We start from the raw sequence: 144179 nt of genomic DNA on the forward strand, positions 1-144179 counted from the left end.
ATTTTAAATATCAATGCTATTTCATGTGTATCACTTGAGATGCTGCATCGTATTTGATACATGCCAATTGTTAAGTGTTAGTCAACATTTTAAATGAAAACTTCAAGGAGAGGGAAACATTAGCCGACTTGATTTGATCACCATCCACCGAATGTATCATTAAAGTAATTTTCTATTTTAAAGTACCAATTCCTGGATGATTTGACTGCTCTGAGACCTGGGCACTTGGGAGGATTCCCCAGATGTTTTGTAAATGTGCAGAGGAGGCTGCGGACCATTGCTTTACATAAAGGAGACACTGTTTCAGAGGTTTTAATTGGGAGACAGAAAGGTATAGGTATGGGGGAATTGACTTGCATGTCCCAAGGACAACGTTCTTGGAAGACCACAACGGGAAAGGGTTCTGACCAGAGCAGATCACACAGTCTCTAAAACTTCTCGCTCAATAGCTTTCCCAATGTTGCTCTGGAATATTGGCCCCTGATGGGAGGAGGTAGTCCCTGAGTTATAGCATCTTCTTTCCTCCTTTCCAAAGTTAAAGCAGAAGGAGATCTCTTGAGAATGGCGCCAGGGAGGAAGGGGAGCCAAGAGGGACAAGGACAACCCCAGCTTCTTAATGAGGCTCAGCGGTTGCCACAGAGGGACAGAGACAACCCCAGCTTCTTAACGAGGCTCCAAGGAGGACTGGCTGATGTTCTTGGTGACAATGCTAATTAATCGCTCAGGGTGGTTTCTAACAGCCTGATTAACTGGAGTCCAGATTTGTAAGTTTGACTTCTGTTTGCTGAATTAAGTCAGGAGCCTCTAAGCACATTAAGTGAATTTCCATATAACCTTGGCCATAGTTGATCCCCACCTAGTCCCTGGTACAGAGAAACTGAGATAGGCTGGATCTCAGACACACATCCCCTGAGAGCCAACCTGTCTATCTTTTGATGGAAATTTTGGCTTCTACATCTACTGAACCATTGGCAAGGAGAGACTGTGAGGGAGATAGATGGGGTCTTTCCTTGGTGTCATCGCCATCATAGGTCAAGGTTTGGCCTCAGACCTCGACCTTTTTCTTTTACCACAATAATCCCGTGCTCATTAACATCTTCAACTGCACTAAGATTATGTAGTAAAATCATGCACTGATTTGTTAGGTGATGGGTTTACAAAAGGTCTGTATGGGCAGAAAACTTAACAAAATTTGGTTCCAACTTCTTTCCATGAGGTTGCAAAGGGCAAAGATGCCAAAAGATTGATGGCAAACTGGGAGCAAAGTAACTCTTTGTCACTTTGACTTTGGCCCTGAATGCCACTTCAGAGGAGTCTGGAAGGATCTGAAGGGCTATAAGTAGATATCTTCAAATCAGACTCTTACTGTGGACGAAACAGCTCTTATTTTCCTTCTTATGATGTTCAAATCCACAGTTCTATGCATTATGGAAAGAGCTGGTCAGGAACAGTGATGAGAGCAACGGTATCGTATGTTTGTTATGAACCATTTACCTGTACACATTCTACACATAGGTCTCTTAATCCTCACAATAGTTCTAACATGTTGAGACTATTTTACAGATTAAAAAATAAGGCACTTTTATCAGTTCATTAAAAACATATGGTGGAGTGTTAGTCTGCTTTCCCTTATTTTAACTAAATGCTTAACAAAATACTTGAGGCAGGAAAACTGCTCCACTTCCCATCCAGCTCCATGCTTGTGGCCTGAGAAAGCAGTAGAGGATGGCCCAAAGCCTTGGAAACCTGCACTCATGTAGGAGACCCAGAAGAAGCTCGTGGCTCCTGGCTTCAGCTCCGGCCATTGTGGCCACTTGGGGAGTGAACCAGTGGATGGAAGATCTTCCTCTCTGTAACTCCTTCTCTCTGTGTATCTGCTTTCCCAACAAAAAATTTAAAATAAGTCTTTTTTTAAAGATTTATTTTATTTTCATTACAAAGTCAGATATATAGAGAGGAGGAGAGACAGAGAGGAAGATCTTCCGTCCGATGATTCACTCCTCAAGTGAGCACAACGGCCGGTGCTGTGCCAATCCAGAGCCAGGAGCCTGGAATTTCCTCCAGGTCTCCTATGCGAGTGCAGGGTGCCAAAGCATTGGGCCATCCTTGACTGTTTTCCCAGGCCACAAGCAGAGATCTGGATGGGAAGTGGAGCTGCCGGGATTAGAACCAGCGCCCTTATGGAATCCCGGTGCATTCAAGGCCAGGACCTTAGCTGCTAGACCACGGTGCCTAACCCTAAAATAAGTCTTAAAAAAAGTGGGAATTTAAAAAATGTTATTGGAATTTGCCCTACACAGTTTTTAAATATATGCTTAAGCTGTGGTTATTATAAAGATGCAAGAATATAGAAGACTTTTTTTCTTGTCATTATCATCCTAAATATTAATGTATCATAGTGACTCAGTGGATTTCTGTTGCATTATTAGAGATGATTTAAACTATTGGGGCTATTGTGTGGGTTATATGATAATACTGCATAATTTTACAAAGGAGACTTGAGCATTCTTGGGTTTTCATCTCTGTTGGGGCTCCTGGAGCCAATCTCCTGTGAATACCAGGGATGACTATTTATGGCATGGGAATAGTTTAGGTGATCTGTCTGTCTAACCAAACTGCTTTACCCTACTGCTAAGTCACATTTGCAAATGTATAACTTTAAAAGTTCACACAAAGATGTTAGTGTGTGACAGGTATCAATCGCATTTTAAAATATTTATTCTTAGGAAGAGAGTGATACTGACAACAGAATTCATATCGTTTGATCTCTCTCCTCAAGTGCTCGCAAAGGCTAGGACTGAGCCATGTCCAAAGAAGGATTCAGAGCCTCAGTTTAGGTCTTCCATGTGGGTGGCAGAGCCCATCTACCTGAACCATCACCTGTTGCCTCTCAGGTGCACATATCAGGAAGCTGGAGTTGGGAATGGAGCCAGGACTCAAATTCATGTTCTCCGGCACAGGAAGCAAGCATTTCAGCTGCTATGCCAACTGCCAATCCCTCAACAGCATTGCTAAAGAACAGGATTAAAAAGGAAGAACTTCCTTGGGGTGTGTGTGTGTGTGTGTGTGTGTGTGTGTGTGACATATTTATGTATCTATTAGCTATGGCCATCAAGTATATGGCTTGACATAAAAGCAGAGAGGACTAAATTAGTGGTACAGAATAAAGACTTCAAAAATGGATTCGAGTATAGATTAGAACTAATTGTGCAATATCAGAGATTTTAAAATTCAGTGGGAAAGGGGGAAAGGGGAAATGGCTGTCTTACTTTATATGTATCCCCAGCATCTGAAAGATGGATATGTGAGTCATTTTTATAAATACATCTTACCATCACCTATTCATGTGAGACACATGACATAGATTATATAGCAAAGAACCTTTAGTCAGATAAGCCTGGATCCAATCCCAACCACACTCTTACTAGTAGTCATAGTCATGGACTGTGGACCAGTTAATTGATCTTTAAAATCAGTTAATTGAGCATAATGCCAGTGCCAAAATCACACGTCTCTTGGGGGAGATTACATTGTACAATCGAAATAAAGTGCTTAGAAAGGTATTTAGCTCCAACTATTGTCACTGGCTATTGAAGCCATCAGAGTGCTTGAGAAGAGCCACAGATCTAGGCACTAAGCAAAGTCAGGTGGGGCCTAGAGCTGGAGCTCTAGAGACTTCCTAAGTTCTTTAGCTCATGAGCCTCTTCCACCAATTTCAAAGCCAACAGCATTACATCGCTCAGATCCTTCTCCCAGATCCTTGCCACGTCTCTCTTTGAATGCAGCTGAAGAAGAGTTTCTGCTTTTAGGGATTCATGAAATTAATTTGGGTTGACCTGGGTAATTCAGTCTCTTCATTTCAACATCTTTAGCCTTTTTGGTCTTCAAGATGCTGTCTTCTGCATGTGGTGACATATTCACGGGGTCTGAGGCTTGAAGTGTGGATATTTTTGCAGTAGAGAGCATTACTCTGTCACTTTAATTGGTTAAGAGAAAGGAATGCTGGTCCTCAATTTCTTGTTGCATACCCGAAATGGAGTTGCTATATCATATGATAATTGTATTTCTAAAATTATACATTGTTTTATAAAAATTAGTTAGCATGTAATACTTATATATTTTTATGTGAAATAGTGAAGTATTCCAACACATATGCACAGCATAATCCGATCAAACCAGATAGCTGCTCCTGCCATTTCTTTATCTTTTTTGTGCACAGAACCTACCATGATAATTCTATTTTGTTTTTGTTTTACTTTGTTTTGAGGAACCTTTGCAGTATTTTGTGAAATGACTGTACTAATCTACATTTCAAAGAAGAGACTACAAAACTTCTTTGTTCTTTGCATCATCATCAACACTAGTTACCACTCATCTTTTTTAATGTAGCCATTCTAACAGGAATGAAATATTATCTTATTGCAGTTGGATTTGCATTTCTTTGATGATTGAAATTATGAGCATTTTTAACATTTTATTGGAGATCTCTGAATTTACACTGATTTCCTTTCATTTACTCCTTAAATATTACTCCCTATTTCCTTTCCAGCTTTCCTAAAATGCACTGGGTTATTTCACATTTCTTTCACTTTTCCAGTATAGCATTTATTATATGTAACTGTGTTATCTTTGTAGTACCAATCTTTTCAGTGGAAATTGTCAGCAACTGAATCTGTTGACTAGAAACTTTCTCCAAGCACTTATTCCAAAGCATTTAACTCTGATTCAGGAATTAAAAGAGTTACAGAGAGGCAGGCAGGGGAAGGAGAGAGAGAGAGAGAAAGAGAGAGAGAAAGGGAGAGAGATATAGAGAGACTGATCTTCCATCCACTGGGTCACTCCCCAAATGACCGCTATGGCCAGAGCTGGAGTGATCTGAAGCCAGGAGCCAGAGGCTTATTCAGGGTCTCCCATACGAGTGCAGGTTTCCAAGGCTTTGGGCCATCCTTTGTTGCTTCCCTAAACAATTAGCAGGAAACTGACTTGCAAGTGGAGCAGCAGGGACTTGGACTGGTGCACACAGGGGATGCTGGTGCCACAGGCAGAGGATTAGTTTGCTATGTTGCCATACTAGCCCCCTCAAATGATTTTTTAAATGAAATATCCTGCAATATTTGAAGTAATTTTGGAAATCAGAATCGCAGAGAAAAGGAGACAAAAGACAGAAAGATTTTCCATCCATTGGTTCACTCTTCAAATGACTGCCAGCGCCAGAGCTGGGCCCATCTAATGCCAGGAGTCCACTTTGTCCAGAATTCCTATACAGGTAGACATGTCCAAGAACTTGGGTCATCCTCTGCTGCCTTCCCAGGTGCAATAGTAAGGAGCTGGATTAAAAGCTGAGCAGCAAGGAGTCAAACCAGTTTCCACACGGAGTACTGTTATCACAGGCAGCAGCTTTACCTGATAGGCTACAGCACTGGCCCACCAAATGATTTTTAAGGAGCTTGTTTTCTTGGTTTGGGGGAGGAATAAGCAATCATCTTTATATCAAAGGTCAGAGTCCTCCTATTCTCTTGTCTCTTTTCTTGCATTGGGGAAGTAGGACTGGCTGGTAGTAACAGACTTATGTTGATATCTCTTTAAGAGCCCCAAGTGGCAGGAGCTGGATTCCAACTGCTGGCATATAATTTGTAACACAGGGATGAGAGACTTCATTCTTGGCTTTGGCCATTATTTGCCATTCTAGTACAACAGGATACTTCTTAAAGGAAATCCTGTTGGTCAGCCTATTACAGTGAATTTTTAAATTAGTTTTGCTTCATAATCCCCAGCCACAGGACATCTCATAATTTCTCTTTTCTTTAAAACTTAGCTAGAAGGGCTCATGTTGTGGCATAGTGGATAAACCATTACGTGCAATGCTAGCATCCCATATGGCTGATGGTTTGAGACCCTGCCGCTCTGCTGCTGATCCAGCTCCCTGGCAATGCGCTTGGGAAAGCAGAAGAATGTGGCCCGTGTGTTTGCGTCACTGTTTTTTAGTTAGGTTATCATATTTAAGGTGTTCAATTTTGACAACTTGAAACTACCTAAGTAATATAAAGGGGCCCATTTTGTTACCTGTTTTAAGAGCCTTGAGACCTTCTGCCCTTAGATGGTCTTTGTGGATAAGTTTCCCATGTACTTAGTGTAGGATCTGCAGGTGCCCATCACATTTTTATTGAGTGGACAAAGAATGAATATTTTGTGGAGTTATGAAGCAAAAGATAAAATGTCAGTGACTTTATCATACCTCCTGAAATAGATGGCCTAATTTAGAGCACAACATCAATGCAAGGGGTTTGGAAAAGATGAAACCCCAGCCTCTGAGATGGAATCACTACCAGTATTAGAAAAGGATGAGTAAGCAAGTGAACTCATTTCAAGTCAGGCCACGTACAACATTATGGAGGAGAGGCTGTGTGCTCAGCCTCATCCCGCATGTTTTGGAAGAAGATAGGTTCAGAACTGGCACAGATATTGCCTTGGTGGGGGTGGACAGGAAGGTAAGACCTGATATGTCTCCTACACTATTAGTGGTGCTGATTGCCAGGCTACATTCAAGGGCTCTGTGCTCACAGAGACTCTTTACCAAGTTGAGGCCTTGGTTTAAATCAGGATTCCCTTGTCTTCCTATTATAACCGATTTTTTGCACCCCAGTATCCACCAGTTAAGTTGTGGATATTATTTCTGGATGAGCTAGAATTACTATAAAGTGTGACATTTTACATTCCATTAGATAATCTGTGAATTAGAGATTTTTATTTTTGACAGTTGGTTTTCCAATCAGGAGGAAAGATATGTTGCAAGAATATGTTCTTGATTTAAAATTTGAGATATCAAGTACCATTTACTTTTCAGTTCTAACCAGCAGAATCATCAAAGGTATTGAATTAGTTCTCTAGGCAGACTGAACTAAGTGGATGGACGTCTAACAGAAGTCCAAGCACAAGGTATTGGCAGCAGTGGTTGCTTTTGAGCCCTGTCTCCACATCGTGCTCCGTCTGTGTGTGTCTTGATCTCTTCTTTAAAGGACACGAGCCATGTTGGATCAGGACACCACCCCAATGACTTCAGTTAATGTACTGACATTTGAGCCACTGAGAGTTAGGACATCAGCACACGCATTTTGAGAGGTGACACAGTTCAGTTCCCATGGATGGGTTAACAAGCCAAAGTATCAGATTCTTAGCTTTTGAGCTAAGAGAGCAGCAAACAGAGGAAAGTAAACTGAAATGAAAGCTCTTTGAAGGATCTTTAAATCTGCAATCTGAGAATGTATTGGATGCACACTCTCTGTTTCCCAAATGGAAACTTGACTTGTGTTCCTTACACATCTTAGAAAGTTCAATGACATTGGATTTGTACATACTGATGACTGGATTTGCTCCAAGTATTTTACTGGAGATCATACAAAGCTTTTAAAGTGATCTTGAATAGGTCATGCAGATTAAATGGTGGTTAGGAGAGAGAAAACAACATCAAACAGATATGACATAAACCATCTTTGATGATCATTGTGTCATCATTGCAGAGTGTATGCAATAATGAAAGAAAATTCAGAAAGCAAGATTTATCAGCATCAGTGGTGGCAAATGGATATAACAAGGGCAGATGTCAACAACAGATTCTAGCACATGACCAAAAGAGACTAGAAAGTTGCAAGCAGCAAACTCTTGTTGACATCAGGGGAAGTTGTGGAAGAATCTAGAGTTTACAAACAGGAGGTAGAGGAAGCAACCAGTGACAGCCCCAAAAAGTGTGGAATAAAGGAATGAGGCTAAATTCTATCAGAACTCACTGAGGACATATCGGGTAAAAAAAAAAAAAAGCAAAACAGAACAGAGTTGCAATTAGGGAAACTGAGGACTTAAAGCCAGAAATAAGATTGAGCAAGAAGGAGCTATAGGAATAGAGTTCCATTTCATGCCCAGTCACCAAGACCTGTGGTGACTGTAAAAATTCATTAGTTTTGTAAGCTGGTGCTCCTGGCTCCTATGTCTTCAGCAGACACACTTCCTCTCCATTCATCCATCTTCACTGAGCATGGAGGTGTAGACACATGATGTGTTGTGACAGTAACGCAGGAGCCTTACCAACTGACCAGAGGTGGCCAGAACGTTGAGACTACTTGGCCATACATGCAATAAATGAAAGAAACCGAATAAGTTTTCTTCGCTTTGATTATGCTTTGCCTTTTGTCACAAACTTCTGTGGCAACATCAAAGGGATGTGACAACTCCTTTTCAAATAATTTTATTAGAATTTTAATTAGTAATTAATGATTTTACATATTTATAGGCAATTGTGTGATGTCTTAATATATGTATGTCTGTAGAGTTATAAAATAATAACACATTCATCAGCTCAAATGATTTCTTGTGATGGAACCATTTGAAACTTGTTTTCTTCACCTATTTAAAAATATACAACTCATTAACTATGCCCACCAAGCTATATAATAGGTTATCAGAACCTTATCTTATACTTTAAGGCATTAAAGTCCTCCATCTAATCATTGTCTAAAGTATTGCAAGAGGTTATGTTGTTTCACTTAAGTGCTTTCATTTATTAAAAATACAAACAATAAACTCTTTCCCCAGCCTTTAAAATATTTAAAAGAAACTTTTATGTACAAAAAGCCAAAATACAACGCAACAATGTGGCTGATGTTTCAACATGGTGGGTTAGACATCTGTCTGTGACACTGGCATAGAGTATTAGAGCTGTGGTTTAAGTCCTGGTAGCTAGGCTTCCAATCCGGGCCCTGTTCATGTTCCCAAGGAGCAGTAAATGATGACCCAAGTGCCTGGGCCCCTGCCACCCACTTGATAGTTCTGAAATCTTAGGCTCCCGGCCTTGTCAAGTTCCAGCCACTGCAGCCATTTGGAAAGTGAGCCAGAGGATAAAGATTTCCTTCTTTCTTTTTCTCTGTAACTCTACCTTTCAAATAAGGATATCTCTGCTTTTGAAGATTTAATTTTGTTTTAAAACATTTTTATTAACATAAACAGATCAGATGTTACGAATTCTATAGATAGACAAACATCAGGGAAGAGAGAACCATTAAATTGCTCTTTTTATAAACAACATTGTGTGGAGTGAGTTGACTTTTTTCCTATCTAAACTGAAAGCATCCTTTTTTTTTTTTTTTTTTTTAATAATGTTGACATAGTTGATCATGATGGGAAGAATCCAGAGTTAGGGAAAAGTGGGTGTGATCATTGTTTCCAACTTTTTAATTTCTTTTTCCAGCTTCTGGGGGAGTAGAGGAGATAAGGGGAGAAGCCATACCCAGCCTCCCAACCATCCCAGTCCCTGGGGATGAGGAACAGCCACCCAATATCAACCTTGGGTCCTGATTTGGCACATGATCTGAGGGTTCTACCCAGGTGGTTTCGATGGTTCTGAAATGTTGATCCAAGGACGAGGAAACCTTCCAATGTCCACTGGCTGACGTAGTTGACCTTACAGTCTCCAATTGTGCCAGATGTTTGCTGTCATTGTTTGGCTGGGGTAGTTGCCGTATTCTGTGCTCCTTCTTCTGCTGTGGTACCAGATGTGCTCTTCCAATGTGCTCTACCAATGGTCTGCCATATCCTCCATGTGCATCAGGGCCTGCTGTCTATTGCTCTGTCTTTCTCACTGAGGAAGCCCAATTCTCACAATCAGGCCCAAGGACCCAGGCCAGGCTATCAGGGTCCTGCCAGAACCTCATCCCCCCCAGCCCTGGGGCCTAAGCACCTCTTTCACATCAGGCACTCTGAGCCAAAACATCCTTACTAGAAATTTACAAGCATTACTTTCTCAAATTTTGTTTTTACCTGACACATGCAACTTGTGCAAGCTTATGGGTACAAAGTGATGCTTGTATGCAGCTTATGATGTAGAATCAAGGTAATTATATCTCCTCAAATATTTAATATTTGTTTATAATGATATTTTAGAGAAATAAACTTTATGTCATCATGATTTGGTCACTGTGCTGTGCAACAAAGCACCCGATTCCTTAGTCTTATCTAACTGTAGCTTAGTACTCAACACTCCAGCTTTCCCCATCTCTCCCTTCTTTTACTCTCTCCAGCTTATTGCTATTACTTTTATATTCTTCACTTCTATGAGAGCAGCTTTTAAAAAATATTCCAGATATTTGTCCCATTGATTTTTTTTTTTTGCTCTTCCTTCAGTGATCATAGGAAACACCTCAGATTCCATGGAATACATCTTTTTTTCTTCAGAGTAAGTTGATGGAAGAGACACTATTAGGAAAGGGGAATAGAAACATAGAACTCTCTTGCTAACAGTCAGGTGATTGGTGCCAGATGTTACAGTGTGCAATTCTAAAATGCAGAACATCCAGGTCTTATGGAATTAAGGAAAGAAACCATTGTTCTATCTTAGAATGATCAGGGAACACTGATCTGCGGTTTGGGGCCCCTCAGCATGATGGGTAATATTCATATACACAACATCTGCAAAAATCCCTGACATATTCAAACAGATTGCTTATGTATGGGTAATATCTTTGCACACACATACATTTTTACTTAGATGTGTAAAATACTTTTGGTAATTCGACTCCTGAAATTTTAGTGAAAATATGGGAGGCTTTAAGTAAACAGGGACTGATTAAGAAACAGGAACTGATAAATAGGGGTGTGATTTTTCTGGAATAGAGGTATATTACAAGATGAGTGTACAATTGGAGCACAGGTAACAAAATAGCCTCACTGTCCAATTGTAGTATGGTTATGAACTACTGGGTGGAAAACTACATGGAATAGCCACCATTGATGAAACAGCATGAGAGACATTCAGACCTGAGTACACACACACACACACACACACACACACACACACACCCCTTGCAATCAGGATCCACAGATCTTGCTGACCTTTATAGAATAAAAGCTACCCATTTGAAACTTGATATTGTTTATCAGTTTCCCTAGACCCTGTTTCATGTCTTTGTTTCTTAAACTGTAGATAAATGGATTCAGTGTGGATGTTAACACGGTATAGATGACTGTGGCTATTCGATCCTTGATAGTATAGCTGGATAAAGGCTTAAAGTAAACATAGCTAATACTCCCATAGAACAGGGTCACTACCGTGAGGTGGGAGCTGCAGGTGGAGAAGGCTTTGCGCTTTCCAGTGGCTGAGGGAATCTTGAGAATAGCCATTAGGATTCTCAGATAAGAGATGATGACACAGATGAATGGAGCCATCACAGAGGCCAGCCCTTCTGTCATGACCAGAACTTCATTGACAAATGTAGATGAACAGGACAGTTTCAGAACGGGGCTGACATCACAAAAAAAGTGGCGAATAACATTTGATGCACAAAAGGTGAGCCGATTCACCAGAAGGACGTGTAGAAGGGAGTGGAGATAGGAGAAAGTGATGGAGAAGAGTAGTAGCAACCCACAGCGCCTGCGGTTCATAACAGTGACATAATGGAAGGGGTTACAGATTGCTACATAGCGGTCAATAGCCATCGCTGCCAGGATATAACTATCTATGTTTCCAAAGATCAGGAAAAAATGCATCTGTATCAGGCATTCAGCATAAGAAATGGTCTTTTTCTCTGATAAGAAATTCACCAGCATCTTGGGGATTATGACCGTGGTGTAGCAAATATCAGCAAAGGACAAGTTGCTTAGGAAGAAATACATGGGGTTTTGGAGTTGAGGATGAGAGCGTATAGCCAAGATGATGAGCAGATTTCCCAGCAAGGTGACCATGTATATGATAAGAAAGAGGACAAAGAGTGGTTTCTGGTCTTCAGGTCTAGAGGAGAGTCCCAAGAGGATGAATTCAGAGAGCGCAGTCAGGTTGGACATTTCCACGGACTCATGTGCACCTAAAGACAAACAATGCTGCCAGTTAACGGAGCCTACACCGTTGGCACATGCATCCTCCCGCCTTGCTCTTACACCAAGAAGCTGTTCACAGAGCATTTACTCCAATGCTTGTTTCACTCACCGAGCATGGAAAAATCAAACATGAAAGTATGTTTCCACTTTTTAAAAAATCTTTGACATAGGCATCTTGGTCATGTTCTAGATACTGTAACAAATCACCATAAAGATTCATATGTCCCATGGTTTTGCAGGCTAGGGAATCTAAGATCAAGGTGTTGACCTATCTGGTGTCTGGTGAGGGCCTGCTTCCTGGTTGTCCAAAAGCTATCTTTTCTCATTGTATCCTTGCATAGCAGAAAGTAGAAACCAAAAGCAAGATCTTCTAAGGGTGAATTGACCGCTGAAGGTATCGCCATATACTGTTACCTTTGTGGTTAGGGTTATAACATACATATGTAAATTTTGAGGGAGACACAAATATTCAACATATAGAAGATTCTAGAAAAAGCAGATACAAGAGAAAAGATGGAAGGGACTTTGGATGGAGGTAACACATGCACACACACACACAGATTCAGGTTGAGAGTTTGAGTCTTTTTTTCCTCCTCCTTACTCTGTGGTTGATAATTGTAGAAACTATACATTCAGATGGCCATGCCATCTTCTGGCCAAGGATTGTTGGTGAATAACCCACAACTAGATTACGTGCTGGCTATTCTAGCTAGTCCTTGATAAATAGTCTTTATTATAAATCAAGATGTTTCTTTATGCATCATTTACAACTAAGGCAAGAAAGTCACCCAGAGAATACTGAATTGAATGCAGATGCAGAGAAAAGAAATAAGGGCAAAGAAAACGAGAAACGAGAGGGAGGGAGTGAAACGAGAAAATTGTCCCTGCAAACCCTATGATCCTGGGTTGATAATTCGTATCCCCAGGTTAGAGATGTGACTCAGAAGTTGATGGGGTAAAGGAAGAAACAACTTTGCAGACATAGAAAATGTACATTTTGGATGAACATAAATCGATTCCCTCATGTAGTATTCAGTGATAACTAATTATGCCTCTGAGATCAGATTTTTTTTTACCTTTTCTTCAAATATTCTCAAAGATGATTTCTCACCTGCAAAGGATGTTGACATCTCAGTTCCTGTATTCATGCCATTTTTCATTTCTGCTCCATGAAATGTTGAGTCAAAAAGAAGAAATTGTATATCAAAAAGGTTGTCTGATTGCAGAACATCTTCTAAAGATTCTTTATCTAAATGCTCCTTTTTCTTATTCTTCTCACTCAAAGGCTGTGAGTTCTCACAGCCTGTTTCTCTCTTGGGAGTATCTTCTGAGACTATACCACTAAGTCTCTGGTGGGGAAGAAAGTCAACATGCAATGAATTATCTCCAGGGATCCAGGGGAGTTACAACTTTCCCTCATCCCCTCCTGGTCCTGCAGCCCTCTTTTTAAACTTGGTGTAAGTTCCCAGGATAGATGGTTTCATGGTTTTGGATCTGAGGGGTTGCCTGGGAGCTGTCCCAAGTTATCACTGAGGACAGAATATGAAGCATTGATATTTTGGCTCAGTTTATCACTTGGACATATACATCATCAGTTTGGCCTTAAGAAGCAGACAAATGAAGTTTCATAGGTTCAAGGGAGGAAATTGTTTGCTTTACGTCCCTTTGTGGTCTCCATTTTTTGTAAGAGAAACGACCCCAGGGAACCCTACCATCACTGGTACCTTCTGTCTTAACCCTCCCGAGTTTTGATGGCTGTGACCTCATGCCTATCCCGTAGCACAATGTGGTGTCTCAACCTTTGGACCCAAACTTAGGCCATCCATCCTGTGCTAGGTTATCTCCAAATGTGCTACTCAGAGATGATTTCCATGCCCTGGTGCCACCACTGGAGGAAGTCACGACTTTTAGATCTTTTCTTGATTTACATAAGAGCAGACTCCATCCATCAGGGTCCCAATGTGTCTTGCCTGATGTATATTGCCCATATCTGATCATTTATTACATTCTGATTATGTCTTACAATTCAGCCACCATAGTACCCCTGTTTTTTTTTTAAATTCTGCTTCACTGAGATGTGAAAAGTAAAATTTGTACATGCTCAATCATCATGATGATTTGAAAAATACACATATTGTGAAATGATCGTCATAATAAAATAACACTTCCATCCCTTCAGTAATTAATGTTGTCTGTCTGGGGGTAGTGAGGACACCCAAGGCCTGCTTCCCTAATGTGAACAATACAGTAATATTAACTTTAGTTATCATGTATACATTATATTGCTAGAACTTATATTTTTAAATGAAAGATTTATTTATTTGGAATTGAGAATTACATAGAGAGAGAGAATGAGAGGGAGGGAAGAAGATACAGATAGAAGAGGAGAGAGATAGGGAGGAAAGGAAAAGGAAAGAGAGACAAAGAAGAAGACAGAGGAGAGAACGAGGGAAGAAGAGAGATGAGAGAAGAGAAGAAAGAGGTTCCTCGCTAGTTCATTTTCCAAATGGAATCTCAGTGGCTGGAGCTGCACCAGGCTAAAGCCAGGAACCTGCAGCTTTTACCGAAGCATCTCCCATATGGAAGCTTGGCCATCTTCTATTGCTTTCCCGGGTGTATTAGTAGGGAGATGGATTGAAAGTGGAGCAGCTGCATCTCAAACCAGCACTTTTATGGGATGCTGGCATCTTAGGTGGTGGCTTTGCTGGCTATGCCACAGTGCCAACCTTCACTTACTCATCTGTAAACGAGATTTAGTGCCTAATGAGCAAACCTTCCCTTCTCCCCAAACATATCCCCTGACAATCACCATTCAACTTTGTGCTTCTATAAATTCAATCTTTTCAGCTCTTACAGTTAAGTGAGTTCATAAGATGTTTGTGTTTCTGTATCTGGATCAGTTCTTCTAGTATAGTATCTTCCAGGTCAATTCATAATGTTATAAATGACAGGATGTATTTTTTATGGCTGAATAATATTCCACTGTGTAAACAATATATCACATTTTGTCCATTCATCTACTGATGGACACATGGAAGCATGAATGGACCCTAAAGGTGCTTGTAGGAATTTTAGATTTTCTATGAGCTGATAACTGAGTGTGTGCTGTATTTGTTAGATTTTGAATGTGTATATTATTTGCAGTTATTGTACCCATGTCCCATTACTGCTGATTGAGATAACTGGAGGTAGATGATTAACCACTTCAGGATGAGCTGCAACATACTAGAGGAACTGAATAAGAAGACATGTGCTTGAAGAATTTCATTTGCATCTTGGTCTAAATACATAGTAAATCCAGCAATGCCATAGTTTATCCTAAACAGAATAATATTTGGAACAAAATTTGACTCTAGATATAGTGGTCGCAGTAACTAGTATAGGCTACAAAAAATAAATAGAAAAAAAATCAAACATCTTGAGATCTTTTTTGTGAGTGTGATTTATTGTTTTGTTTGTTTATTTTTACTGTAAAGTCAGATTTACAGAGAGAAAGAGAGACAGAGAGAAAGCTCTTCCATCCACTGGCTCATTTCCCAAGTGGCCTCAACCACCGGGAGCCAGGAGCTTGTTCTGAGTCTCCCATGTGGGTGCAGGGTCCCAAAGCTTTGGGCTATTCTCTACTGCTTTCCCAGGCCACAAGCAGGGAGCTGGATGGGAAGTGGAGCAGACAGGACATGAACTGGTACCCATAAGGGATCCCAGTGTGTGCAAGGCGAGGCCTTTAGCCACTAGAGTCCTGTGCCAGACGAACATTTGGGAGGAAATCTAAGTCCACAAATAAATGAAGTTAGAAAGTTATTTTTCTTTGTCCCTTCTTTTCTGACTCACATCATTATACTTGTTTTAATATTAGAAGGTTTTTTTTTTTTAGCATTTTAAAAGCAATTGGCTGCAGAGAGGAAAGATTAGATGCTGTAGTGAGATACACAGAAGCCTGGAGAGGTTTTTAAAGTTGATTTTTCGATTTAAAATCATAATTGTACATATTTGTTGGGCATAATCAGTATATGCTTACAATATCAATTGGTTAAATAAGGCTAATTAACCTATTGCCCCATGTATTTATAAATCTTTGTGGTAAAGCATTTAAAACTATTTTAGTAATCAAATATACACAGTATCATGGCTTATTACAGCAACCATTTTGTGAAGTATATTCCAGTCTTACAAAGGTGAAAAAACCCTGTCATTTCTGACCACATAGCTGAGCTTGGAGGAATCACGGTAAGTGAAACAGCCAGGCACAGAAAGGCAAATATCATGTAAGCTCGCTCCTATGCAGGATCTAAAAAGTATATAATCTCCTGTAAGTGGCTAGTAGAATAACAGTTGCTGGAGTATGGGGGCGAAGGTCATTAGGGAAAGGGAGATGACCAAGAAGCAAAGTTTAGACTAGGGCAGTAAGCTTTAGAGATGGAGAAATCTGATGGAATGAGAGAGACAGGGGTATTACTCCGTAAGAAGGACATGATGATAAGAGATAAAGGGGAAATTTGGCAAGTCTTAAGCAGTGATTGAAATTTAAAGTGTTGCCAGGACCTCCAAATTGACAGTATAACTATATTCTTGATGTGGAAAGATGCCAAGTTTCTGAAAACTTGGTCTCCTGGAGAGGGTTGGAATCAGATGAACCATGGGAATGAGTTTTAATGTACCTCCCCCATGTTGTGAGGATGTGGGACCAGATTTATTCCTGTGTAATAACCCCAATTGTGTGTCTGTAACATAGAATTGATAAAACTTTCCTCCTCTGTATCTGTACTTCTTTTTGTTGTTTACACGACACTTGAAATCACATAAAATTTTATCCTCACTAAAGTGGAAGCTCCATTAGAGATTTATCCCATTTTTTTTATCACTATATCCTCAATGCCCTTAAGAGCCCTTTACATATAGTTGATGACCAATTTAAAACTACCTTGACGAGCAGCAAATCAGCTGGCTGAGTCTTGGGGTAAGTAGGCTCTCAAGTAAATGACAGTCCCCTTTTCTCCCTTTCTAAGAACATCTTGAGAATGATTAGGTTGAATAATCTCCTGATCACTTAAAAACTCCCCTTAAGAAGAGTACATTCCTTCAGGAATTACCAAGGAAAATGTTGTGACGTTAGAGAAACATATTTTTCCATCCTCTATTTCAGCCATAGAAAAACATTATGGTGGGTGTTGAAGAACACAGGCATGATTTCAGAAAGATTAGGAACTCAAACATTTTCAAACTGTTAAAACATGAGACAACTGAGGTCCTATTGAAGGATCCCAACAGTATGGCAACTTTTATATGGCATTTATCACATGGTTTTAATCACCTACTAGGCACTTAATAGTAAGCGGGACTGAGAGGCAGGGACTATTATATGCATTGACATGTGAGAAAATGGGGGCACATGTTAAGTTATTTGAACAACACAGTACGTATCAGAGTTGGGGTTACAACTTTGGACCCTAAGAGTCTAAATGCTAAAATAGACTGCACTTCACAGTAGTAACCCAAAAATGTGTTGTGACTGTGAAGTTAACACAGACTGGCGATGATGATGTCTGTCACAGTCCACATTTAATCAATGTCCGCTAATATTTTAGGATATTTATCCTCTCATTCCTAAGAGCCTTTTTGGTCCTGGAAAAAAATCACCCATTTTTTTCATCTGAGTCAATGAACAACATATCATCAACCAACTGTTCTTCAAACCTCTTCCCTTCCAGGGCTCATGTCCAGTGCTCACAGAGGCTGTCCTTCTTTCTAAGTTTCTCTCAGGCTGTTTTGCACACATTTGTGCTGGGACTCAAAGCAAATTACACTCTAATGTCACGGGCACCCTCAGTTTGGAGCAAAGGTTCCTCGTGGTGATTTTGGGATCACTGCATCATGTAATCTGCGACTTGAGGAACCTAGAGATAAAAGGTATTCCCTTACAACCTGCTAACTCCCCATGTATTTAAGCTACAACATTAAAATACTGAGGGCCTAGCTTTGATTGCTTATTAATACATCATCTGTGTCTGTCAAACCTGAAAAATATAAAGATTATTCTGAAGGAAAAATTCCCACAAACCCCTGGGTTTATTTACCTTAAAGTTGGTAGAATATGATGAGGAAATTGTGAGCTTCAATGTATCTACTAAGACAACCATTTAACTCTAAACTATAATAAAGATACAAATGAAATTCAAACAAAGTGGCACAGACATATTTCACATTATGACTAATTAAAGAGATACATGATATATTTAAGTGACATTAAACCAATGGAAGTGATAGCTGGATTTCAAATCAAGCCCAGTTTGAACTTAGTATCTTCTTACTTCCTTACATTACCTACAATATAAATGCTAGATAATATGTGATATTAATTTAAATCTTTGTTCATGAATTTAGAACAACAAACCCACATACTTAGCCCAAACTTTACTGGTAATTATTCACATAAAACACAATTTTTAAAGTTTAGCAAATACCTTTTTCACTCTATTTCATAGAATATAATTTCTATTAAATTGAATGAAGGCCAAGATACTGAAATAAATAAATGGATCAATTAGTAAATGAAGACCAAAAGTAACACTAAATTAAATTTTTTCTTTGTCTTCAAAATCTTATGTTTTTCCACATGTTTTATGCTCCAACAGAGTCCAATTTTAATGTTTGTAGAAGAAGGTAACAAGCTACATTATTACATTATTTACATTTATTTCTGTAGTCATTAATAGGAAAGTAATATATTTCATTTAAGGTAGATGTCAAAAAACACTTTGAATTCATTCATGTATAGAATAAAATACAAGAAATGACAACTTAAAAATCAAATCACCACAAACAAAACTTCTAGCATCCGATCTTCCTCTGAATCACAATATAAAAGTTAGGAAACATCTTTTTATTTACTAACAAGCTAATAAACTCAGAAAAGTAAAGATAGTGAGTTAATCTGTCACATTAGATCATTTTCTTAATGTTGTTCCTATGTCTTGATGTGAAAAACTTATTTTATAAAATGGTTCAATTCTAAGAATTAATATTTAATGTGTCCAACGGACACATTGTGAAAAATATTGACAATTTTTATGTTTAGTTTGGGGTTAACATTTTAGTAGTACTTAAAGTTCTCTAGCAATGTTAAAATTAGGTCATCTCATTTTTGTGTCTTTTTTTTTTTTGCAATTGCCATGGTGAACACAGTGTTTAAGAGCTTGTTGTTGGCATTTAATTAGTTACGTGCCTCACAGAAGCCTCCAGAGCCCAACAGTTTTTGCTGCCAGAGATCAAAGAAATTCTGAGTTTCTACTTCTCCCTGATTTGGTCAACCAAACAATCTACTCAGATTCTTTTATATTCCTAGGATTAAAGTGCTGTTCCATAAGATTGTGGTTGTAAATTTGTTTAAAACACGAACATTCTACTAATCCCTGTTTTGCGGGAATTATGAGTGTTCAACCTAGTACAGAATGGGATAATGGATTGGCTATTTGTGAGAACAAACAGAAGAAAATGCTTTCATCTTATAAATGTTTACTCTTTATTTTCAGTTTTAATTTTTAGTTTTGATGATGTTTGCATAGCTGACCAGGGTGGGAAGAGTCGAGAACTAGAGGAGTATGGTGTGAGATCATTGCTTCCAAATCTTTCCCCTCTTCCTTCTCTTTCTGAGGGAAGGAGGGAAATTAGGGAAGGAGCCACACCCAGTATCCCCACCGCCCCAGTACCCATGGATGGGGAACAGTCACTTGATGTTATCCTAAGGTCCCCAATGTGGAGCATGCTCTGGGGGTTCTGCTCAAGTGATTTTGATAGTTCTGAAATACTGTCAATCTCACTGATCCAAGGATGAGGAAATCCTCCCAAGTTCCATTGGCTGACATAGTCTACCTTAGAGTCTCCGTTCATTCGTATATTTGTTACCAATGCATGCTTGGCTGGGTTAGTTGTCCAATTTATTCTGCCCTCCATCCTCTGCTATGATACAAGATGTCCTCTGCAGGCTCCAATGGCCTGCCATATCCTTCATATGTATCTGGCATTCAATCCACTGTTCCATCTTAGCCACTAAAGTGATCCAGTTCTGACACATGCACTCCATGGTCAGAGCTCAGATCCTACGATTTTCTTTGTGGTTGGAGTTCTGAATCTAGTGGTTTAGTTGGGGGTCCCCAAAGAAACGTCATCTGAGACAACCCCAGACCTGATTCTTGTGTGTGTTTGACAGTATTGGGTTGGGCTCAGTCCATCATCCATGTCAACCTACACACACACTGGTAATTGCAATTGCTGGGTCAGCACTATCTCTAGCCCTGTCTCTTATGTAAACCAACAGATGTTGTGGCCAATCCATCCTACCCACACATTCAGCCCTTACATTCATGAGCAGAATGTGCAGCCTAGTCAGGGCAACCTCCAATAACCCCTACTAGTCCTGCTCTCAGCCTTGGTTCCTTTGTTTGCTGTATGTGCAGCAGACAGGCCCAGTCTGTCCTGCATCCCCATTAGCTCTTGTATACATCAGTGAACACTGAAGCCTAGCTCAACCCAACCAACCCTACTATCCAGCCCACACTCCTGCCAGTGGGTGCCACCATCTGTCTAGCCAGGCCTGCCCAACCCTGGTTCTCATGCTCACCAGTGGGAGTTGTAGCCCATCAAAGAAGTGCCTATAATTTTCCTAACAGGCCCACACCCAGCCCTGGATCTTGTACTTGTCAGGTGGTTCTGCAATCTTGACTGACATGACTTGCCCCTAGTCCCAGCGTTGGCCAGCTAATGCTGTGGCAAAGTTTAACCAGCCTACAATTACTCTGGTTCCTGCCTGCACCAGTGGATACAGTCTGTTAGTACAGCCTGGCTCTCTCCCTAACCCGCCTCACATGCAGGCCAACAGGTGTTATGGCCCTACCCAGCCTGATCTGCTCCTGGTTCCACTACTCAGGCACACCCGCGGCAGCAATGACCCAACAGGGGAGCCACCCGCTCTCCCCCATTCCACAGATCTCATGTGTGTTGTTGGGTGCTGCAGTCCCATCAAGCATGGCCCACTTCACCTCACCTCAGCACCACTGCACCTGTCAGTGGGGTAAGGTTGGCCTGGCCCTGCCTGGTCCACCCATTCAAGAACCAACCCACACACTTGTGAATTGGTGAAGCTGTCTTGCCCAGCCTGATCAACTCCCAGGCCTGAATCACATGCTGACTGACAGGAGCTACAGCCTACTGGAGGAGTTTCCCAATTTATCCCACAAGGCCCAATCCCAGATGCAGATCTCATTTGTGCCAGTGGGTACAAGGACTCTTACCTGTCATAGTCTACCCTCTTTGTCCTGGCCTTTGTATGAACTGGTGGATGTTGTGGCCCAGCCCACACCCTGTTCCTGAATGTGCCTATGGTTGCTACAGCCTGGAGCTGCTTGACATGTGGCCAGAGGGTTCCATGATCATGCCTAGCTCAACCTGTCACCACTCCCAGCTCTTTAGCAAACCTGTGGAAATTGCAGTTCCGTAGGGATGAACCCATATATCCCCACAGAATCTGCCCCAAGACCTGGTTCTTTGGCATGCTGATTAGGGTCATGGCCAAGGATAACATTATTTGTTCATTGTTCCAACTCTCACCAGCTGGTACTGGGATCTAGCCCTACTAGGCAGGCCCCCAGCCCCAGCTTTAGTATGGTGGTCGGCTGTGATCCATGCAAACTAACCCAGCTGAGTTCTTTTACATGGGCGAGTGCATCTGTCTGACTCACAGAAATTCTGTGGCTTTTACCCTCCAAACTGCTTGGTCTCAGCCTCCTCACTTACCTGCAAGTACAGTGGCTATGTCGATGGAGGTCCCTCAGAAGTAATTCCTCACCTGCAATATATTCCCTCAGCAATCTTCCCTCCCACTTAACTCCCTACTCCATTCCCTGATAAATCCAAACCACACATATGGGGGAAATCCCCAGGCTCACTCTGCCTGCCTAAACATGAAGTCATAGGTGTACCCACATCCCTGCTGGTAGCATTCTCCAGGCTCCTCACAAGTCCATACCCTCAGACTCCCAAGAGCATGGGCCTGAGCATGTGCCCTGTAGGCAGCCATCTGCATGGCAGCTAATCCGACAGCATAGCACAGCCTGGGGCTGGGCCTGTCAGCCTTGCAAGTAGCCAGTCAGGTGAACATTTACTCTTGCTAAACATTACATTGACAATTGATGAACGAGACACTTGATTTTGTCAAGGAACTAAAACTAATGAAAATATTTTTCTCTCATTGGCCATCATTTCTTAACACATTTTGTGAATCATGTTTATAGTCACTAGGGAGATGAATTCACAATAGTGTCTCCCCTCTTGAATCAAGGAACCTGATGTGAGAACTGAGCTGTACATACTGCATCCTAGCAACGGATGAAAAACCTGAAAGTGTCTCTTTGGATAACAGTCATAATCACTGTGTCTGTGCAATGATAGCAACAGAACAATGATTACTTGAGTCTTGCTACATTTGGTATAGAACATTGTAGTCCTTGCAATAATAACTTACTCAAAATGAATATTATTTGCACTTTTGCACAAACATACTAGAGCTCGAAGTTGTTAACTTATTGCTAGATTCACAAAGCTTTTGAATGTTGTATCCCAGAATTACATTCTGTTTTACCTGACTCTCAAGTGTTGCTTTGGGTTGTTACATTTCACCTAATTTATTAGATGATAGATAACAGGCGATGACTATGTGACTAGGTCAATGACACACAAATGTTGGCCGCTTGGGTCACCTGGCATTGCTCTTTGCACTGCTATGATCAGTGGCATGAAGCCAATGGAAGGGGCTAGAGGTGCTTTTAAACATCCCTTGGGAGTGTATTCATACTTTCTTGATATATAGGATGGTCCACCTTATTTCTGACCTTCCACAGATGCTCTAGGGGAAAGATCTCTTGGGACCTCCACAACTTCTAAATCTCACCCTGCTTCACCAGTTTTAACCTCCACCTCTATCCAACTATTTGATCTTCAGGACCATGGACAGACACCCAGGCTCTGACAGAGGGCTGCAACCACCAAAGTCTGAAATCAGAGCAAACCTTTCTCGCCAGGTGAATGTGTGAGTGGGAGACAGCCTTTATTCTCTAACCCAAGCAGTTCTTGTTTTTCTAGGAAACCTGTCTTTTATTCTGATTCCATCTCTGTTCAATACCATCTCTATCCCTTCTGTCTCCTTGCTCTTTCTAGAGAGAGAGAAGTGGCAGATGCTTTCGTCTACTAATCCACTCCCCAAATAGTTGCTTCAGCTGAGGCTGAACCATGCTGATGCCAGCAGCCAGGAACCCCACTGGGGTCTGTGACAAGAACACAGAAACTCGGGCCATCATCCACTGCCTCTAAGACACATTATCGGGAAGGCGGTTTGAAGGCATGGCATAGTAACCGGGACCTAACCAGCACTCAGACATCCCAGGCAGTGGTATAACATTTTGCACCACATTGTCCAACCCTCTGTTCCTATGCTTTATCTTTCATTTCTCACACTTGCCTTCTTCATTCTCAACATTCCATGACCTTGTTTTTACTTCTCTTCCACTCTGTCCAACTTTTCACCCTGCTTTATTTTAGACTCTTTTTTTCTGCTCATTATCTCTTCCCTAGTTGTTTTTTTTTTTAAACTCGGTATGCAGTTTTAATTTCCTGTCTTCTTGTTTAGGAAATTCTTCCTCATATTTTAAAAGAAAATATTTAATTTTTAAATGAGGAATCAAATGATTACATATTTACCATCCACAATATGATGTTTGGAATGTATTGATGCGTATATAAGTGTGTGTATGACATACATAAATAACCAAATGGCAAAGCAAACCAATTAATGTTTACATAATTTAACATACATATATTTTGGCCTGCACCAGGAGCTACCATCAGAAACTCACTGTAGAACTCATTTAATGATGCAGATACATAGGAAGGATAGTGGGAAATGCGGGATGTATCTAGGGTTAGAGGAAACTAACTTAGGAAGTCATCATGACTCAAGTGCATAGACCGGGTGCCTAGGATTCACGTGCATGGGGACTTTTAAAAGTTCATAGAAAGATGGATTGTGTTCCATAGGTACATATATTTTAAGGGTCTCCAAAACATCTTTGGAGAATGCACATCACAAAAAAATAGTATACACATTTCAAAGATTTTAAACAATATTTTAATAAGACTTATTTTAATTTCATGTTCTGTGGATGTTCTGAAGTACTTTATTATATGGTGACCTCTTTATTTTTCCATGAGGTTTGGTAAATTGTTTAAGAGGGTAATCTCCGGTTTCCAGATTGTAAGGTAGCTATTATCTAACTCTGGATTCCTCTCCAGGTTCTGTCTGTTGTACCCTGGTGCTGAACTGCATGATTGGATTGGCTGGGGTGGGTGGTGTTGTGAGTTAGAAAGATAACCTTAATCTTAGAAGGAAGAAATAATATGAACTATTAAAGAATACAAGCTCTCAGATCTCATTTTCTATTCTTGACTCTATAGCTTATATTTTAGCAGGAAATGCCTCACAATATAGAAAAATGTATAGAGACCAAGGCAATGAACTACCTTTGCTAAACACTCATCAAAACTCGAAATTTGCCTTTTTGGCTTCAATTTTTACAGTGAAGAAAATGATCATTATATAGATACAATCACAGCTCACACTTCTTGTTTTCCCAAACTTACTCTAAATATTATCCTAAATATTCACTATTCCTATGCATGTTTTTTTAGAATTTCATTGTACAAGTATATGTCTATTATAGAAAAATAACACAAAATCTTTCCATGTTTTAACCTTCATGTCTATTCTTTAATGTTTTTCCCAGTCTACCTCTTGTCTTTACAGTTTAACATTCTGTCTTGAAGACTTAAGCTTCATTGTGTGTGACTGCATTGAAATACTGGACAGAATGAATAAAATACAAGTTAAAATAAGTCTGTTCAATTGTCAACAATTTTTACCTGAAGAACCCATTCTTCATCTGTTGAGAATATACATCATAAACCGTGAATTTGCTTCTGGGACTTGCTTCTGTATTACTTGTCCTTAATATTCAGTTAGAAACTGATGATACAAAGATAGTTTAAGAAAACACATTTGGAAATGAAAAACATATGACACAAATGTTAAATGCGGGTGGTTGGGAGTTGGGGGAGAGACTAAGTGCATAAAAACCGTTAGAGAAGTATACATTTGCAGAATTTCTTGGGATAAAGAAGAATGAATTTTCCTTGGGCTGAGTTTCCTCGGACCATGTACAACCTGTGTAATCTTGCCAAGCTCCCCCTGCAAAAGAGCTTCCTGCTGCAGTGAGACAACGCTAGAAGATAGGTTCCAGGGGATGCAGTCAGTTGTCACGCCTAAGTGAAGGCTCTCAGGGAACAAGCAGGATGCTGTTGGTCTCACCCAGGATGAGTGCAGTAATAAGTTCCCTGTGGGTGGTCACAAACGGACCTACATGAGGACGATTCCATGTCTGCAAATCCTGCCCATCACTGGAGCAGCCCACAGACAGGATGAGGTGGTGCAGTCGTGAAGCCAGCCACATCCCTCTTTCCCTAATGCAGGCTTCTGGATAAGAACACAACTTCTGCTGGGAGGGAGAGAAAGCAAAATTTAAACTGCTTGAGACTCAGAATTTTGATATTCAATTGGGCTGGATTTTTAGTATCTAAAGACAAAAATGTTCAAATCATGTAAACAAAAAATATGTTCATGCTTCGTCCCTGCAAAGTTCAACCTTTCCCAAGAACACTGCCCTCACAGGTGGTGGGCTACTTTGTCTCTACATCATGAAATAGGTTCCATTTAATCACCTTCTGCTAGATGGGAACACATGACTTGTCTGAGATCACATAGCTTCTTACGGAGCTAGATTCTAGGTAAGTCTGACTTTAAAATCTTTACATTGACTGCTCCACTACTGACCTTTAACAGAAAGTCTCTTATTTATTTAACATTGAATGGACACCTACCAAATACCGGGCTGTGAGGTAATTAGTAATTAATAATTAGGGGTCAGTGGTGAATGCGCACATGTGTACATTCATGGGCTGTTATTTGTTATATATATACACACGCATGTACACCCATGTGTACGGGTGTGAGTGTGTGAGCGTGCGGGTGTGACTAACAGTCTACACTGGGAGGTGAATGAGGAACAGCTACAAAGTGCACGGAGGAGTGGAAGTGCTCCAGTGGAACACGGTATAAGGGTCTTGGTGAAGGCTCCAAAAGACATGAAACCTGCCTCAATGTCTCACCGTGAGCATCTTTCCACCCCTTGTGGGATTGAAGTGTGGATCCTGCGGGAACTGGGAGGACATTCCATGGGAAAAAAAGAGCAGATGTAAAAATGTCTTTATTTTTGAATTCTCTAAAGGAATAAGGAATTTGAGTTCGATTATTACTTTCTCTCAACACTTGGAAAGTTTTATTTCCTTTATTTCTGGCATCTCCTGGATCTTATAAATCTCTGATTGTCCTGTCTCTGTAGATAACTGTGTATTTTTTTTCCTCTCCCTGGTTGCTTTATTTTTAAAGATTTGTTATTTATATATTTGAAAGGCAGAATGACAAGGTGAGAGAGACAAACAGACACACACACACACACACACACACACACACACACAGAAAGAGAGAGAGAGAGAGAGAGAGAAAGAGAGAGAGAGAGAGAGAAATGTTCCAAACTTCCGTGGTGGTCTCTATCTGCCTTACTCAGGTTTGAACTCTTACCTTGTTAACTCGAAAGGCTTTGGATTTTGAGAATTGATATTACCACTCCTTCTGCTGACCTAACACCACCAACACCTCCATCCCCACGTCATGAATGGAGTTTGAGATTTTAAATTCAGCCTTTAGTTTTCATACTCCCTTTGATAATAGACCCTTGTATTTCCCCTATATCGCTGAAAGCTTTGTTATAAATTTAAAGGATACTTCTTACATTTTCTGTCAAGTCTGTGTGTTAAATGTGGAAGGGTGTTTGTATTGTTTAATACTTTTATTGAGCTGAAATTTTAAAAATAACGTATGAAGATGTATAGAAATGTGTCAGCTGGTCCATCAGGAATTAAGGGGGTGGGGGAAGGTCTGGTTTAAAACACTGGATAAGGGACCAATATCATGGCATAACATAGATGACACCTCAGCTTTTGATGCTGACATCCCATTTCCTTTTAAAAATTAACATTAAAATTTTTTACTTTATTATTATTATTATCACTTTATGATTCATTTCCATGGGTTCTAGGATTTCCCTTACCCCTTTCTGCATCCCCCAGTTGATTTCCCCTGTATTATTACTACAGTATAGTTCTTCATAAACACTCATACATCCATCATTGCAGGCATGGACAACGGCAAAGAGTCTGGCATCATATTGTCAATAAGATAAAAGGGTTCCTTCATGTTTGGGTGTATGCATAAGGTAGATAATAATAGTGGTGCCATGAGCATTAATAACACCAGAAATACAGTTGAAGCTACAAAGTTTTGTGAGACTCTAAAGCAATTTCACCGCAAGTCAACTGTTTGGAACGTTTCCTCCTGTGTTATCTATCTTAATGCTGTGTTTTAATAGTATGATATGTCTTATACAGGTTCAGAGAGAAAAACAATCACAAAGAAAACAACAGGACAATGTATCAATGGAAGGTGAGAAGCTGACGATAGTGGGGGTGATTCTTTTGTGTCACTTGCCACTGACAGAAATGGATAAAGAATGCTTTTTTTTTTTTAATTGTGTGAGGGTTTGGGCAGGGTTTTTAGATTAGATGGAATGAGCCACCACAAAGTAGGTTAAAAAGAACAAAGGTAAAATGGGTCCAGCGTGTTGGCATAGCAGTTCTGACATCCTCTTTGGGGGGCTTGTTCAAATCTTAGCTGCTCTACTTCCCATTCAACTTCCTGCTAAAGGCCTGGGAAAACAGCGGAAGATGGCTCAAGTTCTTGCAACCCTGAATCCACCATGTCGGAGACATAGAGGAAACCCCTGGCTCCTGGCTTTGAATGGACTCAGTTTCAGATGTTGTGGCGGTTTGGGGAGCAAACCAGTGGAGGGAAGCTCTTTCTTTTTGTCCTTCTCTCTGTATCTCTGCCTTTCAAATAGAAATAGAATAAATATTTAATAAAAGAATAAGTAGAAAATACCATAATATGAAACTCCCATTATATGGAGTGAAGTCAGAGAACCAGAGGAAGAACAGATGGTTATAGCTGAAACTAGAATTTTAAGAATCTTGAAAAGCATGACTAAATCAAGAAGGAACATACAACCCCTAAATTGTGACTTACAACTTGCTTTTTAACTTGACTCATCTTTCAGGAAGGCTCATCGCCAATCATCATGAGTTGTGCCTTTAATGCCTCACACTCTCCAGTCTTCCTGCTCCTCGGGTTCTCAAGGAATAGCATCCCCCATCATCTCCTCTTTGTCCTGTTCCTGGCTATTTACCTGAGCACCATACTGGGGAATGTGACTTTGGTGCTACTCATCTCCCAAGACTCCAGGCTCCACTCCCCCATGTATTATCTCCTCCGTGGCCTCTCTGTGATTGACTTGGGACTATCCACAGTCACCCTGCCCCAGTTACTGGCCCATCTGGGCTCTGAATACCCAGCAATTCCTGCTGCCCGTTGCTTGACTCAATTCTTTTTCTTTTACGTGTTTGGGGTTACAGACACCCTTGTGATTGCTGTCATGGCTCTGGATCGCTATGTGGCCATCTGTGACCCTCTGCACTATGCTTTGGTGATGAATCGTCAGCTCTGTGCCCGTTTACTGGCCTTGAGCTGGGTGGTGTCCGTAGTACACACCATGTTGCATGTGGGACTCCTCCTGCCCCTTTCTTGGGCTGTCGATGCTGGGGGCCATGTTAGCCTTCCCCACTTCTTTTGTGACCACCGGCCACTTCTGCGAGCCTCTTGCTCTGACACTCACTCCAATGAGCTGGCCATATTTTTGGAGGGTGGATTCCTTATGCTGGGTCCCTGCATGCTTATTGTACTCTCCTATGTCCGAATTGGGGCCACCATCCTACGTTTGCCTTCAGCTGCTGGTCGCCGCCGAGCTGTCTCCACCTGTGGATCCCACCTCACCATGGTTGGTTTTCTCTATGGCACCATCATTTGGGTCTACTTCCAACCTCCCTCCCAGAACTCTCGGGACCAGGACATGGTGGCTGCGGTCATGTACACTGCCATTACCCCTTTGGCCAACCCCTTCGTATATAGCCTCCGTAATAAGGATGTTAAAGGTGCACTCTGCAGACTGCTTAAACCAGGGAGAGTCGACTCTTGATTAGCCTGTCAAAGACTATGTCGAGTAGAGAGAAAAATCATGGTGAATTTTGAGTGTGATTGATATGGCCTAGGTGACTTAAGCTGTGAATGTTCATATTCATGCACACAGATCTTCTTGTAACATGCCTCTGGGGCCTCTATATCAGGGTATTTATTTTCACTTAGCAAAATGAATATAAATGAGAAACTAGGCATGGGTAGCTTCAGTTCCAGAGTTCTGAAAGACTCTGAGGGTAGGGTTGTTGACTTGTTAACTATAGCCAGGACAATGGGTTGATGCTAGTCTTGTTTCATCTAGTATGCTTTCTTGTGGAAGTGTGTGGATGTACATCAGAAGGATAAATAGGACTGAAACTTTCCAGTTTATGTCCAGGATGGAATGTGGAGTGACAGCATTCTGCCACTCTGTACGTCATCCTCAATTTATGTGGGTGTTTCAGAGTATGTTCAGATGCATGCAAGTTCTATTTACATTATTCTAATATTCATTTTAAAAATACATAGGTATAAAACTACAGGGTAACTATTTTGCTGGGGTAAAGGATTATTTCAACAATAAAGAAAAAGGTTGGCTCTGTTTAACTGTTTGGCAACTGGAACGTTGGCCTCAACTTCAGTTACTCTAATTAGATGAACATGGTAATTTTGATGGCTCTCAGTGCTGGCCTTTGTGGACTGACCTCAGCCCTTCACTCCATTGAGAGACAGCTTTTCTCAGACTATAATGAAGGATTTTCTGCGTCGAGGATTTGCAGGCTATTCATGGCTTTCCATTTATGAAAACTTCAGAGGAGTACTGTCATGTGGGCACTTTCTACAGCAGTGATCCAGCCAAACCGAGCTTCCTTGTGCCCTCCCCTTCCTGTGTGCCCTGAGCGCCACCTCTGTCCCTCTCTAATTGCCCACCTGAATCCCAAAATGTTGTCTAGATTTCTGAGTTCTGTGTATTTCCCAAATACAATCTATGTATTTTTCTGATTTACTTCTTCTCAACCAACATCTCCTGTTGCCCACAATCTTTTATGTTTTTAAAAATACTGGCAAAAAATTGAGTGGTCTCATTTCAACCTTTAGCTCACCTATCTTTGAGTTTCCTAGATGTTTCTAATATTCAGCTACAGATGAGATCATCAGACCAAAATCTGATGTGCTTTGAAGTTTGTTGATTATTCCTAAGGTCTTGCATTTGGTTGCAAGTAGCAGCTAAGTTATATAGTAATTATCAGGTATGGTTTTAGGTTCCCTCCACTCCTCCCAACAACTTTAAGAGGCACGTGCTATTATTATTCCCATAGGACACAAAGAGAGAGCAATAACTTAGTAGTTAATGTCAAGCCTTGATAGTTAGTCTAAAAAGCTCCCATTTACTTGTATGCCATATTGCCTCTGCAAAGTGAACTCTTCTGTTCTCGTTGGCTTAAACCCAGAGTACGTCTTCATTATCTTCCTTGCAGATTGCTAATGGCCTCCTAACTGCCATTGCATCTGCAGCTCGTGGTGTTAGTCCTACAGAGCATACTGTATAGATGAGCCCACGTGCGTTAAAATTGGAGTCATAAGGCTGTTACTCCACCCTTTAATTGTTACATCCTTACTGTGATATTTTGTTTGAGTTCTTTGCATCTATGAGCCTAAGTTCATCTGCACTACTTTCCCGTCATAGTTGCTTATGAGTCTGACAACATGTATGTGAGTGAGTTTTGTAAACTGTTAAATAGTATGGAAAAATCTGTAATTATTTTGGTCTATTTTTTCAAGTGCGTATGGCATCATTTTTTTAAAAGTTGGATTGTAACGCTGAAAAGGGAAACCTATTTTGTCCATTTAAAAATTATTTTCCATAGCAGCTGGGCACAAATCAGGTGCCGATATTCATCAACAGCTATACATTTTTCTTACTGGACAAGTGGACATTTGTATACTGCCAGGCTGGAGTCCTGCCTCCTGAATCGCCTTTACTTACTCTTCTATTCTTTTCCCTTCCTCATCTTCCTCCATTTATTCTGTTTCTTCTGATAGAATTTTCTATTACAGACTTTAGGTGGAACTTACGTTTGTAATGATTTGCACAGAACGCTGGGGCTGCCAATCAGTGGATCACAAACTGAGGAGTTGAGGGGCAACTTCCTGGGGTGCTTTATTTCATTCAAAAAATATCCTTCTGGAGCATAAGAATTCTATAATTTCTCATTATGATAATTTATACATAATTTCACCAAATTACTAATATTATTTCAAAATAACTTTCCAAGCTGTTACACTATCGCTGTAACGATCATAATTTTCATGGTTTGTTACTACTTGGTGATGGGGACCATTTAAAGCAACCTTACCTCATTCTGCAAAAGAGAACAAATTGGCAGGAAAGCTTCTGGCCTTAACCTTACCCACTGCTTAGACTCAGGAAGAGGAAGGACTTTTCTCATTAATAATCCGTATATTAATTGGACCACTTCCAACATATGAATATATGAGATTACTTGCTTCCAAAGTAGAAAGCAAGCTCCCCTGCTTGCATTCAATCCCACACGTTGAATTTCTATGTCAATGGTTTGCAACCTGCAGTACTTCAGAAATACTTGGTTGCTCTAAAATTATGTTGCTGACTCATCTCATCACAGATCAGTGAATACTGAATCACTGTGGTGGGCCTGAACAGATGTATCTTTATGGCTCTCCAGGTGCAAGGCGGACTTGCTAACCATGGCTCTGCATGAACCTGACTGTCCACAGGCACCTTTACAAGAAGAGGTTAGAGGGAGTTGGCTTACCCTCCTTCTCTGCTCTCAGTGAGGATAGAAGTAGTTGGCTCTCTGCAAACCAGGAAGCAGGACCTCTCCAGGCACCCAATCTACCAGCACCTTTATCAGGGACTTCCCAGATGCCACACGTGTTTCCATCACCCAGCTTATGGTAATTCATCAAAGCAACCCTCACTGACTTAACTGCTTTGTAATGATATATTTTTATTAATGTAGATAGATTTTATGTAGTTTGTAGATACAATTGTAAGAATACCATGATAATTCCCTCTCTTGCTCACCTTCCCTTTCTTTCCTTTTAAATGCTTTTTTTTTTTGCAATAATATATTAATAATTTGCTCTTTAGCCACAGGCTTAATGTTTTATGCACTGAGGACTTAAATGAGTAAAAATTAGAAAGACCACATAATCATAGCGCTAAGATATCATAACATAGCTGTTGATGGTCTTGTTGTATTAATACAAAGAGAACAGAGTTGATGCATTCCGATGCTACAGTTCCAAGAAGCCAAAAGCACTTCTCTTGCTCCCCTGCCTCCCACCCAATACCCTTCCTTCCCTTCCTTCTTTCTCTTCAATATTATTTACAGAGTCATAATTTTAATCCACTCTGCAGCCACAGGTTCAATTTGTGATTAATCAAAATAGTCAAGAAGTAAAAAGTAAGAAGACCACACACAACACCACATTTCTATTGGAGTATAAACAAGGACTAGAAATGGTAGTCCTATCCCAAAATGACTGTTTCACTTCTGCACTGGTTTGTGTGTTCTATATCAACTGTCATATACCAGACAAAACATTTGATATTTGTAGTTTTGAAATGGGCTTATTACTCTAAGCCTAACGGTTTCTAGCTGTATCCCTTTTGTTGCAAAAGATAGAATTTCAGTCTTTGTTATGGCTGAGTAGTATTTTATGATGTACATATACCACGTTTTTTTATCCATTCATTTGTGGATGGACATCTATGCTGGTTGCATGACTTACCTGCTGTGAATTGAGCTGCAGTAACATGGATGTACAAATAACTCCTTTGTAAGCTGATTTGATTTCCTTTGAGTTATCTACGGCCATACCACCCTGAATGCGCCCGATCTCATCTGATTTCCTTTGAGTAATTCCCAGGAGTGGGTTGGATTGATGCTATGGTAGGACTATTCTCAGACCTCTGAGGAATCTCCAAAATGGTTTATTGCTTTACATTTGCATCAACAGTGAATTAAAGTGCCTTTTGCCTCACATGCTTACCAGAATTTATTGGCTATTTTTTTAATTTTCAAATGCTAGTAAAAACTCATCATGGTTTTTATTTTCATTTCCTTGATGGCTAATGAACCTGAACGTTTTTTTATATGTCAGTTATACAGGGGCTTCTCTTACTTCCTTATTTCTTCTTACTTATTTTATCTTATTTCTTCTTTCATCTATCTGCAACTTTATAAATTTTTCTCCAGTCCTAAGACAATCTTTCTTCATTGCTGAAAGGGTTAAGGAGGTGTATAGTATTTGGAAGGAGAATATATTTGTTAATTCTTATTAGGTATCAAAAACTAGAAAAGGGAAATTTGAAATGGTCAACATTCAAAAGAAAATCAATGACGTTATCATTTATCCTTATAAAATTAGAAAATACTAAAATATTTTTACAGCAATAAATCCCAGTGCTGGTGAAGGTAGACGAATTAAGTACTCTCATCAGTAGCTGGTAGCTGTGCATCCTGAAAGTATCCACTCTTTCATTTAGCAGTTGTGTGCCTGGGAATCAAGCTAGAAAGCTTTATCCATAAATACATTTACCCAGAAGGATTTGTATAACAACATAAACCTACAATTGTAAGAAAATGGCATACTAGATAGGGCCATGTCCATCAAGAAAGTGTTTACTAAGTTTATGCAAGGATACAGAACCATGAATGGCATCAAACAAATCATTTAATCAAAGCATTATTGTATCTGGGCAAGATGCTTCCATGGGAAAAGGAAGTCTAAAAAAATAGTTCCACAAAGATTAAGGGTTCTTTTTCCTTCCTTCTTCTTTTAACATGTTCAAATTTGCTTTTTGAGAAATAAATAAAGTATTTATTTATTTGAAAGGTAGAGAAAAAGATAAATGAAAGAAGAAAGAAAGAGAGCATGAAAGAGCTGTAGCTCCCATCTACCGGTCCACTCCCCAGATGCCTGAAATAGACTCACCAAAGCCAAAAGTCGGAAATTCGATCTGGGTTTTCCATGTGAGCGGCAGGAACCACTACCCAAGCTACCACTGATTGTCAGGGTGAAAGGTAGCAGGAAATTAGAATTAAAGAGTCTGGACTTGAATCACAGGGATGTGGGTGTGACCCAACTGAGATCTTAACCCCTAGGCTCGCCCAATGAGTTAAATCTAGCTTTACAATGAAAAGCTCGTGTTCAGAGTAAAATAAGTAGAATTACTAAAGACACTATATAAAGATTATATAATCATGTATCTTGATTTCACTAGTTTCATCCACGTGTCCGTACAGAATTCATTCAAATGTTGTAAACTCAGTTTCTTCTTTTGAAAAATGGGAATGATAATAATAAAGTTGCAGGAAGTATAAATGCTACGTTTCTGACATACAGTAATAGTGCAATAAAAGTAAAAACATAGAGCATTGATAGTAAAATTCACAACTAATCAGTTAAAAACTCAATTTCTGGGCCCGGCACAATAGCACAAGTGGTTAAAGTCCCTTGCCTTGAACGCCCGGGATGCCATATGGCCGCCGGTTCTAATCCCGGCAGCCCTACTTCCCATCCAGCTCCCTGCTTGTGGCCTGGGAAAGCAGTCAAGGATGGCCCAAAGCTTTGGGACCCTGCACCCGCATGGGAGACCCAGAAGAAGCTTCTGGCTTTGGATTGGCTCAGCTCCAGCCATTGTGGCCGCTTGGGGAGTGAACCATCAGACAGAAGATCTTCCTCTCTGTCTCTCCTCCTCTCTTAAAAAGATTCAATTTCCGCTACCTGAGTTCTGGACCATAAGTTCCTTTTCCATATTGCCAAATTCTTTCCCTGTATAAGTACTCCCTGGGAGGCGTCTTTGGTTTTGTTTGTGGTACATGTTTGCATGTATGTTCTAACCTTAAAACACAAGATTATACTTTCATTCTCTTTTGCTCCTGGAGACACCCACCCCACCACTAGAAATGCAAAAGGATCTCGACAAGATGGGCTTGACCAGCCTCCTTTGTCACTTCTGCCTGATGGCCTGAGAAGCCCACTTCACAGTTACCTCCTGACCCTGTGCGCACAAAGCTGCAGAAGCAGCATTTAGTGGGAAGCCTGGCTCTTGGCTCTGTTCCCTGTAAGCGACATGAATTGAGAAATAATCCGTGTTACATGGATACCATATTGTCAACAACGAAAATGCTCAAGAACATCGTGGGACGATTAAGGAGATGTTAGAGCTAAATCCTGGAGATCCTGGGACTTCCGACCCTCCTTGGTGGATACAGTCATTGTGACTTTCCTCCCACGTTGGAGCGGTCACCCCATTTCTCCTGTCTTACATAAGTGTACAGAAAACCGAAGCACCAGTATCACTGCCCCAGCTTTCCTGGCAGCTGGAATGTGGGCAGGTGTCCAAATCTTGAACAATCACGTTGCTTTTCATCTTGAGGCTCTGGTGAGAAGAGTAAGAAGTTGGCCTTCTTTCTCGGGGTGATAATACCCAATTTTTAGGACTCAACGGTTATTTCTATTGACTACTGTTGGTTCTGCTGGTGGGAGTACATAGGCTACCAGTGACAAGGTTTGGTGAACAGGCTAGCCTTGGATTATAATTTTGACTGTGGTTCTGATCATATAACATTTCTTATTCTAGCCCCTATTTTGAGCCTGGCTCCATAGCCTTGGAAACGCCTGAGCTCCACATAAGCTTTCAATAAACTCTTATTTTCCATAAACTGTATAGTTCTTCTGTAAACCATGTAGAATCCGTTTCCATTGCCTGTATCTAAGAATTTTGAAACTTACAGGCTTGTTTAATTGCAAACCCAGAGATCATCATCGGTTTCAGTCAAAGCCATGCTAGTGTTTTACCCGAAGTGGGTGGTGGTTCACTTTCATTTCATATATTTTGGATTTAATAGATATCTTAGGATAATAACCAATGGAGAATCTATGATATCTAAGCTACACAGCTAATTTAGATATTTCTAGGAAGTTATGAAGAAAGCATATCTGTGAGACACTGTACTTCCAAAAATGAAACTCAGAATTGTTTTGGGATCTTATCTAAAGAGAGAAAAGTCTGTAGTCTGCTCATCCATTTCCCGAAGGCCCCTTTGACATCTCCGTTCCTCAGGCTGTAGATAAAGGGGTTCAGCATGGGAGTGACCACCGTGTACATGACCGTTACAATGCGGCCCGTGGTCACGGAATAGCTGGAAAGGGGCCTGAAGTAGACCCAGGTGAGAGTGCCGTAGAAGATGGCCACCACAGTCAGGTGGGAGCCACAGGTAGAAAAGGCTCTCCACTTGCCCTTGGCCGAGGGGATCCGGAGGACTGCTGAGATGATGCAGGCGTAGGAGGCAATGATGAAGGCCAGAGCTCCACTGACGACAGCCACACCCTCTGTGTGGACCATGAGGGTGTTAAGGTAGGCACTGCTACAGGAAATCTGCATCAGAGGGTAAAGGTCACAGAAGAAGTGCGGGATCCTGTTCTCTGTGCAGAAGATCAGTTGGCCCATGAGAAAGGTGTGCAAGAGAGCATGAAGGTGGGAGAGGACGTGGCACCCAGCCACCATCTGCACACACAGCCTCCTGGTCAGGATCAGATGGTAGCGGAAAGGGTGACAGATGGCAATGTACCTGTCATAGGCCATCACCGCCAACAGGAAGTTTTCCATAGCTGCAAAGCAAATGAAGAAGTAAGTCTGGGCTAGACAGCCCATGTAAGAAATGGCCTTGGTAGAGGAGAAAACATTCTGTAGCATCTTGGGGACGGTGGTGGAGGTGAAGCAGATGTCTGCCAAGGCCAAGTTACTGAGGAAGATGTACATGGGGGTGTGGAGGCGCGGACTAGAGACAACCAGTGTGACGATGGCAAGGTTGCCCGCCACGTTGATCATGTACATGAACAGAAAAAGGAGAAAGAGTGGAATCTGCTCTTCTGGGTATGTAGAAATTCCCAAGAGAATGAAATAGGACACACTGGTGCAGTTGGTCTTGTCCATCTATGGCAATAGGAACAACAGGGGTTAGTTGTACAGGCATGGACACACCACTGGGATATTTGTTTATTGTTCACTTTTATGCCTCAGTGTAAGCTAATTGTCTATGGATAATGGGAGCAAGTGGCTACATTTTTTCCTGGTGATTTTTCAGTATCACCAGAATCATCATTACCCCTAACATATGAAGAGTACTTCAAACCAGGGGCTTTGCTGCATCACTGCACTTTCATCTTACAGTAACCTCATGAGATAATTATTAGTTTAGCTTTAGAAATTAGAAAGTTGAGTCATGGGAAGTTTAAATTCATAAAGGGCAAAATCCAAATTTAGGTCATGTCTACTATTCCGCCAAAGGCTGTGCTGCCAACCAATATGTAACAAAAGGCAAACGAAAATGACGATGTCTGTTTCTCAGTAACCACACTCGTTGACAGCGTCAGTTTCTCAGTAACCACACTTGTTGACAGTTACCTGACGGAGGCACCTGCCTGGCAAGAGGGCTGTCAGAGGCGTGTGCCTCATGAGGTGTCCTCTTGCTGGTGTCCAGAAACTTTTTGAAAAGTACACGGATACGGCTTGAGGGCTTTGTTTCTGGGTTCTTAATTTCCATATTTCTCTTTTCTAAATTCATCCTGTCTTCCCCCTCACCCCCCATTTTAAAATTCATACAAAAGAAATAGGTTTTATCTATTTCCTATACACTGTTTTAAGAGCATAATACTTCCAACCCTGGCTACTGTAGCCACATTGAGAATAAACAAGCAAACAGAATCAATCGCTTGCTTTCTCTCCTCTCTCTTGTTTCTCATCATTCTGCTTTTCAAATACACAAATAAATCCCCAGAAAGATTATATGTGGGGTGCTTGCTCCCCGTTTTGCAGTACCTGGTTCAAGGCCTAGTGTAGCAATTGATCCCCTGAAACTTGTGTGGGAGGCTCCATGTGGGTTCTGGACTTCCACTTGTTACAGCTCAGCCTCTCTCTCTCTCCCTCTATTTCTCTCTCCTTTTCAAATAAAGTGCTTATAAATTGCAAATTTTAAAAATTAATTGTAGTTTACCTGAAGGTTTTCAATTCTCCCAGAGGATCTATTGTAGTTCATCATGTAAATCCAAATTTAGGATAATTTTAGTCAGCATAAAACTGTAGTACAATAGCATAAAAGGTATAATGGAAAAGAATGGGATAAATGTTTAAATTTAAAAGGAATGGTATAAAATATAGAGCTGGGGCCCGGCGCGATGGCGCAAGTGGTTAAGGTCCTCGCGTTTCACGCCTGGGATCCCATATGGGTGCCAGTTCTAATCCCGGCGGCCCCGCTTCCCATCCAGCTCCCCACCTGTGGCCCGGGAAAGCAGTCAAGGACAGCCCAAAGCTTTGGGACCCTGCACCCGCATGGGAGACCCGGAAGAGGCTCCTGGCTTCGGATTGGCTCAGCTCCAGCCGTTGCGGCCTCCTGGGGAGTGAATCATCGGATGGAAGATCTTCCTCTCTGTCTCTCCTCTCTGTATATCCACCTTTCCAATAAAAATAAAATAAATCCTTAAAAATAAATAAATAAATAAAATAAAATATAGAGCTGTTGAGGATGACTTTATTCTCAGACTTTAAAGAGGGATAATAGATCACCCTGGCATTTAGATGCATTTTTAAGAAACAGACCATTCAATACATTGTAAGAAATACGTATAATATTAAGTTCATTTTTACACTACATTTGAAAGCACACTATATCATATTATATCCTTGTCAGCCTGTAACCATCTGATGAATAATTTTATATGCCAATAAAAAAAACTGCATATATTTAGCATATGTATCTGCTAGACGGTAGCCTAGCAGCTGAAGTCCTCACTTTGCATGCACTGGGATCCCATATGGGTGTTGGTTCATCTCTCAGTAGCCCTGCTTCCCATTCAGCTCCCTGCTTGTGACCTTGGAAAACAGTAGAGGACAGCCCGTGTACTCTTAACCACTGGGCTATGCTGCCCCTCAAATTCTCCTTACATTTAAAGAGTTTTTACTTCTTTGTTTCTTGCTTTTCCATTGTGCTGTCCTGTGCATTTGGCAACAATAAGTGCTCGGCACATTTTGTTCAAGTTCAATTCCTTATTATAAAGCTAGAGAGCAGAGACATCAGTTCCTATCAGTGAGGTCACAGAGCTTTGAGCTGAAGCTACAGTGAGCGCAAATCTAACTCAGAAGTAATTCTGTTTCTATCTTCATGTTGGCCTCCCTGCTCCGCTCTCTTCCTATGCTTGTTTTCCGTTTGGCTTGTCATTGCAATCGGTTTCTTCAAATAAAAGGTCACGACCCTGGCATCCAGGGTTGGACATCAGGTGGATTTGAGCTTAAAATGTACAAAGACGGGCTCTTTCTCCTCAAGTCTTTTGAAAGATGTAAGAATGATCCGAGCTCTTCTAGACAGTCAGCAGTGGGCTGCTATGTGGGCAATGCTTGGATTCACTCCTGCAACAAGCCTAGCTGTAAGCCAGGGAGTCCCAAAAGCAGACAGAGGGAGGACCAGTTAGCGAAACCCTGGAGGTTTTACCTTCTTCCTCATCAGCAGCAGAGAACATCCTGCCAGACCCATGATGCAGTATAGTGGCTCTCCATGGGCAGAGCAATGTGGTGTGGACAAGGAGGTCGAAAGACAAGGAAGACTTCGCTCTGCCTAGAGGAGACTCTTGCTTTATAAAAAGATGTGGATCACAAAAGAGCCATGTGCAGGGATGAGACTTGATTCAGAGGTGGCAGATCCGAGCCTTGGTGACAGGCGGCCTGTCATGAAATGATTCAGCGACCTTGGGAAGATCACTTCGCTTTTGTGAACCCTCGGCTTTTCATCCAGGAAACAGGAAGAATAGCACCTGATTTTAATAAAGTAGCTTTATAAAAAGCAGCCAGCATGAGTTGATGTCAGGTTCTGAAGCTCTAAATATTCATGAAACAGTATGATTATGGATGTTGTACTGCAGTTTTTTTTTTCTCCAGGCAGCTGTGTTTATTAAAAAAAAAAAAAAACCCTCAATTTCTAGTCCTGTCTCTAGAAAATGCTAATACACATATTAAAATAAAACTTTCCAATTTCAGTTAAAAAGAAGCATGAAGAAGAGACTATATGAACGCAAAGGTTCTCTAAACGTTCTATGAAACAGTGGGAAGATGTCCATTTTTAATTCCTATTGGAAATTGGAGGGCTCCTTATAGAAGTCCCTGTAACTGCTGACACTGCAGTCCATGGCGTGCCATTTGTTAGGGAGACTCTTGGATAACACGACAGCCTGTTCTCTGTTTTCCTGTTTGGTCATTAATTTCAAGAAGTAGGAAGATGAGTCAGAGTTAGTTGTTTAGAGAATGCAAAGCAGCTCAAGGTGGTGGGGGAATAATTTCTGGGTCATCTCACCCCGTTTTTTACTTAAAGCACCTCCTTAGCTGATCGAGTCTCTGGGATTCTAGGAGATATTTTCTCTCACTCCCAGAAACTTCCCTGAAAAGAAAGACTCTGGACTATCTAAGTCCTCCATTCTCTCTCTCTCTCTCTCTCTCTCTCTCTCTCTCTCTCTCTCTCTCTCTCTCTCTGTGTGTGTGTGTGTGTGGTGCAGGGAAAAGACACAGAAAATGGCTTGGTTAAATGTTACAATGCTCACAATATCACGCAAAGGATCAATTTAAATAAGACCATTTTCCTTCCAGAAATCATTAAGAGTCTATCTGGGAATTGCCTAAGGTGTTCAGAAACTGCTGTGCAACCCTTTAAGTGGAGTTCTTCACCTTACCATGGACTTCTGTTAGATGGGAATGAGTCCCCTTAGGGCAGCACAGGTCATCAAGTCTTGTTTGAGCAGCAGCACCGAAGCAGCGACTCAGGGAGGCCAGAGGCAGTGGCCCAGCACAGAAGAAAGAACAGCAACACCGAAGGGCTGTGCACCTGCTGATGCAGGACAGAGCTGAGGAAGGTCTAGGGAGCCGGGGTTTTGTCACACAGTTCTGTAGGAACTGCACAGCTCCCGCCAGCACAGAGTCCCAAATGTGTCATTGTCCAAGCTCTTTGCCTTCTCTGGGGAGGGAGACTCATGGGGCAGTGCTCCCAATGTCAGCATTAGGAGGGATGGCTTGGCAGCTCAGCTGATCCTAGGAGAGTGGTCAGGGCCTGGGAGGCCAACCTGGTCGTGGGGGGTCACTGTGTGTGCGCTTTTGTTGCGTTCTGAGAAGGATGCTAGCAGAGTGTTCGATAGGATTGAGACATGGATGGTTGCCATGAGGCCTCGGGGATGCAGCCTGTCTTTCTGCTCTTCTTTTAAGGGACACACACTCATTTCAAAAGATAGTAGAAAAACTCCTATCAACCCTTAAGGAGCCAAAAGTGAGTCTTTTACCCTCTCTGCTTTTCTCCTGGAATAATTGCTGCTAATGTTTTGACATCGGTCCATTCAAATGCTTTTCTATGTGCACTTGAGCATGTTGTGTTTTAATAAGACTGGGATTCTTCCTTCTTAGGCTTTTTTTGAATCATGGACCTCCTAGGGAAACATCATATCTATCTAACTACTTTTAAAATATTTCACAGAATTTTAAGTTTGCCACAAATTTAAAATAGTCCCCTGCTATTCACTTATTTCTCCGCTCGCCCCCCCCTCCCTGATTATAAGGGGAAGGAAGTTCATGGAAAGTGCATAACATGAAAAAATTAATAAATTTCAAAAAATTTTATACCAATATAAACTTAATTTTAAAAAGATGTATTTATTTTACTTGGGAAGTCAGAGTTACAGAAAGAGAGGGAGAGACAGAGAAATCTTTCATCTGCTGATTCACTCCCCAAATGGCTGCAATGACCAGAGCTGGACCGATCTGAAGCTGGGAGCCAGGAGCTTCTTCCAAATCTCCCACATGGGTGCAGGGACTCAAGGACTTGGGACAACCCCTGCTGCTTCCCCAGGTCATGAGCAGGGAGCTGAGTTTGGAAGTGGAGTAGCCAGGACACAAGTTGGCTTTGTGGGATACCAGCTCTGGCAGATGGAGAATTAGCTTGTAACACCACCCTGCCAGCTTCTAAACTTTTTTTTAAAGATTTATTTATTTTATTTGAAAGTCAGATTTACAGAGAGGAGAGAAGGGGCATTTGTCTGCTGGTCTGCTTTCCAAGTGGGTGCAATGGCCAGAGCTAAGCTGATCTGAAGCCAGAAATGAGACACCTCTTCCGGGTCATCCAAGCAGGTACAGGGTCCCATGGCTTTAGGACACCCTCCTCTGCTTTCCAGCCACATACAAAGAGCTGGATGGGAACTGGAGCAACCAGGACATGAACCAGCACCCATATGGGATCCCAGTGTATAAAAGGCGAGGATTTAGCCACTAGGCTATTGCGTTGGACCCTTATATTTCAACAAGCAACATGATTGTCCTCCAAAAAGTTTGCACTGATTGCATGTAACAGCAATGAGATCTGAGAATGCCCCTTTCCACATGGACTAAGAGCACTGTTTGCAAACTCCTTGCAGGCTCCTGGATTGAGGGGAAAAAATAATCATGATTTAGGATAGCTTAACTTCTTATTTTGCTCATTGACAGGGGGTAACTTCCCTCCTTTTTGCCATTTGATGTTTTAAATTTTGTTTTTAACAATGTTGACATAGTTGATCAGGGTGGAAAGGATCCAGGGTTAGGAAAAAGTGGGCATGATCATCTTTTCCAAGTTTTCTATTTCTTCCTGTTTCTGGAAGAAGGGGGAAGACAAGGAGAGAAGCCACGCCCAGCCTCCAACTGCCCCAGCTCCCAGGGATGGGGAGTGACCACCTGATTTCAACCCAGGGTCCCGGATGTGCACGTTCCAAGGGTTCTGTCCTGGTGTGAAAGATAGTTCTGAAATGCTCTCAATCTTGACGATCCAAGGGTGAGATAATCCTTCCAAGGCCTATGGACTGGTGTAGTCCAACTTTCAGTCTCTATTCGACCAGCTTTTTGCTGTCATTGTTTAGCTCGGGGAGTTGTCCAATTTGTTCTGTTTTCCTTCCTCTGTTATGGCATCAGATGTCCTCTGCAGGCCCCAATGGGCTGCCATATCCTGTATGCATATCGGGGCCAGTTGTCCACTGCTCCGTTTTTTTTCACTGAAGAGAACTAATTCTCACAGGAGGACCCAAGGACCGGGCCAAGCTACCCAAGCCCTGCCAGATCCACCCCCCACAACTGCTGGGGCTCACAGACCTGGCATCCACCGTGCAGGTGGGCTCAAGGACCTGGGTTAGGTGACACGGGAAATATTTCAGATTTTTTCTTAGTATTTCCTACTTTGAATTTTCTGATTGTATCCCTGCCCATATTTTTTGGTCATCACTGAAACTATGAAGCTGCTAAAAAAAGGACTTCAAAACATTGGCAGAGGCGATGATTTTTGGGGGTAGAATTCCAAAAGCTCATGCAACAAAAGCCAACTGAACAAGTAGGATGACATCAAACTGAAAAGATTTGCAGAGCCAAAGGAAATAGCCAACATAGTGAATGGAGAACCATAGACAGGAGGAAATAATTCCAAATGATTCAGTTGTGTTCTGTTATTGTTGGGGTTATTATGTGGTTAAGCACCAACTTCCTTTCTTTTTTCAACTTAGTATATTTTTCATTTTTGAGATACTTAAATTTTTAGTTTATATTATAGCCAATAAAAAATTTTTAAGGAATAAAAATTAAAGAGACTATACAGAGTCCAGCAGAAAAGTAAGCAAGGACCATAAATGAATAGATATTCAATTTCATTCATAAAAACTGTCATAATAATTAAAATTAGTATGTAATTCATACCAATTTGTTCGACAAAGACTTAAATGAAGCTTTGACAAAGCACTATTTGCAGCAAAACTAATACACACGGGTATTTCTTTGTTGTTGTTGTAAGTTTTAGCTTCCACATATAAAGGAAAATATGTGATATTTTTTGTGTTGGGACTATTTCATTTAACATGATGTCCTCTGGATCCAACTATTTTGATCAAATGGTAGAATTTTATTTCTTTTATAGCTGAATAATTTTCTATTATGTGTATTTATAGTTTTATCTATCCATCTGGTGCTTGATTAGCTATTTGGGCAATTGGGAATAGGCTGTTATAAATGTGATGTGTTTGGTCTCTCTTTAATGCAACAAGTGTCTCATATCCAATAGTGAAATTCCTGTTTCACATCAGAAGTCTGTGTTTAGCTTTTCATTGCGGCTGCTCTAACTTACATTCTCAAGAACAGTATATACAACTTCTTTTTTCCAACCCCTCACCTACATTTGAGGCTCTTTATTTTGGATAAAAGCCTTTCTGACAGGGATGAGACAATATCTCATTGTGGTTTTGATTTTCATTTTTCTAGTAGCTAAAGATATTGAATATTCTTGTGCATTTGGGGGGCATTTGTATTTCTTTTTCTTTTCCTTTTTTTGAGAGCAGTTTGTGTTCTTTGCCCATTTCTGAACTGGATTGTTTTTTGTTTCGTTGGTTTTATGTTTTTGAGTTGCTGACATCTTCTGAATTATGTCAGATATTTTGTCATCTAACTAAATTGCAAAGATTTTCTCTCATCCTGTCATATAGCTCTTCTCTGTGGTGACTGTTGCCTTCATTATGCAGAAACTTCTGAGTTAAAGAAAAATCCCATTTGTCTCGTTTTGTTTTTCTTTGCTTGCACTCTAGGAATCTTATCCAACAAGTTAAAGCCTTTACCAGTTTCTAGGTCTTCGATCCACCTTCCAGTTGGTTTGTGCATATGGTAAACAGGTAGTGTCTAACTTCAATCTTCTAAATATGTATGTGCAATTTTGCCAGCACCATTTATTGTAGAGCCTATCCTTTCTGAAATGCATGGCGTGGCACTTTGATAAAGATCAGGTGGCTGTGTGCGTGTAGCTTAATATCTGGCTCTCTTCTATTCCACTATAGTAAGGCATGATTGTTTCAATTACTGTAGCTTTGTAATATGCTTTTTAAATTTTTTGTTAATATAATGTATAGACTTTATGCATTCCATCGATACAATTCCAAGAACACAACCACACTTCCCTCACTTCCATACTCCAGCAGACTTTCCCTCCTCTTTCATTAACAGTTCTTACAAAGACATAATTTTAATATACTCTATATTCACAGGCTTAGCTCTTCACTAATCATTCTGTTTGACAAATAAAAAGTCGAAATACCACAGCTCCATCAGAGTATAAACAAGGGTTAAAAACAATAATTATACACCAGAATGACTACTTATTCCTATGCCTTTACTATCAGGTATCAGATAAAAAATGGTATTTGTCATTTTTTAGACCAGCTTATTTCAACCAATTGCATGTCTTCTGTTGTGAAACAAAGGACTCCTTTATTTTTTTATTATTATATTTTGACAATCATGTGATGACTATATCATGTGACTTAAAGTACACCATTTTTCTTACTCCTTAAGATTCTATGATATAGATTTTATTAAATCTTAAATCATAATCAGGGACATTGGAGAGAAGGTTTTAAAAAAAAATCACATGAAACAAATATTGGTATAAATTGAATTTCACATCTTACCACCAGCTTGGGGCTTTTTTTCTCTAGCATACCATATTAGCACATCACCTTGCTTATTTTTTAAGCTTTTTACAAACATAGTTCATGAGTTATAACTCTTTTTACAAAGATATTTACATACAAATATATTTTCACATAGTTTGTAAAATACAACTACTTTTACAAACATAGTTTCTAAGCATAGTTACTGACATATAGAATAAAAATTGCTGAGTTGTATAAAGTTCCCATAAACCTCACACCCACGTTCCTCATTAACATTTATATTAGTATTTTGCCTCAATCCGTAAACCACACTCCACTTCTATTTTGCAAAGTTTTATTTATTTTATTGGAAAAGTAGATTTACAGAAAGATCTTCCATTTACCACATCATTCCTCAAATGACCATAACGGCCAGAGCTGAGCCAGTTTGGAGCCAGGAACCAAGAGCTTTCCTTTGGTCTCCCACATAAACAGGGAGCTGGATGGGAAGTGGAGCAGGTGGAACACAAACAGCACCTGTGTGGGATCCTGGTGCTTGCAGGCAAAGGATTAGCTAATTGGGCCATTGTGCTGGTTCTTCCGATTATCCTATTTTTAAAATCTAAATTCCCTGCATCTCTCCTGCCCTTTCGGCCTTTAGTAACCACCATCCTGTGTTCATATTGTTTTTTAAGTTCCCACCGGTGAAGGAAAACATGAGGGACGTAGTTACATGATGAATGTTTGTTACCAAATCAGTGCCCTGCAAAGAACAATGACTTTAGTTCTTTGCCGTCATGTAAGTCCCAATGGAAGTCAGGGAAATCAGCATGTCACAGTGGTAAGAGTGTTGAATCCAGACTTGTGGTTCTTAACATTTTTTCTGTTAATACAAAAAGAGCAGATTTCATGTATTTCACAAGCACAATTCTAATCTTCCCTCCTTCTCCCTGTCTCTCACTCAGCCTCCTCCTTTTCATTGTTTTTTTCCCCTTCAGTTATTGCAAAAGCAGGGTTTGAATTCAATATTCTCAACAGGACTTATTCATCTACTAATTATTTATTCTGTAACTTCTATGGACTCAGAGGTTGTGTAGTAAGACATAACAATCTCTGTTTTCATGAATGCCAGAGTGTGGCATAAATGTACGGTTGACTCCAATCTCCACCAGAAAATCACAAGGATCAAATCCAACTTTCCTGAAAAAGTTTCTCTTAGTCCATTCGGAGTGATAAAACAAAGTACTACACACTGGATGGGGCAGTGGTGGGTACACTATAGAAATGTGTTTCTTACAGCTCTGCAGGCTTAGGTTCAAAATCACTGAGCATTGCCCAAATCTTTAAGTTCCTTTTTCATTAAAAAAATTTAATATTTTCTTGTGTTTATTTTGCTATAAGCTTTTTTCCCCCTTTCCAATGAGTTGTTTTAATTCCAGGTGATACAGAATTTCAAGAACAGAGACCACAGAGCAGCCTCAGGCAGGATTCTCAGCTGGGTCTACGTTCTATGTGCAGCTCAGAACGGCTGGATGAAAACAATTTAGGAGACAGTGAGCTACCATACAGTGGTGGTTCCCCCGACCTTCAACTCTAACAAAAGTTTATTTGTAAATGTACAATGTGCTTCAAGGTGACACTTCATTCTAACTATGGGCGGCTAAGACACTCCAGCCGGGACTCCAGATGTTGAGACATGTGCGGGGAGTCGAGGGCACAAGGAGCAGCTTACTTTATGCCAGATTTCTTCTTTCCACCTGTGGCCAGGGGGCCCTTCCCACAGCCTTCGCTTTCAACTCCGCCGGTTTCTTCTGGTCCTCTTTCTGTTTCTGCTTGAAGGCTTTAACCTCCTCTTCCATCTCCTTTTCTTGGTTCTTGGGTTCTTTCAGGGGCTTCTTTTTGTCACCTTCCCAGCCAGACGTGGCACCTGCAGCCCCTTTCCCAGACCCTGCCTATTTTGCTATTAGCTTTTAAGAGTAGCCGAACCACAGTTGCAATGCTTTGCTTCAAAATTTTCTCTGTCGGATAACCCTTTCCTTGCATCTCCAGAACACTCAGGCACAGCCATAATCCAACCATTCTGTTTTCCACATTACCAGAGCAAGAACCTTTCCTCTAGTTTTCCTGTCATGTTCATCATTTTTATCCAAGACTTCTTCGTGATGGTCTTACCACCTTTATTTCTGCCAGAATCCTGTTTACAATTGCTTAGATATTCTCTAAGAAGACTGCGGCTTTGTCTGCAGTTTTCACTTATCCTGAACTATACCCAGAAATTTCTATTCAGGTGGGTCCATTGCCCATTTATAATTATTTGTTTTTCTTACTGTTGAATTGAGGCATGCTTTTCTTTTTGCCTGTTTTTCATATTAATTTCCTCTCTGATATAGGGTTTACACATATTTTCTCCAAATTCATCGATTTTTCTTTTTCGTTCTTTTGATTATTTCTCTTTTTATGTAGGAACTTTTTGTCTGATACAATATCATTAGTCTGACTTTTTTTTTTTTTACTTTTTAAGTTCATATCTTTAAAAAAAATCACTGCTCAAATTATAAAACATTGCCTGTTTTCACTTCTAATAGTTTTATAAGTTTAGGCTTTTACATTTCAGCATTTAATTCATTTTTGGACAATTTCCTTATAAGTGTAAGATAAGAGTCCACTTTCATTCTCCTTATGTGTGTATATCCAAATTTCCTAATATAAGACCATTTGTTTGACTTTGTATTTTACCGATCACTTACCAGTCATAGATTGGTAATAATAAATATATAGGCTGATATCTAGTTTCCCTATTCTGTTCCGTAAGTCTAGAAGGGTTTATGTTTTATGCCAGTCCTGGCAATGGGCAGTGCTGGAATAATCAGGGCTGTGTATGTGGATAACTAATTGGAGCCACACCAGGGAATATGCTCCAATAAGGGGGATACTTCTTAAGAACATTTAACAGCGTTGATTTGGGATTTGAAATGCTCAAATTAATCAATGAGATATTCTGGGAAAAAATGAGTAAGTCTTTCCTAATTGACTTTCTTCTACTTGGAAGCGTAGATCAACCATTCCTCCCATCAGCACTCTATCTAGTTACCATCCATGGCCTGTGTACAGCAAATAGGAAGTCAACGGGTAATTACAGAAGTCATTCTCTTGAAAGGATTGTCTAACCGTATGTTTGGAAACCTCCAAAATGTAAGTATACATCAGAAAATAACCAGGAGGTATTCACCCAGGAGATCTCTAAATATACTTAAGGAGATTAGAAACAGGAGTTTTGGAAGTGTGAGTCATTTGGGAATTCCCTCAACCAAAATAAATAAATAAATAAATAAATAATAAGAAGGGAAGCCTTAAAATTTGTTAGAGTGAAAATATCATTCACACATACACATACAGATAATGGAATTATATTGCATATAATGGAATATATTTATAATGCAATTATATATATACTAGAATATTATTCATATGGAATGGAATTCTGTCATTGGCTTCAATATTGGTCCAATTATATTTGAAAGCAACAATTAAAAAAAAATGAAAACTCCTCAGGCCCAGCGCCATGGCCTAGCGGCTTAAGTCCTCACCTTGAACATGCCAGAATCCCATATGGGCGCCAGTTCTAATCCAGGCAGCTCAGCTTCCCATCCAGCTCCGTGCTTGTGGCCTGGGAAAGCAGTCAAGGACAGCCCAATGCTTTGGGATGCTGCACCCGTGTGGGAGACCTGGAGAAGTTCCTGGCTCTTGGCTCCAGATCGGCACAGCACTGGCCATTGCCGCTCACTTGGGGAGTGAATCATTGGATAGAAGATCTTCCTCTCTGTTTCTCCTCCTCTCTGTATATCTGACTTTGTAATAAAAAAAAATCTTTAAAAAAATTTAAAAATTAAAAATCCTAAACCAGAAAAAAAATTGTTAGAATGAATAATAACTCTGGAGAACTGGATTCAATAAACATTTATTGATCACTTATTGAAATCAAAGTCAGTTCACGCATCATTTATTACTCGGAGTAATCCTATGATTTACTTGTTTTTCTATTAGAAAACTCAAAAAAGATGGAAGTTGCTTCAAGATACACAATGTGAAAGTAGGAAACTCACCACAGCTGTGGGCAATGGCCTGGGTTGCATTGTACCTAGGCAAGTGTTACACTGCTAGGAGAAAAGCAGTTAATAGCTGATGGGCATCCTGGGCCTGGTTAATGTCAAATCTATGTTAATCATACCAATATGCCAACATCGTTGCCTAGAATACTCTATTTATTTGTCTAAATATATATGGGGGTACCAGGTCCCGGGGACATGGCTGGGGGTCCAGCAGAGCCTGGGTTACCTGGCCTTGGCTCTTTGACCCACCTACATGGTAAGTGCTGGGTCCATGAGCTCCAGGGACCGGTAGTCCAGCAGGACCCAAGTAAGCTGGCTTGGGTCCTTAGGCCCACCAGCACGATGGGTTCTAGGTTTGTGAGTCCTGGGGTTGGGGCATCTGGCAGATCCAGGTCAGGTGGCCCAGAGCACCACTGGCACCTCAGGTGAAGCCCACTGGCGATCTGGCAGTATGCTTGTGGGGGCTTGGTGTGTGGGGTTGCAGGGGGTTTGGAGGATGGCACGGGTTGGGCATGTGGGGAGATGAGGGCTCATATCCAGGATTGGTGGTCTGACAATAGAGTACATGTGTTGGAACTGGGCCTCCTCAGAGAAAAAGATGGAACAGTGGATGGCACACTCAAAGGCACACAGAGGATATGGCAGTCCATTGGGGCTTGTAGAGGATATCTGGTACCATAGCAGAGAAAGGAGGACAGATGAAATCAGACAACTACTGCAATCAACAATGACAGCAAATATCTGGGGGAATGGAGACTCTAAGGTAGACTATGTCAGCCAATAGACACTGGAAGGATTTCCTTATCCTTGGATCAGTGAGATAGAACTATCTAAACCACCTAAGCAGAAGCCTTGGGACCATGAGTTGATATTGGGTCATCGTTCCCCATCTCTGGGTATTGTGGCAGTTGGGAGGCTGGGTGTAGCTTCTCTCCTTATCTGCCCCTTCTCCCAGATATACGAAGAAGAAAAAACAAAATTTGGAAACAACGGTCTCACCCACTTTCCCCGAACCCTTAATCCTTCCCACCCTGATCAACTATGTAACCATTATCAAAAATAAAAAGTTGAAAAAAGAAAAAAGGTGAACTCAGGATCTTGATTTCTAACTCCTAAGTCCAGATCTTGGGTTTTTGTTATCCTAAATCTAAATAGCAGAACTGGTGTGTGTGGTTTTAGACTAATACAGTCAAATCACTTTATTTTACAATTGAAAAACCAACACTTGGACTCATTCAGTATTATGTAGCTGTCACACCATTCATTAATGCCAAAGGCAGCACTGGAACCCCAAGGTCCCTTCTTTTTTCTCATGGACAGAATCAGAATACTTCCTTCATACTACTGGGCCTCATGAATCCCATATTTTTAGGCTAGAGCTCTCTTCTAGATTTCCTGAATGGCTTCAGCTAAAAACAAACATTTAGACTTTCACTTTATATATATACAAGTCCTCCATGTGCAGCTTCTGTTAAATATACGGCAAATCCAAACAAGAACCATCTTGAGAGTGGGTGGAAGAAAGCAGAGTATGCGCCCTTCGGAAAGATGACTAGAAGTTAGAAATTATATTATCAATTTCCGCTTTATCCTTGAAAGTCAACCTGCATTTCAAAGTGTGATATCGTAATGGTCATGCATTGGTTATGATTCTGAGAAACCAATGTATTAATATGTTCTTTAAAAACAAAATTTAGAAAACAGAAACATGACATCAAAAAGTCTTGTTTTCAAGGGAGCTACAGTGGTTTGGGCTCTCAGGAGACCAAGTGCCAGCTCTCAGTCCAGAGTCTTGCAGGTCCTGAGAAAAAGCTTTGATATTCTTCTGAGCAGTTTCTCCAGTGCCCCCTTCATGTCCCTGTTTCTCAGGCTGTAGATGAATGGGTTCAGCATGGGGGTCACCACTGTGTACATGACTGAGAAGACTCTGTCCTTCCCACCTGAGTAGGTTGATGGGGGGCATAAGTAGACTCCAATAGCTGTGCTGTAGAACAGAGAGACCACAGAGAGGTGGGACGTGCAGTTGGAGAAGGCCTTTCGCTTACCTACGACAGAGTCAATTCTCAGGATAGCCAGGGCAATGTAGAAGTAAGATGTGAGGATGCAGACAAAGGGTCCGATCAGCAATGATCCTGCCACAAAGGTGAGTACCAGGTAATTAATGTAAGTACTGGAGCAAGCCAGCTTCAGGAGTGGGACCAGATCACAGTAGAAGTGAGGGATGATATTGGGACCACAGAAGGAAAGTCTGGTCACTAAAAGGGTATGCACTAGAGCATGGAAGGCAGTGATCACCCATGACCCAGCCACCAACAGGACACAGCGCTGGGAGTTCATGATTGTGGTGTAGTGGAGAGGATGGCTGATGGCCACATAGCGGTCAAGTGCCATTACAGCCAGGAGAAAGTTGTCTAGATTTGCAAATAGGCCAAAGAAATAGAGTTGTGTCAGACATCCAAGATAAGAAATCAGCTTAATTCCTGAGCTAATATTATCCAGCATATTGGGAACTACTGCAGAGATGAAACCTATGTCAGAAAAGGACAAGTTAGCCAAGAAGAGATACATGGGTGTGTGGAGATGCAGGTCTGAGCTGATGGCCAGGATGATGAGCAGGTTTCCCACCACAGTGACAACATACATGGCCAGGAAGAGCCCAAGCAGGAGGGGGCGCTGCTCTGGGCGCTCAGAGAAGCCCAGGAGAAGAAATTCATACAAGTTGGTGTGGTTTCTTCTGTCCATGTCTGGAATTCTGTGTGAGATAAAGTTTGTTATAAATAAACAGCATGAAAGTAAGATAAGACTGTGTTGAAGGCACCCCCCCCTCGTCGTTATTTTTAAAAATCCTTTGGTTTTGAGAATTTTCATTTGGTAAAGCTTAAATTTACAACTTACAGTTTTTATAATTTGAAATTGCATATTTAAAAACATAGTTAGGATCAGACAATTTTTAAGCTATTGGAATAAGGCAGCATATAGAAATGTGTTCTGGAGTGCATGTATCTTATCAGGCTATGCCAGGATTCAATGACTAATCATATAATTAAGTGAATAGTGCAGTAAGTTAAAAAAAACTCAAAGAGAAGAACAGTGTGAATACATACAGTTCCTTTTTAGTAAGTATAAACATATAAATATTTTTAGGTAAGAATACTGAAAGGTTACACCTGAAAAAATAAAAAAATGTTTTCTTGTTGGACAGCGTGTGTGAATTGAAAAATCAGTTTCTCACCAATGCATGTTATCTTTGTCATCGAAAGACAATTTTTATCATCATATTTGAATCTAATTTGTTTTCTTAAGATGTACTACTAGTGAATAGTAGTACATCATGTCTATATCAGGAAGCTTTACTTCTAAGGACAATGGAGGTGATTGGTTGAATGAATCCTAAGGTTGGAGGTTGAATGAATCCTAAGGTTGAATGAATGAACAGAAGTTGGTGTGGAGATCTGGGGAAGCCAGCATCTGACAGGTTAACCAGGAAGGAATCTCTGAGAAGCAACTTTGACATGTAGGAGGAAGAGCAAAAGGCACATGACTGACTCCCGGTGAGGACAAGACGAAAATGTAGAGCAGGAACACAGACTCTTCAGCGTAGACCCTCTCAAATATTCCTACTTTCTACAAGCAAAGGTACAGGAAACGTCTAAAATACTGCTCCCATTTCCCCCCAACATGGCTGCTCCTCTTCTGGACCCCTGGATTTTAAAAATCCAATCTTTAGAGCATCTATCCCTGCACCTGTTTTGTTTGCTTGTTAGATTTCAACTATCTTTAAAGTAATTTTTACTATATATTTAAGATTTACAACATGGTAAAATACGCATAAGAGGGAACTTCTAAAAGTTCTTGGAAAATAGAACTGAAAGACTCTTCTATGAAGGATTTTCAGAATGTTCATGGAAAATGAGTTTTACGGAAAACCATGAATGGATTTAATGATTCTTGTACCAAAAGAAACTTAGCTTTATAGAATCCTTGCGTTTAGTAAAATAGTTACGATACTGGATCATCTCACATAATGTCCTGTGAGCCTCTTACTCCTACATAGGAAGAGCAAGTACAATCTACTCAGCAAAAGTCCCAAATATAAGACATCACTGCTAACCACAGCCATGGTAATATAGATTAGACTGTTTCACGCTACAGAAGTGACTCTATCTTTTAACCTGCATCTCTCTATTTTATCCTCTTCACTTCAACCCTAGTAACTATTGTTTTACTCTCTATTTCTGTATATTTGAATTTTATTTTTTGCTTTCACAGAGGTGATATCATGTGATATTTTTCTTTCTGTGTTTTGTTTATTTCACTTAGTGTAATGTCCCCCAGGTCATCCATATTGTGACTAATGATATGATCTCTCCATCTTTTACGACCAGATGCTATTTCATTGTGTATGTATGTGTTTCCTAATGCATTTATCCATTTATGGACATGCAGGCTATTCCCATTACTTTGACTATCATGCAATAATGCTGTTAATTAATATGGGAACACTGATGCAGGCTGGTGATTGCATTTCCTTTGACTCTACAGGTCTCCAGGAAAGAGATTGCTGGGTCATGTTTTGGTTTAATTTTAATTTCTTTAAGAACTTCCACACCGTTTTTCATAATGGCTACAGCAATCTATGATATCACTAGTATTACACAGGGTTTTCTTTTCTTTCCATGCACTAACCAAGTTTTAGTGTCTTCCTTTTTTGATAATAGCCATCCTAGTAGTTATGAGGTGATAACTCATGGTTATTTTGGTTTGCATTTTTCTGATGAGTAATTCATTTGGATAGCATTTCATGTACTTGCTGAACATTTTTACATCTTTTTTTTATATTTACATCACTTTTACAAAATGTTTATCCCTTTTTACAAAAATGTCTACCCATTTTTTAAACTGGGTGATATGTTTTCTTGTTATTGAGTTGCATGAGTTCTTTGTAAACTGTGAGTTTTAATATTTTATATATAGTTTGCAGATTTTTTTTCAATATATATACTTTTCATTTTACTGGGTTTTTTTTTTTTTTTGCTTGGCAAAAGCATTTAAGTTTGATGAGGTGCCAATCATTTACTTTTGCTTTTGTATTCTGAGCTTCATAGGAGTCTCAAACACTTAATATCAACCTTAAAATAAGTGCCTCTCAGTGTTAGGAGCCACTTTGGCTCATCTTGTTTCTTCTGGATAAAATGATAAATGTATGGGCAGACGTCATTCTGTCAGATTACTAGAGGAAAACATCAGGGACACTCTCCAAGACACTGACACAGGCAGAGATTTTGTGCATAAGACCCCAGAATTACAGGCGATAAAAGAAAGGAATGGACAAATGGGATTACATCAAGCTAAGAAGGTTCTGCACAGCAAAGGAATCAACAAACAACCTACAGAATGAGAGAAAATATCTTCAAATTATACATCTGCAAAAAGATTACTACCTAAAATTCATGAACAGCTCAAGAAACTCAGCAATAAGAAAGTGAACAATCCAGTTAAGAAATTGGTGTTTTCGAAGGATGAAATACAAATAGGTAATAGACATATGAGAAAATGTTCAGGGTTACTATCCAACAGAGAAATGCAAATAAAAATCGCAATGAGGTTTCACCTCACCCTGGTTAGGATGGCTCTCATTCAAAAATCAAAAAATAGTAAACACTGGTGAAGATGCGTAGAAAAATGTACTCTAATATACTGCTGGTGAGAATATACATCATTACAAACACTATGGAAGACAGTATGGAGATTCCTCAGACATCAAAAAAATGATCTACCATATGACCTAGCCACCCACTCTGGGAAATTTACCCCCAAAAAGTGAAATCGGCATATGGAAGAGTTATTTGTTCTTTCATGATTATATAGCTAAGATACAGAATCAACCCAGATGTTGGATAAAACTGATTAGATAAAAATACATACACACACGTAATTATATATATATATATACATATGATAGACTACTACTCATCCATAAAAAAATTAAATCCTGTATTTTGCAACCAAATGGATGCAAGTAGAGACCATCACGCTTAGTGAATCAAACCAATCCCTAAAAAACAAATAACGTGTGTTTTCTATGATTGTGACAATTAATACAGAATACAGAAAAAAGTCAGTGTATAAGAATGGAACTAAGAGTCCCAAGCTGGTGGCCACCATGAAGAAGGCGGCTGCAGAAGATATCAGTGTTACTTTCGAAGATCAACAAAGGATAAATAAATTTGTGCGGAACACGAATAGAATCACAGAGCTAAAAGCAGAAATAGAAGTAAAAAGAAACAACTCCAGAATTTAGAAGATGCTTGTGATGATACCATGCTTGCAGATAATGACTGCTTAATGATTCCTTGTCAAATTGGTGATGCTTTCATTAGCCACTCACAAGAAGAAACACATGAAATGTTAGAAGAGGCAATGAAAAAATTGCAAGAAGAAATCAACGCCTTGGAATCCATAGTGGAATCAATTCAACAGGTGAATTCAACTTGAATATTGTTTTAAAATTGAAAAAAGAATGGAACGGAAATTCTATGATTAATTAATACTGGTCCTTGTCCCTATGCTTGTGGATCAGTAGCAGTTCTACTTCTTACTTGATGTACACTGCCATAAATACTGCATTAAGCCTATGGCAACAAATTTAATTGAAAGCATATCATTGCAGAAATTCAAGGAAGAAAGAAAAGAAGGAGGTGGGATCGAGGGAGGGATGGCGAGAGGGAAAGAAGTATGGTTATCTTAGAATTTCTCTGTGAAACATAGTAAGTCTGTTCTCTTTGTATTAATAAAGATAAAAATAAATTTTAAAAATTTACTATTTATTTGAAAGGCAGAGCTGCAGAGAGCAGTGGGAAGTAATACAGAAACAGAGAGAGAGAACTTCCAGTCATCAACTTAGTCTCCAAATGCCACAACATCCAGGTCTGCGTCAGCCTGAAACTAGGAGCCAGAACTCCAACCTGAGCCCACTCTCTGGACATCTTCTTGGGACATCTGCTGTCTTTCCAGGAGCCTTAGTAGGAATCCAGATTGGAAGTACAGAAGCCAAGACATGAATCCACACTCCTATATAGAATGTGTGCATTGAAAATTATGGCTTAATAACTGTGCCAAAACAACAGCCTTAGTACAATGATATTTAGGTTATGTCAAAATCATGATATCAGATTTGACTACAAGTGCTGCCTTTGACTTTAAGAGATAGCAAAATGGATGGCCCTTACTGAATGTCACAGGTCATCTAGCATACATTATGGGCCACAGAAAACATTCAGAATAGTATGTGAATATGAAAACAAAAACATTTCTGGATGTTGAATTAGTAAGTCCAATCAATTCCACGTTTACTCAAGTACTGAATGCATGATTTATTTATATATTTGGACTTAACATTTTAAAACATACAGAAAAAACTTATGATTCAGATTCAATCTGAGCATATCTTGTTGTGGTCTGAATGTGCTCCTTTATAAGATTTTTATAAGAGAAATTGTGCAAACATCTTGGGCTCTAGTTCAGGAAAGGCTGATCAATGCATTCCTGTTTATTGCAGGTTTGATCTTCAGGGCAGTCCCTTGTCTGACATTTACCAGCATAAAAGCCACATAACCCCTGCAACCATGAAGCATGAGATACTAAATTAAGCGATTTTTAAAGCAATATCAGCACTAATGGAAAATTACACACAAATAGGTGACATCAAACCAAAGAACGTAGGCTTTTGTAGCACAAATCGTCCTAAAAGCTGATGTCAGAAGTCTCTTAACCCTGATTCTCTCCCCGCAGGATTAAATGCCCACCTGCCAGGAGTACATTTATTATTTTCAATTCTATTACTATAAAACATATTTCATCAGCATAAAACATATTTTATGCATTCTGCAGATACAATTTCAAGAAGACAACCACACTCCCCTGACTCCCCCACTAGCAACCCAATCCCCCTTCCCTCCTATCTCTTCATCAGTTCTTGTGAAGACATAACACGCTCGTTCTGACCTCTGCAGTGCTGAGAAAGATGGCTCAAAATTTCTGGTTTTTCCAAGTTGAAATGTAACCTGCTTGACCTGATGTATTCCCTCTGTATTTCAAGTCTCCTCCAGGGGTATCGTGGAGATTTTAGAAAACTGGGATTTCAGGGACTGTGAAGTTCACAACCTGGTAAAGCAGTCCTCTGGTTGAAACCTATGTAGCCATCCCACACTTCAGAGAGGCATACGACAAAGCTCCCAAATTACTGGTGTACCACATTCAAGATCAGCTCTAGAATTCAATCCAAAGCATTTTGAAACTATTTTCCAACGGCTCGTCATGCTTCTCGTGCCTGGCTGAAAGGGGGAAAGATGGAGTGAATGACTTACTGGCCTTCCTGAGCTGAGTCAAGAGGAGTTTATCATCCCTTCATTGTCAAGGTAGCGATTTGACTGTTGGCTGTTGGTCCTCACTTACCAAGAGGGCAAACATCAAATCTAAAGGCCAGAAAGCATCCTCCCCTATATGGAATGCAAAAACAACTCCTGGAACTTGGAACCCTCACTTGCTTCAAGGAAAGAGAAATCACAGAGGATCCGCCTGATCTTATGTCAGACAAGTTGGTTAGAAACCAGGAAAAACAATTCATTAGCGTGCTAGCTCAAGCACAATCCCCAGACTTCCCTGCACCAGTGCAGAGACATCTGGGACCACTTGTCTCTCAAGGATTCATTGTGGGGAGAGCCCTGCTTCATTGCCCATTCCCAGTCCCCAAAGTATAAATGAATGGCTTTGTGACTTGTGGAAGTTTGCTCTAAGCTCTGGTGCCACCAGGTCACAGATTTAGGAAGCAAAATATTCTCTCGATGAAAATCTATTTAAAGATGAAGTGTTTATTTAAATAAGCTTTATTCATAGAAAGGGAACAGATTTCACATATTTCATAAAGATAACTTTAAGAAGATGATCATACTTCCCTCACTCCCCCACTCTTTTCCACTTTTTTATTTTTCCTTTAATTTTTGCAATAACACAACTCAATTTACATTGAAATCATAGGCCTAAGGTAGCACTAACCATAATATTCAACAAGTATAAAATACAAATCTATAGGTAACACATATACCGTCCTAGGGCATTTGTTTTTCATTTGGTTTCCAGTGACTAGTGATGTTGAGTATCTTCTTACGTATTCATGATTTCCTTCTAGTAAGTTTGACATTTTAATTAGCTTAATTGCCTTTTAATGATAACTTGCAATGATTTTGTTTCATATATTCTGTTTGCTAACAATTCATCAGTTACATATAATGTAAATATTTACCCCAATCTATGATTTAATTCCTCAATTTTCTAACACTGTCCTTGACTTTAAATTTAGTTGAAATCCAAATGCTTGTTTATTTTCTTTTATGGAGATTTCAGGAAACTCTCCTGTGTATTAAACACATTTAAAAAAATTATTTTATTCATATTTTTTATGTTAAAAAAAGGACATTAAATTAATCAGTCAAGAAGGAACATTACTCAACACATTCAAGGCGATATGACAAGCCCACAGCCAGCATCAGTGAGATTGGCCTACATTCAGAACTCTACCAACAACACCTGCTGGTGTGCATGTGGAGAGAAAATTATCCTCTTTCACTGTTGGTGGAAATGGAGGTTAGTACAACCATGTTGGAAGTCTGTATGGAGAGTGCTAAGAGAACTGAAAAATTGACCTGCTGTATGAGCCAGCTATCCGCCCAGGAATATGCCCAAAGGAAATTATATCTACATATGAGAATGGGATATGTAATTGTACATTTACAGCAGCACGATTTACAGTAGCAGACATGGAAACAACACAGATGTTCATCAAGAGGAGTAGATAAAGAAACTGTAGTACATCTACTCCATGAAATAATATTCAGCCACTAAAAAGAATGAAATTCTACGATTTACAACCAAATAGTTCCAACTAGAGACCTTTACGTTCAGTGAAATAAGCCAATTCCAAAAAAAAAAAGAAACAAATATCATATGTTCTTGCTGATATAAGGCAACCTTCATTCAAAATATAATATCAATAGCCCTTTCAATACTGCTTTTTACTGTATCTCAGGTGGGTTGATATTTTTGCTTTTATTTTCATTTCTTCAAAATACCATGCAGTCTTTCATTCATTCATTTTTAGTTGTTTAATTTTAATACATTCAATACAGTTCATAGATTTTTTCTAGCCTAAGAATATGCTATTCCCTTCCTCCATCCCTTACTTCCTTCTATTTTTCCTTGCTTCAAGTTTTTGGTTTTTTTTTTTTAAGATTCATTTATTTTCTATTATAAGAGAGGAGGAGAAACAGAGAGGAAGACCTTTCATCCAATGATTCACTCCCCAAGTGACCACAACAGCTGGTGCTGTGCCGATCCGGAGCCAGGAGCCAGGAACTTCCTCCAGGTCTCCCACATGGGTGCAGGATCCCAAAGCATTGGGCTGTCCTCGACTACCTTCCCAGGTCACAAGCAGGGAGCTGGATGGGAAGTGGAGCTGCCAGGATTAGGACCGGCGCCCACGTGAGATCTTGGCGCATTCAAGGCGAGGACTTAAGCCACTAGGCCACGCCACTGGGCCTTGCTTCTAGTTTTTGAAACAACATAGTTTTATCTTACGCAACAGTTAAAGGCATAAAGCCCCACAAAATGAAGAATTCAGCAAGCAAATAGACCCTAGCTTAGAGAGAATACAAGCAAGCCTACAAACAAGAGTTACAAGGAAAAGTGATGATTTCATCCATAGCTGTTAAATATTAATCACAGATTACTTTCATAGTATAATATTTTTCTCTTCTATTTATATATAGAGACAAAGTTTTAAGCATTTCATGTATTTAATTTTAAACACATAATGAAATTCCAGTTTTTCCTCCTTTAGCTCTCCTTCCTTTATATCTTCCTTTTAATTTTTTGTGACAATATATACATTCAATTTGCTTTTCTATCGCCACATCACTGTCTTCCTTCTGACACATATCCTCTGTTACCGGAGTGTGTGATGGACTCTGTCTTCCGGCCTCCCACACATTTCCATAATGGCCTGAGTAAGCTGTCACATTGACTAACATAACCTTGCTCAGGTTTAATCCTACAGCCAATGGAATCCTATTTCTTGCAAAGAAATATCTGGATAGGGCATCCTAGTCCTTCACAGTACAGCCTTGGTCGGCCTCAGTAGATTTATCCCCAAGACTCCCTTGACAAAAACTCACATACACCTAATAATACTAATTTTTTTACATTTTCCTGAACTTCTGATGAAGTCATGGCATTGGATAGTTTCTTCATATTATACAGGTTATATAATTGCTTTCCCTGACTTGTCTTGTCAACATCATCAATGACAAATATAGGAAAGGCACTGAATGAAAGGTGAGGAAGAGAAAGAATTTTCAATTCTGTAACATTTATTTCCTGAGGAAACTCTGTTGGCCAAAATCCTCAGTGATTGATAAAATTAATAAATTTTCATTTGGTAGACAGAAACCTAACCTCAACTGTCCATGTAGTTTCTTAGTGCAATAAGCAAGAACAATTGTTTCTTGGCCTTTTAACTAAGATTAAGTGTAATAAGCAAGTAACCAACTCGAAATTCACAGTTTACACCTACAACTTGTAGGGGGAAAAGAGAATCATCAAATATTGACTGAGAACATATTCTAATTTGAGCCCAAGACTAGGGGCCTGACATTCGGATGGGAGGATACACATCTCTGTCATAAAGAATAAGTGGAAATATCATTGAGATGAGATCTTTGCCTTGCACAAGAGCTTCTCCAGAGCCCTTTTCATGTCCCTGTTCCTTAAGCAGTAGATGAAAGGATTCAGCAATGGGGTGACCACTGTGTACATCACTGAGGCTATGGTGCCCTTGTCACGGGAGGCACTAGAGGAGGGGAAAAAATAGAGACCAATAATTGTGCCATAATACAGAGACACCACAGAGAGGTGGGAGCCACATGTGGACAAGGCTTTGCAGATCCCTTTGGCAGATGGAACTTTCAAAATGGTGGCCCCAATGCAGCCATAAGAAATCAGGATGCATATTAGCGGCAGGGTAATGACTGCCACACCCACAGTGAAGATGACCAGCTCGTTAAGGGAGGTGTCTGAGCAAGAGAGTTTGAGTAGAGCAGCCAGGTCACAGAAGAAATGGGAGATGGTGTTGTCAGCGCAAAAGGACAGCCGGGCCAGGAGAAGAGTGTGGGACAGAGCACTGGCCCAAGAAAGGATCCAGGACACAGCTACTAGGAAGGCACACAGCCCCGCTCTCAGAATGGTTGTGTACTGGAGGGGGTGACAGATGGCCACATAGCGATCATATGCCATGGCAGTGAGAAGGAAATTGTCCAGATCAGTAAAAAATATGAAAAAATACATCTGTGTTATACATCCTGCGTAGGGGATGGATCGATCCTGAGTCTGCATGTTCATTAACATCTTCGGGACAGTGACAGAAGAGAAGGCGATGTCACTGAAGGCCAAGTGGCTGAGGAAGAAGTACATGGGGGTGTGGAGGCGCGAGTCCAGCCTGATGAGCAGGACGATGAGCAGGTTCCCCAGCACCGTGGTCAGATACATGCCCAGGAACAGAGCAAAGAACACGCCCTGCTGCTCTGGGCGAATGGGGAGTCCCAGGAGATGAAACTCTGACACACTGCTGTGGTTGTCACTCCTCATCCTGTTCTTCCCTCTGCTACACAGGCAAGGGCATTGAAAAAAAAAAAAAGGAGAAACAGATGTTGACCTACAGCAGGCAGATAACAATGAGATCCTTTCTGTTTGTATGTATTCCAATGTCTGTCTGTATTGCTTTAACTCTACAAAGCAAAATTTTTAGAGTACGTAGTATTAGGAAAAGAAAGAACTTGTCAGCTGACGAGAGGTTGATTTAGAGAACAAGTTGTTTGCACTGACATTTTCAACCATATAAGGGAATGGCAACCAACCCAGCTCAAGTCATGATTTATAACTGTCTGGTTGAAAGCAGAAAGCCTCACTATGTCTTAGTAGGGGAATATTAGGTTAAAACCCTCCCAATTTCTCTGCTGTTTCTGTACTTTACAAAAAGCCTAACTGAGCTTTCAAGCTGTGACCTTTTGAATTTCTGAGGTATGACATCAAAATCCAATGCAAAGCCTAGGGAAGAAGTTTCAACACTCTATACGCAAAGGAAATTGGATCAAAGTAAGTAACCAGGTTTTCATCACGTGCAAACTAAACGATAAAAAGAAAACTCCAAACTCCTGATTCAATAGGATCTCATGGTGTCACAAAAATCCACAAACCACGGTAGAATGCTTTTATCAAGACAGGGACAACGAGGACATTCATTGTTATACCCTTTCCTCGCTTTTCAGTTTTCCCATTTTGGATTCTGGCATCTTGAATTACAGTAGCTACTAACCAACCCCAATAAAGGATATATTCAACTCCCTCCAGTCATTAAAAGTAAGTACCCTATGAATTCTGTGTCCTGAGCGGGGAAGGTGGAAGAGGAAATCTCTGAGCCTATAGCACTGTATCATTAAAAATAAAAAAAAAAAAAAATTTAGAGAAATCTGTGTCCTTTCCCAACAGCTACTGTCCTTTCTCTTTTAATTAAAAAATGTTTTTACTTACCTCCCATTGGCTGGCTTACTCCCCAGATACTAACGATATCAGGCCAAAGCTAAGGAATCAGTGCTCAGTTCAAGTCTCGCCGGTGAAAGACAGGGACCAAACTTCTTTGAGGCATCACCTGCTGCTTCCCATGGCGCACATTCATAGGAAGCTGGAGTAGGAAGTGGAGTTTGGGCTCAAGTCCAGGAGATTATGTGGGATACAGGTATCCCTTTAAAGAAGACCTTTGCTGCTGTGACAAATTCTCACCTAATTTCTTCTGTCAATAGCCACTATCTACCCAATAAAATGTTCTAGAGCCTAAAGTACCAAACCCTGTAGAAAAAGCAGAGTTTATACTTTCAGTATCTTAATTTGGAAGTTCCCTTTAGGCCAGGATCAATACCAAATGTTCACCTTCTATACATGCAAATAGTAAATAAGATGTTAGGATATCATTATGGTGGCTGTTTATAACAGAGGAAAATTTCAGAAGAGCCTTAGGCAAGGTAACAGTAGACTCAAAGTTCTTTTCTCTGAGAATGTGGAAGCTATTTCTCAACAGAAATGTAAAAGGAAAAATAAGTTATCAAAAAATGTTTAATATCACTAGTCATCAGGGCAATGAAAATCAAAGCCAACAATGAGATTTCATCTATTATCAAGCAGAAAGTAACAAACGTGGGTTGGCTCAGTGATATAGCTGACTAATACTCTGCCTGTAGTACCAACATCCCATATGAGCACGAATTCGAGCCCCAGCTCTCTCTCTGTGGCCTGGGGAGGTGTTGGAGGTTGACCCAAGTCCTTGGGCCCCTGTACTCACGTGGGAGACTGGGAAGAAGTTCCTGGCTCCCAGGCTCGGACTGGTCAAACTCTGGTTGTAGCGGCCATTGGTGGAGTGCACCTGTGGGTAGAAGATCTGTTTCTCTCTCTTTTTCTGTAATTCTGACTCTCAAATAAAATGAATACACTAAAAAAAAAATAACAAACACTGATGAGGATGTGGAGAAAGGGAAACTCATACACTGCTGATGAGAATGTAAAATTATACAACCACTATGCATAGTGAGTCTTTCAAAAATTAGAACTTGTAGTTCCACATGATTCCAGCAATCACAATAGTGCATTACATCCAAAAGACTTGCAATAATTGGATCAAAGAGATACCTGCTCCACAACAGCCAAGACATCGAACCAATCAAGATGCCTGTGGTCAGAAGGAATATAGAAAATGTGATACAAATATGAAAGGAATACTATTCAGACATTTAAAAGGATGAATCCTGACATGTGCAGCCAAGGCCATTATCCTAAGTAAGATAAGCCAGGTAGTGAAAGACAAATACAGCATGTACTAACTCATATGTGGAAGCTAAAAAACAAAAGGCAAAAAAGAAAAGACAGCAAAACGGAAGTCTAAGCACAGAATAACAGGAATAGTAATTAGCAGAGGCTGGCATGAGGAACAGAGGGAGTTTAGGCAACAGTTGCCCGATTAGAGTTAGAGCCAAGTAGGAACATTTTATTAGGAAATGTTGATAATCTGATTTGATTCGTGCACATGTATTTAAAGTATTGCTCTGTAGTCCATAAACACTTAAAATTGTTGCTAATATTTTTTAACTGTTTCTGAGCTTATTTGTATACTATTTGGTTACACCATCCTCCATTTTAAGCTTACCAAAAATCAGCCAATGTAGCAGTTCAGATTGGATCCATAATGAAGACAGATAAGAATTTCTGGCCCAGGTTCCCAATCTGTCCTTATTTACTCAAGCTTTTGGGCCCCCTTTGAGGCTATGACATTTAGAACAAGTCCTCACGTTTGTAGACTGCATATCTGATGGAGAAAAGCAGTGCAATTAGGAATTAATTCAAATCCCCACATCATCACTTCGTGAATTCTAGACAAGTGAACCAGTTTCACTGAGCCTGCTTTCTCTTGTCTGAAATGAAACTAAGGCTAAAAACCCAAGTCAAGAGAATATTGTGTTAACAAGATGGCATATGTGAAGAACAACTTCAGAGAACCAGCGCCCATTCACACTGGTATTCCCACCCTTTCTACGGTGGGACTGATGCTCTCTCACACTCCAGTAGCAGCCAAGGTCAGGTGCCACAAAGACACCACATCTCAGACAACAACTGTAAAAGCTGGCATCCAGGTAGGATCCAACCACACCTTTCCTGCTAGAGAATGATAACTACAACGTTCTATTACTTTGAACCTCTCCCTCTTGTTCCATGCTCTTTCAGTTTCCTTCAAATAAATCAATAAGCTAATTCTTTCCTAAACTTACAAACTTACCTAACCATGGGATTTATGGTTTTAATAAAATTTTCTGGATCCAATTCAGCCATGTCTCTTTTTATCTGCTAACCTCTACATAAAGAGCATTCCAAGCTTGCATCACACCACATGCAGCCTTCTGATCAATAATACCTCTGCCATTGCTTGCTGAAAACGGATTTATTTTTGCTTGATTTATTCATGCTATAGCAGGCAAAGCATAGGTCAGATAGAAGGGACCCAAATCAGCTTTCTACCATTTGTCAGTTTTGTGTCTCTGAGAAAGATATTGTGCCTCTTGGAGTCTCGACTTTTGCTCTCTAAATCTTGTAGCTTGTATATAGAATTCATCATTCATAGGAAATATCCCGTGTGAGGTAACATTGCTTCCATTAAATATGAAGCACAGAAATCTCTAGAAAACAAATTTTGAAGATTCTCTTTAATAAATCCCAGCAAATGTCATTAAGGCAGCAAATCTTTTCCAGGCAGGGGATGCAAAAGAAAAAAAAAACAACACATATTTTCAAGTGAAAGTAGCAGAGATGTCTGAAGGGGAAGGAATGATCAGAAATTCCATAGGAAGCATGGAGAAGACTAGTTGACACAGCATGTATCAGACACAGCCCACGTACCTAGACCTTGAGATCAGATGGCTCCATTCCTTACCTACCCCAAAGCTGGGGTTTAAAATGTGAGTCAGTGACTGGTAATAATTATCCCTGAGTTCAAGAAGATGGAAGGAGAAAGTACTTCAGCCAAAGGCAAGAGAAGTGATTAACGCCCTATACATACAGTTGCTACGATGAAGCATGTTTGGTCTTGCTTTATGTCCAAGTTGTTAGGCTCTCAGGAGAATGGAGTGCCTTTCAAGCTTCTCTCTATAAGATGCAGAGAGCAGATTTAACACACAACTCCTGCTGTCCCAACCCTGTCTTCGACCTCAGAGAGAAGAGTCGCGAGCCCAGAGCTTCTCCTTCTCAACCCATCAACTTGAGAAATGAGGATGTGAAGACTCTAGGGAAAGAGCCCACTGGGACAGGAGAGCAAGACCTCGACTAAAAGCATGGATTAAACCTGGATTAATTGCTGCATTTTCCTCTTACTCCCTCCAGGACAGATGCCCTCGGGTGGTGGTCCCTACATTTTGATGTTTGCAGAGTTGTCTGGGGAGCCTGTTAGAGATGCCTGTCCCAAATGCACCTCAGCAACATGCTCGTTCCTGACATTTTGGGCCATGTAATTCTGATACAACTAGTTCTAAGCACAAGCTATAGAAAGTTCCATTCTGGGTGCATGCCCTGTGGTGAAGCAGATGCAGCAGGCCACCTTAGCAGGATTTGGTTTTCCACTAGTTAGGTCATAGCCTAGAATGTGGAGAGAGATTTTTTCTGTCAAATGGAAATTCTTTTTTGGTGTGCTGCTTATAAAATAATTCCTCTTCATGACAAGAAGCCAAACGATACAGACATGAAAGTGATTGAAAAGTCAAAGTATCTCACCTTTCCATGATTCGCTTTTTGTGCTTTTAATCTGCTTTTGATTCATAAACATGCATGCTTACATAAGTGGAATTCACTCTATAGCTTTTGTTCTGTAGCAATTTATCGCCAACTTATGTTTCTATATCTATGTACATTAATATATACATATCTATATAAGTTTTTGTGTACCCTAAGACTTGTGGAAATTTAACTAGTGCTTCCATTTTGGAAGACAGTATGGGGATTCCTCAGAAATCTGAAAATAGAGGCCAGACACGGTAGCCTAGCAACTAACATCCTTGCCTTGCACTCACCGGGATCCCATATGGGTGCCAGTTCATGTCTTGGTGGTCCTGCTTCCCATCCAGCTCCCTACTTGTGGCCTGAGAAAGCAGTCAAGGATAGCCCAATGCCTTGGGACCCTGCATCTGAGTGGGAGCCCCAAAAGAAGCTCCTGGCTCGTGGCTTCACATCGGCTTAAATTTGGCCATTGCAGTCTCTGGGGGAGTGAATTAGCAAACGGAAGATCTTTCCCTCTGTTTCTCCTCCTCTCTGTATATCTGACATCCCAATAAGAAATAAATAAATCTTTTAAAAAATGAAATCTGAAAATAAATCTACTATGTGACTCAGCCATCCCATCTGGGAATTTATCAAAGGAAATGAAATCAGCATGTGAGAGAGTTATCTATATCCTCATGTTTATAGCAACGCTATTCACAATAGTGAGATGTGAAATCAACCCAGATGTCCATTCACATATGACTGAATAAAGAAAATGTGGTACATATCATGATGGAATATTACCCAGCCAAAAACATGGATGAAATCTTATATTTTGCTACAAAATTGATGTAACTGGAAAATATTGTTTAGAGAAGTAAGTCGGTCCAAGAAAGACAAATAGCCCATGTTTTCTCTGATATGTGGTTTATAGAACGCCAACAAAAAAGTATAAGAACAAAAAATTTTAAGTTTCAAACAACTGCCTAGTGAATTAACACAAAAACTCATTGTAAAACTTTATTCCATGAAATACTACACAGCCATGAAAAGAATGAAATTCTACCATTTACAACAAAATGATCCCAACTACAGACCATTATGCTCAGTGAAGTAAGCCAATTCCCAAAGGACAAATAAATGCTCTCTCTGAGCATTTTCATTTTGCATCATTCATGCAAAATATAAAACAATGGATAGGTGAACAAGTACACACATAGATTCTCATAGATGAACTGTATATGGAAGATTAGCATACTAGGAAGTGAAGGCACATGACAGTAGACATCTCCCCTGCTGAATAAAAGGACTCCCAGTGAAACAGTTAAGTACACCTAGACAACCTGATACTAGATTTTTATCAGTGTCTATACCTACAATCCCATGATGTACTTAAAAAGCTAAAATACTAAACTTGTAAATGTTACTAAAGGAGTGTAATACGCAGGGAAAACAGAGTGAGAAAGGGGAGGGCAAGAGAAAATCCCCATTCCTACAAAAATGTAGCTTAGAAAAACATAAAAAATGATTTTAAAAAAAAAACTTTATTAAAGACTACAGAGCCTTTGCATCATTTCTGTGGTTTATCAATTATACTCTGAAAGTATCGATTTTAATGGGCTCCTTTCTCTTGGTTCCCCAATATTTGCAAAGAGAGGAATGCAATTGTAAAACTACAGGAACAATAGAAGTTTGGATTGAACCCCAAAAAGGATGGCAATAGTATCAGGTTCTAGCTTAGATCAAGATTATGGAATTAAATTAGATACTAACATAGGAAAGCTGCAATTGCAATATTTCACATAGTCATCAAAGATCAAAGTCTTTCAGAATGATTTGATTTCCATCTCAAATCTCAAACTTTAGTTTGATTAATCAAGGTCAAGTTTCAACTCCACACATATTTGAATGACATTTTTAAATCAAAGTTTCAATAGTGATACAATTTTTGCTAAATTTTTTTTTGTAGGTGTCCCATGTATAGGATAACAGGAAATGATGAGTTAAGACATCAACCTAGCTTTCAGAGCTGCTGGTTAAATGCTTATTAGTCTTAGGTTTATTTTTAAAAATTGAGTCAATATACTGCATTTTGTGGAAGGCAGAGGCATAAATGGGGTGGGGGCTATAAAGGCTGGAGAGACTGGAGTAAAAATTCAAGGTTGTGATAGCAGTAATATGGGCTGGATTTAATACCAATACTGTCCAGTGGCTGTGTCAAGAAACAGTGAAGCTTTGCTTTGCAGTTTCTGCTAGGGAAGTAGATTCTTGGTGGATGCTCAGAGTCTGCACTCTGATTTAGTTGTAAAGCCCCAGAGGCCTGCATGAAGCCTGCTTCATTAACAGCTGAATATGGCTGAGTTCTGTTGCGCTGTATCACCCATCTAGTGAAGGTAAAGGGCAAGACCCTGAGACTGTCTTAATTTGCTACAGACCTCTCCCATTGTGACTTAACATTTTACAGGCAAGAGGAAGGCAACTGTGGCAAGTGTGTAGTTATAAATGTCAACAGACTTACAAAAACACTAACAAAACCCACTTCATCATCCGGGAGAAAATAAAAGAATAATAGTCAGTCATAGGTCACTTCATCTGGGAGACCATGTTCTGGGAAATGTGCTGTTGGGCAATCTTGTCTTTGTATGAACATAAAAAGAGGATGCTTACACAACCCTGGTCAGTCACTCAGTGTGACCTCTGACACAATCAAGAGACACGGTAAATGTGAAGCAATGAGGCTGAGGCTGGCACAGTGGTGAAACATACTTTCATAAGTAGGAGGAGTGTGCCCTAAAAATAACAAAACAAACTATAGCACAGGAAATATACAAACTAATAGCGGAGTTGTTTATCATTGTTACCAAGTATTCAACAGCATGTATAATTGTATCACTGTACTTTTAAGTGACTGGCAACATATTGGATCTGGTTACAGCAGCATTACCACAAATACACTTTCAAAGCGCTGTGAGCATCATGACACCTGCAATGTCACTATGCAATAGGAATTTCTCAGCTCTGATGGGAAGTTACAGAAGCACCATCACACACACACACGGTCTTCCATGGACAGAAACATCACTAAGCTGTGCATGATTATAGGGAACTCTTCAGATTCTAGATCATGTTAAAACTTGGAATAAGTCTCCAAAATTTTTTTTTCAGATAAAAGTTAACCTGACCCCATATATTATTATGTTACTGGTGTCCCTCAATTTGACAAAAAAAAAATTAATTTAGCACTTTACTGATCAAAGGCAATTTAGAAGGACAGCATGGTTAAAAAGAGAATGAAATTCTGGCCAACAAGTCTTCATGCCTGTATACTTCACATGCCATCATTCTTAAGGTTCTGGGGCACAAAAAGCTTTGAGACACATTTGAGTAGAAAATCAAATACGTGCAATCAATCAAAAATGAGGTTCTGATTTCTTAAAAAGTCAATGCCTTGTGAGAAAAAATGTTGCCCTGCTGAAGAGTTTCTTAGGCATTTATTTTACGTCCTTATTACTAAGGCTGTGGCCAAAGAGGCTCAACATGAATGTGGCCATTGTATGCCTGGTAGCCACAATGATGTCTTTTCCATGAAATTGCTTACTGTTGGAAAAGGGGTGAGTTAAATAAGCACAGTACTCTCTAATTCCATTGTGTCTTTTAGACTTTCATGAACTCTTACCTAATGACCATGACCACATTCTCACTAGTCTTTTGGCTTCCAGTTTTGCATCCCACCACTTTTTCTCTGTCCAGCCAATTTGCTCCCCGAACACACCAAATACGTGCCCATTCCTTCTAATACTGTTACTCTTCTAATGAAATCTTTCTGAAATGCATGCATCAGATTTTTTTCAGGACTACAACAAAAATATCTGAAACAGGATGCTTTCTCAAGAAAAGATATTTATTTTTGGCTTATAACTCTAAAAGGACCATACCACATGGTGCACAATTTTGCAAAGCTCAGGTTGTGTTTCCATAGCGTAATACTCTATTTTGGATTTCCTTGAAGCTGGGGCCGTTATTGAATGATAATGGTGAACAATTTCACATGGCCTTGTCTGATTATCTTCAGAGTCTTCTTGTACTTCAACATGCATTTTTCAGTTCCCACGACAAGTCAGAACCCTAAGCTGATTGGCTCCAATGACTTCCTCGTCTTTTCTGCCCTTATTTTCCTCTAACAGGTGCAGGACTACTTAGACTAAGCGTAGCCATCAAAATCACCAAGCAGCAAAACAGGTTCTCACACTTGTTCCCATGGTAAAAGAATAGTTTTCGACTCCTGAGTACCTACAGTTATTGCATACCACAAATGAGACAGAGATCCCTGTGTATACTCGGTTGGTTCTGTAGGGAAAAAAATTCCCTATTCCTGAATCCATGTTTTTGTTAAGAAGAGTTAACTGTAACACTGCTCTTAACTTCAAATTGAGTAAAATGTCCATAAGCTACAGAACCCACTGTTGTCGGAGACATGACAGTTCAGTGGAGTGGGGCTTTAGATTTGTGTTTGAATCCTCATTTAGCCATTTTCTTTTGAACTGCTCTCATCAGCTCAATAAAATGGCAACATATCACCCTCCTCCACAATGACTGTAATGGTTAAGTCAGCTCATGGATGTGGAAAATTTTTGCAAATAAGAGAAGAAATGATGAAAGTTCTTATTTATATTCTCAGAGGAATTGACTATCTTCAGTATTCAGCAAAGGGACATCTCCACTGGGGATGTAAGCGAAGTGGGATAATTAGTCCCTATTGTCTCTCACTAGCAGCTTCTGCACAGTCTCTAGGGTTCTGAAGCTGGCTAGTAAGGAGGGACACCTTGTCCCTGTGTTGGAGCTGGTGGAGAGTGCGTCTCTCCCCGGCTTACTTCCCTGACCAAACTCCAAGACATTGGAGGGAAGATGAATAATTAGCTTCTACCATGAAGATAACAGAACTTATCATTCATTAAGATAGGTAAGAGCGGTGCTTATAGACTCCATTCAGCACTGTGTGTGTGTTTGTGTGTGTGTGTGTGTGTGTGTGTGTGTGTGTGCACGTGCATGCTCACCTATGCATGCACATGCTTGCAAATGTGCTGATGGCTTCAAATCTTGAACATAAGTGCATTTATGCCAAGCACAGTTTGTATAAATTTTATACCACCTCAAGTTACATAGACACAATAGTTGTAATTGGTGGTTATATTTTCTTCTCTAAGGAAATATTATCCTTATTACAGTTTTGCCAAATACGTACACTGCACTCCAGTTATGGACACATCCTTCCAGGTTAAAGACATTTTCTTTGCAAAGAGCTTTTTAAATGCTTGCCTCTAATTCTCTGAGATGTCCTTCCAAAATCTTATCATGAGAGATTTTTCATAGTTTATTTTCTTAGCTACAGAATATGACTTCCAACGGATGTGCACCGTAGCGGCCTTAGTCTTTCCCTTATTGCTGGGAACCAGGTAGTCCGTCAGAAATACAGGTTGGGGTCTTCAAGGCTTTTGCTCTGCAGCCCTGAGAAATTCACTTACAGGCAGCTATCTATGAACTCAGAAGCTGCTATCCTAATTTCTCATTTACCTTCAATCATTTCATTGGATATTTTAAATCAAATATCTATACAAAGTCTTTGGAAGTTTACAGAGTCCATCTTATCTTTAATGAGGTGTGCATACCCAAGTACCTTCCTCAGACCGTTCACTGCTATAGACAATACAGCACAATGGACTTGAAATCAGGCAAACTTGGAACTGAATCAGCTGCTTTCACTCTAATGATATATGACTTTAGGTGATTAACTTATACTCTCTATGTTCTTGTTACCAGTTGGTTAAAGAATGATGATTTTGTGGTCTTCCAAAGACTGATTTGGTACAAATTGTGCTTCATATCAGTTGGTCTGTATTATTCATACAATAGATACATGAATAACAAATGATGCTATTTTAATTTTATTATCAATGTTACTGATATTGTCTCCTAAATAAAAAAATATATAAAAACAAATATTCTCATTCCTCCTTAAATTCTCTGGTTATTTCCTGAAATTAATTGAGAGCTTTTAATAAAGTGGGAAGAATATAGCCTTTAGAGCAAGTTAGACCTGGGATCAAATCCCAGGTTCAGCATGTATAGCACCAGCACATCGACCAAGTTGCGTTCTCGGTTGCCAATATTCTCTCCAAAAGGAGAACCAAATACACCTGTTGAAAAGCTGTGGGAACAGTAACCCTACTATGTGGTGAAAACAAAGGTTTATCTCAGACTTTATTGACAGTGCGACCCTTCCTACTGCCCAATCATAAATTGAGAAGGCGGTGTGTATGTTCCCAGTAGCTGCAGCCTGTTGCTTCATTCCACCTCCAATCCCAACCTTCTGTATTCTCACTTCATTGGAGGCAGCCAGAGCGCTTGTTCTGCCACCCAGACTGGAGCCCCTCAGGGGACGGTGCTCAGTCTTTTCTTCTCAGTGAGAGTATGGTTGTAGGGCTCTCTCTCTCAGGAATGTTTACCTTGAAACCTAACTTAAGGTTGGAAATTTAAAGTCTTTTTCTCTTGATGAAAGAAACTCAGATATCGGCATCTCTTTGAGTATGGTGCTTTAGTTAGGGATATGGAACATTCAGTATTGTTCTGGAAAATACACAAGGTGCAATTTGTCATGACCCCTGGCAGGGAAAATTGATCTAGACCATGTGAAGAATCTCAAGAAATGTAGCGAAAGAGTTTGGTCATTCGTATTCCATAATTTATGAAGATCCTAGGGTTAGACTTGCATCCAATATTTTCGAATCTGTACAGAAAGTCATCATCCTCTGATATTAAATAGCAAACCATCTTTCACTTGTTCTGAGAGATCTAACAGCAAATTCCCACAGATACTCTGCTTCTGCTGTCAGCTGTCCTGTGGGGAGTCACTTGGCTACTTCGTGCAGCCACTGCAAGTTATTTTTCCACAAAATTTGTCATGGGCTAAATTGGTTCATAACCATTCTCTCTGCTCAGCTTGGGTTGTGGGGAAACCAGGCTTGCCACTACCCAGTTGCCTTTGAATCCAGTGGCCAGAGTAATGGTGAGATGTTGGGACATCATTCTCTTGCTCCCACTTATTATCCCCTTACTTGATAGTATATGGCTAGATCTGAACAGTGCAGAAGCCATGTTGTCTCTTCTTCAAATAGGAGAGAATTACTAAAGCATGCATTCCATGCCTTGTTGCAGAACTTTATGTAAACAATCCCTTTAGGTTTGACTAGCTGACCGAGAGGCGGACAGTTGGTCTTCATCATAGGTTTTGGGATTAATAACTTGCCCACTGGCTATATCAATTGGGTGAAGTACCTTCATGGAACTTTAATGATTAAAAAGTATCTTAACTGTTAGTGGGAAAGAAAAGCAATAATGGAAACTTACACTCACAGGAGGATGTAGAGGGAAGCACATTGCTCTCTTTACAGTGATTATTTCAAGAAGTTATTCTTCTACAGATGCAAGTATTTCTTCAGATGTTCGGTGCCCTGATTAAGCTCATGGATCTAGCCATTTGTCCTGATTTTAACATCCTATTTCATAGTGAGCACATCTCATGCTCCATACCTCACTCTTCTCAAAACAACAGCATTTTAGTGCTGAATATCATCTTACAAGTGCTTTTTCTTCTCCATTTAAACAAATTTTTTTAGGATTTTTTCTGTTTCCAAAATAAATAATTAGAAATAGGACCCTATGTGCTCACCACTGAGACTTACCAACTATGAGAGTATTTTCAAAAATCTGACGGAGAAGTTCTATGCTCTCTTATTTTCATTCTTCCCGGAGCTTTTTGAAGTACCCTCAGGTTGTCACATTGACACAGTTATTTCTGACCTAGTAAGTTACCAAGGCAGCCAACTCCAGACCCTGCCTATCCTGTTGTCCCGCCTCCTCCTGAATATTTTAACATACTTTTATGTCTAACACAGATACTCTTATGTGTCCATAGATAATAAAACGGTATTCTTCAGTATCTTTATGAATGTATCATCTCATACGAATAATTTTATATCTGTTTTGTTCAAAATTAATCTTTAAAGATATATTCATGGAAACATGGTATCGAGTTCATTGCCCTTTGCTGATGGATAGTGTTGTGTAACAGATACTCATTTGTGCATTCCTTGGCTACAGTAGTCTTGGAGTTCTTAGCTACTACTGACGTGTTTCTTTGTAAAGAGGAGTGGGTGTTTTCCTAGACAGGTGTGGAGAGACATTTAGTACATCAAGAAAAACAGAAACGTTTACATTTTAAAGATATATTCAGTGGTATTTCACTGTTTCTTTAGTTTATGTTTCATTTGTCATTTAAATCAGATCCTTTTAAAATGTGCTTATCAGCCATTTGGACTTCGTTTTGCACAAATTTCTAGTTCATGTGGCTTGCCATTTTTTAATTGATAGCTTTATCTTTTCCTTAGCAATTAATATGTATTCTGCACACTGATGTTTAGTTGATTTGTGATATTGCAGATTGTTCCCATTTGTAGCCTACCTCTCTTAGCATTATGGCTTTTTTGCGGTGGTAGTTGTAATACAGAAACTTTACCTTAATATAATTCCACTCAGTTTTCATTTACATTATTTTAGTGACAGATAGTTAAGAAACATATTACTAAAGCCAAAATTGTCGCATAGCAGATAAAATAATCTGAAATGTGAATTGAACACTGGTCCAGGTCCTGTCTAACTAATGTGCCTGGAAAAGCAGTGGAAGATGGTCCGTGTGCTGGGGCCCCTGCACCCATGTGGGAGGCCTGGAAGAACCTCCTGGTGCCCGGCCTTGGCCTGGCCCAACTCCAGCTGTTGCAGCCATTTGGAGACTGAATCAGCTGACGGAAGGTTCTCTCTCTCTTATTGCTTTTTAAATAAATAGATAAATCTTTTTTTAAAATGCTCTAAAGTCATAAATATCAACTAATATTTTTATTCTAATGGTGCTAATTTTGCTTCTCATACTAAGGCCATTAGTTGATCTGGCACCTGTATGCTGTAGTACGAGGTAGGTATAAAACGCTTTTCTGCTGGGGGTTGCACCCTTAGCTAACTCCCTTAGCACCACTCATCCTTTGTTTCACTGACTTACAGGACCTCTCTGTCAATGCCAAACACTCAGTATAACCCTGTTCCTAGGCACTTTATTGTCCTCCACTGCTTCATCTACTTAACCTTTGATAGATATATAAGTATTTCTTGTACATCTTGGAGCTTCATAATAAGCATGGATATGTTATAGTCAAGTCCTATCTTCTTAAACATATTTGAAATTTTTCAAAATATCTTCATATTGATTTGAGATAGGAAATAGATCAATTGCAAACTATTGAAATGCCAGTGTAAAGATTAGAATTCCTTTTAAAATTACTTTCTGGCTTTTAGATTGTAGTTCTTTGGTTGTAATATCATGTAACAATTAGTATTATTAGAACTAAGTCCAATTCTTGGTTTAAGCATAGTGTAAGTTTTTTTTATGAAGTTGTCATAAAGCATTTCTTTGGATGTGGCATTTATTATTTGATCAATAAATTTACATTGTATATATACTTTCTATAAGATTCTGAAACTGTAACAAAGGAGCAATTAGAAACAATTATGAAATATGTAGATAGGTAGGGGATACAGAGTTAAACAGCTCGTTCACACAAAATGATGAAAGGCAATAAGATTTGGCCATTAAGCGATGACTTCATAGAGAAAAGAAGATTTCCATGCACAATGAATACCATTCGTTCCTTGTCATTCATGACAATATGGATGAAACTGGAGGTCATTATGGTAAGTAAAACAAGCTAAGCACAAAAACACAAGGAACCTATGATGTTACACATCACAAATCTCATAAAATTGACCGTTGAACGGTGGTTACAAGCAATTGGGGAGAATATCAAGAGGGATAGACAAGGAAAGATTATTTTTCTTTGTCAATCATGTAATTTGGTAATACGTCCAAGGAAATGAGTCTGTTAAAAGTCCTTATGGTACTTTCATTTAGTTTAGAGAGTTGAAGAGAACATAAGTTAACTCATATAGCTTCTATATTCTGTTACCCATTTTAATTTGAATCTGGATGTGACCGGATGCATCAGGTCTTTAGACACATGACAATTTCATGAGTTCACCTCGAAGCTTGATGCTTGTACATAAATTCACAATACGCTTTCAATGTGGCATTGCTAACCACATTCATCTCTCATTTATGGTTTGCCACTTCCTGAACGTTTTCCCTGTGTTCCGTTTCGTTGTTGTTGTTGTTCCTCTTTTTACTTATATAAAGGGAACAAGTTTCATATTTCATACATACAGTTTCCAGAACATGGTAATACTTCTCACTCTACCCTCTGTTGCTCCCTCACGCCCTTTCTCCCACTCTCTCACCTCTGTCTTCCTTCTTTTCCTGTTTTCATTTGAATTTTTATATTCACACTTTGACACACTTTCAATTGACTTTATGATCACAAGCTTAACCCTCCACAGAATAATGAATTCAACATGTAGGTAAGTAGAAAGATCACTGAGGAACTTTATCTAGTGGATACATACAGTTAGATACAAGTAAGAAGTCCTGACAGTCTATTGCACGCATAATGATCAGGTGCTACATATTTTCCTTTTAACAAAAAGCTAGAATTAAAGATTTTGAATGTTTTTACTATGAAGGAGTGCTAAATATCTGCGTATTTAGATATATTTACCCTTATTGGCCATTGCACATGTGAACATGCATTAAAATATCACATGGTACCACAACACGTGGATAATTCTTGTGTTTCAGAAAAATAAGTTATCTCTTTGCTTCTGCAGAACAAACTCTAGAGTCAAACACTTGAATCCTTCCCATTCTTTCCACTGTGAAACTGCTCCGGTGATCACATCTTGAGAGTAGAGTTGGTACAAGTATCTGCTGATCTCAGATATCTAAGACTAATGATCAGCTGCCACAATAAGCTACTAGAATAATGTGCAAGGAAAGCATTTAATAAACATTTACTGTTATTATTGTCATTTACAGAAATTTGCACCGATTGAAAAGTGGATATATATATATATATATATATATATCCTAAATAAATAAATATATATCCTAAATATATATATATATATCTCCTAAATCTGTGATTTTTTTTTCCGGATCACATATGCAGTGAAATATATGGCAAATGTGAGAAAATATGGATGAAGACACTGAGTAAGTCTAAAGAATATCTCTGTTGTCTTACAGCATAATCGTCGTGGCTTATCCTGAAACATTCTGCATCTTCCCTTCAACTCTCCCCACCAGTTCCCTCCATCTGGTTCACAAGCATGAGGCCTGAAAACCAGAGCAAGGTGTTTGAATTCCTCCTGCAGGGGCTCCCCGTTCGCCCAGAGCAGCAGGGCGTGTTCTTTGCTCTGTTCCTGGGCATGTACCTGACCACGGTGCTGGGGAACCTGCTCATCGTCCTGCTCATCAGGCTGGACTCGCGCCTCCACACCCCCATGTACTTCTTCCTCAGCCACTTGGCCTTCAGTGACATCGCCTTCTCTTCTGTCACTGTCCCGAAGATGCTGCTGAACATGCAGACCCACCATCTCTCCATCCCCTATAAGGGGTGCATCTCACAGACATATTTTTTCATATTCTTTGCTGACTTGGATAGTTTCCTTATCACTTCCATGGCCTATGACAGATACGTGGCCATCTGTCATCCTCTGCATTATACAGCCATTATGAGGCAGAGCCTTTGTATCACACTGGTAGCTGGGTCCTGGGTCATTGCTTATGCATGTGCTCTTTTGCATACCCTCCTGCTGGCCCAGCTTTCCTTCTGTGTTGACCATGTCATCCCCCACTTCTTCTGTGACCTTGGAGTGCTGCTCAAGTTGTCTTGCTCAGACACCTCCCTCAACCAACTGGTCATCCTCACTGCAGGACTGACAGCCATTATGCTTCCATTCCTATGCATTCTGCTTTCTTATGTTCGTATTGGGATCACCATCCTCCGGGTGCCCTCTACCAAGGGCATCTGTAAAGCCTTGTCCACCTGTGGATCCCACCTCTCAGTGGTGACTCTCTATTATGGCACAATTATTGGTCTCTATTTTGTTCCCTCATCTGGCAACACCAATGACAACAACATATTGGCTTCAGTGATATACACAGTTGTCACACCCATGTTGAACCCCTTTATTTATAGCCTGAGAAATAAAGACATGAAAGGAGCTTTCAGAAAACTCTGGAGAAATAAGGCCCATCCTTCCAAATGATACTTAGCTTTCTGTTACAATGTCCGCATCATCCTATTTTTTCCTTCAATATCATTACTGTAAATTATTGAAATATCGCTCGTTTGTCTTCTTTCTGCAAGTGTCATGCTGAAATGACTTTCTGACATTATCTTGTACTTGCTCCTGGGTCTAGTAAAGTGGGGTTTTTGTAATATATAATTTATTTGAGAGACAGACAGTTCTTCCTTAAGCTGGTTCGGCCCCTGCCCTCCCAATATCTCAATAGACAGGACAGGGATATATCAAGCCAGAAGCCAGAAACGAAATCTAGGTAGGTGGCAGGAACTCATCACCTGTTGCCACCAAAACTATACACTTGCAGGAAGTTGGAATCAGAAACAGAGACTGGACTCGAATCCAGGCACTTTCATGTGCAATGCAGGTGTCTCAACCAATGTCTTCATCACTAGGTCAAACGCACACAAGGTCATTTTACAGGACTTCATTTGCTCTTTTCTTGGACAATGAGATTAGAAAACACTTTGCTAGCTCCTAGGGGGCTAGCCCTAACCGAAATTTAAATTCATTTGGCCTTTCATGCACTGTTTCTAAAGAACTTTCCATTTTCGTGAAGCTATGGCTTCTCCTTCACTCCCACACTCAGACATCCAGGGACCTAGAACCCTTTTGGAACTTTTAGGGAGAACTGCTAAGCGTTACTCTACTTTGATAATAATTGGCACACTGCTTTTCACCCTTCAGGTGAGCACCCAAGCAAATACAGACATTTAGTGGCAATTTTTTCACATGCTATCTAATTACCATTCTCTAAGTTACCAGATATTTGGATTGTTTCAAAGGCTTTTTTAAAAATGAGAAAGTTTCCAGTTAATAACACTGCATGTACACTTGAAAAAGAACTGCTATGGAAGAACACACTGGCTGTGTGTGATAATGAATAAAGACAACTCTCAGGTGTTTGGACTAATAAAAAGCTTATTTATTGCTTAAATATAAATATATGCAGCTATATATTCCTACAATAAAACCTCCAGAAACTCTCTCGTACATAACCCTTATTGAACACAAAACCCTGTTTTTCAAAACAAATCCCCAGGACTGGAAATTCTAAAATCACAAGATAGATATAATTTAATTTTAGTTGCCATCTCGGGTATTATTAGATCATGTAATGAATCTGTGATTACTGGCAAATAGGGTAGTGACACATATTTTTTAAATAGAAGTATGCTACAGATATCATATAAATGTATAAGAATTCTGACATCTGTAAGTGTCAAATAAATTATGCGAGTGGCATTACAGAGAGGTAGAGAAAGAATAAATTATTGAAATTCATTTGAAATACTTTATTACTAATAAATTGAAAATTTTATGTCTATTTTGCACTATGTTAAAAATTAATAAACTCCATATATTTCAAGAACTTTCAGGACTACAAGCAAAGTGTTTAAATTCAGGCAAAAGGAGGCTGGCACCTCAGCATAGTAGGATAAGCCTTCCCCTCCAGCACCAGCATCCCATGTAAGCGCCAGCCTGAGTTCTGGTTGTTCCACTTCCAACTGGTTCCCTGCTAATGGCCTAGAAAGGCAATGAAGGTAGCAGATCCAGAAGAAGCTCTTGCTCCTAGATTTGGACCAGCCCAGCTTCAATCATTGTGGTCATTTTGGGAGTGAATCAGCGGAGAGGATTCTCTCTGTCGCTCCTTCTCTATAACTCTGCCTTTAGAATAAAAATAAATGAATCTTTTAAACTTAATTAATTAATTAAGATTCTAGCTAAAAATGTGGCATTCTAGAGATCAGCATTATGGTAAAGCTATCTGTGATACCAGCATCCCACATGGGTACTGGGTAGTGTCCTAGATGCTCCACTTCCAACCCAGATCCCTGTTAATGATCCCAGTGTTTGGGCCCCTGCCACCCAATAGAAGACCCACAAGTTTTTAGTTTCTAGTTTTGGGCTGGGCCAACCCCGGCACTGCAACCTCCTAGGCTCTCTCTCTCTCCCTCTCTCTCTCTCACACACACACACACACCATAAAATAAGTAAACAATTCTTTCCCAAAAAAAAAAAAAACCACATAGAACTTAAATAGCAAAATGTTCAACTGGCGATAAGTCCAGCCTTGTGGAGGCGCAAGTCCAGCCTGATGAGCAGGTTCCCCAGCACCGTGGTCAGGTGCATGCCTAGGAACAGGACATAGTGCACGCCTTTGTCCTCTGGCCATATGAGGAGCGCCAGGAGGAGGAATTCAAACATGCTACTCTGATTATCCATCGTCATGCTCTTCTGCCACTGCTGCTTTGTTGGAAATGAAGAAATGTACTTGAAAAGAAGGAAATGGCGAATCATTATAACACAAAGAAAGCATAATTTTGAATTAGTCAATGATTTATTTAAATGTCTCAGGCTTTTTACTCCTCCAGTGGGCCAGTGATGATCCAGCATACAGATGCTTACTGGTCTACCTAGAGACCAACACAGATTTTTAGAGGAACCCTAAGGTATTCTAATAATTTTCAGATCAATTCAGGTTCAAATTTGTGGAAGCCGGTAGTTCATGATGGAAATAGGAGTTTAAGACATTTGAATGCAAGATGAGGTCAACAACTGGTCAGTAGAAAACCTAACACAGAATCTCTAAGTCTGTTATACCCTCTTCGTCTCTGTGCTGCTGAGACATGCTTTGGCTAACGCTCTGTTTCTTTTCAATTGTACCAAGATAGGAGGATTCAGCAGGCTGCTTTGATCTTCTAGGCTATTAGGATCTGGAAACTGGAAACGCACCAATCCTCGCATATCAAGGCAATGGTTTTCAGGTTATGAATCTGTGTCAGTAACTCAGTCTCTAGTGACATTCTTTGTAAGACAGCCATCGGTTTTTCCTTTAGGAAAAATTGTTGCCACTCAAATGTTCAGTCTGCGTCATCCATGGAATATGGGGTCATGGAAGAACATCGTGGGAAATAGAGGAAAATTTTCTTCCAAAGTCTTAATTTGTATATTCCCACACTTGAAAAAAAAAAAGTCATTCTAAGTCCTCAGAACGCCAGGAAATTCTTGGCTTTTCAGAAATCTCTTGAATCTGCCAAAGCATTTCTTTGTCTACCTAGCATAACAAAAAAAAATATTTTCTCCTGATATCCACAGTCCCATACCGAGGATTCTTTGCTGCTATTTTTCCTGTCCAATTTCTAACACATCTACATTTTCTAATCCCATCACTTCTCTCGTTTTCTCCTTCAGGTCTTAAACTTAGCCACATGAACAATCATAAGAAAGAAAAGGGAAAGTGGACATGAGGGGCTACTAAAACAGAATCCATATTCTAAATAAAGACTTATTCAATCTGTAGATCTTTGAGAACTGAAGAGATGTCTGTCTAACTCATCACTCATTTGGGAGCTAACTGAAATTCGCATTAAGGTGTCAATTCTCCCCACTTATATCATCTATAAATTCGTACTACACTCTTTAGCTCCTACATTAAAAATCCTGTTAGTGTGACATTGTCACCTGAGATAAATTTCACATTCTTTTTTGTTACTCATTACCATGTTAATAATAGTTTATCACAATGAAATTACTAATGAGCTGTCTGTGGGATGTGTAAATTATTTCTAATATTTTGCTATTTTCAATAACATTACAAAGAAAGCGTTGCTCATCCATCACTTTGTAAACATGTAAAGCTGTAGGACAAATTCTTAGAAATGCAGTTGGAGTGAATGTATACTCATGAGTTGGATAGACTGTCGAATTATAAGAAACTGAAGTGATGCCTTTAACCTAAGAACGTTTCACATAAAGATGATAAAAATAGGCACTCTAGTTAACTGTTGAGCAAAGATAGCCAAGGGTATTCGAAAAGCAGAAAATTCAAGAGCATGGTCAACCAGGGAGAGATAAGGGGTGTGAGAACTGTCCCGTGTCAGGAATGCATAAGGCCTTTTCTGTTATGATAGAAAGTTTTGATTTTATCCTTGGAGCATGAAGGCACCCAAGACAAAGTTTAAGTGAAGAAATGACTAAAATCTTTAGGTACTGTGTTGACTCCTGGGTAGAGATCAGATTACAGTTAAGCAAGGGTGCCAGTAGGAATAGAGTTTTAGGCTAGTGCGGCAGTTTAGGTACGAAATAATACCAGAATGATGGCCAAAAATGTGAAAATTATTATAAAGATTTGGTTTAAAACCTGAAGAAAAATCCAAGAAGAGTTAATAGGGGTTAAAAACAAACCAAAGGAGATAAAATTACCCAGCAGGCTCTCAAACATTAAATAGAAAGTTGAGTTGGAGATGAATTTTTTTATGGAGAGTTTTGTTTTGGTTATTCTCTCAAAATGTAGATACTCGGTTCGTGATACCCTATTGGGGCTGTATGTCATACTCTGATGTGAGAAGGGATGGAATCTGGGGTGTGTAGTCTATACTCTACATACACATGCACACACACACACACACACACACAATTACATTACTGGGTGTAAATTCTTTTCCTGCTTTGACATGACCCCTTAAGTCATGAACATAGATACCTTCAAGTACAAGGCATGGGAAAAATTATTGCATTTCTCTCCAGAAGACACAGAATACAGCAAAACATGTGGAGTCTCTAAGAGCCTTAAAGTTTCAATGCAAGAGGCCGAAGAGTTATCAGCCAATCAGATACGTGGATGTATTGGTATACCCACATTCTTCACATCTCTTGAGAAATATACGTGATTTCTAATTTGACAAGCCTTTGAAAGAACCAGGGGACAATTTTCCCTTTCCCAAGCTCCAAATTAGAGACAAACAGAAGATAATTGCTTCTTTGTCTTTGAATCCCTTAGAGGAAGAACTACCTGTTGAAAAAACGATTTAATGAAAGGGTTCATTCTTGGAGGAATGTAGCAACCACAAGGCAAACCACTAGGAACTTAGTAGTTCACAATGCTTTGTGTCTTCTTAGTTTGCATTGGGAAAAATGTGGGGTGAAGCCCATAATTTCCATGCTGGAGTCTGAGTGTGTAAATCAAAGTCTTGTTTCTGAACCCCACATTGTCTCAAGATCACCATTCTATCGTTCTATCATCTATCATCATGTTCCGACCAAGAGTGAAGAAAGTTCCATCCCATGATCACCCTGGGACATGGGAACTGTAATATAGTTCTAGATATCATGGGTTCTGGCTCAAAACTTAGTATTAGGATAAGATTACCACAATGCTATACCACAAATTCCTTAAAATTGATACTGAGTTCATTACATACCTCTCTAGTTCTAATTATTCAAAGCTTGATTAAAAATTGAATATCATGTGCTCATTATCTAAGATAATGTGGTAAATATGTTTTGGTTGTGTTAAATATCGATCTGTATCTTGAAATTCTATTTTAATGAAGTCCTGTAAGATGTTTGGACTTTAGGAATTGTTTCTGGTCCAGCACGTCATGGTTGATACCTGCTGTTCTGACTACAATGTCACAATTAACCTGCTCTTTTCCTATTGGACAAAAATTGCTTCTTAAACCAAAGAAAATCACTGGCACATCTCTCTGCCTGTATGGAGATAAAAAATAAAATCCTTGACTCTACAAGAATTCTTTGATTAAGTGCTATGAGAAAAGGCATCACTTTGAATGAACAGGTGATATTAACTTCTCCAGGCAGCAGGCATTTTGTAAATTTTAATCTTTATCATCTTTCTCTTCAGCATAACTTTTCATCTTCTCAATTCCTAACCAAAGCTTGTCTTCTGCAATAGCTCACAAATTTTTAAGGATTTTTTTTTTATTGGAAAGGCAGATATACAGAGAGAAGGAGAGAAAGAGAAGAAAATCTTCTGTCCACTGATTGACTCCCCAAGTGGCCACAGCAGCTGGGGCTGAGCTGATCTGAAGCCAGGATCCAGGAGTTTCTTCCAGGTCTCCCACGCGGGTGCAGGGTCCCAAAGCTTTAGATTGTCCTCGACTGCTTTCCCAGACCACAAGCAGGGAGCTGGATGGGAGGCAGGGCAGCCAGAACATGAACCAGCACCCATATGGAATTCCAGTGGATGCAAGAAGAGGTTTCAACCACTAGGCTATCATGCCAGGCCCCAATAGCTCATAATTTAATAATAAAATATATTTTATTTTAAAAATTATATAATTTGATAATAAAATTATATGTATGGAATATATCACAAACTACAGAAATGGGTGAGATTAACAGAGATTTCAGAAAGCAGATGTTCAAAGAAGTATCTTATCATATAAAAACATGGCCCAGAAAAAAGCAATGTGTCAATAAGTTTCTATTCATATTGAGGTATTGGAAAAAATTATTTTGAGAGTGTTCCTTATTGACACTTGTTGACAAATAGAAATCGGGATTACAATAAATGTATTTATAGGCTTAGAAAAAGAATTACACAGCTGAGAATTTCTAGAAAGACAGCTACAAATGGAGCCAGACTAACAAAAATAATCCTTTGATATGTAGACAATGTTGTACACCAACAAGCTTCAGGAGCTTCAAGAGAACCATGACCTCAGCAAAACAGCGTGTGAGAAACCAGTCACCTAGGAACTGGCATTTGTAGTGCGCTTATGAATATTTGAAATAGTTGTTTTAAACAAGTTCAACAAAATTCAGGAGACAACGGATAAATGCTTCAGTATTCTAACAAAAATTTGTAGGAGAGATGGGTTTAATTATATTTAAGATCTTAGCAGAAATCTATCAACTGAAAATTACACCAAGTGAAATAAAGAACATAATAGCAGACCAGATCAAGCAGATCAACCAGTAAGCTTGACGACAGGCTGTTTGAGAATGCAGTTAGAGGGGGTCAAGAGCAATGAAGAAAGCTCGCAAGATACGAAGGCTAGCAGGAAAAGAACAGATGTTTTAGTTATTGGGATTCACAAGGGAGTCAAGAACAGCAAAGAGGCAGAAATCAGATGCAAAGAGATAATGACAGAAAACCTCCCAAGCTTAGAGAAAGATACAGCTACCCAGCCAGGTCCAGGTAGGTCAACTGCCAGCAAGCTATGCTACCCAGCAAAGTTTACTGCCAGATTAACTGTAGTCAAGCAACTAACTCATGTACAGGCAGAGAAACAGGGAAGAGATCAAGGAGCAAATTTAAAATGAATAAAAATGAAAAGATAATATATTAAAATATATGGGATACAGCAAAAGCAGCACTTACAGGGATGTTCACAGTAACCAATGATAGGATTTTTTCAAAGTGGAAAGACCTCAGGGCAGGCATGTGAAACACCTCCTGAAATCACTGCCTGAAATACCCACATCACATATCACAGTGCCTGGTTCGAATCCAGTTACTTCACTCTCCAGATTCAGGTTCCAGCCAATGTGCCTGGGAAGCAATGAGTAATGATGACTCAGGGTGTGGTTTTTGAAGACCTGACGAGTCCCCGCTCCTGGCACCTGCTCTCTCTCTCTCTCTTTCTCATTTCCTATTACTATGCCTTTCAAATAAATAAACACATATCTTTTTAAGAACATATCAGTGCACCTGAAGGAACTAGAAAAACAAATGGTTAGTCTATTGAGCCAAGGCACTGGCCCCGGGGCATGATCTTATAATCTAGAAAACATCAAGGACTCCACCATAATCTGGTTCCCAAAGCTAATGAGTAAACTCAGCAAAGTGGCAGCATACTTAGTGGTCATTATACATACAAAACTCTATATTATACACCAATAGTAACTCAACTGGAAATGAAATTGAAAAATAGCCGTATTTATAATTACTGCCCAACAGTGAAATACTTGGGAATAGGTTTCACCAAAAAAGTGAAAGATCTCCACAGTGCAAACTGTCAACCTACTCATCAGTGAGGGTCCAAGACGGTTGAAGAGTAAGAAGCCACAGTAATTTCAGCCACCAAAAGATACCAGAGAAACCAAGGAAGGACCACATTCCCAGGGGTAGGACTGACCATGTCAATGGAGCACAGCACGGGAGACTACATGGAATAGCAAGGAGAGACAACAAGTTATACCACCATCAGCCACTCCCGCATCTACACAAGTTCTAGGCTGGGAGGCGTCGTCTTCCCAGGGCGAGATGAGAGGAGGCCACCACCTTCCACTGATGGCTTTGATTGAATGAGAATCCCACCCTCCTCACTGGCTTTGCGTCTGGCCTGTGAAGCCGGGCAGAGGGTCTAGGTGATTTCTTTCCTCCACGAAAGGAGGCCACATTGCATTCTCTTCCCTCCCCCCACCAAAGCACCAGGTTTAATCTGCTGAGCTGGAGCTATAGTTAACTGTGTCCTGAGCCGACAAGTCCACCACCACTGGAGATGGCTGGACTGGGATAGGGCAACTTTCAGAGTTGACAGCAGTCCTCCCAAACTCTGCTGCTGTGGGAATGCTGGACACAGGCCACATTGCTGAGACAGTCATGTTTGTGGCTAAATGCTTTCACACCTGCCCGAGTTTCCTGTGGACACTCAGAGCTCCTGTAGGTTGATCTCACAGGGGTTGGAGGACACACTGTGGACTGGGTCTGTGCTCTGTACAGCGCTGAGTGTGTAGGATGTGCATGAGGTCTCATCCCAGGCTGTGAGTCAGTTGGTCTGCCCTGGCACCCAAAAGGGCTGAGACTGCAAACACACTGCCTGGCTTTAACATACTTCTCCCCACACCTGACTATAACCACACCTCCACCTCACCCAACTTGGGTGTCTCTCTGGACTCTTGCCCACCCACAAATGTTGGCCTAAGCTCCCTGAGACCCTAAGCACACACCCCTGAAATTAGAGTAAGTCTTCCTCAGACATGCCACCATGCCAGAGACACATTTCAGGGGATAATGCCTCAAATTAAAGGGGAAAAAAAATCCTCCAGGGGCTGGTGTTGTGGCATCATGGACCATGCTGCTGGCTGTGACACCAGCATCACATACAGGTACTAATTTGAGTCCAGGCTACCCCAGTTCCAATTCAGCTGCCACTACTGGCCTGGATAAAGCAGTGAAAGTTAACCACAATGCCATCTGTGTGGGAGACTCAGAAGAAGCTCCTGGCTTCAGCCTGGCCCAGCCCTAACTATTGTGATCATCTGGAGAGTGAACCAGCAAGTGGAAAATCTCCCTCCCTTTCTGTAACTCTGACTTTCAAACAGATCAACAAATCTTCTTCAAAAAATTCTTCAAAAGAAATAGTAACAGGAGATTTCCATAGACATACAAAAATCAATATATGAACACATACATACACAAAACAGGAAGAAGAAGGGCACTACATCTCCCCAAAGCAACACATAATCATTATTTAATATTAGATTGAGAAGAAGAGGAAATGATGAAATGCACTGAAAATAATTTAAAGTAATTATTTCAAGTTTACTCAAAAACACAGAGACACCAACAAGGCTGAGTAGGATATAGCCTTGCTGATTTCAGCTCCTTGGGATTACAGAAAGAACAAAGAAAAGATCACTCTTCAGGAATATGACGGAAATTTCCAGTGCAGAAATGACAAAACAATGAAGACTGCATGGGACAGTGAGGAGGAGCACAGAGACAATGCTGGCACCAGCTGCGTGCCACGGCCAGCTGACAGCTGCGAGTCATCACTTCGCCACGTCAGTGTAGGAAAAAACTGCCACACTCTGCTAAGAGAGAATGCTACAGTAACTGACTTTAACTCTGTTCTGGGGCACCGACCTGGGACTGAGTGATGATTTGGCTCTAAGGAAGGAAGGTACATTGCCTCCATCCGCTCTCTCCTCTCACAGAGGGTTATTCAGAGGTCTCTGTAATGCTGCTACCAGAAGCAGCCAGGTCAGAGCCATAACAAACTGCACAGCAGATAACAAATTCTCTGCATCCTAGAGCTGTGGGACTTTCTAGGCAACAAATAAAAACCTGTAAAAAGAGATAAAGAAGAACATTTTGCTTTTGTGTCGCTTCTTTGCAGAATTGTCCAGTCTGTTGTGCACGACTTAGGCTATGGAGTTGTTGTATATAACCTTCACTCTGCTCAGGTATTCCGTCTATATATCTAACAATTTGAGGATTATTTCCTAAACATGAAGGGTTTTTGAATGTTGTTGAATGCCTTTTCTACATTGGTTAAAGTGACCATTGGAGTTGCTATTCATTCTGTTGATGTTATGTGTTGATTTATTGATTTGTGTATGTTTAAAAAAAAAAAGAGCTTCCTGGATGCTAAAATAAACCCCACTCGATGGTGGTGAATGAACTTTTGGATATGCTGCTGGATTATATGTGCTGTTGATTTGATTTGCTAGTGTTTTGTTGAGAATTTTATATTTATCAAGGATATGGCCTGTAGTTTTTCCTCTCTCGCCATGTGTATTCTTGTCTGGCTTTGTTATTAGGCTAGGTCTTGTTGTGGTCTAGATTAAAGCCCAATAATTTTCTAGGTTCTTACCTCCTCAGTAAGGTCTCCTAAGTGGCATGAAAAGGGGAGTGGCTACTCTTCAGTCCCAGGTAAGGTGAGCCACTCACTGGGAAGGCACCATTTGACTGACAGGTGGGCAGAAGGGTTACATGGGCGGGGAAGTGTGGTTTCTGAACTCACGACCCTGAACTAGATTCCTAAGTGGATATCATTCTCATGGAAAGAGATTGGAGCAGCTTCCTCTCTTAAAATGAATTGGTTGTTGGCCTGGCATGGAAGCTTAGCAGTTAAAGTCCTTGCGTTGCATGCACCATGATCCCATACGGGCACTGGTTCGTGTCCCGGCAGCCTCACTTTCCATCCAGCTCTCTGCTTATGGCCTGGGAAAGCAGTCAAGGATGACCCAAAGCCTTGGAACCCTGCACCCACGTGGGAGACCCGGAAGAGGCTCTGGGTTCCTGGCTTTGGATTGGCTCAAGAAAGAGCCATTTTTTAAGAAGATGCAGAACACAAATTTTTATCTGTTCTAGCCAAGAAAAGCAAGAGAGAAAAGCCAAGTAAAATTGGAGATGAAAAAGCAAACATCCTAAGAAGCTAGTAACGTGATCTCTCCATGCTGAAAGGATCCTTCATCATTATGTTTTGATGTTTTTCACATCAAAATTAATATTATCTGGCATAAGAATGGTGACACCAGCTCGTTTTCCCTTTCCATTAGCCTAGAATATCTTTTTCCTTCTTATCACTTTCAGTTTCTGCCTATCTTTGTTGATGAGATGTGTCTCATGTAGGCAGCAGATAGATGGGTTTTATTTACTGATCCAATCTGCTTTTATATATGACATTTGATTGATGAGTTTAAGACATTGACATTCAGGGTTAATAACAATAGGTAGTGATTTGGTCCTGTCATTAAGCCATGGGTTGTTCATTGTTTGATGATGTAGTCTTCTTTTGTTGTTTTATTGGGATGTTTTCCACATTTTCCTTTGGTTTTTGGTAGGTGCTATTTCTTTTTTCTGTCAATAGAACATCTTTAAGTGTCATTTGTAGGGCAGGTCTGAAAACTAAATTCTTTCAGCTTTTCTTTATTATGGAAGAATTTTCTTTTCTGTGGAAAAGCTTTCTTTCATTTTCAAACAAAAAGGAAAGCTTTTCTGGGTAACTCATTCTGGCTGACAATTTTTTCCTTTTGGAATCTGGACTATGTCACTCTATTATCTTCTGGCCTGTAGAGTTTCCTCTTAGAGCTCAACGGTGAGTCTCGTTGGGGTTCCCATGTGGGTTAATCGATATTTTCACGAGCGTATTTAAGGATCTTTCCCCATTATTCAAATGACGAGAGTTTGATTATCAGGTGTCTTGGTGTAGATCGGTTTTTGTCAACCCTATTGGAAGTTCTGTGCCCCTCCTGTGTTTTGTTTCCCAATTCTTTCTCCATATTAGGGAGGTTTTCCTTTATTAGTTCATTAAATACATTTTTACACCCAACTTCTCTTTCTGTGCCTTCTGGAACTCCCATAACTCTTATATTTGGCCTTTTAATAGCATCCCTAATTCTTGAACACCTTTCTTAGCTTGACTCTGTTCCTTTTCCACTACCTTGTTTTTCTCCCATTTTTGAAGAAATTGTCTTTCAGTTCTGAGATCCTTCCTTCGGCCTCACTCATTCTATTATTGAGACTTTCCACTGTATTTTTTATGTGCTCCATTGTGTCCTTCATGCCCAATAATTCTGCTGGATTTTCTTCAGTGTTGCTCTTTCCTGTGTGACATATTCCTTAAATTCCTTGAACTCCTCTATGTGCTTCTCATTGCTGCTAAGAAGCTTTATGGCAAGTTTTTAAAATTCTTTATCCCCCATTTTCTCGATGTCTTCCTCAGTTAACTCTGGGGTTTGCAAATGTTTGTGCTTCTTTGTTGGGGAGGCATCAGTAATACTCATTGTACCTCTGTCTCTTCTTTTGCTCCTGGTCATTTAGCAGATTCCTCTGCTTGGGCCAGTTTCTAAGCTGTGTTGCCCTCTGGCCTACAGGTCAGTTTTATTGATTATATTCGGTAACTGCTTCTTTGTTTGCAGTCACTTGTGCCACTTCCTCCAGTGAGTTTTGATTCTGGGTTCTTTTGTTAGGTTTCCATTATAGTCTCCTTAGCCCCAGCTCCTGCCTCACCCTTCCCACCCCCTGTGATTCTGTTATGTGGCCTCACCATTTCCTGTACAGCCTTTCTCCCACTCCTGGTGTGAGCACAGTATTAGGGAGACACCAATTGCCCTAAATTGCTGGTTTGTCAGGGGTGCTAGTCTTGCTGGAACCTGCTGGCCATTAGGTCTGAAGGCTATCTGGACCTATTTTGTGTGGAACCCGTAGGATGCCAAGCCAGTACTGTTTTCCCTGTGTGGCTGGTGCAATGCTTTGAGTCAGAAGTGAGTCCTCTCCTGGTTAAGCGCCTGTGCAGCTCACTGTTGTTCCTTCAGCCTCACAGCCTTTTCATTAGGACACAAAAGGATGCCCAATGGTACTGATGGAGTTCTGAGCTTGCTGGCCACTAGGTCTGGTTGTCACCTGGGTTGTCCAATAGATCGCAGGAGACCACCAAACTGATCTCCCTCCCCACTTCAGACTAGAGGTGTAAGAACGACGCCCCAGTGATGTGAGCCACTCTCCTTCTCCCCAACTTCTGAAGACCCATCCCCCGCCAATGGAAGGCCAGCTTTGTGCAGGACGAACCGGTAGAATTGGCATGTACAAATACAAGGCTCTAACACGCCTAAATTCCCCTTCTTCATAATCTGGTTTTTCCTTTTCATTCTGTATGTTTAGGAGGCCTAGGTTTCCCCTCTGCCCCAAAGATCTTGATCTTGTTAGAGAGAGATAAGCAATAAGATTAAGCGTTCCATCTTTCCTCAAGAATTCAGGGAAGCAGGTTGCTTGCCGTTTGCCAGGATGGTCCTTGCATGCCATTCCTAGCAAGTGTGCCCAGGGAGATGCCTAGATTTCAGAGGAGAACATGTCCTCCAAGAAAAACCTGCATCTTCTCATCGGAGTGTCATCTTACTCATTAACTGAAAGTCCAGGTGTCATGATTGATCAAACAAAGAACAAGAAGGTGGTTAAGAGAGAAATTATTTTATTAATTTACACTACAGCCAACATCCACACTTTTAGGATGATGCATATTCTTTAAGAATACATGGACTGGGCCCTGTGTGGTGGCCTAGTGGTTAAAGTCCTCGCCTTGCATACACTGGGATCTCATATGGCTGCCAGTTCGTATCCTGGCTGTTCCACTTCCCATCAAGGTCCCTGCTTGTGGCCTGAAGAAGCTGCACAGGATGGCCCAAAGCCTTGCGACCTTGCACCCATGTGGGAGACCCTAAAGAAGCTCCAGGCTCCTGGCTTCAGATCAACTCAGCTCTGGCCATTGCAGCCACTTGGGGAGTGAACCAGAAGATAAAGATCTTTCTCACTGTCTCTCCTTCTCTGTATATCTGCATTTTCAATAAAAATAAATGCATCTTTTAAAAAAGAATACATAGACTTCTTTCTTAAGGGAATAAAAAAAAATTCTTATTAGAACATCAGATTAAAAGAGAGAAGGAGAGACAAGAGAAAGATCCTATAGCGTAGTGGGGTGACCAGAGTTAACAGTAATATATTAACTGTATAAAGAGCTGCAAAAGAGGAGCTTTGTGGTCTCTAAGCATCACAAATGGAAAAGGAAATATAAACAATAGCCACTGAGTTGATGAGTTTATGTTGTATGCAAGCTTTGAAACATTGCAGTATACAATATTACTTGTTAAAATTTTAATGAACATAAATTTGCTGCCTGTAATGTCTTTAAAAAGTTTAAATTTTTGCATCAAAGGACACTGTCATGAGGAAAATAATGAAAACATGTATTAGCAAGAATGTAGAAAAATGAGCACTCATAAATTCCTGAAAGGAAATATTCAGTCTATCTGAATATTTCATAGACAAAAAAATATAGTTTTGTAGTGGAAGCTAAGGTAGGGAGAAATGGAAATGACCATTTAATGATGGCTTTAGAGCTCTGGAATGAAAAAGCAGGGATGGATGCATATTGTGCATTACTAAAGGCCACTGAGTGGTGAATTCAGCACTAGGTATATTGTGCCCCAACAACAACAAAAAATGTTTAAAGATAAAGCAAGAACTAATCTTTACATAAAGTACAGAACAGAATAATAATGTATAATAAGTAGCAGAAGGAAAATGAAATAGTAAAAATTCCTATGCAATTAATCAAACTAAAGAAAGAGAAGGGATAAAATACAAAACAGATGTCTCAAATACAAAATTGTGATATTTAAAAATGCAATCTTAAATATATCACAGCATTTTAAGTATAATTACAGTTTGTGTGCAAATTTGCATCCACAGACTCAGCCAAATACAGATTGAAATAAAAACGATGTTTCTTGTTTGCATGTAACATGTAGCTAGGACTGTAAGAGCTAGTCCTGCAGAGAAACAAGACGGGAGAATGGGGTAAGGGCGTTTTTAAACAGATGGAGAGTCATTGGCCAGACTCAAGCAGAGAGGCCATATGTGTAATGGCTTAGTCTCGTTAATCAGATGTCATAGATGAACAGGCTGGATGTTTGCTTTTTCATCTCTAATTTTACTTGGTTTTCTCTCTTGCTTTTCTTGGCTAGTCTGGATAAAAGTTTGTGTTCTGCATCTTCTTTTAAAAAATGGCTTTTTTGTTGCAATTTGTAGTTTTTTTAGTTTCAGTCCTTTTAGTTTTGCTGTGAATTTTTAATCATTTCTTGATTTCTGTTCATTTCTTTTTAATAAGTCCCTGAGATGCACTAGATCATTTATTTGAGATATTTTGATTTTTAAATAAGCATCTGATGCTATAAATGTCCTTTCAATACTGCTTTTGATATATCTCATGGGTTTTGGTATTTTTGCTTTTGTTTTAATGCCTTTTAAAGTTTTTTTCTTATTATTAATTTCTTCACTGACTCGCAGGTCATATAGTAACATCGTTTTCTTCCACAAGGGTTTTGATTTTCTTTTTCATTTCTTCTGTGACACATTGGTCATACAAAGTAGCATGTTATTTAGCTGCCAGTTGCTGTAAATTTTCTATTTTCTTCCCGTTGTTGATTTTGTGTTTTTGCTTTTCATTTAGGGGCATGTATAGTAACTACATTGTCGAGACTGTGAAGATACGTGTGGTGTGCATCTCTGCTTCCAAATCATAGATGGACTTCCAATGAAACTACGAAATGCATCTTGACAACAGGATGCGGGACTGTCTGCCATTGTCTATGCCTACAACGTCGAGATACGATTAAATAGCAGCATGATGGACTTAGGACTGTTTATGAAGGAGTAAAATATTGTAATGCTATGGGGAAAATTAGTGTTGAGGAGGGAATGTGGGGAGGGGGTAAGGGAAATCCCAGAGCTTATGGAACTGCATCACAAAGTAACTTTTAAAAAGAGTTGAACCTATGTTAAACACATAGATATTATTTTATTTGTTATTATTCCTTTAACAATGTAATATACCAGCTGTTTACATTGAATTTACATGATATGGGCTTTAGAATAGTCTAGGGTTGATTTAAAGTATTCTGGATGATGTATATGTATTAAACACAAACATGGCACTGTTTATATCCCAGCAACTTGAGCACCTGCAGCTTTTGAAGCCTTCAATTCCTCAAACAAACCACCTGCAGAAATCAAAGTGCAAGTACAGATCAAAATTTCAAAAAAAAAAAACTTTCAGTGCTTGTCAATCGAACATTCAACTTTTCACTGTTTGTAGTGTTTTCATCATATAACGTGTACATTGTATAAATACAAACATACATGAAGTAAGCTGATAGGAAAGGAATCTGGCAGGTCGATATTAGTAGAAAGAATAAATGAAGCATTCAAGTCGGGACCATCAAGAGATCAGAAGCCATTTCCTAATCTGAACCCATGAAGTGCCTCTGGATGAATAGCCAACAGCTCTCTGCTGTGGCAGGGACTTGTTTGCAGGATTTGCCAGTTTTCTTGGTGTGATTATTCCCATTGTAGCCATTTGCAAGCTGCTGATATGATGCCATTGGTTGTGGAGTTGAGAAGAATGTGACAATTAGATTGAAACTGATGCAAGCTAGCTTCAGCATTCTGTTATGCAGGCTAGTCAGTCCACCAGGAACAGATCGTAATGCTGAGTCTATGTGTCCTCAACGACATGCTGCTTGAGACATATCAGGTAAAAATGGACATATATGAAAGGAGAAAAAGATGAATCCACAATAATGGTATGTGTTTGCCTACGATTCTGCATATAAGAGGTATAAATTAATAAAGATTGACACCTGAGATATTCATCAATATAAATAGCAAAGTTGGTTTCATAGACCTGTTAAGAGCACTGTACATGCATTATATATATACATATACATACATACATATGTATGTATGTATTATTTTAAATGTGTATGGGGTTATCTACCATGTAAGAGAGGAATATATACATGTATTATTTTAAATCTGTATGGGGTTATCAACCATGTAAATATTTTAGGAATCATATCCCTCAGTACTCATATCTCAAATAAGATTTAGTGATAGCCACTTAAAGAAGCTAGCCCTATTGACAAATATTTCAAAGGCCCGTTTGATATCTCTGTTCCTCAGGCTGTAGATGAAAGGGTTCAGCATGGGAGTGACTACTGTATAAATGACAGAAACACCTATGTCCTTGTCACTGGGGTTCTGTGACAGAGAGAAAAAATAGACACCTGCAAGTGCCCCGTAGTATAAAGACACCACGAAAAGGTGAGAGCCACAGGTAGAAAAGGTTTTCAAGACCCTCTTGGTGGAGGGGACCCTCAGAACAGTGGTCCCAATACAAATATAAGAGCCTAAGATGCTACTAAAAGGCAGGAGAAAAAGCATTCCACCCTCAGTGAAGATGATCAGCTCACTAAGGGAGACAGCTGAGCAGCTCCGCTTCAGGAGGGCAGTGAGCTCACAGAAGAAGTGGGGAATGGGAATGTCATCACAGAAGGACAGCTGGGCCAGGAGGACAGTGTGTAACAGGGCATGAGCTCCAGAGAAAAGCCAGGACACAGCTACCAAGGAGACACACAGCTTCTCCCTCATGAGAGTGACATAGTGCAGTGGGCGACAGATAGCCACATATCTGTCATATGCCATCACCGCAAGGAGGAAATTGTCAGGACAGCCAAAAAGTATGAAAAAATACATCTGTGTTATGCATCCTGCGTAGGGGATGGATCGATCCTGAGTCTGCATGTTCATTAACGTCTTCGGGACAGTGACAGAAGAGAAGGCGATGTCAGAGAAGGCCAAGTGGCTGAGGAAGAAGTACATGGGGGTGTGGAGGCGCGAGTCCAGCCTGATGAGCAGGACGATGAGCAGGTTCCCCAGCACCGTGGTCAGATACATGCCCAGGAACAGAGCAAAGAACACGCCCTGCTGCTCTGGGTCAATTGGGAGCCCCAGCAGAAGGAAGCTGGACACCTTGCTCTGGTTCACCCACCTCATGCTGTTTTTTTTTTTCTCTGCTAGGAATTAAGAACAATGGAAAATGTCAGCAAGCATAACCTTAGCAATGTCAGAATACTGCATGTGAGACCAACTTGTTGCTGCAGCTATTAGTCTGATTCTCAGTCTTGACACACGAATCACAGGTTTGTCCTATTCTAGCTCCAACAATAATCAAACTTCACATTAGTTTCTTACCAAATGAGCAAAAGGAGATTAATTGTTCGTTTAACACATATTTACCTAAGAGCATCCTGTCTCAGTCACTACACTAATGGATGAACAAGTGAATGTGTACAAATGGACAAGAAACTCAAAAGCTCTGTGGGGAAGGAATTTATATCTGTAGATCAAGAAAGATTTGGACTTTGCTAATTCACTTTGATTTACCATGAAACCACCTCCAGGAAAATGTATCATACCTTATTTGTTAAGCTACTAAGTATTATTCATTTGCTTTATCTTGTACCATGTAACTCGGTTTGTCTTAGCCAAGATACAAAAAGAAACTGCTACATAATCGAGTTCATATGAAACAGTGAAAAAAAGACCAACTACACAAAAATAGAGAAGGAAATGTTGGTTGTGAGTCATGCCCTTTAAAAGTCATGCGAAACTCTCTAAGTTGCAACAGAATTACGAAAGGTTCGTCTGTTATACAGTGCAAGTCCCGGGTCCTTCCTGTTTGGAATCACTTGAAATTCCCATTTACCAAAAGTGTGTCCAATCAGGGCATCCAAACCAACAAGTGATGGTCCCAGGCACTCTTATGCCCTCAATTTGTCCTAGGAAATATTGCTCTATCCATTTTAACAATGACAAAGCAAAAAAATATATACAATATTTAAATGTATAGTTAAGAGTGACACGTGGAATTACCTTATATCTACCTACCCAGAATCCTTGTGTGGTTTTGTTTGTTTGTTTTGTTTTGTTTTTTTAATGTTCCAAACAGATATCATGTCTCCTTGGAGAGAATAGCCAAAGAAGCCACAGTACGTTTTCCATCTTTGGTCAAAATGTCCTCAGTCACCTGCTCGGAAAAACGATTGCTATTTATACATCATATAACATACAAAGCACTTTCACTTTCTTAAGATTCTCTCAGCACTCTAAATATATACTTAGAACCTGTTAGATACACAAGGTAAATAGATATTCCATTTCAGAGATGTGAACAAACACACCAGTGAGATACATGACTAAGTCAAGTTCATTCAGTTGTTTGACAGTGATTGCAGATTCAGTATTTCCTTGGCTGGGAAACTGTATTCGAGTTCAGAATTATAAACACGAATTCTTAGAGAAGAAACAAAGATGGGAGATTTGATAAGCAGAGAAGATTTTTTTAACTACTTCATACACTCTTTGAAATTCTCTCACGTGTGTTTGGGAGCGTCTGGCTGGCCTCTAGGGACTCATATATTCCTTATCTGTCTTTCCATAGCAGTGTTACTTCTGCCTTCTGTGCATTTTCACCACTGAGCAGTTCTTACACATCACGCAAGATCTTGGTGTCCGTGGTAGGTCAGCTAATTAGTTCTCTCTCTAGTCTTTGTATATATCTGTAAACTTGGAAAGTGACCTGAGCTCTCTGAGGTTCATATTCCTCAACTGGAATGGAGAAGTAACCATTCCCCCTTTCTATTGGTATTTTGAGCGATAAAGGAGTAAAATGTTCAGAAATCATTCAGACTCATGTAGAAGCAGAGGAGCAAGTGCCTCCCAGGGACCTCGAGTTTCCTCAGGGGCATGGGTTATCTCAGATCATGACTACACGGAAAGCAATGACTGGCCTTCTGCAGAGTCTGGCTGTTGGCTGATGTGAACCAAAGGCAACTAGGAACTTTGCTGCAGCTTGAGCCTTGCATGGATGAGGAAGTAAGGCCATGAGATGTGAAAAAGCAAATCAAGCCAGGGTTTGGAGGGAACGTTTGAGTGAGCATCTGTCTGCTTCCTTTCTTTCTTAGATAATGGTAGAAGGAGCCATAGCACTAACACCGGATTTAAGGCAAGATAACAAAAACCTATTCTTTTTTCTTTACCAAGAACCATATGTCAGCCATGGTGCTGATGAGTTCGTATGCATTGGCTCATGATTTCTCAAACTGCTGTTATAAGGGAGGAGGAATGGTTACCGCTCCTTTACTAATGAGGCCTGGACCTCAGAGAGCTGGGGTCACTTCCCAAGGCCACAGAAGAAGACAAGGACAAGATTGAGGATTAGGAAACTTCCTACCAAGATTTTACACGATAGATTAAGAGCTACCCAGTGGTGGCAATGCGCATGAACTTGCCTGCCTCACACAGAAGCACAGATGAAAGACATTTAAGGAATATCTGAGCTCATAGTGGCCAACCATCCAAAACAAATACAAGAGTACTTCCAAAAACTCATTAAAATGAACTATCAAATTTTTCTACAATATGCGCTTTTTATCAGCTTCTTGAAGACATCTTCTAAGCATGAATTTAAAAAGAAAATTATAACTGGCTGGCATAGTGTTATAATGGTTAAACTGCTTCTTGTGCTGCCAGTTTCTGTAGAGGGTACAATTTGGATCCCAACTGTTGCACTTTCAATCCAGCACCCTGCTAATGGTCTGGGAAAAGCAGAGAAGGATGGCCTAGGTTCTTAGGCCTCAACATTCACCTGGAAACCAGGATGACACTCTCTACCTCAATGAGACCAAGCTCCAGCAGGTGCAGGCTTCTAGGGAAGGACTCAGCGTAAGGAAAACCTCTCACTCCCACCCCCTCTCTTCTTTCTCCCTCTCTCTCTCTCTCTCCCCATTTCTCCTCCCTTTCTGTAGATCTTTTACATAAATAAATGAGTATTTTAAAATGCTAGACATGTTTCATCAAAATAAGCTTATAATTCAATTCCATTTTTCATTAACTTTTTGAAATACGTTACACACACGTACACACACTTAAATTATTTGTGGTTTTGTAACATCTGTGATCTAAGTGATCTTAAAGGACAGTGACTGTGGCTAAATTATCTGTAGAATTATTTAAACACACACACATAATTCACAAGATCTGTTATACCAAACCAAATCACAAGAAAATCTTTCTGTAAAATAATATACACAATCAGCAACACATGAGTCATATTTTAGCAAAACACGGACACTGCAGACTCACACCATCAAAAACACACTAAAAGCAAAAAAGCAAAGTCAAACATGTCACACACCAAAAAAGTTTAAAAGCACCAACTCTACACTCATGATAACACCCACACATGCTCACTGTAGAATGAGTTTTGGTACCCACTGACCCATACCTGACTAGGTGAAGGTAGTCAGTCAATAAGACACTCGAGCCCATGTGACACAAGAACCAGAGCACAACTCACAATGAAACAAGCAGTAGGCGCACCCACTTTGCTTTCTCAAACACATGTAATGACATACCAAAACGAACAGGTAACACATATGATCACACCTATACTGTGGAGCACAGGCTGCAGGACTTTCCCAGATGTTGTCCTGAGTATATTCTGAAAACGTCTGCTCCAGATTCTGAATGCATCTCTTCCTTCAGACTCTGCGAGCTCATTTACTTACATTGAGGATGTCTACCCAGAAACCAAACTGTGGGAGCTACAGGAGAGTGGAGCAAATGTTTGAGATGAAAGGATCTAATTAGAAGATCCCAGAACACAAAAACAAGTGCTTTATATTTGCTTAATGCAAGTCTTTTTAGTTTAATGCTACTACTCTAGAGAGAAAAAAAAATCAGGCAGTGGATCAATCACATTTCAGAGCGAAAGAGAACTCACCAAAAAAAAAAAAAAAAAGCCAACTCATCAAAAAAAAAGATACATATTTCTCCATTGCACAAGCAAAGAAACATTGCACAAAATTCATATATAATGTCTGTGGGGGCTCAGATACACACCTTGTCTACCTAGCATTCCCAGCTTAGTCTGATTCTGCCAGTGTGTGATGAGCTCAGGCACAAACAGCTTTCTCAGTCTTCAGTTTCTACTACGGATACAAGAAACAAAAGAGTAATGAATAAGCCTTGTGAGTCAAGGACCTCCTGATATCTATGTTTGTATCGGAATCCAGAGCAATAGACAAGAGGATACCATTTTACAAACCACAGAAGGACTTAGGAGAAGTCTTTAAGCTTCTGGTTATGGAAAGAATCAAATTTCCTCCAATTTCTACCAGACCTTGCGGAAAAGCCTGTGCAGGAGGTGGAAGGACTTAACGGTGCCCTAGATACCAGGGACACTCTGGGATCACCTATTATTGCCTGTATTTTTAGCTAAGCAAGAGTGGATAAGTAATCCCCAAGCAGTGGTGTAGCCAAAGTAGCGATCAGCCTCTCCCAACGGCGTGTTATGATCCAGGTAGAGAAAGTCTGCATTCTGTAAACCCTCACCACCTGCATTTGCTATTTGCTGTGACGAGAGCAAGGATACAGCTTATCTCAACATTATTTTGATTTCTTCTCTCCACTGAGGGAGACCACATGATATGAGGAAGGGCCTTTTCCAGGCTACGGGCTCAGGATTCACAGAAGTGGTTCTGAGCTATTCTGCTTATTAATTTTTGACCTTGAGCAAGCAATCACTCAATCTCATATGAAAGAAAAATCCAGGATCAGATAGCTTTACGTTCAAATTTTACAAAATATCCGAAATTAACTAACCGCAATACTATTCAAACTATTACAAAAACATTGAGAAGATAGGACCCTGTCAAACTTTTTATGAGGCCAGAATAACTCTGATCCCCAAACCACAGGCACAATAGAAAAAAAAAAAAAGCTACAGACCAATACTCCTGAGAGGCAAAGATGCAAAACAACAAACAGAATGCAAAATTACACCAAAAATATCATCACAACCAAGTGGAGATTATCCCGTGGCTGCAAGGGCGTTTCAACAATTGCAAATCAATAAATGTCATAAGTCACATAACAATAAGGAACAGAAAACTATTCAGAAGAAGTATTTGATACAATTCAACACTCTTTCCTTACAAAAATTCAAAAATTAGGTATAGAAGGATCATACCTCAAGATTATGAAGGATTTGACTATAATGTAATTTTAAAATATGCTATCTCAAAAAGTAAAAATGAAGGAAGGAATAAATAAAAAAGTAAAAAAGGAATGAAAGGAAGAGAGAGACAAAGAAAGAAAGAAGAAGAAGAAATGGGGGAAGGGAGGGAGGAAAGGAAGGAAGAAGGGGAAAATAGTCATTTACGATACTGACATGAGAATTGTTGAGAATTCTGTAGTATAATCATCATACATTAGCTGTGACCTTGAGCATCCAAGGTAGCACTAAATTAATTTTTTAATTTATAAAGGAAATATACATTTATGTACACACATATATATGAATATATATGAATATATATGCATGCATATATATACATATATAATATATACATATATATGAATATATCAAACCAACACCAATATCATACCAAATGAGGAAAAGCTGAGATCATTTCGCTTCAGATCTGCAGCAGGACAAACATGTCTAATGTCACCGCTCTGAATAACATAATGTTTGAAATATTAGGAAGAGCAATTAGGGAGAGAAAGAAAGAAAATCAATCTGAAAAGGAGGAAGTAGAATTGTTAATGTTTCGAAAATGACATGATTTAGCCCATAGAAAGTCCTACAGAATCCACCAAAAAAGCTGTTAGAACTGCTAAAGATGGACCCAGTGCAATAGCCTCATGGCTAAAGCCTTACTTTGCATGTGCCAAGATCTTGTACGGGTGCTGGTTCATGTCCCAGCTGCTCCACTTCTGATGCAGCTCCCTGCCTGTGACATGGGAAAGCAGTAGAGCATGACCCAAGCCTTGGGACCCTGAACCCACGTGGGAGATCTGAAAGAAATTTCTGGCTCCTGGCTTTGCATAGGTTCAGCTCCTGCCATTGTAGCCACTTGGAGAATAAGCTAGTGGACAGACGATCTTTCTGTCTCTCCTTCTCTCTGTAAATCTGCCTTTCCAATAAAAATTATTAAAGCTTTTGAAGAAGAAAGAAGAAGAGGAAGAGAACTGATAAATAAATTCAGTGAAGTCATAAACCACAAAAAACAACATTACAGAAAACATTAGCATTTTTATGTAATTATAATGATATTGCTGAAAGTTAAAATCAAGAAAACAGTATCATTAATAATGGCTTCAAAAAAGCTCAATTATTCAAGAATAAATTTAACCAGAAACATGAAATATCTCTACAATGAAAGTTGATCAAAAATACTAATGGAGGAAGCAATCAGGATGTAAGACCGCTGAAGTGAGAACCCACACCAGCCTCAACTAAAGAAAGATACTACAAAGGAAGGACTACACCTCCAGGAGACTCACGGACAGAACTAGTCAGTGTGGAACTGACTGAACTGGGCAGAGGTTTCACGGAAAACTGAGGAAAGAAGATACCTGTTGGCTGTGGCTGGCCACACGGCCCAGCCAGCTGTTGGCAGGGAACTTCCATCTCCCCAAGTCAAGTAGCCATCTACATCACACACAGAGCCACAGCTCTTGGTGACACTAACCATAGTGGGACAGGCTTATCAGTAGGCCACACAAGTGTAACTGACACCAAACTGAGGGTTGAAAATGCACAATCAAGGAAGCCCTTATCCACCTTTAAGTCATGCTTTCACCCCAATAAAATGCAGTGGCACTCAAAGATCTGTCGTTGATAAAGTCACTCACTACGCTTCCGGGCTTGCTTATAACAAAAACCAAAGCAATAATCCAAGAGACACGCTGCATTCCAGCTAAACCATACACACGTTCCTAATAAATCATACTCTATTAAAACACAAAAAGCAAGGGGCAGGAAGAGCCTGTTACACCTGATTACAGATGTCTATGTAGAAACATGGGGCAGGTAGCAAGGAAACAGCCCCCCCCCCAAAATACAGTAGGGCTCCAGAACTAGATCCTAATCTGAAAGAAATCTGTGAAGGGAAATACAATTCAAAATAGTGAGCACAAAGAACCTCACAGAAATGAAAGAGGACACAGAAAACAGATATAACAAATGAACTGATCAGTATGTGACACGAATGAGAAGTTCAGCAAGACAAGAGAAATCATGAAGAAGAACTAAAAAGAAAATTTGGAGAGAAAAACATAAATTTGCAAAGTAAATAATATAACTGAGAATTTCAACAGTAGAATAGACCAGTGGAGGAATGAATTTCTAATCTGGAGGACAAGACTTTTGAAACAACCCAATCAGAAAAAATGAAGAGAAGACACCTAAAAATAATGAAGTATGTTTCATGAAATACGGGATCTCACTATTAAGTTATCAAATATTCAAATCATATGGATTTCTGAAGGAGAAGAAAAATGAAAAAGCTAAATGAAAACAGTGGTTGAAAATGTACCAGGTTGGGCCTGGTGAGGTGGCCTAGCGGCTAAAGTCTTCATCTTGAACGTGCTGAGATCCCCTATGGGCGCCGGTTCTAATCCTGGCAGTCCCACTTCCCTTTCAACTCCCTTATTGTGGTCTGGGAAAGCAGTCGAGAATAGCCCAAAGCCTTGGGACCCTGCACCCATGTGGGAGACCAGGAGGATGTACCTGGCTGCTGGCTTCGGATTGGCGCAGCACTGGCTGTTGCGGTCACTGGGCAAGTAAATCATTGAATGGCAGATCTTCCTCTCTGTCTCTCCTCCTCTCTGTATATCTGCCTTTCCAATAAAAATAAACAAATATTTAAAAAAAAAAAAAGAAAAAGAAGATGTCCTGGGTCTTGAAAGAGACATAGACATCCAAATACAACAGGTTCCAAGATTCCCCAGACAACTCAACCAAAACAAGATCATCTCCAAAGGTTGAGGTAGTCAAATTGTCAAAAGTGAAGGATAAATAATCCTAAAGATAGCCAGAGAAAGCATCAAGTTATATGCAAAGGAAAACCAGTCGGACTAACAGCAGACAACTCAGCAGATTCCTTGTAGAGAAGACAATAGGATATATTCCATACGTAAGAACAAAGACACTTCCAACCAAGAATATCATGCCCAGTGAAGCAATGGAGAAACAAGGCATTTACTATATGACCATTTACTATATTACACCAGATCAGCCTTACAGGAAATTAAGAGTCCAACATCAGAAACAAACATCCTGAAAAATTCACTAACAAAGCAAATAGAATCGGGAAACATTTTTTAAAAAAATAATAGATATACCCCCTAAGTGCAGGCAACAAAAGCAAAACTAAACAAATGGAGTGAGATCAAGCTCAGACGCTTCTGTACAGTAAAGGAAAGCACCAATAAAAATGTTTTCAAGCCACCTATCTGACAAAGCATTAATATCTCAAATGTAGCAGCGACTTTTAAGACTTAACAACAGTGAAGCAAACCAATCAAGAAATGGACAAATGACTTCAGTCAAAGTTATCAAAAGAAGAAGCACAAATGTACAGCAAGTTAAGACAACAGTGCTCAACATCGCTACCCACCAGGGAAATGCAAATCAAAACCCCACCTCATCGTTGTCAGAATGGCTAAAATCCAAACCAGAGAGTAGCAAATGCTGGCGAGGATGTGAAGAAGGGGGAACACTTACACGGTGTTGGCGGGAATGTAAATTACTGCAGTCACTATAGTTTAAAAAAAACTACAGAGATTTCTTAGCAACAATATTGTGTCTGTTGAAGTTAAGCAATTTTGCAAAGTAAATACTAAGTGTCAAGGCCTGCATTCTAATAAACACCTCAATGCTAACCCTCAAAACACCGCTCTGAGCCTCAACTTTGGAAATGCATGCATTACTCTTTCCAATGTGCCTTTATTAAATGTAACAGTAATCTCTGCCTGGATGTGAGATTTAAACACACATACACTGACACTAACCTCATGGAAATCAATCTACTCCATACCCATCCCAAGACACTGGAGTTTACGTATGCACCGTTAAACTACACTCACTGAATCCCGTTTGAGCACTCACAATGAGGGAGAGCTGAAGTGTGACCTTGAGATGCTGCAGCCAAGCTGAGAAGCTCTGATACCAACCAACATCTAAACAGTGAGCCTCAGGGGTCTCCTCGTCCTTGGAGCCACATCTGGCAACGGGAATTCTCATGCTGTTTCCTCTGCTCAGAGAAATCACAGCACAAAGTCCCCTGAGAGGTTGGCACTCCACCACTTCCTCATCATAGCAGGGGCCCCAGGGGCCAGGAGAGCAGGACCCAAAGCCAAGAGACGCTGCCTGAGCTTCCAGAGCCAAGTGAGGCCTCAGAGATGCATATCCGGGAAAAGCTGCTTCATGCTGCAAACCAGAGGTTAGAAAAGATTTGATACATAGAAATGTGTTTCCTGTCAGAGCAGAAGATAAGCCCCTCCCTTCTTCCTTCTCCTCACCTTGCTAGCAAGTTCAAGGAAGAGGTATAAGGAAACCAGGCCTTGGCTGAGAACAGATTTGGAATTCACAGATGTGTCCAAGATCGGCTTCTGGAAACCTGGAAACAAAGGAAAGCCTTTGGATGTGCAGGTGAGCTGACATGAGTAAGTCACCCACTGGACATCAGACACAGCTGGGCATTTACTCTCTCCCCTCTGATGGGTTCAAATCGTTTTCAAATTAACAAGTCAGTGAGTCCAGCTGAAGCCTCCGTCTGGCTTGAACTTCACCTCTATCCAATTTGACCATCATCCACACAGCATGTTTTCTATAAACACAAAGCTCCACCAGTTTAAAAAAAAAATGTTCAGTCACATTTTTCTCACATTGTACCTTTCTTCCTCATTCACACACCTAAAACCCTCTTCATTTTTTTCTCTTCATCAACAAAGATGAACCTCCCGCTCCACACCCCTAGCCTCATTTATTTAGCCCTAATCTCCACTGAATTTTATTTGCATGCCAAACTCCTAGGCATCCCTTTCATGGAGGACTCACTTTTGAATGTCCATCTGTGTTTGACAACCTGTCTTTCAGACATGACATCTCCCTTGTTTTTGGTAAATCACCACGTATCATTTCTAGAAGATGATGGAAAAAAATCAGCCATAAGTTCTGTCTCCCATGCAGGGCATCTAAAAAAAAATCTTTTTAATAATTTGCTGACAATGGAGCTTTTGTTGCAGCTTTTTGTGTTTTGAAGAAGTAGAATTCACTTGGATGTCCATTGCTAAGTAACTGAATGTGACTGAAAAGAAGTGTCAAAAATTAACTTGTCATATGCATTTTTAGATAAACATACTAATAGGAAAATGAGAGTGAGATACTCAACAATGGATTTTTCCATCTACAGAGTGAAATGGTGAATGGAAGATCTCTCTCTCTCTCTCTCTCTCTCTTTACTCTCTCTTTCTCTCTCCTTTGAAATAACTTTTTACACTCAATGTGCAACTCCCATACAACCTTCAAATTGCCTTAATTGTAAAAATACAAAAAAGTATGATTACACAGAAGCATGAAATACCATGTACCACAATTTTATTTGTAACAGCCAAAAGTTTTTAAAAATCAAGATTCTTCAACAAATGAGTTATTAGGCAAACTGTGAAAATCTGTATTATAAATTGAACCCCTTTTGGAAAAGTTGAACGTTTGGGGCCAGCATTACAGCACAGTGAACTAAACCATCAGCTGTAACAGCAGCAGCACTCCACGTGAGCACCACTTTGAATTCCAGCTGCTCCACTTTCAGTCTAGTTCCTGCTAAGGAAGGCAACAGAAAACTAAGCATTAAACAAACCTTCTCGGTCAGAGGACCAAGGTTAGTGTCCTCAGGCTGGCATTCACGTTGGTGCCATGTGCCCTTAATATAGTGTGATGCGAACAATACTTCATCCCTGTGGTCATCCTTTGAAGAATGTATAATATCAGTAAAATGATGAAAAAAAATTAAGTTACAAATTGTAGGACCTCTAAGAACTACCAAGGTCATCAAAGCCAAAGAAAATCTGAGAAAGTATTACAGAAGAAAAGAGACTAAGGGGCATGACTACTAGTTAGAATATGGCACTGCGGAGAAACTAATGAATTCTGAATGAACTTTGGAGCTTACTCCGCCGCAGTACACTTGTGTTGGTTCATCAGTCGTAACAACAGACCTTGGTAAACATGTAAACAATCAGGGAATCTCAAGGAAGCGTATATGGAATCCCCTATAGTATCTAGGCAACTTTCCATAAAGCTAGAGCTGTTATCAAATTAAAAGTTAATAAAACTCAACAAATTTCCAGAAAGATTGCAAAGTCAAAGTGAATTAAGACTTTCCAGGAGACTCACAATGCGGTGTCAGTGCTCGCTAGAGGGCATCTTCTTTCAGGAGCCAGCTGAACCTGGCATGCGGCCCACAACGATGATGCGATCATTAAGAGGATTATACATTCTACTCAACTGACTGGCATCTTGTTGCCAACAACTCCGGACACAAATGCGTAAGCCCTCTGCAGAAGGAATCATGGTTTTGTTGATCGTAATGCCAGTCAATCTAGGTAAACAAACAAAATCAGTAAGTAGCAGTGGCTTGGACGGCAGGCTCAGGGCAAAGGAGGCCCATCTGTGGGACTGCAGCAGCCAGCGCTCTCTACAGCATGGGACTGGTAAGCCTGGCGGTTACCACTGCCCCCTCTGAACATGGCGTTAAGGAGGACAGAGGTGCTCCCAGTCTCTGATTCAGCTGATAGTGCTGGAACGGGCTAAGGGATCGTTCCCATGGAAGACAGATGGCAGCACTCCAGGTGAAATATGGAACCCGAGTTAGTATAAATCTTTTTTGTGGATGAGATATAATCATGCCCCCAGGCCTAATGAAACCTAGAGTTTACTGACTGATGACTTGTAATCATTATATCAGTTAGGACAAAATGGCATATTTTTTTTTTGCCAACTCTGGCAAGGATGACCACAGGGATGAAGTATTGTTCGCATCACACTATATTAAGGGCACATGGCACCAATGTGAATGTCAGCCTGAGGACACTAACCTTGGTCCTCTGACCGAGAAGGTTTGTTTAATGCTTAGTTTTCTGTTGCCTTCCTTAGCAGGAACTAGACTGAAAGTGGAGCAGCTGGAATTCAAAGTGGTGCTCACATGGAATGCTGCTGCTGTTACAACTGATGGTTTAATTCACTGTGCTGTAATGCTGGCTTGGGACACTTATGAAAGTGGCATGAGTATAATAAGTAATGTGCTAAGCATATTTCATCTTGGGGCTGGCATTACGGCATAGTGGTTACTGGATGAGGAATCCCTTCCAATGTCCATTGGCTGACACAATTGACCTTAGAGTCTTCATTCTCCCAGATATTTGCTGTCATCATTTGGCTGTGGTAGTTGTCCATATGTTCTGTTCTTCAGTGAATTATTTTTAAATGCCTAACAAATACATGGCAAAGAAATGTTGACAAATCTGAGGATAAACTGAAAAAAAAAACATACTAACAGGTGAAGTATCATTTTTTCTTTGACATCAAGTAAACCTCATGATGTGATTCTTTGTTTCATTCTTTGCAATAGTAATTCAAAGGATCTGTGAGAGTACATTGGGGCTAGTACGCACTGGATCCGGCTATGCAGTGACCCAACGTGTTGCACCTGCTGTCTATTGGTTGAATGGTGATTGACAAGAGGTAGTTGCACAGAAAACCGACGGCTGGAAATAAATCATAGAGAGGGCTATATGGTCTTCAAGGTATAAAAGTTAGGAGAGGCATTTAGCCTAATGCCTTAAGATTCAAGTTAAAACCTCCATGCCCCACACTGGAGTACCCGGGCTGCAGCTCCAGGCTCTACCTTTCTGCTAATGCAGACGCTGGGAAGCAGCAGTGATGGCTCAAGTCATTGTCTTCCTGCCACCCACCTGTGAGATCTTGCCTCTCAGACTCAACTCTGCCCTGTCCTGGCTGTTGCAGGCTTTTGGAGAGTGAGTCAATGAATGGGAACTCTCTCCATTCCCTTCCTCCCTCTTTCCTAAGTAAGTAAGTTAAAGTGTATTGAAAGCCGAGGGAGTTGAGTTCATCTCTCCTGATCATTCATATTCGACCATGAGCCATTTGTGGGCTTAGAAGGATGAGCAGGGACAGAACGACCCCATAGGGCTGCTGCAGTGTGATGTTATCCATGTGTTTTCTGTTGCTATAGCAATATACCTGAGAGTGAGTACTTTATAAGGGAAGCAGGTTTATCTTGGCTCATCGTTCTGAAAGCTGTGGGATGTCCAAAGGCATCTGGCAGCTGCCAAGGGCTTTGTGCCACTTCATCTTTTGGCAGGAAGGTAGAAGGGCAAGTGAGAACATGATGCTTTATGACAACCTGCTCTAACAGCAGCTCAACTCAGTTCCTGCAGGGGCAGAAGCTGTCCCCAGAACACGGCAACAATCTCTCAAAAACCCCTTAAATTTCCCCTTGTTTCTCAATAGCATCACTCTGGGGAACAAATTTCAACCTGAGTTATTGAAAAGACAAAGCACATCCACACCAAACCAGACATGTCACCTTGTCGTAACGGGCTTCCTTGCAGTCTACCACACAGGAGTAGAAAATTCCAAAGTGGTCATGAAACAAACCTTGGTCCAAATCATTTTGGATGTTTGAATACAGTATTGGTGGTTCAGGGAAGGATTATTCATGTGTTGTCCAAGTTAACCCAACAAAATCCAGTGCTATCTATATATACAAAAAGGAGTGGGTGGCTCTGTGACTAAACCTCCCATGTTCCTGTTTGATTAACCCAAATGCAGACCAGGCAGCCTTCCAAAATGCAACCACAGCTAGTCACTTTAGCTAAACTATCTTATACTGTAAACAGCCAATGTTTGGGTGGGGATGATGACCACTGGTCAGGGTATCCACTCTCGTTCATTGAGTCTTCAGAATAACCCTGTGAGATAAGCACTGCCCTTATCCCTGCTTTACAGATGGAGAAACTGTGTCACAGATCAAGCAACTTTCTGGACCACTTACTTGATAGGGGAAGGACCACACACCCAGAAAGCAGACCGGAGTCCACTGTCTTATTTTCTCCATAGGATGTTTTCCATAACAGGCAAAGCATTTCTTTTTCTCAGGGAGAAGTCAAGAAGCCTGAGTTTCTCTTACGCCTCTCACAATAAAAGTGGCATGAGAACAATGTTAGTCAGCCTTTCACTTCTGTCCTAAAATGCCTGTGGCAGCCTGATTTTATAAATAAAAGAGGTTTTGTTTGTGTTCATGGTTCTGGAGAGTCACAGCAAGTTAGGTAGGAAGTTAGTTCTGTCTCTGGTGAATGTTTTCTTTTTTCTATTAAAACTCTATATTTGGATGGCAGAGCAGAAGAAAGAGGACACACAGAGCGAGAAAGAAAGAAAGAGAAGTCTTTTATCCATTGGTTCACTCTCCAAGTTGTCACGATAGCTGAGGTTGGGCAAACTAGAGCTATGATCCAGGAATTCCAAACAGGTGTCCCGTGAGAGTTCAGGTCCTTAGGGACTTGTGCCATCATCTGTCATTTTCCCAAGCACATTAGCCAGGAGTTGAATCAGAAGCAGATACCTGGAACGTGACTAGGAGCTTGATATAGAATGCCAGCTTTGCAAGTGGTGGCTTAACCCTTGGGCCACACTACCAGCCCCTTGTGAAAATTTTCTTGCTGATAGAGTCCAAGGTGGCAGAGGACATCACATGGCAAGAGACAAGGAGTGTGTGTGTCTGTCTATATGTCTATGGGCTCTCTTCTCTGAGGCCAGCAGGGACTCCACCCTAACAACCTTATCTCTTATAACTTCCCAAAGGCCCCACCTCTAAATAGCTCTCTTGGTACTGTTAACATGGGACTCATGCAAAAGTATCGGGGCCAACTCATATGGAAGCCATAACAATAAAAAGCCCTTCCTTGTATCTATCTTTAAATTCTCCTGTCTTTAAAATTATGGGTTTGGACTACAAGATCGCTAGGTGTTTTTCCAGCTCCAAGCTTCTAGAAGTCTAAAACTGAAGCAATAAGTCTTAAAATTGAAGCAATAAGAATTGCCTCACCCACAGTGAATTAACTAGTGTTGCTTCTTAGACATCAGCTCAAGATCCACTGCTGCTCTTCCTTTTATCTGTTCAGAATCCTACATGATCATCCAGGCATGCTTTCATTCTGAAACTATTTTAGCAAGACATTTGTGTTCCAGGCACCATGACAGGCTGGATGAGGTAAGAAGGAACCAGCTACAGCCCTGACACTTGGGCAGTTCATAGCTGAGTGGGGAAGACCGTGTATAAAGGCTTTTCCATATTGAGTGAACAAGAGGAGTGCCAGGTCCAAAATGGGTAGAGGAGCATCAGGGCAGGCTTCTGGAAGAATGTGATATGTAATTGAGGCTGATGGTGAAGACTCATTACCAAAGCTAACAGACAAGTGGCATGAGTGTTTCATAGAGGTGGAATAGTAGTCCCCAAGGCAAGAAGAAGCAAGAGAACCTTTGCAATGGATCCAAAGACGAACAGCAAGAGATGAAGCATCAGAACCCTACTGGAACCACAAAACAGGAAGTCTGGGAAGCCACAGGAAGCACAAGGGCTGAATGGTGCCTCCTAAAAATATTCATGGAAGGTCCTAACTCCTAATACTTTATAACATGGTCTTTTTTTTTTTTTAATTTTTGAGAACAAGGTCATTAGGGAGGGCTTACATAACTGATTCCTCATACAAAGACGAAATTTGAACAGACACACACATACATAGAGGAAGACAATGTGGGAAGGTAGAAAAAGACAGTCAAGGAAAGAAGTTCAGAACATCTTCTCCTCAAGCTCCTCAGAAGCAGCCAACATTGCCAATCCATCCATTTCAGACTTGCAGCCCCCAGTTCTGTAAGGCAAGGAAGTTTAGTTGTTTAAGTCACTTGGCTTCTGGTACTTTGTCTGGCAGACTTGAAAAACAAGAACGATGAGTTATTGAGAATTTCGTTTTAGAGAAGTTGACATGCCTACAGGGGACAGAGTGGATTGAAGGGAGGTAGTCTTGTCTGCAAGGAGCAGGCAGCAAGGAGACTGATTTGGAAGGAAGAGATGATGAAAAGTCTCTGAGGTCAGTGACAGCTGAGCCAGAGGACAGTTGACACATTGACAAAATCCCTAGGATGTGATCATAGGTTGAGTATGGGAACTGAGAAAAAAAAAAAACCAAAGGTAGTATCTTACCCCTGTTTGTAACTCAGGTAAATTCATGAATATCAAGCCAGGACTCTGTGAAGACAGGCAGGTTAAGGAGGTAATGCACAGCTCCTCCCTGTATCTTAACCAACACTGCTGGCTTTTGCTTTGACATCCCCAGCTTCAAGGCCATGTTTGGCTTTACTTTTTCAACAAATATTTATTGACCAACTTCTGAGGCTGTGCTAGTCAAGTAAAGAAAACAGGATCTTTGTGTATTATGTCAAAGAGAAGAGAAATATTAATCATATGAATAAAAGAGTAAATAGAGACTATTATAAGAGCCATAAAGGAAAGGAACAAAAATGTGAACATATCATATGAGGATTTAATGCAGAAAAGCAATAACTGAGCTGGTATCCAAAGTACAATAGACAAGTGGAAAAAGTCTGGAATAAGAAACTCATGGGTCAATACAGGAAGGAACCTGATACATTAGAGGAAGCACCTGGGGAAAGTAGGTCTCTAAAATTAGGCTGGAAATAGCAAACTCATGTTTATCCTGAGGACTGAGAAGTTATAACAGTGCTTTGGAACTCATAAAACACAGTAGAGGCTTAGTGAGTATTCATTAAATAGACTTTGTACTGGGTTGAGTAATGTCACACTCCAAATTTATACCCATCAGAAACTTCAACATGCGGCTTTATTTGGAAATAGGATCTTCGTGAGCATAATCAAATTAAAAAGAGGCCACAGTCGATAATAGTGTACCTTAATTCCAATCAACACAGACACAGAGAGGAGAATGCCAAGTAGACTCAGAGAAAACACACAGGGAAGACACAGGGTCTGCAGCAATGCCTTTGCAAGGCCAGGGTCATTAAGGGTGGCCCATATTGCCGGAAGCCAGAGACAGAGTCTCCCGTTGCACCTCCAGAAGGAACGGAATGCTCCCACCTTGATCTTGGCCCTACAGACATTAAATGTGTGTTGCTTTAAACACCCAAATTTACAGATGTTTGTTATCGTATTTCTAGAAAACTAACACACTTCAACCTAGAATGTTAAAGGATTAAATGTTTATCATCAAAAGATCACTGGATGGAAAATGACCTGAGCAAAATGGCAGCACATCAGGCCGACTGAAGAATTTTACATCTAAATACAAAGGTCTCCAGGGGGAACCTTGGAATCCACGTGGGAGGCTATAAAATCTCAGTGTAGCTCCGAGATTGTTTTGGGAACACAGTCCCACAGCTGCAATGCGTGCCTACCAAGTTTGCTCCCAAGGCAAACTCAGAAATCGCTGTTTGGCTGTAGCCAAAGTGTGTGACTACAGTTCCTTTCGATCTTGAGTCACCATCTGTCAAGGGCTCCCGGTGAAATGACTGTACACCGGTGCTGCAGTTACACTCTTTTGCTAACATCAGTCTCAGCAAGAGACCCCAAAATTGAGTAACTGAGTTCCAGACTCCCTCCCTCAGCCATAGTTTCAGCTTAACAAAGCTCACTCCAGCACCCTCAGGGAGATGCACCACACAGGCTCGCTTATCTTGTCTCACAACGGATTCTGAACAGTCCTCGTCGCAGTTCCAGCCCCTCTCTTTCAGAGCCCTGAGTTACCCCGCCTACATACAAAATTCCTGGGAAATCGATCTGAACTCCCAAGAGAGTTTCCAACTTAATCTCATATAAGTTTTGGAAGCAATCTTGAACATCAGCTCCAGTCCCTCTTGCAAAATGCCAGCAATCCTGTCTGCATAAGGAATCCCTCACAGCCCTGCCTCCAGGTTGGGATTACCACCATGAATTTCTGACTTAAAGTCCTTCCCAGCTAAGGTTTGGTAGCATTTCTGCTCTGTGAGGGGTCTGCCGGGAAATACATCTGTCTCAGTTTCTATGTCAGGCTTACTGGATCTCCATCCACTAGCAGAAACTTAAATAGCCCCATATACAAGTCCTAGTCCCTCTTGTCTACAAACTAAGAGCAGAGCTACCCATTCGGAGACCCATTTGCAGTGTCTCTGTAGGCTGATCTTGATCAGCTTGTAGATGTTGAAATTGCCCAAAAAATTCTGGATCTTTTCAACCACAGTCTCAGAGAAGACTTGCTTACCTAGAAACATGTTTGAGGACATCCACCTCCCTGGAGACATACCTAAAGAGTTCAGTCCTAGCCATGAACTTAAAACAACCTGTTTCTCAATTCCAGGCTATCATAGCCACAGATTCAGTGATGTATACACACCCAGGGACCCATCCAGGGATCCAACAACCCAGAGACAAAAAAGAAGTCAAGTCCATTCAAGGAAGAGATCTACCCTCTGACAACCCTAACGCAGACTTCATGCCAGCACAAATCCCACTTAAGACTCCAACCTGGATCAGCCCCTGAGATGAGTGCTCAGAGTTGCAGCAGCTGTAGCAGTCATGCCCTTAGAATCCAAAACAGAGCGGAATTAGTTAAGATATAGGTGGGGCCAGTTTATAGCCAGAGCAACTAGGTCACTCGCTGCCTGAAATGTTGGCATCTTATATGCATGCCATTTTGAGTCCTGCCTGTTCCACTTATGATTCAGCTCCCTGTTTTTGGCTAATGGCCCAGCTCAGCCCCAAATACTAGCAAGAATATATGGGAATTGAACGAACAGACAGAAGATCTCTCTCTTTTACAACCCTCCACTCTCATTTTGCCTTTCGAATAAATAAATAAATGTACCTTTCAACAAAATACATAGAGTGGCCGAACAGATTTTTTTTTAAAGCCAATGATAGATTGTCTATAAGAGACTCACTTTCTCATTTTATTTATTATTTATTATTTTATGATACAGTTCCATAGGTCTGAGATTTCCCTTTGCCTCTTGCCAAGTTCCCTCTCCTGCCCCCACTGATTTCCCTTATAGTATTACAATAGTGTAGTCTTTCATAAGACCATCATTTTGCTATTAGAGTGTGTCCTGACATTGTAGGTATGGACTATGGCAGAGAGTCCAGCATCCTATTGTCAAGATGTATTTCACAGCTTCCTTGGAGGTCCATCTTTGATTTGGAAGTACAGATGCACACTGCGTTGTATCTTCACATCTGGATTTGATGGTCTCTACTACAATTACTGTACATCCTCTTAAATGAAAAGCCAAAAAACAAAATCAACAACAGGAAGAAACATACAAAATATACAACAACATGAGGTTAAATAACGTGCTACTTTGTATGACCAATGTGTTGCTGAAGAAATTAAGCGAAAAAAATTTTTTGAAGAAAGGAAAATGAAAACAAAAATATCAAAACTCATGAGATGTAGCACCAGCTGTATTGAAAGGGATGAAATTGAAACTAAAAAAATACAAATTGCAACAAGAAAGGGCCATTATTAAGAAGATAAACAAAACAAACTTTGAGCCAGACTAGCAAACAAAAGCAAGAGAGAAAAACCAAGTAAAATTAGAGATGAAAAAAGAAAACATCTTAAGAAACTAGTAAGGTGATCTCTTCTCGGTGAATGGATCCTTCGATCATTATGTGATGTCCTTAGCCTCTTTTCAAATTTTTCACATCTTAGTCTGTATTACCTAATATAATAGCTACACCAGTTCATTCTTTGTTTCCATTAGCCTGGAATATCTTTTTCCTCCTTTCACTTTGCTGGTGACAGGTATCTCCTGTGAGTAATAGAAACAAAGCTTTTGTCTTCTGATCCAGGTTGTTAATCTGTGACACATGGTCGATGCATTTAAGACATTTACATTCAGGGTTAATATCCATAGGTAGTAACTTGTTTCTGTCATTGTAGCAATGGGTTGTTCATTGTTTGATTTAATCTTCTCTTGCTGTTTTATTAAGATGTTTTCCACATTTACCTTTGGTTTGAATGGGTGCCATTCCTTCTCTGCCAATAGAACATCTTTAAGTGTCATTTGTAGGGCAGGTCTGGAAGAGGCAAATTCTTTGAGATTTTCTTTACTGTGGAAGAATTTTATTTCATTTTGAAAGACAAAGAAAAGCTTTGCTGGGTAAGCTATTCTTGGCTGGCAATTTTTTTCCTTTTAGAATCTGGAATATGTTGCTCCATTCTCTGCTGGCCTGTAGAGCTTCTTCTGAGAGGTCAGCACTTATTCTGGTTGAGGTTCCTCTATACGTTACTTAATTTTTCGGGCCCGGCGCTGTGGCCTAGCAGTGAAAGTTCTCACCTTGAACGTGCTGGGATCCCATATGGGCACCAGTTCTAGTCCTGGCAACTCTACTTCCCATCAGCTCCCTGCTTGTGACCTGGGAAAAGAGTCGAGAACAACCCAAAGCCTTGGGACCCTGTACCCATGTGGGAGACCTGGAGGAAGTTCCTGACTCCTGACTCCAGATTGGCACAGCACCAGCCATTGCGTTCACTTGGGAAGTGAATCATCAGATGGAAGATCTTCCTGTCTGTCTCTTCTCCTCTCTGTATATCAGACTTTGTGATAAAAATAAACAAATAAGGATCTTTTCCCTGAGTTAAACTGAGGAGCGTTTAATTATCATATGTTGTGGTAAAGATTGCTTTTTTTTTTTTTCAGTCCTATTGAAAGTTCTGTGCCCCTCCTGGATTTTGTTTCCCAATTCTTTCTCCATATTAGGGAAGTTTTCCTTTATTAGTTCATTAAATACATTTTTACACCCAACTTCTCTTTCTGTGCCTTCTGGAACTCCCATAACTCTTATATTTGGCCTTTTATAGCATCCCTAATTCTTGAACACTTTTCTTAGCTTGACTCTGTTCCTTTTCCACTACCTTGTTTTTCTCCCATTTTTGAAGAAATTGTCTTTCAGTTCTGAGATCCTTCCTTCGGCCTCACTCATTCTATTATTGAGACTTTCCACTGTATTGTTTATGTGCTCCATTGTGTCCTTCATGCCCAATAATTCTGCTGGATTTTCTTCAGTGTTGCTCTTTCTTGTGTGACATATTCCTTAAATTCCTTGAACTCCTCTATGTGCTTCTCATTGCTGCTAAGAAGCTTTCTGGCAAGTTTTTAAAATTCTTTATCCCCCATTTTCTCGATGTCTTCCTCAGTTAACTCTGGGGTTTGCAAAGGTTTGTGCTTCTTTGTTGGGGAGGCATCAGTAATACTCATTGTACCTCTGTCTCTTCTTTTGCTCCTGGTCATTTAGCAGATTCCTCTGCTTGGGCCAGTTTCTAAGCTGTGTTGCCCTCTGGCCTACAGGTCAGTTTTATTGATTATATTCGGTAACTGTTTCTTTGTTTGCAGTCACTTGTGTCACTCCCTCCAACTAGTTTCAGTCCTGGGCTCTTGTGCTAGGCTTCCACCATGGTTCCCAGAGCCCCAGCTCCTGCCTCACCACTTTCCAGTCCCTGTGATTCAGTGCTATAGCCAAACCATTACAGTTAAGCCTTTCTCTCATTCCTGGTTTGAACACTGCTCAGGATTAGGGAGACACCAATTGCCCTAAATTGCTGGTTTGTCAGGGGTGCTAGTCTTGCCGGAACCTGCTGGCCATTAAGTCTGAAGACTATCTGGACCTATTTTGTGAGGAACCCGTAGGATGCCGAGTCAGTAGTTTTCCCTGTGTGACCAGTGCAACATGTTGAGCTGGAAATGAGCTCACTCCTGACTTAGCATATGTGCAGCTCACTGTGTCTCTCCAGCCTCCTAGCCTTTTCTTCCTTTTCTTTCAGTACATAAAATGGTGCTTGATGTGGCACTGGTGGAGTTCTGAGCCATGATATCCACCCTGTATCTGTGCCCGCCCGCTTGGGCTCTGCCACTCTGTTTCTGCCCCTGGCAGAATCAAGCAAATCAACATGACATGCAACTCTATGCCTGGGTTCACCTTCTGAGCTCCCATTGAGCTCCCCTTCCCACCTGGCCACTGGTGGAGCTCTGGTCACCAAACACCAACCACCACTGAGGTATCTGGTCCCTATAACATCATTCTGCTGTCTCTGCTACTTCCCCAAGTCAACAGGTCTCCAGGTGCCTCTGTGTTGTTGGCCTGTCCTGTCCTATTTCCTGGTTTTGCAGCCTTTCTGCTTCACTCTGTCTAATGATTCTCCATCTGTTTAAATGCGTCCTTACCCTATTCCATCATTTTGTTTCTCTCAATAGACTAACTCTTAAATAAAGGCATACATGGAATGAGAGCAAAGACATGAAAAAAGTATTCCATGCAAATAGAAACCGAGAGAGACTGTGGATACCTATACCTAAGTCATACAAGCCAGACTTGAGATCCGAAAACTGTACAGACAAAAAAGGTCATTTTGCAAGGGCATTGGTTTGCTGAATGTAGAATTAAAAGATAAGCGTCCTTTATACAAAAGAAATCTTCATAATATGCACTTCCCAGGAAGTTTTTGAAGTTCTCTATGTAACGATGAAGGGGTCAGTTAGTAAATATGTGGATAGAGACAAAAAAAATAAAACAACTATCTGATGTTTGAGGGCGGAAAGAGGAATAGGAAAATGGTGATTAACCACTAACAGTCACAGGGCTTCTATATGATGAAAAAGTTCAAAACTGTGTTTATGGCTGTACATCTTTGTGAACATACTAAGATCCACTGGATTAAACTGGAGAGTTGCATGATACATGAATTCCACCTCCGCAAAGCCACTCTTCAGAAAGAAACATCAATGTAAACACAGGAACAAGAATAGAAGGGAAGAGGTGTCAAGAGGAGATGTGGATACATGGGACACTGCATTGGAATGAGACCGCCATAACCTAGGTTGGAAACAACGGCTTTGACCAGAGTTCTCACAGAGAGCGTTGAAAGTTACACGGAGATCCAAGATGACTGAGTGGGACAGATCCATACATCCTAAAACTCTGGGAGTTTAGGAGCATTAGCCCCAGAGCTATGCTCACACATTGTGCGGAAAAGGAACTCATTTTAGCTTCTGAAGCCTAACACCAGAGCCAGAACTTCCCTGGGAAATCTGGGTGGTGATCCCTCCATAGTCTTGGATTTCACGATACCACTGAGATCTGCCCGGTAACATAGGGAGCAACCTGTCTGCACTCCACTTCTCTAGGCTCATTCCCTTACAGGGAAAAATCTCCAGTGAGACCAAGAAGAAATGAAACTAGAAATCAACAACAAGAATAGAACACTCATAAATACTTGGAAATTAAACAGCATGCTACTGAAGGATCAATAGATCATTGAAGAAATCAGGGGCCAGCACAGAGGCTCAACAAGTGAATCCTCCTCCTGCAGTGCTGGTATCCCATGTGGTGTTGATTCTAACCCTGGCTATTCTACCTCTGACCTCGTTTCTTGCTTATGGCCTGGGAAAGCAGCTGACAACGACCCAAGTCCTGGGGTTCCTACATCCGCATGAGAGACCGAGAGGAAGCTTCTGGCTCCTGGCTTTGAGTTGGCTCACCTCTGGCTCTCGCAGCCTTTTGGAGAGAGAAGAAGTGTATGGAAGATCTCCTCTCTCTCTCTCCTGCCTGTAAATCTTCCTTTCAAATGAAAATTACATCTTTTTAAAAAGAAATTTAAAATGAAATTTTAAAAATCCTGAAATAAGTCAAAGTAGAAACACAATGAGATACAGCAAACACAACATTAACAATTTACAGCATCAAGAGGTAACATTTAAAAGCAGAAGTATGTCAAATAAATGATCTAATGATTCGTCTTGAAGACTTGGAAAATCAAGAACAAACCAAACCACTAGGAAGCAAGAAATAATAAGGATTAGAGCAGAAATAAATTAAATTAAAATTCAAAAAATACGAAAGATCAACAAAAAACCAAAAAGTTGGTTTTTGAGACTGACAAAAACAAGACAAAAATCAAATAAATAAAATGAAAGAAGAAAAGGGAGACATTATAATTGACACCACTGAAACACAAAGGATCATAACAAATTATTACAAAGAACTACATGCTAATTTATCCCTTGAGGAAAGGGATATTAAATTCCTGGATTCATATAACATACCAAGACTAAATCAAGAAGATACAGACACCTAAACAGACCCATAACAACCAATAAAATTAAAGCAGCACTCAAAAGCCTTCCATCAAGGAAAAAATCCAAGACCTGATGTCTTGACTACTGAATTCTACAAAATAGTCAAAGAGGAAGTGACTCTAATACTTTTCAAACTATTCCAAAGTATTGCGTAGGATGGAACTCTGCCAAACTATGAGGCCAGCATTTCTCTGATGCCAAACCAAACAAATATATGACGTGAAAAGAAAACCACAGGCTTATCTCCCTAATAAACATTCTTGCAAAGATTCTCAACAAGACAAGCAAATTGATTCCAAAACCACATCAAAAAAAAAAATCATACATCATGATTAAGTTGGATTTGTCCTAGAAAGGAAAGGGTAGTTCAACATTTCCAAAGCAATACATGTCATTAACCACAGTGACAGAAGGAAGAATAAAAACTATACTGTGATTTCATTAGATGCAAAGAAGACGTTCAGTGAGAGATAACCCCTGCACAATGAAAACCCTACGCCAATTAGGTAATGAAGAAACATTCCTCAAAATCATACGGGCTATAATACCACAACCCAATATCCAACATGCTATTGAATGGGAAAGGCTCAAAGCCATTTTTGTCATATCTGGAACAATACAAGAATGTCCACTTTCACCACTCTTATTCAATACAGCACTGGAAGTTTTACCAAGAGCAATTAAGTAGAAGAAAGAAAAAAAAGAAAAAAACAAGATACCAAACGTGGAAAAGAGGAAGTCAAAATTACCCACGATGTTTTGCTTGGAAAATCCTAAACATCCTGCCAAAATGCTGTTAGAATTGATAAACCAATTCAGGAAAGCTGCAGGTTACAAAATAAACATATAAAAAAGTAGCTTTTTTGTGTGCCAATGATGAGATCCCAGCAAGAGAAATCAGGAAGGGAACCCACAGAAAAATCAAAGAGGTAGGAAAAAATTTAACCAAAGAGGTTGCAGATCTCTATATGAAAATTATTAAACATAGATGAAAGAAACCATGAAGGACACACAAAAAAATGGAAAGATATATCTTGCTTATGTATGAATTCATAAGGACTTCATGTTGAGTGAAATAGGCCAAGCCCAGGAAATCAAACATTGCATGTTTTCCCTTATATGTGGCCGCTAATTTGCTTTTAAAAACAGCTGAACAGTGGGAAAAAAGAAAGAAATGTCTGCGTGTATTGGTATATTGTATTGCAAATATAGTTTTGAGAAACTGCTTTATACTTTTGTCTAACAGGTAGTTAAAAATGTTGTACTACTATAGTTTTTAACAATCTGATTACTATATTATTTACTGTGTAGGAGTGAAATGGTCATTTTCCTATTTAATTGTTTATAGCTGTTGTCCGTATTTCCACTAACCTAAGGTCTTTTTGCTTTTCTTAAGCCTCTTACTCAGTGAAGTATTAAACCTTTTGTTTTGGTGTAAGTCTAAAGTGTGTTATCTCAAAAGTTAAAAAAAAGACGGAGAGGAGAAAGACAATGGCTAGAAAAGGGAAGAGATGGAAAGAAAGAGGGAAATGTCACTGTTTTCTTATAATTGTACCTAATTTGTTAAATAGTAGTTTAAAATTAAAACGATTTCTAAAACAAAGATAATAGAAACATCAAGAGACATTCGGGAGAAGCTGGCGCTTTGGTGCCACCTGCAATGCTGGCATCCCATATGGGCGGGCACCAGTTAGAGCACCAGCTATTTGACTTCTGATCCAGCTCCCTGCGAACACCCTGGGAAAGCCAAACACGATGTCTGAAGTTCTTGGGCCCCTGCACTCACCTGGGAGACCCAAAAGCAAGCTCCTGGCTCCTGGCTCCTGGCTTCAGTGTCTGCTCTGGCTCTAGTCATTACAGCCATCTGGGGACTGAATCAGCAGATGAAAGATTTCATCTGTCTCCTCTCTCCCACTTCCCTCTCTCTAACTCTGCCTTTCAAATAAATTTTTATAAATTTTTTTTAAATCCCATATTGAAAAATTGTGCCTCTGCACATTTGTTTCTGGATGAACTTTGGAAATATTATTGAATATAGAGAGGTTGTTTTAGGTTGATCTAGATCCTGACGGGGCTCCAGGCTGCATGGTCTTGAGAAAAAGCACTTAACAGTCTTGACTTTGGTTTTCTTATCTGTTGAAAGCTGATACTATCAAAAACTAACTCGGTACAGAGGGTTGTTTGAGTACATGATGTGTTTAGCTTAAACGCTGACACAGTAAGGACTCAGTGTATCTTAGGCATGATTCCTCCCATTGACTTTACATGTGTGCACATTTACAAGTCACAGAAAACACAAACAACAAATATTTGTCCTACAAATCCTCACAAATTCTCATGAAGGATGTCCAAGCAATGGAAAAACATGAAGCCTGCAGAAGTTTACAAGAGCTGCTCTCAAGAGCATCCAGAAACAACTGCGAACTAAGTGGGTTTTTGGCAGGAACCCAAACAATAAGGGAAGGAGGGAAAGAAGAGGAGGTAAAGCAGGGAAGCATTTCCTGTCTTTACAATATAAGTGGGGATAGCAAAGGAAAGAGATTGAGGCAACCCACCCAGCTCAACAGGCACGAGCACTTTGGGCCCTTGGCAGCTGGCAGACCAGGCAGCCACCAGACATGTCCAGGTACTCACCTCCCCACGTGTTTTAAGGGAATGCTATAACCCTTGGAAGTCAATAACAGGCTAGAGGCAACTGAAACCCAGGCCTTGCTCATCTATCTTGACTCAGTTTCCCACTCTAAGGACTACAATGAGATTGGGGTGTGTCTTTCAGGCAGCCCAAGTGTTACATATTTTTCTGTAGTTAAATGTGAGAAAGCAAGATGCAATTCCAAATCGAGAGAGAAAATAGTCAAGCTAACAAAACAAAGAGAGGGCCCATGAGGTCTCTTCAGTGTAGCAACCAAAAAGGCCAAAGGACATAACAAAAAGGATGGGCCATGTACTTGAGCACAGTGCATGGCAGTGAAAAGGAAATATGGACACATACACAGATAGATATGCTTGCCAAATGTGTGAGAAACAAAACACAAAATATCTTCAAAGTACAATAGCAGGTATAAACATTCTTCAGCAAGTGCATGTAAAACAAAACACTGTATTACATAACTTAAGCAAACACACACACACAAAACCCTCATTTTCACATGGGGGAAAATGTTCTCATTAAGCTTATCATCAAACAGAACATGGAGGAGGAAACAATCTGATTAGTGGACCTGTCAATAGAAATTACACAAAGGAAATACAAACAGAATTGGAGTTAGGGGAAATAGAGCACCTAGGATATGTGAGGCAATAGAAAATGGCCTCACCTAAATGTGAAGTTCAAGAAAGAGTGGGGGGGAAATGTGGCAAAAGAAATATTTGAAGACTTAATGGTTAATAACCTTTTTAGAGGCAATGTGGATAAAGTTGCTGGCTCCTAGCTCCAGCCTGGCCCATGACTGGCCATGGCAGCCATCTGGGAAGCAAATCCAAATAGAAGGTCTCTGTGTCTCACCCTCTCTCTCTGTAACCCTGTCTTTCAAATAAATAAACAAATCTTTTAAAAGAAAGTGAATATTCTAGTTTCTAGAATAACCATAAACATAAAGATAACCTAGAAAGAGAATGACAAAAGTACTTGAAAAATAAACAGGGCCAATGCTTGATGCAGTGGGTTAACCTCCCAGGCAGCACCAGTGTCCCACAGGAGTCTGGGTCATGTCCTGGCTGCTCTACTTTCTAAAACGATTTACTTTATTTTATTATTGGAAAGGCATAAATACAAAGAGAAGGAGACACAGATCTCCAGTCCACTGACTTACTCCCCAAGTGGCTACAACAGCCAGAGCTCAGCCGATCCAAAGTCAGGAGCTTCTTCTGGGTCCCCTATGCAAGTGTAGGGTCCCAAGGCTTTGGGCCATCCTCTACTGTCTACTGCTTTCACAAGCCACAAGCAAGGAGCTGAAAGGGAAGTAGAACCGCCAGGAAACAAACCCAGCACCCATATGTGATCTTGGTACATGCAAGGCAAGGATTAACCACTAAGCTGCTGCACCAGGCCCCTGGCTGCTCCACTTATAATCCAGCTCCCTATTTGCAGCCTGGGAAAGCAGTGGTGGATGGCTGAAATCCATGGGCACCTACACCCACATGAGAGACTCAGAAGATACTCATGATTCATGACTTTGGATTGGCTCAGCTCTGGCCATTGTGGCCATTTGGGAAGTGAATCAGTAGACGGAAGACCTCTCCATCTCTTCTCTCTCTGTACAATTGGCCTTTTCAATATAAATAAATAAATAAACAAATATCCACCAGGAAGGAAGCAAGAAAGGAAAAACTAGTGGGGGAAAAAATGTGGCACACAAATTAATAAACAGTAAAATAGAAGAGTAAGTTAAAATCCTAAATTATTAATAATTATGCTATAACTAATTCTCCACCTGTAAGCACCAGTATTCCCTAAGGACACCAGTTTGTTCCCAGCTGCTCCACCTCCCATACAGCTCCCTGCTTGTAGCCTGGGAAAGCAGTGGAACCTGGGGTCATTCAACCCATGCCAGAGACCTGGAAGAAGCTCCTGGACCCTGGCTTTAGAGCTGCTCAGCTCCAGCAGCTGCAGCCATTTAGGGGATAAACCAGCAGATAGAAGATCTCTCTGTAAATCCGCCTTTCTAATTAAAGCAAGCAAATCTTTTAAGAAAAATTATTACGTTTAACCACTATGTATGTTTACTTTGATCCTTGAAGACTTAAAAGACAAGATTAAAAATCTGGTTTTAAAAATATACAACTAAATGATTTTCCTTTTAAGATTCAACTAAGTGAGTTTTTTTACAAGCCACAGACACTGGACATGAAGTTAGAGGAAGGTACTAGGAATGTAGCCAAGGCAAACACACTTTCTATTTCTTCCACTTCACTGTGGATCCAAGAAAACTTCATGAGCCAACATTGATCCACAGGCTAACTCTTGACAAGTGTCGGTGTAAAATCCCTGACATCTGGAGCAAAACTACAAGGTCTGTCCCTAAGGTTAGTTTTTATTTTGCAGTCAGAGCCCATTTGGTGGGTCTCCTCACCTCATCATGGAGCAGATGTCTGATTAATTTTTTCGAAATATATTAGACCTTTTAGCTTTATAGAAAGATAACAATCTTTACTGAGCACTTTAATGGACAGGCAATGGTGCTAAATATTGTAGAACTGTGTTTCATCTCAATGACAACACTATCACTAGGAATATTCCCGTTTCACAGAATGACCCTGAGATTTGGTTTATACTTTATTTATTATTGAACAGTGAGTTGAGCTACAGAGATGGGATCTAAAATCATCTATCTGACCACAAACGCTGCTCCCAAGACAACAGTGTGCTGTTCGATGGGCAGATGTAAATAATTCTTCCTTGCTCAGCTGACAATAGTCACCAGGCCTAACACACCAACCACGGAGTACTGCTTGGAGTTCAGCCCATTCAGTGCTGAGCAAAATGTGAAGCAGAGGAAAGATCTGTGAAGGGTGTGCAGCTTATCCAGGCTTCGCTGTGGGTCTAACACCGTGTGTGTGTGTGTGTGTGTGTGTGTGTGTGTGTGTGTGTGTGTGAGAGAGAGAGAGAGAGAGAGAGAGAGAGAGATTTGTGGAGTTTGCAGGCGAAAATGGATACATTGTGAGGACAGGGGAGGACAGTAATTTTCATGTGTCATTTTTCCAGGCCACATCTGGTTAAAAATTACTCTGTGTGCCTCTGTGAACATGGATTTTGGGGTGAGATTAACATTTGAATCAATGCACTTTGAGAGCTTATTTGGAAGTTCTAGCAGGGGAGCGCAGCTACGCATGGACCCTCGACCAAAGACCAGTTCCCCTCTAGCAGGGAAGGCATTCTCTTTGACCAAGCACACAGCTTTGGGAGGGACGCACACAGATCAGTGAGGGAGGAAGCGGACACACGCCTAGCCAGCCAGATCAGCCAAATCAACCCTGGTGATCCACAGGGTGACACAGGTTGCAGCCAGAATCAGTGCACTTTGAATAAGGCAGATGGCCCTCCACCATGTGGGTGGGTCTAATGGGGTCAGATGGAAGCAAGATGGCTTCCCAGCGCAGTCAGGAATCCCACCAGCAGCTACCTTAGAACTACAAGTGCACCTTTTCTGAGGGTCTCCAACCTGCCCGTCTAACCTGCAGATTTCAGATTTACCAAACCTTTAGTTACTTGAACCAATTCCCCAGACTGTCGCTCTCATTCTCGCTCTTGTTACCCTTCTCCCTCTCTCGCTCTGTCACGCACAGTATACGTATCACTTGATTGACTCAGCATCTTTGGAGAATCCTGACTGATACACAGATATGACATTCTCATGGGTCAGGACAGGAGATTAATATTATTATTATTATTATTATTATTATTATTATTATTTTGAAAGGCAGAGTTACAAAAAGAAGGTGAGACAGAGAGGGCAGGGGATTTTCTATCTATTGTTTCACTGCCCAAATGGCTGCAATGGCCAGAGCTGAGCCAATACGAAGCCTGGAGCCAAGAGCTTCTTTCAGGTCTCCCGCATGGATGCAGGGGCCCAAGCATTTTCAGCATCCTCCACTGCTTTCCCAGGCCACAAGCAGGGAGCTGGTAGGGAAGTAGAACAGCTGAGACTAGAACCTGTGCCGATTTGGGATGCCTGTGCCTGCAGGTGGAGGATTAACATGATGAGTCAAAGTGCCAACTTCAAGACTCAATATTACTAAGAGCTCAATCATCCTCTAGTTAACTGAAAATCAGCATTATTTTTTCCGTAAAGAGCCACCTGGTAAGCATGTTTGGATTGATAGATCCTGTGGCTTCTGTCACAACTACTCAATTCTGCCATTATATAGCACAAAAGCATGAGCCTAAGTACCAATAAATGTTTACAAACACTGAAATTTGAATGTCACATGATTTTAATGTGTCCCACAATATTCTCTGATCAATGCCCGCGAGAAATAATGCTCTGTGATATATTTGTAATGTCTACCAAGGACACAGAGTAGGAGAGATTATAACAGGCAAGCAATATGTCCCCATCCTTGTCTTTTACCCAGTCTTGAACCATGATGAGCTCTTCACATTTCACACCTCCATGTTTTTGTGTGTTTGGGGTGTCTTTGCCCCTCTTTTCCTCCTAGTCAGTGTGTAGTTTGCACCTTAAAGGCCTGACATGGAATGCCAGGAGAAACTCCTGACTCCCAGTTCCTGGCTTTGATCTGGCTGGCTGTTGTGGTCTTTTGGAGCATGAACCAGTGGATGGAAGATCCATCTCTCTCTCTCTCTCTCTCTCTCTCTCTCTCATTATTTCTGTGATTCTGCCATTCAATAAAAATAAATCTTTGAAAAGAAAAATACACAGAAAGGACAAGAGAAGAACAAATGAAATTATAGTATTTTAGAGTTCTTACACGCGCCCAAAACAGCACAATACTAACAGATAATATACTCTAAAAGCAAAGACAATCGTTTAAATGCATAAATCTACTGAAAGGGAAAGCTGAATGATAAAAATATTGCAAAAGATAAAACAGAAAAACAATGGAACAAAAAGATAGGAAAATAGAGATAATTTAGCGAGATGGTAGATTTCTGATACTGGTAGTAGCAAAGCACTCTGTCTTAGTCTGACCCTCTTGTATTAATAATTTTAAATTAGTGAAAGAAAAACTGGGGGAAGCATTTGTCTGAAGACCTCAGGGCATTACTGAAATCAGGCAGGAAATGGAGGAAATTCACCTTACAGGAAGAGAACCATGAGAGTGAGATTTGTACGCAATCAGCTTTTCTGCAGACGGCACCCTCCAGTTCACACAAGGCTGGTGGCTTGTGTAAAAATCAGTATCGAGATATGAAATGGGACCAGGCACAACGGCTCACTGGCTAAACCCTCACCTTGCATGCAACAGGATCCCATACGGCTGCCGATTTGTGTCCCAGCTGCTCCACTTCTCATCCAGCTCCCTGCTTGTGGCCTGGGAAAGCAGTGGAGGACGGCCCAAAGCCTTGGGACCCTGCACCCATGTGGATGATCAGGAAGAGACTCCTGGCTCTGGGCTTTGGATCAGCTCAGCTTTGGGCATTGCAGCCTCTTGGGGAGTGAACCAGCAAATGAAGATCTTTCTGTCTCTCCTTCTCTCTGTAAATCTGCCTTTCCAATAAAAATAATAAATAGATCTTTTGTTTAAAAAAAATATCTAGAACAGGAAGACTCTACCTGCGTTACAGACATTAATGCATAGTAAAGGAAATTACAAACAAGTTTTTGCCAATAAACTAAGGCCCAAGGACAAATCCCTTTAAAGCGCAGTTACAAAAGCAGACACAATAAAAATGAAAAATCTGAATTTTATGTCTCTTCTAAAAATTAAAGTCATGATTTAAAACCTTGCCAAAAGAAAATCTCCCAGTTCAGATAATCTCACCAATAAACTCAAATGGTTTTTTAAAATAACACCAACCTTATGTAAGGCTTTTCAGGAAACTGAAAAGATGTGGCTGCTCCCCAACAATTGTATGAAAACAGTATTTATTGCTTTGGTTCAAAAGCCAGAAATACCACAAGAAAACAAATCTCAAAGCAGAGTTTCTTTGGAATATGGGCACAAAGATACAGAGTGGGAAAGCGTCTTTCTGCCAAAGGCCATTTCAATATTTGTAACATCAGTCACAGGTCATACGAAATTGATAGAACAAATAACCTGTTACCGATTCTTCAAATTCCAAGTCCTACCTGCAGTTGCTCTGATTTCCCAAATGATTTCCCAGATATTACATGGCCTGTGGCTCAGACATTCCCCAACCCTGAAACACCATCAAACTGAACCCAACAATGTATACTAATATCTCATTTCCAAGAACTGTTTGTCACAGATAGGCAAAGCTGGTCTCACATTGAAAACTAGATATAATTTACCATATTAATAAAATTTTTTTTGATCAAGCATTGACCAAAAAAATCAAGTATAAGAACTCTAATCTCAGAACACGAAGGAATTTTCTCAAGCTAATAGAGTCATTCTGAAAACATCTACATTTAACATCACACTAAAAACTAAAACATTAAATGCAGTTTCTCTAAGATGGAGATAAGGGAAGGGGGCAGCACTGAGCCAGGTGCAGCCCATACCCTTTCCTGGCTCTCACCTGTGCCAGAGGGTGCTGGGGCTTGACCCAGTCTTGTCTGTCCCCGGGCCCAGCTCATTCAAATGCTGAGCCTGGACTCCCCGGTGGGAGCTGCAACCAGCGGTAGGAGTCCCCAGAGTTTTCCTATCAGGTCTACTCCCAGCCCCAGATCCTACGCTTGCTTGGGGGAACAGCTGCCCTGCTTCGCAAGGTCTCCCTCCGTCCCAGCCTTTACATGTACCAGCGGGTTCCTGTCAGGTGAATTCTGTGGTTCAACCTGGCTTGCCCTGTCACCAGCCGCAGCTCTCCAGGTAAACCAGCAGATGCTACAGTCCCACAGACATGAACCCACAAGTCCACTACAGAATCTGCCTCCTGATTCGGTTCTCTCAAATAAGGCTGCAGCCCAGCCTGACATGGTCCACTTCCTGTTCCAACACTCACAGGCAGGGACCATTGTCCAGCTCAGCCAGGCACAGCCGCTACCTACCCCCTTCCCCTGCCCCTGTCCCCCGGTCCAGCTTTTGCATGCACCAGCAGGCAGCAAGCAAAGTTATTTAGCCCAGCCCAGGTCTCCCACATGGATGGGTGCTTTGGCGTGATCCAGACATGCCATCTGGCTTCCCATCTCCAAGCCACTCTGTCTCACCTCCCTCACTACCTGTAAGTGCAGTGGGCTGGTCCATGGAAGACCCAGAACTCATTTCTTCCCGGTCAAACATGCCCTCAGCTGCTTCAACTCCAATACATCCCCAGACTCCTTCCTGGTACAATCTGCAACTCCCCCACCTGCCTGGGAGCTGCAGTGGTCTGTTTGACCCAAATTTTCCCACCTCTCCCACTTATCTTTTAAAAATGAATGAATAAATAGATAAATGACTATTTTGTCGCACTGCTTTAGTTAACACAGGTTGGTATTAACCAGACCCAGGATGCCTGCCAGGTACTGGCTGCTTTTTTCCCAGTCGTGTAACACTTGCCTAGGTGTAAGACAACCTAGGCTGTTGCCTACAGCTGGAGAGGCTGGTGGACTCTACTGGCTCTAACCTCCAGTTCAACCCGACTCTGACTGTTGTGTCCATGTGGGGAGTGAACCAGTAGGTGGAAGATCTCTTTGTGTCTTTCCATTCTCTCTAACTTTGCCTTTCAAATAAAAAATAAACTTTTTAAAAAATAATGCAAACAATACATATAAAGGGGGCAAAAAGATTTGAACGGTCAAATCCCAAAAGAAGACATGATAAATGAAAAGAAGATATACAAAATGAAAAGAAGTTCAAAACCATTACTTGCCAGGGAAATAAAAATTTAAATTACAGTGAGATACTACTCAATATCCATCAAAGAAGACTAAAGACTAAATCGGAAAGACAGTTACCAACCATGGCCAAAGATTCAACACAACTTGAATTCTCATAAATTGTGGAGGGGAGTGAAACATACTGAATCCACTTTGGAAAACTGTCTAGTTTTTTTTTTTTTTTTTTTGCTAAATTAAATATACATGTACCAAGTGATCCAACAGTTCTAATCCAAATATTTATCCAAGAGAAATGCAGACAAAAATCCACAAATGACTTGCAATAAATAATCATGATAGTTGTATTCACAGAAACCCAAACTAGAAACCACCTAAATGTCCACCCACAACTAAAAGAAGAGACATACTGCTGGGTGTTTACGCAATGGAATGCCTTCCAGGGCTGAAACAGGGGAAACTATTGATAAACACAGCAGCGTAGATAATCTCCCAAGATATTAAATTGAGCAACAGAAGCAAGAAGCGATAATATGAATGGTGCAAGGCCACTCATATGACATTCAAGAATAAGTTGAACTTCCTGTGAGTTTAGAAGTCAGATTAATGATTACTTCTGTAAATTAAAAAATTATTTCTGGGGTCGGTGTAATGGCTCAACAGGCTAATCCTCCACCTTCAAGCACCAGTATGCTATATGGACACAAGTTCTAGTCCCAGCAGTTTCACTTATAATCGAGCTTCTTTTGGTGGCCTGGGAAAGCAGCAGAAGATATCCCAAATCCTTGGGTCCCTATAGCCTTGCGGGAGACTTGGAGGAGGCTCCTGGCTCATGGCTTCAGATCAGCTCAGTTCTGGCTGTTGCGGCCAGTTGAGGAGTGAACCAGTAGATGGAAAATCCTTTTCTCTGTCCCTCTTTCTTTCTGTAAATCTGCCTTTCAAATTTTTTTTTTAATCTAATTTTTTAAAAATTATTCCAGCTACACATTTAAGATGTGCACATTTTAAGGTACATAAAATATACCTCAATTATGCATTATGAAACTATCTTAAAGCACCATGACAATAAGAGGCCCTGCTCCTTCTTGCGTTTTCCAGCCATCTGTGTTCAGACCAGCTGCTGCAAGCACAGCTGCATTTCAAAAGCAGGATATATGACATCACTCCCATACTGAGTTAGGGAATTCAGGCCAATATTTTTCAAAATCATTGGACACATCTGCTGTGATCTCATCTGTCTGTCTGATCAGCTGCTGTCCAGCCACACCGGGGATCCAGAGAGGTCCACCAAGCCAGGGCATTCAAGAAATCCGTTAGAGATTGTACCTGATGGTCACCGAGCCTTCCAGAGGCTTGTGGAATTATCTGAGATGTGTGGGGAAAAAATGTATTACTCAAAACTCCAAAATAAAAGAACAAAATCAAAGTTACAAATATTTAAGTAATGTAACATTAGTGAACTAAAATTTACTGCAACGTAGGTATGTAAATGACACTTATGTAAGGTACACTCAATGTGGTATGTGGACGTATCTTAACATGTGGGGCATCATGTAGGCTGGGGCACCCTGAAGAGATCTGTTTCATTAGCACCAAGGCCAGGGAAATATCACCTTGATTACATATTCTATTGTAGCTTTTCTTTCTGTGTAATAAACTCCCTCCCTTCGCTTTTGTGGGTACAGAGATTGCAATGGCTTCTTTCATTTCTGAAATCACAGCCCTGCTAAACCTGGAGCCCAGCTCCTGAGCAGAGAATCAGAAACGGCTCATGGACAAAATCCCACCTGCTGAGCGAGCCTTGCCCCTCAAGAGACGGGCTCCACTGGAGCACATGTGCCCTCCCTCTGTCTGTTACTCAACTGGCCTGCGTGCAACCCCAAGATGTATGAAAGCAACGGACAGTCTCTTGGGTCACTTTGTCTGGGATTTTGCCATCAAGTTGCTTCCCTCAACCCAGCATCCCAGATACTGGAAAATTCCTGGAACCTAAGTCATTTGCAAGTATGTTCATGGCGTTTCTGCTACGGTTGGCTTTCACAGGAGGAAGACATATGTTTGCAGAATGGAAAGAAGATGTGCTTAGAAATCACCCCGATCTACGTCACTCATGTTCGTCTCAGGAAAAGTCCTGTATACCACAGACATCACTTGATGTGAGCTAGACGTAATACTGGGCTGTGAGTTCCACGTTCTGCCACTCACAGGCTTCGTGACCTTATGTAAATTTTCTTCTGAGTCTCAGCTCATCTATGAAATGGAAGAGAGTTGCTTTCATGAGAATTTATGAGTATGTGTCTAATAAAACGGGTGCAATGCCTAACAAACACTGAGTGATCAAAGCACTCAGAAAGATCGATCCTTGCCAGGGACTGAGGGAGGGGGAGGAGGAAAGTGGGAGTGGCTGTGTAATGGGTACAGGATTCCTTTTTGGAATGATAAAAATGTTCTCAAACCAAACCCTGGGGATGGTTGCTCAATATTATGAATGTACTAAATGCTCTTCAGTTACATACTTTAAAATGATTAAAATGGGTAAGTCCATGTTTTACCACAACAAAAGGAAAACAGCACGGGGCTTCCTTGTCCATTCCGTGGAATGAAGGAACACGAGAAGGCAATGAGTATCTGTCTCGAATCCCTCCCATGTGAGCCAAAATTAGGAACGAAGACAAAAACCAGGTACTTGAGTCCCACCATCATGGGAGGAAGTCAGAGCTCTAGGCTGGAGCGTCACTGGTTCTAGCCAACGGAGGGCAGGGCGAGTGAGCCAATGACAGTCTTGTGGTGTTTCAGATTTCAAGGAACCAGCTGAGCTCAGGGAACACCAGCGTGGTGTGCAGCAGGAAGTCGCCCATGAGAAAGGAGAAGGCACGCCTGGAAAGAGTGATTCACTGAGAGAGGAAGGAAAATGTGTCTGAAGAGGAGGGATGACCATGAGGTAGCACGGGATGGTCAGCACGCTGGCCTCTGTGTAGGGTCTGTTGATAAAGGCACCAGGAAGTGCATCAACATCTGTTGCCCACCGCGTCCTGCAGCCTCCTCCCCCATCCCAGGTGCAATTCAGCTCCAAGATGACTTGGATGGGGCCTGTTTGGGGAATTCACAGCTACCTCCCTCCACCTCCGTGCTATGAGATTCTAGACAGGTGTCTGATTTCTCCATCTCTCATATTTCCTCCTTTGAAAAATAGGGAAAAAACCACTTATAGAGCTGGTGGGGAATAGTTCCATGAGACAGGTGAGAAGAAGAACAGAGCCCAGAGTAGACTCTTAAGAAAGGTGTGTTCTCCAAGGTGGAGGAATCCACCAGGGGGGGAGGGGTATGGGAGGGGTGAGGGGAATCCCCAGCGCCTATAAAACTGTACTACATAATACAATGTAAGCAACAATTAAAAAAAAAAAAAAAAAAGAAAGGTGTGTTCTCTTTCCCCTTCACTAATGGCGCATGGCTAGTCACAGATCACAAACTCTTTCCACTAGACCATAAAGTGAGAGAAGATGCAGAAGAAGATCTTGAATGGAGAACAGGAATCATTTTCCATAATTCATGTATACAAAAGATGATACTTGAGACAGAGGCCTGGTTATAAGGGCCAAAATGTGCCATAGACTCAAGAAATTGGAAACCATCCAAATGATTATCAACAAGAAGCTAGATAAATCAACTGTAGTATGCATTAAACATCAGCACAACAATCTTTGGCTCTTTCACTTTAAATGCATAGTAGACCCAGACATAAGCCACAGCACAGGCTCATGGTCATTTCTGATAGGGATCGTGGCTCCCTCCTTTCCCTCTAGGCTCCTGCCAAAGCTGTCTTCTCTTGCTGATAATCTCAGGCATCCCTGGTGTACATTGGTCCTCCGCTACTTCCGGGAGCTTCTTTCTCTTGGGCCAGACTCTAGCTTCTGCACATATGCCTGCTGCTTGCATCCAGTGGTCACCTGTCAGGTCCTCCCAACCCAAGAGCTCAGAAGGAGCTCTTCCGAGTCACAAATAGCACAGCAAACTATCGGCCTCCTCCCCTTCCCTGGGGTGTGTGAGCTCTGCTATCTGTGCCTCTGTTCAGAAATGAGGCACACAGCTCCTGTTAGGCACTCACTATTGGAATCCATCTACTGGAAACTTCCTTCAGTGACCACTCAAAGAGCTAGACGTTCAGTGCAGCTCACTAGAAGAAGGCAAGGCTTTATTCCAACGAAGACAAAGCCGGGAGCCACAAACCTCATCTGCAGGAGCAGAGCCTGGGCTTGAACACGGGGTGTCTGGATTTTGGTCTGTGCCTTGTGGTTGGAGAGGGAAGTGGGTCGGGAGCCCAGGTGGTGACAACCAGCTTTGGGCTCGAGCACAGCCAGCCCAGGAAGCACGGCACAATCACAGCCAGAGACCAGCAAAGCCAAGTTCCAGGTAGGGCAAAGTATTTGGTTTTGTTGTTATGAATGTGTCGTTACCTGGGAGGAGCTGAATGTTGAGGTCAGTTTCTTGGCTATAACTTCAGGAAAACCTTCACTTGGCCCTCCTGAACTGAGACCTTTTGCTGATGCTCAGAGGCTAGTTGTGCCTAGTTGTGGGCATTGAGGACAGCACTGTCCATCTCCCAGGTAGAATAAACAAACATCTTTCCCTGTATTAAGTGTGCTTCATGCATCTCTAAAGACTTTCCAAAAAGGGACATTTGTTATGTCCTGGCTTTTTAAAAGTGAAATAGAGATAAATGTCATAATGTAGCCAAAAAATAGGCTGCTTGGCTGATTAGATAAGACCCATCCAATGTTATCATAGGTAATCTTCTTCAGTTAAGGTCAGCCAATAAGAGATGTTAACTATATCTACAAAAAAAGCCACACCACACAGCCACACCTACATTGGTATTTGGTTGGCTACCTGGACATTGTAGGTCCATCCAAATTGGCTCAGAAAACCAGCTATCACTTCCACTAAATCAAAACTCCAGGAAGGACTGTTGTGTGAAGATTAAGATCCACCACTCTGGGGCCTGGCACAGTAGTCTAGCAGCTAAAGCCCTTTCCTTGAATGCACAAGGATCCCATATGGGCACTGGTTCTAATCCTGGTGGCCCTGCTTCCCATCCAGCTCCCTGCTTGTGGCCTGGGAAAGCAGTCGAGGATGGCCCAAAGCCTTGGGACCCTGCACCCATGTGGGATACCCAGAGGAAGTTCCTGGCTCCTGATTTTGGATCAGCTCAACTCCAGCCATTGCGGCTGCTTGGGGAGTGAACCAGTGGGCAGAAGATCTTCCTCTCTGTCTCTTCTCCTCTTTGTATATCTGATTTTGCAATAAAAATAAATAAATCTTTAAAAAAAATCTACCATTTTCTTGTTCCACTCCACTCATTATAGGCCATCCTAGCAGACGACACTACAAACACTATCCCTATTATGGTTCCCATAAGTAAAATTCCCTCAGGGTCATTCTAGTACTTCTGGGTCCCCTGGCCAGCGGTCAGTCAGCAGGCAGACATAAGCCCAGACTGATGTAAGCAAAAGAGGAAAGTTTGTCTAGAAGTCAGGAATCCCAGCTGCCCCAGGTTCACTCAATGGAGCAAAGCCAGACAGGAGAGTGCGGGGCAAGAAGGGAAAGTCACCCTCACCTTGAACATGTCCCATTCTATCATTCTATGGTCTGTGTTAGCCCCCTGGAATGTGGGTTGGACAAGGGCAGAAGCCTTGTGTGTGTTGATTTCTTAAGCAGCTGGCACACAGCACTGATGAAAATAAATATTTGTAACTGAACCTCAGTGCAGACCACACTCCTCCCTTCAGTCTACAACCATGAATGACACAGGCCTGACACTGAGCCAAGCCCGGATGCACCAAGAGCACAGGCACATGGCTCAGCCAGAGCCTGATTCCAATTTGGCTCTCCTCCCCAGGTGCCTGCACTCTCAGTACTCTGTAAAAGAGAAAGTGGCTTTCATTAGGCCAAATGGCACATCTGCAGGTGCTGGGCACTGAGTGTCCTAGGGCTGTGGCCTGGGAAGAGCAACATCAGCATAGGAAAACATCCACACAGTCAAGATTCAGGTCCTAGCAGGAAGTTTCACACCAGCAACTGGAGCATACCTGGTGGTGGCTCAGATCAAAGATGCAGCTGATTTTTCAAGATGGAGCCAAAAATAGGCACAGCACAGGCAACTTTGGAAAGAGTTTTATTAGCTTCATGGGAAACAGCTGCCATGAGTTCAGCCCTGGATGGGAACAGAGCTCTAGTGGCTTCCAACTGTGAGTGCGGGAAAACACTCACCTTTCCTCTCTACCTCCTTGGACCAGTGTCTAAGTGACAAAACCACCCCTCAGTGCAGGCAGATTCAGGCAGTGCACTCTTGTTGGGCAATAAGTTCTTCTGTCCTGTGGCTAGTTTATGGAATAGCAGAATAAGTCAAATCGACCTCTAGATAATCAGGCCAGTTCTGACCCGGCTCAGCCCCCTCTGTTCTGGATCAGCACTCAGGAATGCAACATTCTGAATTGCCAAGAGGAAACATTCTGGAGGGCCACCAGATTCAGGAGGGCAAAAATAACCCAACTTTCTAGAGTTCCGTATTCTAGAACCCCCAATGGCATTCCAAGATGTCAACGAGGATCCAGCATTCTGAGAGGCCAAATGAGAACCACCCCAAACATTCTGATGAGTGAACCAGAAATTCAGCATTCTAGAACAAAATAACAACATTCCAGTAACAAGTGAGCCGCCAAGTCCCAAATGTCAACCCCAACACACACAGTGCCAGATCAAAAAACCAACATGTAAGGGCTGTCGCAAGCCTGGCCTCATCCTTCCAGAGTGACAAGAACAAGCTCTCCCCTTTAGCATGCTGCCACCCCTGCCCTTCAGAGTTCTGTGGATGGTCGCTCCACAGTGGGCTCATCATCCTGGCTGGAGCTAGGCACACGGAAGGAGACGTAGGGACAGGTCTTGGTATTGAGGCAAACCAGCTTTTTCAGTGTGGCTGTCTTGACGAGGTTGAAGCCCACCTCACCACCAAATGTGCTTGGCTTCCAGTACTCTGGAGAACAGATGGGGTTCCCTAAGAGACCCTTGAGGGAAAAGGGTGCCCCAATCTCGATCATGCTCTCCCCAAAGATGGAGTTCGGTTGGCACTTCTCAAGAAGCAACCCTGGGTAGAATTCCAAGGCATCGATGTCCCCATATAACTCTTCCAGCTCCGCAGCCATCTCAGTCTCTCCTGAAAGGGAGACAAACCACAGTCAGAGCTGTGGGAACCTTCGGTACTTACGTCTTTCCAAGATAAGAGGGTCTCTAGAAGGAAAATTTGGCCAACTAGGAAAATGCCTCAAACTTCATCCTTGGTGATGTTGGAAGAATCAAGAAGAAAAGAAAGAAAAAATGGACCACTAGTCTAGACTGAGTCTTGGGAAAGAATGTGCTACTTAACTGGGCCTGGGTCTCCAACCTAGAAGTGTATAACTTTTCTGGGATCTGATTGCTTGGTCATGTCAACAGGGAGAACACCACCCATCTTTATTCTGTCACAGGCGAGTTTCCAAGTTTCCTATCCTGGTCTGAGTCCATGTAATCCACAAGAGATTAAAAGATACAAGGTACATGTCCAAGCACACACCAAAAGGTAGTGATGGTCTTTCTGCACCTGTGGATTGTTTGTCATGAAAGATGAAAGCCCAGCAATGAGTGAGGACCACATTCCCTGACCCCAGGACCCACCCCTCGCCATGACACCTGTACATGCACAGGTTGAGGAGACAGGTTGAGATCTTCCCTACCATACCCTCAAACTCACTCTTCACCGGACACTGGGCAGAATTCACTTCACATCCCTGCTTCGCTGGCTCCCCAGGACCTGTGACAACGGCTCTTAACTTGGCCACTCAGCATCCGAGCACCTTGGGAAAATGGCATTACATTTGTGTGTGTGTGTGTGTGTGTGTGTGTGTGTGTGTGTGTGTGTGTGTGTGTGTGTAACTGTGAGTGTGTGAGCAAGGAACCTGCAGTAAAATGAGGAAAACATCAAGACAGAGTGGGACCATCCACGAAACTGGAACCCATGCTTCTGGGGGCTAGAAGAGAAGGTGAAGCCAACGAGCTTTTAACTGGATCTGAAGGCTAAACAGAAGTTGAGTTCTCCATTGGTGGCTCTAAGTATGTGTGTGTGTGTACAGATTCTTGAGTAGAACCCAAGTCCATTCTATTAAAGGTGTCTGAAGATTCTATATTCTAATCAGTTTTCCAGATGATTCTTATGCAGCTGGTACACCACTGAACAACATAAAATAAAATAAAATCCAAATCTTTAGCATGGAATCCACAGCCAGACACCAACCTCCCATCGCTAACCAACCCCTCAACATCAATTCTCAACTGTAGCCACACTTAAGACAATCCTACCAGACAGGCACTGACCTGGCCTCCTAGGTTTTTGCACCTCCTATGTGCTGTGTATAATACTCGTGACTCCAATGGGAAAACTTCCATTTGGCCCTCAGGCCCAGCTGCAGAGCCATTGGCTATCCTTCACCACCCCGCACCAACCCTCTGGTTCCCAGAGTCACGGTGCTATTCACAGGTATGGCCCCACTTGGCCTTCCTGATGCTGCCCACCCTTTGAGTTCCTCAAGGGCAGGGCTTGTGTCCCAGAGCCAGCTGCTCACCCGTGAGCTCCTGGAAGGAAGTGTAAGGCTTCATGCCAAACCTCTTGCGGTATTCATTGAAGGGCTGCAGCCGCAACTCTCGCGATTCTTTGATGACCTCTACGGCCACATGCAGGACATGGTGGTCTATGTTCCGGCCACCGCCAATCTGCCAAGAGACAAGCACAGCTGAGGTCCCACAGCCAGGCCAGGCTACAAACAAGCTCACATGTCCTGTCTCAGCTAGGATAGAGTCTGACACAACCTAGCAACTACAAGGCTGGGTCGATGGCCTCATTCTACATCAGTCACTCTCTCTCATGACCCCCCTCTGAGTGTCCAGTGAGGAGTGGGCCATTAGGACTCCTCTAGTGCCACTCAAGAACTTTCCCTAGTCCTTTGCATTGCTCCCCTATGAAGGGAGGGAAAATAGGGGTCAGGGCCAGGCAACCTGATGAGAATAAGAAGTCTCCAGGAAAAGGTTTTCATTCTTGAGTGGAATAATGGGGCACACCGGGAAAAGTTGCTGCTTGGGACCCACATTCCATGGAGTCTCGTGTCCTCTGCTTCCAATCCAGTTTCCTATCAACGTTCCTGAGAAGATGGCAAATGATAGCTCAAGAATCTGGGCCCCCATCACCCTCATGGGAGACAGGAAAGGAGTTTCTGACTCCTGGCTCTGTGTTAGCCCAGGCCTGGCTGGCGCAGCCATCTGTGTAGCAAACCAGCTAAGTTCCCTCTCCCCATATCTCTCTGTAACTGTGCCTTTTAACTAAATAGAGGGACCTTTTTTTTAAAAAAGATTGCACTCTATGACAGCTGAGGACCATTGGTCTAAAGAAAACTCCACCACTTCGGAAGAAACGGTAATGTTACCTGAGGAGAGAGCGCTCTCTGACAGAACATGTGTAATTGGGGCAGGAACTCATATTCCTTGGAGCAAAGCGAACAAGGACTGGCACCAATCCCAGCCCAACCATTTTCCAGGTGTGGGGCTGCTGTGGATTGAATTGTATACCCCACAAGGATGTTTTGAAGCCTAATATCCAGTACCCGCAAATAGGATCTTATTCCTAAACACGGTAGTCTCCCTTTACCCAGTTTCACTTTTTCTTTATTAATTACATTGTATTATGTGACACTATTTTATAAAGGTATTGGGATTCCTCCCACCCCTCCTCTGACCCTCCCCCCATGGTGGATTCCTCCACCTTGTTGCATAACCACAGTTCAAGTTCAGTTAGGATTCTTTCATGCAAGCACATACCAAGCATAGAGTCCAGCCTCTTATTGCCCAGATAAGTTCAACGGCTTGTTGGGAAGACCATTTCTGGTCTGAAGGTAGAGCCAGCAGGGTATCACCCCGATCAATTAAAAGTCCCAACGTAACAACAGCAAAAATTTATAACATTATGGAATTAATTGACATAGTTTTTTGTTTTGTTTTGTTTTTATTAATTACACTGCCAGTTTCACTTTCTGCAGTCTCACTTATCAACAATCTACCACGGGCTAAAAACGCTAAATGGAAAATTCCAGAACTACATTATGTAAACACTTTCAATTGCACACTATTCTGAGTAGGGTGATTAAATCTGTGCCAGCCCTTCCTCTCCTGCCCCAGACATAAATCATGTCTTTGTGCACCATAGACACAGCACATACCCTACCTCTCCTGTAAGTTACTTGGTAGCCTTTTCACTTTTCAGATCTGGTTTCACAGTGCTAGTGGTCACAGTCTTACGTCACATCATAAGCTCAACATCATCCCCCTTGCTTCATCGCATCACAAAGGCATTCTAGATCATTTCACATCATCAGCTTCAGAGGAAGGGTCAAGACAGTAAGGCAAGGGGCCACATTCACACAGCTTGACTTGCAGTATATAATTGCTCTGTTATGCTATTGTTGTTCATCTGTTATTGTGCCCAATTTATAAATTAGACACTGTCATAGCATGCATGCATTGGGAAAAAACACAGTACATAAAGGAGTTGCTACTATCTCCATTTTCAGGCATCCATTGGTGGTCTTGGAATATGTCCCCCTTGGGAGAAAGGAGGACTGTTGTGGAGTTCTCGCAGATGTAGGCAAGTTAAGAAGAGATTGCGTTGTAGAAGGTTGGGCCCTAATCCAGTAACTGGGAGTCCTTGCAAGATAAGAAGAGAGACACAGGGAAACACACCCCAGGAGACACTGAGACTGGAGTGAAATATCTGCAAACCATCCCCAGTAGCTGAGAGAAAGCCCTGGAACGAACTGTCCCCTCCCTAGGGCCTTCAGAGAGGGTGTGGCCTTGTTGACAGCTTAGTTTCCAGCTTCTAGTTAAAGAACTGTGACGGAAGACAGTTTCTGCTGTTTAAAACCATGCAGATGGGGATATTTTGTGACAGTAGTTCTGATTGAAAGAAGACAGGGACCTCAGACAGTGACTTAAATCCCGAGGTCCTTCATCACGCAAATAATGGGAGGTTTGGGGACATCCTCCTGACATGGTTGTAGCCAAATAAGCCAGACAAAGCATGTGACACCATTGTCACCATGTCAGGTACATAACAGCCCCCAACAGGGAGGTCACATATGAAGATTACTGGGGGAAGCTGCCCGCTGGTGGTGGCACGTGCTAACTTCAGGATAGCTGAGTCCAAGTTCACATAGTGCAACTTCAAGAAGAGGTCTAGGGACGAGGACAAGAGAGAAGCAAGGGGATGGGAATGAGGGGATCAGGCACTGAGGTGGTGAAGATGGGAGGTTCCAACTGGGGAGGAGAAAGGAGGTGTAAGAGAGAGTTGATTGGAAATCACAGGGAAGGAGGCAATGGTTGTCTGCTGGGGATGGGGGGGGGGGTCATGACAACACTACATCCAAGGGGGCTGAGATAACACAAGTTTTATTCCCCACCATGTGAGGTTGAGAGGCCAAGTACAAAGTGTCCACAGGGTGGCGTCCCCCTAGGCTTCTCCTCAGTTTACACATGATCTGTTCCCCTTGCATCTGTTCTCGCTCTCCCCTCTGCGTGTGTCTTGTCCATGATCCTGTGTTTACAAGGATGCCTGTCACACAGGGTGAGGGCCCAGCCTGGTGACCTCACACAGCTTCATTCCCTCCTCCAAGAGCCACTCACACAGCAAGCTCCTGGAGGTCAGGACTTCAGCAGTGGATTTGAGGGGACACACAGTTCAGCCCCTCCGAGGTTTCTGAATTTGTAAGCAGTGAGAGGTGGATGAAGTAGTGCAGCTGGTTAAAGGCCCTGCTGGGGACACCTACATTACCTAATGAGGTGCCTGGTGCCCATCCCAGCTAATTTCCTGCGAAGCACCATTTGGTGACTCCAAGTATTTTAGTCTCTGCCACCACTATGGGAGACCCAGATGAACTTCCTGGCTCACAACTTTGGCCCGGCCAAGTCCTGGCTGCTGAGAACATAGAGTAAGTAAACTAGTATATGGAAAATCTTTCTCTCTCTATGCCGTTCAAATAAATATATCAGCATTTAATAAAGCATTTTCACATACGTCCCCATACCCTGACTATCCACCTACTCCTCAAACATCTGTGACCTCTAAACTCCGGGCCTTTGCCCGTGCTGACCTCTCTGTCTGAAATACAACCATCCTTGGCTCCCAACACAACCTCTTCACCTGGGAAATCCTGACTCCTTTCGGATTTCTGCCATGACAACACCACTTCCTCACCCATAATCCCCAACTATCCAACTCCGAATTTCCAAAGCA

At 41.0% G+C, this 144179-nt stretch overlaps 7 protein-coding genes and 1 long non-coding RNA gene across 8 annotated transcripts in view; 3 read left to right on the top strand and 5 right to left on the bottom strand.

The window, feature by feature from the left end:
- The first annotated feature begins 9424 nt into the window (after positions 1–9424).
- LOC121144572 lies at positions 9425–29746 on the top strand. The gene is made up of 3 exons (XR_005881896.1): positions 9425–9508; positions 16371–16372; positions 29735–29746. It is a non-coding gene; the product is annotated as an uncharacterized LOC121144572 (long non-coding RNA).
- On the bottom strand, positions 10826–11869 carry LOC121144569 (olfactory receptor 1L3-like). The gene has a single exon (XM_040962846.1). The coding sequence runs from the start codon at positions 11824–11826 to the stop codon at positions 10855–10857; it is 972 nt and encodes a 323-aa protein (XP_040818780.1). The 5' UTR covers positions 11827–11869; the 3' UTR covers positions 10826–10854.
- On the top strand, positions 28212–29165 carry LOC121144571 (olfactory receptor 1B1). The gene has a single exon (XM_040962849.1). The coding sequence runs from the start codon at positions 28212–28214 to the stop codon at positions 29163–29165; it is 954 nt and encodes a 317-aa protein (XP_040818783.1).
- Positions 29747–36167: 6421 nt separating the features above from the next.
- On the bottom strand, positions 36168–37133 carry LOC121144539 (olfactory receptor 1Q1). Its single transcript, XM_040962800.1, has one exon. The coding sequence runs from the start codon at positions 37131–37133 to the stop codon at positions 36168–36170; it is 966 nt and encodes a 321-aa protein (XP_040818734.1).
- Positions 37134–51308: 14175 nt separating this feature from the next.
- On the bottom strand, positions 51309–52506 carry LOC121144570 (olfactory receptor 24-like). Its single transcript, XM_040962848.1, has one exon. The coding sequence runs from the start codon at positions 52504–52506 to the stop codon at positions 51544–51546; it is 963 nt and encodes a 320-aa protein (XP_040818782.1). The 3' UTR covers positions 51309–51543.
- A 9012-nt stretch (positions 52507–61518) lies between these two features.
- On the bottom strand, positions 61519–98974 carry LOC121144568 (olfactory receptor 1J4-like). The gene is made up of 2 exons (XM_040962845.1): positions 96837–98974; positions 61519–62461 (listed from the first exon to the last, which is right to left on the bottom strand). Exons 1-2 carry the CDS (start codon positions 97331–97333, stop codon positions 61519–61521), a joined length of 1440 nt encoding a protein of 479 aa, XP_040818779.1. The 5' UTR covers positions 97334–98974.
- Positions 78363–79428, top strand: LOC121172512 (olfactory receptor 1J1-like). The gene has a single exon (XM_041004567.1). The coding sequence runs from the start codon at positions 78487–78489 to the stop codon at positions 79426–79428; it is 942 nt and encodes a 313-aa protein (XP_040860501.1). The 5' UTR covers positions 78363–78486.
- A 38996-nt stretch (positions 98975–137970) lies between the features above and the next one.
- The window catches only part of PTGS1 (prostaglandin-endoperoxide synthase 1), a 20738-nt gene continuing 14529 nt past the window's right edge, over positions 137971–144179 (bottom strand). The window contains exons 10-11 of the mRNA XM_040963837.1: positions 140467–140614; positions 137971–139025 (exon numbers count right to left, since the gene is read on the bottom strand). Of these exons, the coding sequence (XP_040819771.1) occupies positions 138670–139025; positions 140467–140614 (504 nt within the window). The 3' untranslated portion in view covers positions 137971–138669. The remainder of the gene's footprint in view (positions 139026–140466; positions 140615–144179) is intronic.

Source organism: Ochotona curzoniae, unplaced genomic scaffold (assembly GCF_017591425.1).
Source record: "Ochotona curzoniae isolate NIBS_2020 unplaced genomic scaffold, NIBS_Ocur_1.0 scaffold_3208, whole genome shotgun sequence".
NCBI classification, from domain to species: Eukaryota; Metazoa; Chordata; class Mammalia; order Lagomorpha; family Ochotonidae; genus Ochotona; species Ochotona curzoniae.

What these genes read in the sequence shown, in the direction of transcription:
- LOC121144569 (XM_040962846.1), bottom strand. Translation starts at nt 11,826, where the DNA reads ATGTCCAACCTGACTGCGCTCTCTGAATTCATCCTCTTGGGACTCTCC.
- LOC121144571 (XM_040962849.1), top strand. Translation starts at nt 28,212, where the DNA reads ATGAGTTGTGCCTTTAATGCCTCACACTCTCCAGTCTTCCTGCTCCTC.
- LOC121144539 (XM_040962800.1), bottom strand. Translation starts at nt 37,133, where the DNA reads ATGGACAAGACCAACTGCACCAGTGTGTCCTATTTCATTCTCTTGGGA.
- LOC121144570 (XM_040962848.1), bottom strand. Translation starts at nt 52,506, where the DNA reads ATGGACAGAAGAAACCACACCAACTTGTATGAATTTCTTCTCCTGGGC.
- LOC121172512 (XM_041004567.1), top strand. Translation starts at nt 78,487, where the DNA reads ATGAGGCCTGAAAACCAGAGCAAGGTGTTTGAATTCCTCCTGCAGGGG.
- LOC121144568 (XM_040962845.1), bottom strand. Translation starts at nt 97,333, where the DNA reads ATGAGGTGGGTGAACCAGAGCAAGGTGTCCAGCTTCCTTCTGCTGGGG. An exon ending in ACTGTCCTCCTGGCCCAGCT is followed by an intron (nt 62,462 to 96,836) that starts GTCCTTCTGTGA and finishes AGGGAAGAACAG; the next exon opens with GATGAGGAGTGACAACCACA.